Raw genomic sequence first — 135731 nt, forward strand, 5'->3', positions numbered from 1 at the left:
TGGCCTGGCCTGGCCTGGCCTGGCCTGGCCTGGCCTGGCCTGGCCTGGCCTGGCCTGGCCTGGCCTGGCCTGGCCTGGCCTGGCCTGGCCTGGCCTGGCCTGGCCTGGCCTGGCCTGGCCTGGCCTGGCCTGGCCTGGCCTGGCCTGGCCTGGCCTGGCCTGGCCTGGCCTGGCCTGGCCTGGCCTGGCCTGGCCTGGCCTGGCCTGGCCTGGCCTGGCCTGGCCTGGCCTGGCCTGGCCTGGCCTGGCCTGGCCTGGCCTGGCCTGGCCTGGCCTGGCCTGGCCTGGCCTGGCCTGGCCTGGCCTGGCCCTGGCCTGGCCTGGCCTGGCCTGGCCTGGCCTGGCCTGGCCTGGCCTGGCCTGGCCTGGCCTGGCCTGGCCTGGCCTGGCCTGGCCTGGCCTGGCCTGGCCTGGCCTGGCCTGGCCTGGCCTGGCCTGGCCTGGCCTGGCCTGGCCTGGCCTGGCCTGGCCTGGCCTGGCCTGGCCTGGCCTGGCCTGGCCTGGCCTGGCCTGGCCTGGCCTGGCCTGGCCTGGCCTGGCCTGGCCTGGCCTGGCCTGGCCTGGCCTGGCCTGGCCCTGGCCTGGCCTGGCCTGGCCTGGCCTGGCCTGGCCTGGCCTGGCCTGGCCTGGCCTGGCCTGGCCTGGCCTGGCCTGGCCTGGCCTGGCCTGGCCTGGCCTGGCCTGGCCTGGCCTGGCCTGGCCTGGCCTGGCCTGGCCTGGCCTGGCCTGGCCTGGCCTGGCCTGGCCTGGCCTGGCCTGGCCTGGCCTGGCCTGGCCTGGCCTGGCCTGGCCTGGCCTGGCCTGGCCCTGGCCTGGCCTGGCCTGGCCTGGCCTGGCCTGGCCTGGCCTGGCCTGGCCTGGCCTGGCCTGGCCTGGCCTGGCCTGGCCTGGCCTGGCCTGGCCTGGCCTGGCCTGGCCTGGCCTGGCCTGGCCTGGCCTGGCCTGGCCTGGCCTGGCCTGGCCTGGCCTGGCCTGGCCTGGCCTGGCCTGGCCTGGCCTGGCCTGGCCTGGCCTGGCCTGGCCTGGCCTGGCCTGGCCTGGCCTGGCCTGGCCTGGCCTGGCCTGGCCTGGCCTGGCCTGGCCTGGCCTGGCCTGGCCTGGCCTGGCCTGGCCTGGCCTGGCCTGGCCTGGCCTGGCCTGGCCTGGCCTGGCCTGGCCTGGCCTGGCCTGGCCTGGCCTGGCCTGGCCTGGCCTGGCCTGGCCTGGCCTGGCCTGGCCTGGCCTGGCCTGGCCTGGCCTGGCCTGGCCTGGCCTGGCCTGGCCTGGCCTGGCCTGGCCTGGCCTGGCCTGGCCTGGCCTGGCCTGGCCTGGCCTGGCCTGGCCTGGCCTGGCCTGGCCTGGCCTGGCCTGGCCTGGCCTGGCCTGGCCTGGCCTGGCCTGGCCTGGCCTGGCCTGGCCTGGCCTGGCCTGGCCTGGCCTGGCCTGGCCTGGCCTGGCCTGGCCTGGCCTGGCCTGGCCTGGCCTGGCCTGGCCTGGCCTGGCCTGGCCTGGCCTGGCCTGGCCTGGCCTGGCCTGGCCTGGCCTGGCCTGGCCTGGCCTGGCCTGGCCTGGCCTGGCCTGGCCTGGCCTGGCCTGGCCTGGCCTGGCCTGGCCTGGCCTGGCCTGGCCTGGCCTGGCCTGGCCTGGCCTGGCCTGGCCTGGCCTGGCCTGGCCTGGCCTGGCCTGGCCTGGCCTGGCCTGGCCTGGCCTGGCCTGGCCTGGCCTGGCCTGGCCTGGCCTGGCCTGGCCTGGCCTGGCCTGGCCTGGCCTGGCCTGGCCTGGCCTGGCCTGGCCTGGCCTGGCCTGGCCTGGCCTGGCCTGGCCTGGCCTGGCCTGGCCTGGCCTGGCCTGGCCTGGCCTGGCCTGGCCTGGCCTGGCCTGGCCTGGCCTGGCCTGGCCTGGCCTGGCCTGGCCTGGCCTGGCCTGGCCTGGCCTGGCCTGGCCTGGCCTGGCCTGGCCTGGCCTGGCCTGGCCTGGCCTGGCCTGGCCTGGCCTGGCCTGGCCTGGCCTGGCCTGGCCTGGCCTGGCCTGGCCTGGCCTGGCCTGGCCTGGCCTGGCCTGGCCTGGCCTGGCCTGGCCTGGCCTGGCCTGGCCTGGCCTGGCCTGGCCTGGCCTGGCCTGGCCTGGCCTGGCCTGGCCTGGCCTGGCCTGGCCTGGCCTGGCCTGGCCTGGCCTGGCCTGGCCTGGCCTGGCCTGGCCTGGCCTGGCCTGGCCTGGCCTGGCCTGGCCTGGCCTGGCCTGGCCTGGCCTGGCCTGGCCTGGCCTGGCCTGGCCTGGCCTGGCCTGGCCTGGCCTGGCCTGGCCTGGCCTGGCCTGGCCTGGCCTGGCCTGGCCTAGCCTAACCTGACCTAACCTAACCTAACCTAACCTAACCTAACCTAACCTAACCTAACCTAACCTAACCTAACCTAACCTAACCTAACCTAACCTAACCTAACCTAACCTAACCTAACCTAACCTAACCTAACCTAACCTAACCTAACCTAACCTAACCTAACCTAACTCCCTAATTCGCGCGCGCGGCATCATCGAGTAAAGACCTACTCCACGCCAATTTTTACTACAAAAATTTTCAATTCCGTTAATTGTTGATAAATTTTAATGAATTTTGACTTACACGACCAGACAACGTTTTTCAACAAGTGTTCAAAATTTCATGTGATTCGGACCAACCGGCTGGTTGTTCTGGGTGGATTTCGTGTAACACGTGCTTTTTTTCTCAGTGTTCGCAGTTTTTCAAGTGATCAAGTGTTTAAATAAGTCGTTGTCGTGGTCATAACATTGACACTTAGTGTTCTATTCACCGCTATTTGTTTCCACTACAGTTGACTGATTGATACTGCTAACCACAGGAAAATATCATTCACAAAACCCAACGAAAAACCAAAAAAATCGTCGAACTTCCGTGAATTTCGTTTATAAACAATCGCCACGTGCTTAACAACCACGTGGCTTACAAAACAACTGCTAGGACTAAAATGAAACGATCAACAAGAAACGCAAGTGGTAAAACCACTTCTTCTAGTCAGCCTACTAATACTACAGCTATAGTTAACAAAGGTACAATCCCAACGGATGGAGCATCAACATCAACTACATCAATGAACGCCTCACAACCTCTACAGCGCCCACAAACAACAAACGCGCCATCTGTCAACCAAAAGCTCCAAAAAAAAACAAATTGACGACGAATCACTAAAAGTCTTAATTGAGAATGTCAATAATCTTAAAGGAAATATCACAACAAATGTTAAAGAAGATGTACAATTTGCATTAACAATTCTAGCGTCCATGCGAGAAGAAAATCAAAACTATAAGCGTAAATACAATAAACTACGTGAAAAAGTTAAAAATCAAGAGAACGAAAGTGAAGACGACACCGATGACGAGGATGATGATTCTGACGACGAAGATGACGAGGTTTCACAGCTAAAAGAAGAAGTATTCAATCTCCGTGAAGAAATCAAAAACATGCAAACTACCATCCAAAACCAATTCCAACAACTGCAAAAGATGATCAAAGAATCCGTAGCTCCTAACACATCTAGACAAACATCAACTTTCGCGCAAGCTCTTCAAAAAAACATCGGAACCGAATCTACAGTTACCAGCGTACCATCAAATAAAGTTTTCTCCACTGTTGTAATGTTGTCTGATGAGGACAACACCGACACAAACAAAACAATAAGCGAACTAAAGGCAAAAATAGTCCCATCAGAAACATCCATCCAACCAACCAACTGCCTTAAATTAAGCCGAGGAAAAGTCAAAGTCAACTTTACCACAGAAGAACAAAAAGCTAAATTCATCAACGTAGTTAACAAAGTTAATACGCTCAAAACAGTAGAACCAAAACAAGCACTTCCTATGATAATTATCAAAGGAGCAAATATAACCACAGACAAAGATCTACTCCCAGGAGTAATCGAAAGTTTTAACCATCGCATAAGTGAATACACACAACGCAATAAAGTAAAAGTCGCTAAAGTTATTATACCCAAATTCCTTAAAACCAACAGAAAACGTCCAACACAGCTCGTCAACATTGCGTGTGAAGTTCATCCTGACATCCGTAACATATTAATCAACGACATGAACAAGAAAGTGATAATTGATTGGGACACTGTCCACGTCGAGGATCTTAATCCACTAAAGCAATGCTATAAATGCTTAGGTTTTAATCACCTATCACAAGTCTGTCCATCTACCATATCACTATGCTCTCATTGTGGAGGGAAACATGAATTTAGCAAATGTACAAAAGAAATCTTCCACCTGTATGCCTTAATTGCATAAAAGACAAACAACCAAAAACAGATCCACATGGAGCATTAAATTCCAAGTGTCCAGTTTATCAGCGTATGCTCCATAAGATAGTCCAAAAAACCTACAATGGAGAACAATAAATCTAAACATCAATCACAAGAAATACGCTTTATACAGCTCAACACCAATCATTCACCAACAGCATACAACGATTTACTAATGATAGCAACCAATAAAAAAATAGACATCCTAATCATATCAGAACCACCACTCTATCGTGGGATCCCAATACATACAAACAAAGTGCAAACATTCTTCTCCACCAAATCATCACCATCCTCATCAACCCATCAACATCCATCACATACCATTTCACCCAACTCACCTCAACAACAAACTTCCAACATACCACCTGCTCCATCCTCAAATCACCCCCCGTGTACGTGCTTCCATAGTCATACTTAATCCACATATCGATGCAATCCTCATATCGCACCTTTCAAGCAGCGATATCGTAACTATACAAGTACAAAATACTATAATCTCTTCAATATACTCACACCCCCAGTGCAACCTCAATGATACCTTAGCTAAAATTGACAAAATTTGTGAATATAGTTTAAACAAAAACATCATCATCGCCGGAGACCTCAACGCAAAGTCCCCATTTTGGGGAAGCAACACATTTGACCGTAGAGGTGAAAGCTTCAATAGTGCATTCAATCAAAACAGTCTCGAAATAATAAATACCGGCTCAACACCAACTTTTTTACACTGTACGGAATGGGACTACACTAACATCATTTATTGATGTAACGGTAGCCTCATCCGGTATAGCAAGAAAAAATCACCAACTGGCACGTATCTGATGAGATCAACTCAAGCGACCACCGGGCGATTAGCTTCACTGTAACTGACCACCAAACAGCCGGCAACATGTTCAAGACCACTGTTAAGTGGTCAACCACTGATGTCGACTGGGAGGATTGGTCAGCGAAAGTGTCGCAATCGCTCGGTGCAAACTTAGTTGACGTTGAATACATCGATTCTATCACCGATAAAACGAGTGTTGACCACGTCACCGCAGCAATAACAGTAGCAATACAAACTGCATGTGAACAAACCATGCGACGATTTAAAAGAACAAGAATAAAGTCACCGCGCTGGGAAACCCCGGAGATCCATGCATCTTTGCTGGCTCTCCGGCGGCTGTACCACCGGATTAACAACTGTAGAAACATCTTCTATCGGCAGCAGCTAAGTATGGAATACCTGGAGCTACGCAGGAATCACCGGGATATTGTGAAGAAGGCGAAAGCCGACTCCTGGTCCCGCTTCCTGAATGGCAATGAAGGGGAAAACCATTACGAAAAACTCTGCCGAGTATTGAAAGCCAACAACGTCCAACAACAGCAGACGATAACTGATGGCGAATGTGACCTTGACCCGAGGAAATCAGGGCAATATCTAATGGAGCAATTGTTCCCGGACGACACCCCAGATGACCATAAAAGTCAGGGACGCATCAGAGCAAAGGTGGCCAGCTGGCGCGTCCGACACCAAACCAACATCGAATACCAACCAGTTACATTAAGAGAGTTGCTGAATGGAGCCAGCAAATTTTCCAACAATAAGGCGCCTGGATTTGATGGATTAGCACCGATTATCATCAAAAAATTCATAGCTTTTTTCCCTGAGATTGCGGTGGCTTTATATAACTGCTGTTTAAAAACTAACACCTTCCCTTTTTACTGGAAAATTTCAGTAATTAAGATTTTGCAGAAACCTTTCAAGGAGGACTATGGACTCCCTTCAGCTTATAGGCCGATAGGCTTGATCTCGGTTTTTGGGAAGTTGCTCGAAAGAGTTATGACCGACCGGATCCGTCATCACCTAATGCGGGAGGGAGCAATTCATAGTAACCAGTATGGATTTATGCCAGGTAAATCAGCAGACCAAGCTCTTTTGTCGATCGACAACAACATTATGCGAAGAGTCTCTGAGCATAAATACGTTGCCCTTGTGTCACTTGACATTAAAGGGGCTTTCGATCACGCGTGGCACCCCTACATTCTTAAGCAGCTAATAAACAAAAAAGTCCCCACTTACCTAGTCCAGCTTGCGTCTGACTACTTCGATAATCGAACAGCGATAACTAGTTATGGTGGCTTAGTAGTTGGGAAACCAACGAACCGCGGCACAGTCCAAGGGTCAGTATGCGGACCACTGTTTTGGAATCTTGTGATCAATAGTCTTATAGCTAACCATTTTTCCAAAGATGTGCACGTTCAAGCTTTCGCTGACGACGTGGCCTTGGTCATCTCCCACGATAACCCACGCATTTTTGCCTGGCTAGTCAACGGAGCTCTGTCCACTGCAGCTACATGGGGAAAAAACGTCAAACTAACCTTTTCAGAGGCTAAAACTAAAGTAATGGTCATAAACCGCGGTTTGCGACCTCTAAGGCTAGAACCATTCTCCATGAATGGGCAGGCTATTAGCCCGTCTGAGTGTGTCAAGATTCTGGGTATAACTTTTGATCACAAGTTAAGCTATCGACTCCATGTCCAAAATACGATCAACAAAGCAACAATCATTTACCGCAAAATGTGCGGAATGGCAAGGCCAACCTTCGGGCTGGAACCAGCTATTCTTATGCGGATGTATCACACGATAATAGTGCCCATCATATCTTACGGTTGTGTGGTATGGAATAAAGCTCTGCAATATCGAAAAGTCCGAGAAAGCTTACGACGTCTGCAGCGAGTATTCGCTCAGATGGCCGTTAAGTCATATCGGACAGCATCCTTATATCCACCACAGCGGTGGCAGGATTCCCCCCCTCTTAGTTCAAATCCCCCAAATTGCCAATGCGGTCAGAGCTCGCATCACAGGAGAGTACGACCTGTATGACGATAAAATCCTGGTTGATATTCCACTGATATCCGATAAAGGTTCTGCAAAACTTAATGAAAGAATATTAACCAACTGTCTAGTAGTCCCACCACCAAAGCGATTGATTGTCATCTCGTCAAAATCCAATCGTGGAGTGGGCTCGGCCTTTGCAGTGTTCGACGATACTAACTGCATTACCATCAAGACAATGAGGCTCGCTCACTATTGTTCTACCTTACAAGCTGACTTGTTAGGCGTTCTGAGAGCTGTGGAATGGATCGCTGGCAATTGGGACTCTGTCCCGAATGTCTTGATCATTCTTAACAGTCGTGGCACATTGTGTCACCTCAAAGCACATACTAACGGTAGCCAAGGCGAAATAGTGAGTCAGATAATATCTACTTCCCCTGAAAATGTCTATATGTCATGGCGTAAGGCGGACCGATCCTGTGCATGGGAAACCAGAATCAGACGGCGAGCAAACTCCATTTCAAGACATCAAAGGGCGGCAATATTATTTGATAGGATCCCATTGTCGGCCGTCAGAGCTAGAGAAAGATCAATGATGCTTGAAAGATGGCAATTTCTATACCAAGATGACGCTGCTGGAAGTGTAACTAGAATGTTGGCCCCTCGGGTAACATCTGTCATCAAGTTTGCAAAATACGCCAATTACTGGTTAACACAGACGTTGACAGGTCATGGACAATTTGGATATCATCTTAAGCGCTTCGGCCTTATTAATGATCCAAGCTGTCCTTGTGGCCACAGTGAGCAAACTGTTCGTCATCTGGTATATGATTGCCCTCTTTTGGCCCGGCTTCGATTCGATTACCGGGCCGAAATGCAGAGATCTTTAACCAGTAAAAAGAAAACTAGTACAACCTCCATATTTTACGCGCGCGTAGCGGAAGCGGCGTTTGATTGGAGAGTACCGTACTAGGGAAGTAAGGGAGATATATGCCTTCAGCGGAACAATCCTCAAGGCTATATACAGCTTTGAGCGGAACAATCCTCATAGCCTCTCCTAGTTATAATTTTACAGTCCAGTATTTTATAAAAAAACCTAGATCTTTTGTTTCTTTTTTCCTTATCTTTTTTATTTTTTTTTATTTCTTTATATATTTTATATTAATCAATCAAGTGAAACATATCCAATCAAAAAGAATAATTTTGTATTATATGCATTTTATACCTTGGCCAATGCCAAGGATCAATTTCGAAAGACCAATAAAATTTATCTTTTTTTAAACGAAAAAAAAAAAAAAAAAAAAAAAAAAAAAAAACCTAACTCCCTAACCTAACCTAACTCCCTAACCTAACCTAACTCCCTAACCTAACCTAACTCCCTAACCTAACCTAACTCCCTAACCTAACCTAACTCCCTAACCTAACCTAACTCCCTAACCTAACCTAACTCCCTAACCTAACCTAACTCCCTAACCTAACCTAACTCCCTAACCTAACCTAACTCCCTAACCTAACCTAACTCCCTAACCTAACCTAACTCCCTAACCTAACCTAACTCCCTAACCTAACCTAACTCCCTAACCTAACCTAACTCCCTAACCTAACCTAACTCCCCTAACCCCCCTGAGCGAAAGCAGCTCAGGAACCTTCCCTCCCCTAATAAGATGCGGAGATTTCGTATGCATAGTTGTGAAAAGTCAAGAAAAAGAGAAATAACAATTAACAATTACTTATCTGCGTCTGCTTTGCTCAGTTAAAGGTTCGTGATTCCAGTTGAAGAATTGTTTTATTCTGCTCGCTTGTGCACCATTGTTTCCATATTGGTATTCTTTTGTCGTTCCAATTGATATTCTTCTGCTGATTCGTTCATTGTTGATAGTGATATATATCAATTCCATAGCAAACACCCGGCAGTGGTCATGTAGGCAATATTCTACCCCAAACGCATTTCGAATTCATTGAATCGAGGCGCGAGCACTGCCGGGCTTATATGTTATTCACTTTGTTTACTACGTTATGATATTTCATAGTCAACAAAACAATCAGCACACAATATCACTTGGAATACGACAAAGAACCATTTGTTTGATCCAAAGCCAAAAAATATTCGGATAATTCCACGTTGATTGTTGAAAACCACAAACAAAGAGCGAGTGATGAAATGTAAACAATATGCGCAGTGTTCATTTTTTTGGGGAATGATTTTGCACTTTTCAAAAACTTTGTTCGAAAAAAATGAGTCGGTGATGAAATGCGCGTGCTGAACACAAAAAGGAAAATTTAGAAAAAACTTTTTCGAAAACTTATTTCGAAATTCCAATTATCAACAAACATTAATTCGGGTCACAATTAATCAGTGGAATTTGTAACAATACACTTTCATCGTCTTTATTTTTTTGGGGAATGATTTTTCATTTTTTAGAAAATTTCACTCAAAACAAAATAAAACTGAGTCGATGATGAAATGATCAATATCAAAAGGAAAATTCACAAAAAAGCTTTTTTTTTGGAAAACTCATTTAAAATTCCTAATCGAAAAACATTCATTCATTTGTATCACAATTAATTCGTCTAATTTGCAACAGAATAATCGCACAAAAAAGAATTCTGAATTCGATGCATAACATAAACAAGTTTCATTTCATCATCACTCTGACAACGTGCTCACACAGCCAAGTCAAGTTCACAATTGACAATTTCCTTTTCAACATGCGCTTTTCATTCGTGAAGCAAGCAAGTTGTATGAGCTTTTTAACGTTGTTCATAAACGACAGGATGATCAAAACAAAGAATTTTCGAAAACCTTTTGTTAAAAATTGAAACAAAATAACATTTCAAACAAAATATGTTTATTAAATTTTAACGAATTGAGATTTTTAAATCGAAAACAAGATACTTTATTCAAGGCAGTTAATCAGTCGAAATAAACAAATAAATCACGTTTTAAAGAACATTTTAATAAAAAATAAGGATACAATTATAAATCATGGAATAACCTGACCATTTCATCATGGTCATGGTCATTTTACATCAACAAGGATACTGTCACATGTTCTTTTTATTGTTTGTTGTTGAATGTAGGCCTGCAATTTCTCGTTTACTCCCAATTGATTCATATATCGTTTAAAGTGCCTTGTAACAAGTCCATCCAGTCGTTGTTTGTCGAAATTGTTTCTAAACAATCACGGATTTCTTTATTGAATTCCATGATTGTTTCGGCCAATGTTTTGGTGTCAATGGTTTCCGGTAAGCCCTACAACAGGGCGTCTTCTACGCGGATTTACCACTTTGATTTCGTCAATGGATTTTGCAATTTTATCGAAATTTTGTTTCGGTTTTTGGTCGTCGAATTCAATTAAAAATTTGCCATTGGTTAGTTGGTAAAAGCAGGAAATTGAAATTGCCAAGCTACCGGGACTTGGCAATTTTTCTGTTAAAATTTCTTTAATTACTCGTGACTTCAATTAAGGTTATTTTGTTGTTTTTCAGATTTTGATCAAAATGTTTCAATGATTCATTCATAACGTTCAAATCAGTCAGAAAAATTCTCAATGCGACGGCGGTGTTTGGAAATGTATCAATAAGATTATTTTCATAAAGAAAATTCAATACATCCAAAGGAGTGTATTCCTTTTTCAAAAAAGTTTTAAGACTTTTTAACTCTTCGTAAAGAATTTTTCCATCAATATCACGTTTATTCTTGATTATGGTCTCGCAAACAAGTATTGTTGATATTATTTATATTTCTTTGGAAATCAAACCAACTTCGAGAATCAAATTTTTTTGGTTTGAACTTGGAAATAAAAAGCATGAGTTTGTTATTCTCAACAATTGTAGTAATTTTTCCTTTACAATGGCCACCAAAATTTAACATAACTCTACGATCGGATAAATAACTTGCTATGAATCCGATGAGATAAGTTGGCGCATTGTATTTGATTAATTGATTGATGATGAACGGGTGCCAGGAACCATCGAAACCCGGTGCCTTATTGTGCCCAAAGTTACGACACAATTAAACAATACTATGTATAGCCATAGTATTTATTCAAATTGAATACATCTTCATGGTATACGGAATGAATCAAATATTGATCATCACTGAAAAAGAAAACTGATGAAATATCCAACACAACAAAAACACGTTGTTAAAGGAAAAGGAAAATCGCTTGCAACACAAAATCGAAATCGAAATCGAAATCGCATCACAAAAAATATCTACACATACATTTATTGATCTAATGTGAAGCAATTGTAAAACGCAAAAATCCACTCATTGATGACTCATTGATGATGAGCATTTATTTTTTACTGAACACAGCAGCTATGGCTAACATTCCAATATCTATGTTGGAAATTCGAAAAAGTAGATTTATTTTAAAAGATGTCGCATTGAAAAAAAACACTGCCAAATTTCTCATTAAAAACTTATCAATTTCGTTTTTCTGTTTGTTTTTATTTTGATTAAATGTTGCATATTAAATCTTTACTTTTTTACTTTTTAATTTGATTATTGAAATGTTATTTGATGAGTGCCCTTCAATCAATTTGATTAGCCCTGATTTGATGATGATCACAGCCAAAGTTTAATCCACCAGCCAGCCAAAGAGAGTGCACAGATTAAACCACTGGCAACGATTGTATGTCTAATATCGCTTGGATCCATAAAATGTGCCGCCAAGGCAGAACCAGTAGCACTGCCAGCAGCCGACACACCCACAATGGCTCTTTCGATTGCTTTCGGCTCTGTCTTGCCTTTATTAACCACTGATTGGGGTGTTGCTGCTGTCATACCTCTTGTTGGGATGATTGTGGGATTACATTCACCAATGTCGGTCAATAATAACATCCACATTGCGATCATCATCCAAATCCAAATAATCGATGGCCACCTCATCATTATCACCTTGGTTGTTTTGTTTTGCTTGACCATTACCAGCGAATAAACACAACTAACCGAAAACAATTGTAAATTTCTACAGAATGTGCATTTAATAGGCTAGTTTCAGTGTGAAATTCTTTTTAATTTGATTAACATTGTTTTGATTTGTTCCGCATGATAGGAATTATGACTGCTTGATTTGATTCAAAATTATAAAATTAATTGGAGATAAACAAGAATATTGTTTGAAATAGTATATAATTGCAGCTTTGGTTACATTATTAAATTAATTTCACAACTACCCTCCGATTATAAAAGATATTTTATTTTTCATTTTATTTAACCAAAATCATTTTTATTTCAAAATGAACAACTTGAACGATACCCAAGATTTAATCGAATCGCAATACAAAATGATTGCATTATTCGAGGTATTGTTCGCCATTGAACAATATATACGGCTATAATTGTAGAATTGGAAGAAAAAATTATCGAATTGTTTATCGCGGGTATCATGACATTTGAGGAGGCTGATGCTCTCTATGATTACCTGCTATTGTTATTGAGCCAATTTAGTCCAAATTGATAGATTCATTAACAATTCTTTTAAATAAATTCAATACAATTTTATTCTTATTTTAATTGATTAATTGCTTTTTCATTTTTGTTGATCAAACATTAGCATAACAATCGTGTTTTCTTCACTAAGCTAACCAAAAAACGAATGAATGAATGAATGTTTTACATTTAGTCAAACAATTATGCTTAAAAATGTATATAATTCACACTTTTTTGCTTTATCTCAATCGTTATTTAACTCTCCTTCTTTTCTTTTCGAAAAAAATCATTATTCAACAACAACACTAATATTGAATCAAATCAAAAATGGTCAGACCATCTCACCGTTTACTAACTGGAATCACTTTATTGTTGATTCAAAGTATCATTCGGGAATATATCTTGGAGCCGCAATCGTTTGATGGACAAGCAGATTTCATGAGTCAAGTCTTGAATGCAGTCCATAATGTGCGTGGTGCAATGACAGAAAGTGAAATCCGCGAATTAATGGATTTCATCTTGGAGTTAGTTGATCGATACACTCCCATTTTGCGTCGTCACCGCGATCGATTAGCTCGCCAGCCTTGATGATGTTATTTTATAATATCTTTCAAATAAATTTTTTATTTAAAAAACTATTTCCGTTTTTATTGATTGACTATTGCCTATCATTCAGCTATGCAAACATCAACTCATATAATAGCAGTGCCAAATATCGATCGAATGGTTGGCCATGGTTTTTATGGAGTCAATTGCTAACCTTGTAGACCAATTGAATGTCACATCTACAATCTTGAAGAGGTGGTCTCATGATCAAGATAAAACCATTTTGATTGGAATTTTTCAAAAATGAAAGATATCATCACCCTCAATTTTGGTTTGATGAAATTGGTTACAAATTAGTTTTGTTTTCAAATTAATTTAATGTTTATATAATTAATTTGAAACGACAACAATATTGATGCAAAATGTATATTAGTCACACTTTCCTTATTCATCTGAAAAAAAATTCCAACTATACTTTTCAAGAAAATTATCGAATCAATTACTTTATCATTGAATCTATATCTTATACAAATCTCTATCAAAAAAAATGGAAAACCCAAATCCAACATTTGAAGATTCCCTGCAAGATCTAACATATCTAATGTATTTATTAGTGAGGGAACCACATTTTTTCAGCAGCAGACGACAATTTATGGATGCTGTGCGGCGACGAACCAGTCAAATGCGGTCATCAAGGACCGCAACTGAAATCGCATCCTTAAATAACGTGATGCGAATGATAATGAATCACCATGTTGACAATTTTCTTGGTGGTAGCCTTCGACGAAACTATCGAGAATATAATCGTCGTCGCCGCCTTGAACGTCGTCGATATAATCGCAGTCGACGTCGTTTTCTTCGTTATTATCAACGCCGTTGTCTTCGTCGATTATATCGTGGTCTTTGAAAATTTGATTATTCTTTATATTTATTTCAATAAAAGTTTTCTCTACAAAAAACTTGTTTCGTTCAATTTTTTTACATAAACCACACTGTCAATTGAATTATACAAAACCCAAACAAAAAATTGATATCATTTTTAATGGTCAGTTTTTAAGCCAAAAAATTAAAGTAAAGAAAAAATACAGAAAACAAAAACAAATAATAGTAATCAGCTTTCGTTTGTCCCTAGCTGAATTTATGTGTCAAATTCAATTTGATTCATCGATCAAGAGGCGAAGAGGAAGATGATGATGGAGATTGTATCAAATGATGGCTTGAACTTGTTGTCTTCGTTGTATTGGTGGTGCTCATGGTGGCTGTTGTTGTCGATGTCGATGATAACGAGGCTGACCGTTGACCATCATTATCGTCAGGTAAATCATCAATCAGACTGTGTTTGAAAAAAATTAGAAAATCAATAGAGTCATGACAACGCAATAGAATTATATTACCGATGTTGACGAATAAGTGTGCAATCGCCACCATCATTTAGATTTAGGTCATAAACATAGAGATAGCCATCGGTTGTGGCAATCAAAACATTTGATCGTTGATTTGAATAACTAATCGAACATATTGTACGCGAACCAGGATTTACCAAAGGTAACTTGACTGTTGCAAACGACCGCCATTGATTCATCATATCGGCAACCGAATCAAAATAGCCGGCTGTTTGACAGATTTTTTTTACATACGATTTAAACATTACCGCCAAATTATCATCCTGTGGTTGACTGTAACAAACAAATTATTAAGCCATCTTTGCTGCAACGTTCATTTCATACTCACGTTTCATTCAATTTGAATATATGAACAGTTTCGGTATTGCTCGATGCACACAGAAATTGTGAATCGGGACTAAATGATAATGAATATATCGATACACAACGAGCATAACCACGACGAAATTCATAGATACAATCACCTGTTGATGTATCGAACACACGGATCACTGTACCCTGTTCAAAGTGGAAAAAATAAAAATTACGTTTTTTTTTTAGAGGCAAACAACATACCCTATCGGATGCGGTTGCCAATTTGGTTCCTTGGGTATCGAATGTCAACGATACTAATGGATTATCATGAGCCGTAATGGTCAATTTATTATCTAATTTATGAGCATCGAATATATTCACTTCTCCTTTATCTTGTTTGGCCGGATAAGCTAGATAGCATTGTTCATTACTTGGTGCTAATGCAATAATTCCATTGGGATTACGTTGTGTTTGTCGTATTGAATGGATAAACTTCAAATCGGTTATGTTATAAATAAATATCGAATCTTCCAGACAAACAATCAATCGTAAACGATTCAATTTTACAGCTAATATGGTATTTGTATAGGAAAATGACGTTATTTCAGTACGCTTTTTATAATGACAAACTCGAAGTTTTCGTGGCGATGATAACGATACGATTGCCAACAATGATGACGAAAATAATCGTTCAGCAATCACGGTATAATCGGAATCATCTTCATATAAAAGCTCCAAATTATCAAGATCTTTAATGTTGTATAAACGAAAACGATTTCGAGTTCCTACCACCAATGATCTAGGTGAATCAAAATTTAATAACCAAAATTAACCCAAACTAATAAACCACTTACGTTGATTCATGGTTAAAATTGACAAACACACGATTTTCATCGTCATCACCTCTACCACCACTTGAGAAGCTCATCTCGTATCTTGATCGTCAATTTCAGAATCTCAACAAAACAATAAATCAACAACAACCAGATCCAGATATGCAAAACATTTGGTGTTAGGGATGATTCAACAGAAAAATAATTATCAATCCAAAGATAACCGTAACAGATTTGTTATTGTTTTGTTTAGGCGGAATCAGCAGAAAGAAAACAGAAACATCCAAGTTAAGGCGCAATAATCAAATTCGTATTCGACTCGTTTTGTTTTGTTTTCTGTCTGTTTTTCTCTCAGTTTATGTTTGTTGTTGTTTATGTTGTGTGTAAGCTTTACGTTGAGCTTTTCTCCATTCACTTTGCCTGTGCATGATATTTTCTGCGTTCTGCTTATGTTACTTCACGCGCATCGCATAACAAAAACATTGCCATTTATCGTTTATTCTCGCTTTCGGTTCCCTATTTGATTCCGACGGCAATAACAAACTTAACGAATTGCCCATGATGATGCTTTTCAATGGCATCATTGAATTGTATATAAAATCGTGATACAAGGGTTAATTGGATTGCCTGATTCGCTTTCACATGATTTTAATTTAAAGTTTACCTGACAACAACAACTGATTTTGTTTGTTTTGTTTCTGCACCAGCAACCAGGTGATGATCATTCAATGTTTTTGCACTAAACGTGTTGACGTTCGACCATGTTATGTGTTGTGTTCTTTTTTCGCTCGGTTTTGTTTGATCTCAATTGAAATGACCAAAATTAATTAATTTTAATATTTTTCCTGCTTCATCTCCATAGTAGCAGCCAATATATCTTATCTTGGTTAATTCATGCATAATAAACTAATCCACAAATCATATTGATACCATGTTTAATCCAAATGCCATTGCATATTGCCTGATCCTATTTCCATTTTGAAGCAAACAAACACACGACACCAAACACCATGCCTGGAAAAGTTAAAGTAAGAATTTTAGCTGGCCGCAATCTACCTGTAATGGATAAATCAAGCGATGCATCCGATGCATTTGTTGAGGTGAAACTTGGCGGAACAACCTATAAAACTGAAGTTTATCGGCGATCGCTCAATCCATATTGGAATTCTGAATGGTTTCGGTTTGAAATTGATGATGAAGAACTGCAAGATGAACCATTACAGATTCGGATAATGGATTATGACACTTATTCAGCTAACGATGCTATCGGTAAAGTTTATATCGATCTGAATCCATTATTGCAAAAGGATTCCAAGCATGTACTTTCCGGTTGGTTTCCCATCTACGATACAATGCACGGAATACGTGGCGAAATCAACTGCATTGTCAAAGTGGCTTTGATATCCGATGCTAATCGTTATCGGCAATCATCTTGTGGTTTTAAATTTTTTTATTGTCCCAAAATCCCGGAAGGTTATATTTGCGAAGCTATACTTGGTTTTGTTGAAGAATTAGTCGTTAATCATGATCCCGAATATCAGTGGATTGATAAAATCCGAACGCCAAGAGCATCGAATGAAGCACGACAAACACTGTTTTCGAAAATTTCCGGTGAAGTACAGCGTAAAATTGGCATTAAAGCATTGGATTTAGGCGGCAATGCTGTGGTTGGTTATCAACAACATTTCGATCTGGAAGGCGAATCCGGTATCGTTGTGCGTGGTATCGGTACAGCTGTTCTCATCACCAAACTAGTCTCTATCAATAATAATTTAGCCACCGATATACTGCCATCATCATCAATACCTGTGGAAGAATTAACGTGCAAATCAGCATCGCCAACCGTGCAATTGTATAATGGATCAACTAATATTTTCATCAAAGATTCCAATCAGGATGCAGAACAACAACCACAACAACAATCGATCAACAAAACGGACAAACATTCGAATTCATCTTGTTTGCGTCGATTATCCGATTCGGACCTGAATCAATTATCAAATCAGCATAATCAAAGTAATAATTCTGTTGATGTGGCTTCATCCTCATCATCCACATCGTTCAATATGACCACATCGACGACAGCCACCACGATATTGAATATCACTAATAATAATAATAAATCATCCAATATAATGAATAAAATGAAATTATCTCCAGAAAAATTGCAATTACTCGAATATCCATTCTTAACATTGAAAACATTCCCCACCGGCTTGATAGCCAATCTGGGTGGCATTATATCGGCACGCTCGGTGAAACTTCTCGATCAGATTAATAACCCAGATGATCCGGAAACACGTGATGCATGGTGGACTGAATTGCGTAAAGAAATTCGTTCGCATAAGAAAACATTGAATTGTAATGCTGTTTTGGGTTATACTGAAACTGCATACATCAATGATGAAATATGCATCCTATCGGCTTGTGGTACAGCAGCATTGCTCAAAACATCGGAAACCGATATTGAACAATTATATAACCACTATAATCAAAATGTTGCCAACACTACCAACAACATTAACGATTCGAAAAGCCATTTTTATGATTTCAAAAGTTTGTATTTTTCCCATTTTTCTCATGACAGCATCAGATAACTTTCGGTTTTTCCACTAGGTTCCTTCATTCAATCAAACCATTCACAGCATCAACTAAAATCATTAAACATTAATCAAACAACCACCACCACGACAACATGTCACATTTGTCATGTGCCATATCAAGATAACCAGGTTCCCTTTCCAACGAATTTAATGTTGTGTTCATTATGTAACAAATACAAAGTGCCAGATTTTCTATTCATGACCATTGAACCATATGATAGTGTGCCCACAATTGGCTATGGCACATTGATTCAGGCACGGGTTTGTCGCCCGAAACGTGAATCGAAAGGTGAAGCTTGTGCCAAAGAAATATCTGATGTAAGTTGCACAAACCAAATTGATGAATTGTTTGATTGATTTGTGTGGTTGTTTTGCAGAGTCTTCCTTTTCTCGAATACGAACTGTATAGACAATTGCTCACTAAATTAAAAATCAAAGGAATGAACTGTTTGTTCAATATTTCCATCCAAAGTATGTTTGTCTTGTTACCCATTAAATTGTTGATTAACGATTTTCCGTTTTTCTCCCGTTCTAGTTTCGTTTGGCGAAAATATGTTAGTAGCTGTGGCTACAGGTACCGGTGCCTTTCTTTCCCCACTTCATCCACCATCGCCACCAAAAATATCGTCCGGCAAAGGAACTTGGTGTTCCAAATTGAATGAAATACAGGCACTGATATCGGATAGTATTGCACGTAATCGAAAACTTTATAATCTAAGTTCAACCAGTCAAGATTCGAAACGAACTTTAACAACATCAACAACAGCTACTAATGCCCTCAACAATAATGATGAGGATCTCATCAAAAGTGACGATAATGAACAAAAAGTTAACAACAACAACAGCAATCAGACAGTAGATCCGGTGGAAAGTAAAGATACCTGTGTTCTATTGGAAGTTGATGATACTGAAGATGCCGATATCATTTCGTTGATGATCGATTCGGATGTTCCGAAAGGATTTGATGTTTGCAATTCGGAATATATGCCCGGCAAAGAATGTCAATTTGTTTGCAATCTGCAAATGTTTGCACAAGTTTATCGTACTAAATTGCAATCAATCAAACAGTTTGGTCATCAATTTGATTGGATTATTCAATCTTTATTCATTAAGTTTCGTTCATTAATCCCATGTTGTTTAACTGATCTAAAATTTCGTATCGATATTCCGGAGGCGGACATCATCCAAATTACCTTGACAGGTACCGCCATTGGTATGGGTCCACCTTCCAAAATGCAACCGAGTTCCCGACAACGTTCAATCACTGGTAAGTGGTTTAGTTATTGGAATTGTCAAATTGATTTCATTTCATTTTCATTGGATCAGTTCAATCCGAACATCAGGACAATGATCTCATATTTATTATGGACAATGTTAACGATATGCAAAATGAAGTCAATCATTGTGAGCAACAGAAAAACCAATACCATTATCATGTATGTACCATTTTTACATGAAACAAATTTCAAAATTTCTTTTTGCGCATAGAGCACACCAAATGAACATTTCGGTATCGAATTGACTCCGCTTAGCTATATACCAAAAGCGCAGATCAGTAATTACCTGGGTAATTTGGATTTCTTTTTTATACGTGAAAGCAGTAGTATTCGAGATGTGAGTAATGTCCACAATATTGTATGCATTTGTAATCTACTATTTATAACCATTATTGCTTTGACAGTATGGTGGCCTTAGTGGTTTTGTTCATAATTTCATGACCGAAGTGTTTGCTATTGTTCGTTCTCATGTGTCATCATTGAGCGGTAATGCGATGACTTCATTTCACGTAACACAACTTTTGTTGTTGTTTAATCCGCATAAAAATCAGGTAATTTATTGCATTTATTGCCATTGTACCGTATTTGGATTAAAATTGTTTTTGTCAATCATATTGAAATAGGCACAATGTTTGATCAACGTGGCTGGCGATGTTGTTCAGGCTAATTATTTTGTGGAAAAATGAATGGAAGCAATTATTTATTATCATCATCATCACCATGATCTGTCATAATTTCTAATCCAGCAGCTATTATTTGTTGTTATAATAATCTTGTCTTTCATTGTAAATTGAAGCATAATTTTTTTGTTAAAATAAAGCTATTAGATGAATCAATTTTATCACAAAAAAACAATTTTTCAAATTTCCCGGTTGTACGTTTTATTTGACGGGCTAACGACTGACTTGACGACGAAGACGGCCAAATCAACGACATCAACAACGAAAATATCGTTTATGTAATGAGGTTAATTTTTTTTGTTGCTTGCTGTCACCAACAATGTTGTGGCAAGAATTTTGATGTTGATGCAATTTTACTGGTGTGTCTATTTATAATTCCTATCATATCATCATCCAATTAATTATGATGATGAATAAATTCTGAATTCAAACAGCAGCATTTTGTTACATCAATTCATTCACTTTTTCAACATTTGCTAATTAATCAACAATGGCTTCGACTCGTGTTTTACCCTTTGTCAGGGGTATCGATTTCAGTCATAATAATTTTGAGGAAGAAAAATTCCCCAAAGAAATGATCAATATGACCGGTTTAAGGTGGTTGAAATTGGACTCGAGTCAAATTGATTGGGTTCCCGAAGAAATGGCCACCATGAATAAATTGGAGTCCATATCGTTAGCCAAGAATAATCTGGTCACTTTACACGGCGAATTATCATCGTTGAAAACACTGCGATCACTAGTATTACGTCATAATCGAATCAACAATAATGGCATACCTGTTGATCTATTCAAATTGGATGAATTGTTTGTTCTGGATCTTAGCCATAATTGTCTTAAATCGGTGCCAGAGGATCTGGAAAAATGTCGTACATTATTAGTGCTCAATCTGTCCAACAATCAAATCGATACTATACCCAATCCATTGTTCATCAATCTCACCGATCTGCTCAATCTGGATTTGAGTAACAATAATCTAGGTAAGTTCTCATTGTTCTTTTTTCTTGAATTCCTTAACACTTTTTTATTTTGGCACATAGTTACTCTACCACCACAAATGCGAAGATTAGTCAATCTACAGGTATTGAATCTAAGCAATAATCCATTGGGACATAATCAATTGAAACAATTACAATCACTACATTCATTGCAATCATTAAATTTATCCAATACACAACGTTCGCTGCACAATATGCCCACTTCACTTGATAATTTGGTGAATCTCACCGAATTGAATTTATCGAGCAATGATCTGCATCGAATGCCTGATGTTGTTTATACATTATCATCGTTAAAACGTTTAAATCTAAGTGATAATCAAATTGTAGAAATATCCAGCAATATTGATCAATGTTGGGTCAATTTGGAAGTATTGAATCTATCGCGAAACCGTCTAAAAGCACTGCCACAATCATTGAGCAAATTAGAGCGATTACGATGCCTCTATCTAAATGACAATGAATTAATTTTCGATGGAATACCAAACAGTATTGGCAAGCTATATAATTTGGAAATATTTATGGCATCCAATAATAATCTCGAGCTTATACCCGAAGGAGTTGTTCGATGTGGAAAGCTAAAAAAGCTAATTCTATCCAAAAACAAATTGGTTACATTACCAGATGCTATTTATTTTCTCACCGATCTGAAAGTGCTGGATCTTGCCGATAACCCCGATTTAATTCTGCCACCAAAGCCGGCTGAACTGAAAGAAAACAATAAAAACATCTACAATATTGATTTCAACATTAACAGTCAATTTCGTAATGCTTCTGCCAATTATGGTAACGGACTTAACCAGATGAATTCATCGTGTTCGAAAGATCCAATCGCTAGAAAATTACGGCTTGTACGGCGAGCCAAAGAAATGACAAACGAATCTGATTCCTCCAAAGTACTCAAAGCAATGACCGAATTGGCCAAAGAAAATGAAAATATTGATGCCCATATCTACGAAACTGCCGACACAAATCTCAAACCAAAACGATGGGAAGAATCATTGGAAAAACCCCCGCTTGATTATTCGGATTATTTTGAAGATGATGTCGGTCAATTCATGGGCATATTAGTCTGGGAAATTGATAATTTTTATCCAAGCAGATTGGACGAAGCATGCTTTGGCAAATTTTATGAAGCCGATTGTTATATCATATTGAAAACGTTCGAAAATGAAAATCAAAACCCCGATTGGGATATTTACTACTGGATCGGATCGGAAACGTCGTTGGACAAAAAAGCTTGTGCTGCTATCCATGCTGTCAATCTGCGTAATTATTTGTCGGCCAAATGTCGTACGATTCGCGAAGAACAGGGCGAAGAAAGTGAACAATTTTTGTCATTGTTTCCCGAAGGTATCACCTACATCAAAGGTGGGCGTACATTGAGCGGTTTCTATACGGTGGAAGAGGTGGCCGTCGCTATTCGTTTGTATCGTTTGCATGAAGTATCCAATCAGCAACTTTACATGGAATCTGTTGCTGTTAATATTTGTTCATTGGACACCAGATTTGTTTTCATTTTGGATACCGGCTACAAAATCTATGTATGGAATGGAAAGCGCTCGAAAAATACTGTCAAACAAAAAGCTCGTTTATTGGTGGAAAAAATCAAAAAAGAAGAAAGAAAAAACAAAACAACATTGGAATTTGTTGACCAATATCAAGAACCGGAAGAATTTTGGACCGAATTCGATAATCAAGATATTACCAATATCGATCATAATTTTCTGGTCGAAGGTATTGAAGATTTCCGTCCAACTAGTCCGGTTTTATATCAAGTTTGTTTGGGTACTGGGTATTTGGAACTACCACAAATTCGTTACAAACCAAAACAACTGAGCAAAAGTCATTTCGAAAGTAAAAATGTTTACATTATGGATATTGTGACCGATGTTTACATATGGTATGTCATTTTTTAATGAATTATTTTGATCAATAATTATTTCTTTCTTTCATAGGGTTGGTCGCAAATCTGCTCGATTAGTAAGAGCTGCCGCTCTTAAATTGGCTCAAGAACTGTTTGCTATGATTAAACGACCAGAATATGCGATGGTCACCCGATGTCTTGAAGGGTAAGTGCATTATTTTATTGCATTTTTGATATAACCAAAATCTTTATCGTTCAGAGTGGAAACGCAATCATTCAAATCTCGATTTGCTACCTGGGATGAAATTGTGGCTGTTGATTTCACACGAACTGCCAAATCGGTTCAGCAAATTGGTGCCGACATGAACAAATGGCTTTCGGAACATTCGGATTTTAAATATGATCTGAACGCATTGTTTATGCCTCGACAGCCGATTGTCCCGAAAACGGAATCCCTGCAACTGGCTCAAGAATGGAACGAAGATCTCATCAATATGGAAGCTTTCGTGTTGGAAAATAAAACGTTCAAAAAACTGCCCGAAGAAGAACTGGGACACTTTTTTGCCGGTGAATGTTATTTTTTCTTGTGTCGTTATTATTGGATACCTGATACCGAATCACATGATGGCGAAGAAGAAGAAGACGATCTGGCCGACGAAGATGCCCAGTTCTGGATTGTTTATTTTTGGCAAGGTCGTGAAGCATCCAACATGGGATGGCTAACCTTTACGTTCACCGTACAAAGCAAATTCGAAGCCTGGTTCAAAGACAAACTCAAAATTATCCGGTTTCAACAACAACAGGAGAATGCCAAATTCCTTTCACATTTCAAGCGAAAATTTGTCATTCATTCGGGTCGTAGAGATCTTAATCGCTCACCGTCTGAACGTTTGATCAGGCCGGGACAAAATGAATTTTATCATTTACGTTCCAATTGTGATATGCTTACGTTGCGAACTATTCAACTAAATCTGGACAAGCCAGCTTTCCTGTATTCGGCTTTTACCTACATACTCAAAATAGAATCGGCCAACTGTTTTCCAAGTGATAATCATGTTTTTATTTGGGTCGGATCGGCCGTCGACGATGATGACGTTCAAGTGGCCAAAGAAATAGTGAGCCAAATGTATCCGTCAGAGAAGTATCCGGTGACCGTCATCAATGAAGGATTCGAACCGGAATTATTCAAACAACAATTCAAAACATTCAATATCGATACTGATTGCTCGTTCATGTCTTATTCACGGTTGTTTCGCTGTTCCAACGACAAAGGCTATTTTACTGTATCGGAAAAATGTTCAGATTTTTGTCAAGATGATTTGGTCGATGAAGATATTATGATATTGGACAACGGGGTACAAGTATTCATATGGCTTGGTTCTCGTTGCAGTGAAATGGAAGTGAAACTTGCCTATAAAAGTGCACAGGTATATGTACAGAATATGAAACTCAAGCAACCGGAACGGCCTCGTACTTTGATGTTGACGCTCAAAGGAAAAGAAACGCGTAAATTCAGTAAATGTTTCCATGGCTGGTCCCAGTTCAAATCGGTGAATGATCCACGGATACAATTGGATCAAAAAATGTTGCCCATCATTTATGAACATACTAATTTTTATCAAAAATCAAAAACCAAAAATGATAACAATTGAGTGTTTTTGCTGTAGAATTGTTTTTATATTTGACATGTAATCTATTTTTCTTGATGGATTAGCAATCGATGTGACTATGTACAGACAAGGTCACGTTTAAAGACGGACCTCGATTATTATTATTAAAACTGTTGCAATTGTTCCACATCGAGTATATGAAATAATTCGAGCGCATTCGTGTCCACTTGCATTAAAGCTTTACCACATTCCCAGATCTGGATCGAATTTGTCGGGGTGCTAGATTCGAAATTGTCTGCCACAGTTGTCATGATTGTCGAGTTGGATGATGAATCGGCGACGGACGTGTTGGCTTCATTTGATTGTTGTTTAGACATCGCAGATGCCGCGGTTGAAAGCACTTGAATTTCGTTCAATTTGACCGCTTCGTTTTCTTCCAATGGGCTAAGTATCAATTCGGTGGAAGCTGTTGGATCGCATTCTAATTGAACAGAGGAACCATCGTTGGTGGTATACGATGTCCATTGATTGTCCCAATGATCGGACGCAATCAGATCGCTTGTATCGTTGATGCAGGTCACCACATTCGAATTAGCCGAAATAACCTGATTCTGAACATTGGCCGGCACATTGGCATTAAACACTAAACCATGAATTCGATGATCGTAGAAAAAATGGCCTTCATCCAACAGATGGCTAGCGTCTAATTCACTTAGTTGAGCGCTGCCATTGGTAGGTAGGTTATTCTTGACACTGATGATTCGGTTGTTATTGTTTGCGTCTGGATTAGGACTACAATTGACTAAACTGGAATCGTTCTCGATTGGATGAATAATTTGAGCAACCGAATCGGTATAAGTAATCGGATCGACCAATTCGGACAGATCGACATCAGTCAATATAGTGTTCCAACAATCATTTTCCATCATATCTTGTACATGTTGAACACAAACTTCGTTACTAAATCCGATAGTAGCGGTGGTATTAGTCCTGCTGTTGTTATTACCGCATTCGACAAGATTGGCAACAGTCGATGCAAATGTATAGCTAGGATAATTTGTATCCGAACATAACACACTATTTCTATCGTCGATATTGTCGATGGCTGTGTTCAATTCATTCATATCTAGCATCATTTTGTGCTGTTGCTAAACACAAAAAACAAACACACAATATTTGATTATTTCAGAACCAAAACAACCAATTAGGCTTACCTGGCTGTATGATTCCGCCGAATTCGGTGGCGTTTCCTGTTCAATTCTTGGCTGTCGTTGGCTTGGAAGATTTGCTGCTGCTGCTGCTGAGGAAGTTGTCGCTTCTATATAGTCCATATAAAAAAGTTCGCTGTGACCATTGGTGGTGCTGCCACCACCATTCATTCGAGCAGCCGATCCGCTTGATTGGCGCTTTTTGCGCTAAAAATATGCAAAAACAGTAAGAATATCATCATTATAGTGGCATTCTCAAATCATTCATTCAGTTAGTGGATGGATCTTACTTTTTTCTTGGCACTGGCAACTATCGATCCATTATCTTGTGCAATAGCATTCTTGTTACTCGATTTACTTATAGCATTGTTCATATTATGATTCGAATTGAGCGTTGGACGTCGTTTTTTGAAAACACCATCAACGAGACTATCGGCATAGATAGGGTCCAATTTCCAGAAACCACCTTTACCCGGTTCATCTTTGTTTCGGGCAATTTTGATGAAACATTTATTCAACGAAAGGTTGTGACGTATAGAATTCTACAATGATAAATAATAGCAAATCAACATTATCGTTTATTCATGTTCCAAACAAATTGATGTGATACATGTTTTGGAAAAATGTCGATCAATCCACTATATATAAAGTTTTTCACAACTGTCACCGGTATTCAGAAACAAAATTCATTAATTCTATCGCGCTCTCATCCCATGACAGAATTCTGGATGAAAAAAGACAATTTCAATTTTTTGGCCAACAAACTAATGATAACATAGATTAGATGGATGTTTGATAATAATAATATTTATTTGTGATTAGAGACAGACAAAAACATTGTTTTTTCCTATTGCCATTTAATCAGTGGTTTAATAATTAGTTAGTTAGCGCAGCAAAAAATTAATTGTCATATATCACGCGTGGCTGTTGCGGTATATAATAATACACCAACATTCTGATCAATGGGGCATCATCGTCATTGTTTTTATCATCATCATCATTTCAAACCAAAAAATAAGTTAAAAATGGGCAAATCTTATTTGGGTTTTGGCATTCACTAACTAATAATGCACCCATCGAAAGTATATAGTGGAAAAAAGGCGGCTCTAAAGCATCATTCAGGGATGGATAATGATCAAACTGTGTGGCCAACCAAGCAAAAAACGGTCGCTTTGGTAACGACGCACACGCCTTGCAGTGGGTTCTATATATTAATCTATGTGTGGCGTCACTGATTTAGCCTTATGTGTAATGAAAAGGTGGCTATATTGGTTGGTTGGCTTAACCGCTGTTTGCTGGTTGCTAAGCGTCAACCAGCAAACAAACAACAAAATCCAAAGAAAAGGAATGGTCTTTTTTTGTTCGGTGTGTAACGATATTGCGATAAAATAAAAAGGCAACGATCGATATAATACATACATTTCGATGATTGCATTGCATTCTAGTAATTTTATTCTACCGAGGCAAAATGTTCATTAAGAAAATGATTGAGGAGAATGGGCATCATTATCTAATTACTATCGATTATTATTGTTATTGTTAATGATAAAAACAAACTTACCTGCCAATTTGGATCGGCATTTTGATAGTAGAGAAAATTTTCTTTAATCCATTTATAAATGGAACTAAGTGTCATTTTGTTTTTATTGGCTTTCATCGCCATACAAATCAATGTTGCATAGGAATACGGCGGTTTAATCTGGCCGTTCATTTTATAATCTACTACTATTGATTCTTCTTGACACTCATCATGATTATCATGATGATGGTCATGTTGGTAACACGATCCATTCAATGATGTATTGGATTGATGTTGATGATTGCTATTCTGACTGGAGCTGGCATTGTTCTTTTTGCTGAATTTATGATTATTGGTGATTGATTTTCGATTATTCAATTTTTTCTTATTATTCATATTAGTAGTGGTTGCTGGTTTGGCCCCAACTATCGAAATTTCGGTAGCAGATGAATGATGTTGATTATTGGTTCGATTCAATTTGGCCACTTTATTGGATGAGATTCCGTTTGTGGTATTGGATGGGAATGAAATTTTGTCATTATTATCAGACTGTTTGACATGATTATTATCAACAATATGGCTCATCACTTGTATGGGAGGACTAGATATGATTGCTTTCGATTTATGGCCCGATATTGTTGTTGTTGCGGTTAATTTGACCGGCGAAGATTTTGCTAATTGTGTGGTTGTCGTCGCTGTTGTTGTTGACTGTTGTGAACCATTTTGACAAGTGGTGTTGAGGATTGATGTTTGTGAAGTATTATTCAATGGAAAACATATAGGACTTGCTGGTGGTGTAGGTGGTGTTGGTGCACCTAATCTTGTCATACACATATTAAGATTTTGCAGCCAACTTAAACTAGTGAGGCCATCATCATCGACGATATTGGAAAATGCTGTCATCGATGATGTTGATGATGAACATTTGAATGATGACGGTGGCGATGATGATGATAATCGTATCGATTGAATAGGATCCATAGTATTTGTTGATGCGGACGATGATGATTGTTCGTAGACGGTCACTGAGGACATCACTGTTTCATGGAAAAAACAAAAAAAAGTTATAAAAAAGGGCCATCGAACCTCGAAAAAGTTTGACTGGGCAAAAAAACATCAGTCTCCATATATAATTAGCTGGCATAATGGCAATCTTTTTCCTGCCATAGTGAATAACGGTTCTTTTCATTTTCCTCTCGACACGTATGGCTGAATACGTAGGAGAGAAAAAGTTTCTCGATTCTCTAACGGCAATGTCCTTTGTTGGATAATATTATTCATTCATTCACGTAATCATCATCATCATCAGCGTGTCAATCAAAAAAAAAAGACCAGCATCGTTTTTTCTGGATACGTGCTGCTGGTTGACACGTGTGTGTACCATGCCTATGTTTTCATCGTGTGTCATTGTTTTTCTCTATTATTATTATTATCGTTTTTCATCATTGTTTTTTTTATTGTTCTGGGGACCAGGTAATCATTTGAAAAAATGACAATTTTTCCTTTCTCTTTCGCAACAATGATTGTCGCTTGGATGGAAATCAAAAAAAAAATTATTCATTTCGATTGCAATCTCAATTCAATTGAATTGAATGTTTAATAAACTCTAATCATAAGGATTTTCATCCATAGAAAAAAAATTCCATAGAGACGATCATTAAAACCCAATGAAAATGCAAAAAAAGGTTGCCATCGAATTGATCGAAGCACACACATTGCAAGAATATTTTGCATTTTCAACATTTTCACTGTCGATGACCGACGTATATGTCAAAAATGGAAAGGCAAAAGTGTTTGTATACACACAACATTCGATTATGAAACCACATGAATTCAATCGATCGATCGATCGATTAATCAAATAAATGTTATGACCATTGTGTGTTTCTGTTTCACTTTTGATGTTGTTACTATTCATCCTTATCAAAATATCTCAAAAAATTAATTTCAACTTACCTTTAGAATTTTTTCAAAAAAACTTTAAAAATGATATGATGAATGGAAATGATAAATTATTGTTGTTGACTCGAGAAACACTGATGATGATGATTAAGATTGGAAATCAAATATAAAAATCGGACATGATGAAGATGATGATCACAAATTGACTAGAAAAATGAATTGTTTTCAAAATGAATTGAAATTCTAATGATGATTCATTCACTCACTCACATCATTCAATGATGAAAACCAACAACAAAACAAAACAAATATGACCGAAGAATCGAACCACAAAATGAATCATGAGGTTTTTTCATGAAACTATTCGAAGCTTTTTTATCGTTATTGGTCTATTGAAGAAATTTCGTTTTGAGCAAAAATAAAATGATTGGCCAAAAATGAAATGAAATCAAATGACTGGTATCCCTATATAGGTTTGGTTGGTTAGTGTTCGAGTTCCAACATTTGCTTTTTCCAACCAAATAAATGGATGGATGGATGGTGATGTATTTGCGCCGTTCTTCTGCATCTGCAAAACTCGAAAAACCGAAAGAAAAAATGAAAACTTTTTTTCTCCCTTGTCACAATATAATACATACCTGGTTTTTGGTGCTGTTTTTTTCTTCTCTTTGGATCGTCGATTGACGCGCACACACCAGAAAAAAATCAACCGACTACATCAACCAACCATTTATCGAACGAACAAAAAAAATGTTAACATCGGCGACGATGCAATGTACCAATTGCCCATACTAACTGAAACACTATTGCATCTCATCATCATCATCATCATCATGAGAAATACTTTTTTTTGTAGCGGGAATGGAATGGATGATGAAAAAACCATCACCGCCTACAAGTTCAGGTATCCCAACCCATTGCCAAATAATGTTTTTGTGTGTGAGGAAAGCAAAGAATTTGGGTTCTTTCAATTCGTTTTCGGTTTGTTGGGTCGATTCAGGGTTCGGAATTTGGGATTTTTTTTTTGTTCATTGTTTTTATGTGTTGGATAAAATCATTATTATTGAGGTTAGAGAAGGAGAGTGAAATTCATCATCATCATAAAATGATAAACAATGATAACCGACCGTGAGCAATACCGAGCAATAGTTAATGACTTGGATCCGTTCGTTTTCTTTTTTGTTTGGTTCCAAAATGATGAACTTAAAAAATATCATTACAGTTGTTGTTATTTTTTGATGATGATCGAGAAAAACAACTAACATTATTTTGAATGAATGAATGGATCGATCGATGATATTCATCATCATCAACAACTTCATCTGAAGAAATAAAACAGACAGGAACACAATTAATGAGAAGAAAATAAAAAAACTTTTCGACATTCGAAAATAAATGCATACTGTTCATATAGTACGTGTCGCACAGACACTAACTGATCAAAATCAAATAAACACAAATTAATCCGCCCGTCAAAACTTTTTATCAAATTTTTATTCAGTTCGTAATCTTTTTTCAAATAAAAATTGTTGTATTCCAAATGTTGCGACCAAAAACATTGACACAGATTCTAAATCAGGCCAATACCTCAGGTATTTCGGCAACATTGTAAGTTTTTTCTGGTTGTTTACATTTTTGCAAAAACTTTTCACTCACTTCTTTCTCTGATCGAATTCAATCAATCAATCAGATTATTTAATAAAGATGGTCGTTTACTTGCCTATTCCGGATATGGTGATAAAGAAGTTCGAATGATTGCGGCAATCGCTAGTGGTATATGGGCATCATATTCAAACTATGGACGCACTCATATGGCATCAAGTCAATTATCATCCATTTACATTGAAGCTGAACATGGTATGGCTATGATTTCGGCCGTTGCCGATGTACTTCTTTGTCTATATTCTCGTGATTCCTCCGATAAAGTTAACATCGGTCAAATGAAACAAAAAATGAAGGCACTCATTGAACATTTGGAAAATCCTTTATCCCAATTATCGGGAATTTAAACATGTCAACAAAATTTTGTGAATATTATATGTTTTATTATTATTATGTAATAAGTAAAATTAATCCAATAACATAACAAGCAGAAAAAAATTCTGCAAATTCTCTATCTCTATGACTATTCCATTAGATTTCACTTGGATTTTCACTTTTTCAACAATTCAGCCATACGATTCAATGCACTACCAGCTTTGAACCATTCAATTTGTTGTTGATTCATAGTATGATTTAATTGAATTGTATCAGAGCGGCCATCTTTTTGTTTGATAATACATTTGACCGGCTAAAAATGAATTGACAAATTAGAATCAAATCAAACATGGAAACAAATATATTGACAAACCTTTCCTGGTGCTAGATTTTTCAAATCTACCAATGAAATTTTACTATCCGGCTGAATTTTATCATAATCAGCTGGATTGGCAAATGTAAGTGGTAATAAACCTTGCTTTTTAAGATTTGTTTCTATCCCAAAGAAAAAGATTAGTTTGAAAACAGAGACAAACTAATCAAACTTACCATGAATACGTGCAAAACTTTTAACGATAATAGCCCGACCACCAAGATGTCTTGGTTCTAATGCAGCATGTTCTCTGCTACTACCTTCGCCATAATTTTCTTCGCCAACAGCAACCCATTTCATTTGTTTTGATTTGTAGAATCTTGCCGTATCTGGCACTGCACCCCATTCACCGGTAACTAAATTTCTCACCTTGTTGGCTTCATTATTTTCCGAATTGATGGCCCTAACCAATATAAAGAATGATCACCATTCAATTCAACTCCATCGAATCAATGACAACAAACATACCCGATGAACATGTTATTGGAAATATTATCCAAGTGACCACGATATTTAAGCCATGGACCAGCCATACTAATATGATCGGTAGTACATTTACCTTTGATTTTAATCAAAACAACCATATCTTCCAGATCTTTACCATCCCATTTATCGAATGGAGATAACAGTTGTAATCGATCGGATTTTGCATCAACTTTAACCTCAACACTGGAACCATCTTTTGGTGGTTCCTGATAAGTGTCCTGACCAGGATCAAAACCGCTTTTCGGCAATTCATCACCACTTGGCGGTTGGAGTTTGAATTTTTTGCCATCCGAACCGGTCAATTCATCAGTTAATGGATTAAAATCTAAACGACCAGCAATCGATAAAGCTGTTACCATTTCAGGTGATGCAACAAATGCATGTGTTGCTGGATTAGCATCATTACGGCCGGTAAAATTTCGATTATATGATGAAACAATGGTGTTTTTATCTCCTTTTTTAATATCTTTACGATCCCATTGACCAATGCATGGACCACAAGCATTAGCTAAAACAATACCACCAAAGTCACGTAATACTTTTGCTTGGCCATCACGTTCAATGGTGGCACGAATTTGTTCCGAACCAGGTGTAACAGTAAAAATTGCTTTACTTTTCAAACCATGATTCAATGCCTGTTTGGCTAGACTGACTGATCGATTCATATCTTCATAGCTACTATTTGTACAGCTACCAATGAGACCAACTTTTACTTCTAATGGATAGCCATTCTTTTTAGCATTTTCACCCAATTTCGATATTGGATGAGCCAAATCCGGTGTAAATGGACCATTCACGTGTGGTTCGAGGGTATTCAGATCGATTTCAATAACTTGATCATATTTACAATTCGCATCAGCCGACAATAATGATTGGCGATTTTGCTCGGCCATTTCGGCAATTGGCTTTCGATTCGTTGATACCAGATAATCATACATTCGGGAATTGTAAGGAAAAACTGATGTTGTTGCACCAATTTCGGCACCCATATTACATATGGTACCCATGCCAGTACAACTGATTGAATCAACACCTTCGCCAAAATATTCCACAATAGCACCTGTACCGCCTTTTACTGTAAGTATGTCGGCTACTTTCAATATAACATCCTTCGAAGAGGTCCATCCACTTAATTTTCCCGTCAATTTGATGCCAATAACATTGGGACATTTCAATTCCCATGGTATATCGGCCATTACATCGACAGCATCGGCACCACCAACACCAATACAAAGTCCACCAAGACCACCACCATTGACTGTATGACTATCGGTACCGATCAACAGTACACCGGGAAAAGCATAATTTTCCAGAATAATCTACAGAGAAAAAAAATGTTATCATTATAATACATAGACAATCAAAGTAAACTTGTAATGATTCTACACCTTTTAAATGATTATTTCTATTTTTCGTCAATCAAAGTTACGTTGCAGCAAATTTTGTTTAATAACAAGTGTGCAACGCAATTTTCATTTGATTCAACGAGATAAAATAAGAGTAAATTACCTGATGAATGATGCCGCTACCTGGTTTCCAAAAACCAACACCATACTTAGCCGAAGCCGAACTAAGAAATGTATATACTTCGGCATTGATATTGACGGCGCGTTTTAGATCTTCGACACCACCTTTTTGTGCTTCAATTAAATGATCACAATGAATTGTACTGGGAACAGCAACCCTGGCTAAACCACTGGATATAAATTGTAACATTGCCATTTGTGCGGTTGCATCTTGCATGGCAACACGATCTGGTCGCAGACGTAAATAACTGGTACCACGTTCAATATCTTGTTCACGTGCATTATCCAAATGGGAATATAGGATTTTTTCCGATAATGTCAATGGCCGTTGTAATCTATTTCAAATCAAATTATTCAATTCAATCAATTCAGGGTAATAATGCAACATACCGATCACGAACAATTTTTAAATTTTCATTCAATTTCGAATAAGGTATTTGTTCATTATCGAAACGACTCATCGGTACGGCCGATGCAAAGCATCGTGCAGAATTTTTGCTATTCAATGACCAACGCCAAACACCTAGATTTGGCTAAAAACGAAAATGATGATTTATTATATTAGATAACAACAATACAATTATCATTATTCATGATAAATATTGAAAACTGATTCCTACCTTGGTTAGTAAAGATGCTCGATATAACATGATCAATTGAAAATTTCGGTGAATAATTTATGGAAGATATTTTTGAATTTGTTTCAACTTTTTAAATTTTGAATCATGAACAGGTCATACACACTGGTATAGATCAGTTCACACACTTTCTTAAAATTCTCTTTTTTGCCAATAATATTTTCATTCACCGAGAGAAATCTTTTGAATGTTAACCATCAATATCACACTAACAACAGCCAACAGCAGTTTTCTCTGTCTCTCACTTTCTCTCTTCTCTCAGTCAAGAGTCATTCATCGATAATGTTACATAATTTCAAAAAAATTCTCTTCTCTCAACCAATTCGATTCGAAAATGTATTTTTTTATTCGGAAAAAATCCAAATGTATCAAATTTTCGAATGTTTCTATAGTTTGTATTTCTATAGAAAGATAATTCAGATAAAATCATTTTGCCGGCATTTCATATCGATCGAATGGATTTAGCCTCCGTGATTTTTTTTTCTTCAAGGCCATCCTGTTCATTAAGTAAACATTGTTGCATATATCCATGTAAATGGCGATATGAAGAGATGAAGAAGAGTATTTTGGATGTTTTTCATCCATATGCGTGTTTGACGCAATGAATACTCACCATACCACCACCACCAGCACGATAAACTTGGAGTATTGTTTATTATTTTGTTTGTTGTTATTGTTGTTGATGATTAACATTGACATTTGTTTTTTGTTTTTTTGATTAATTTGTAATCCAGTCCAAAAAATGTCGATCCGTGGTAATATAAAAAAGATATTATTTCCCCATATTGTTAAGCATATTAATATATCGTTATGTGGTGCTTCCATATTTTTCATCGCATATTTAATGTTTGATTTGATATCAACATTAATCAATGAAATTCAGAATGGTCAATCACCTGATGATAAATTATCGATGAAAACTGGAAAAGGTCAGCTTTAATGATAATTAATAATAATTGTTCATTTTTCCCTTGTTTTCCCTGCAGTATTATACTATTTTCGTAATTTTTTTCTACTCATGTTGTTGGCATTGATACAATTATTCGGAATGGTTGGTGCATTGAAACAAAATCGAAATATCCTCACAACGTTCATTTGCTGTCTGCTGGTGTCGTTTGTCATAATGATGATCGATTATCTTACCACTGATAATGGTTATCTTGCATTGGGTATATTTTTCCTAATACAATCATTGTTTGCTTATCTACTAATCTGGCTCAATCAATATCGTGGTCGTCAAATATCCAATATACATTATATACCTATGCCTCCGGATGACGAATTACATGGTCAAAGACATTCATCATTTTCATCCGACTCGATGCGATTCTAACTTTTTCGAACAAAAAAGAATTGTGACAAATGTGATATGCATCAATTGATTGACTGGATCAATATTGTTTTAATTATGACAAAATGTATGATAAAATGATAATATTTACAATAAATGCAATATGATGATGTTTTGTTGTCAATTTGATTGCATGATTGCATTGATCTTCAGCACAATAACATTCCTCCCAATAGACGCCATTTTCGTAATAACCCCAATCACAACTCCATGATATGCCGCGTTCGCTCACTTGTGCACAACGTCGAATAACACTTCGCCAACGGCCATCCCAAATGAAACCACGCGGTCCTTGTTGAATGGATTTGAAACAAAATGTGCCTGGTGTATTAGCTTCTTCACCCATACAATCAACCGCTATATGTTCACTGTGGTTGAACGAGCGATATGCGCCACAATTATCCGCGTCTTTGCCATCTTTTTCCGTACTGCATTGATAACATTTGATTGCCTCCACTGATTCAAGTTGGAAATCAATCAAAATAGTCAAAAACAGGATAAATCAAAACGACTACTAACCTCCCAAATTTGACAACAATAATATCGATCCAATCGTAGCATAGACCCAATAAAATTTGCATAAATCTTTTGTTGTGAAACGAAACATTTTTTTTTTGTTCCACCTTTTGTCAAACCAAAGGTTCGATAAACTGATTGTTATTGTTTTCTTTTCTTGGAACCTGTAGGATCCTGTGTATGTGCAGTGTTATTGCCAGTTGGTCACTTTAGTCACAGGTAAAACTACTGCTTCTGCTGCTGCAGGTAAATAATAACCAAACAAACAAAGAGTCATGGCAACTTTGAATTGAATTGAAACGAATCGAAAGTAACAACAGCTACCAAGCAAGCAACACAGCAACAGTATGTGAATCATAGAAGCACGAAAAAATTTCTTGCCTCACCTTGGTTGAATCGGTGATGGTGGTGGTTGTTGTGCTGGTGTGATGGCTTTTATTCGCACACCTTAACATCCATTCAAATGAGAAAACACGTTGGTCTTTTTGCAAAAACGAAAAACGAAACTTGATCATCACAGAAAATAAACAAGGTGCAGCTCTCTTTCTCTTTCTTTCCATGATCATTGTCAGAATTTCGAATCAATTTTTCTGGTAAAAAATCAATCATGAATCAAAAATATTCAAACATTTTGCTGATGATTTCGATCTTAATTTTCAGTTTTCAAATATCCAATGGTAAGTTATTTCATCAAATGGAAATCATTATTTAATATTCATCGCCCAAATTGATTAGTATTTGGAATAAAATGTTGGGTATGTCATTCCGATTCTGATCCGAAATGTGCCGATCCATTCGATAATAATACATTACCGATAAAAGATTGTCGTGAAGTTAAACGGACCCATCTGTTTGAAGGTAAGCACACATCAACAACGATGACTATCATTCGATTCAATTTGTTTGTTTTTTCCAGATGAAACACCGTATGAAACATTGATACGTCAGGATAACAAAAAACAACCGGAATTAAAACAGGCAACCATGTGTCGAAAAATTCGTCAAAAAATTCACGGAAATTGGCGAACAATTCGTGATTGTGCATTTCTCGGTTCACCGGGTGAAGGTACCGGCAATGAGCATAATTGTCTTTATCGTAAAGGCACCTATGATATTTATCTGGAATATTGTACCTGTAATAGTAAAGATGGTTGTAATAGCAGTATATCCAGATTCACATCATCATCCAAACAAAAATGGCTATCCTTATTTGCAACCATTATGTTTCTTATCTTTATACAATTGTGAAATTCTGTCTGTTTGTGAAACAGCAATGTTCCCTTGTAAATATCATTATCAAATCAAGTACCTCGAACATTTACAACCAAATTTTCATAATTTTCTAATATCAATTTTAATTGTGATGGTGGTGTATAAATAATAAATAAAATTCATGACATTCATCATCATCATTTGTTTTTCTGTTGTTTGGTTTTCGAATATAAAATATTATTATTCAAACTAAATATGATTAGAGTTGTGAGTGAGTGAGTGAGTGAGTGTGAGGATAAAGGTTTTGTACAAAACAAAACAAAACGAAGAAAAAAATAACAAATATTGATCAAATTCATTCGTTTGAATTTAATCCAATCAGATCAAGTAAACGTGAATGTTTTGATTGAGATTTTTCATTCGAAAATTGCTCGGTGAATATCTGTATCTGTTTGGTATCGAATTCGGCTGATTCACGTTTTTTCATCATAAATTCATTCGGTAGCAACCATTTATTTTCATAACATTCGTCAATCGTAGGTCGTTTGCTAAATTGATTGATTGATGAAAAAGGAATTTAGAATCATCATTTAAAAATTACAAAGATAAAACTCACTGTGGTGTTAATTTAAAAACGGATAATAAAAATCTGATAGCTTCTTGTGTAACACGTGGATAAAGACGTTCGAAAAGATAGCGAACAAAAACAACATTTTCGGCCGTTTCTTTCGCATCATTGCCTTTGAATGGTGAATGACCACTTAATAAAATATATGCTAAAACAGCAACTGACCAAACATCCGTATACGGCAATATTATATTCTCATTTCGAATCAATTCGGGTGCTACACAAATTAAATAATCATCAGAAAAACCAATTCAGAAAACAAACGACTTACCGATATATTCTGGATTAGCATGTAGATTAATATTTTGACTTTGATTATCACGATTATCATTTGAAACATATCTTGCCGAAGCGAAATCTGTCAATTTGATCTGTAGATTTTGTTCATTAACAATGAGCACATTATCGGGTTGTAATTCCAATAGGGCAATATTACGGAAATGTAAATATTGTATTGCATCCAATATTTGACATAAAATTCGTGCAATATGTTGCTCATTATATGATTGTCGACGACAAATGCAAGTCAAAACATTTAAACCTGAGCAAAGTTCAATGGCCAATGTAAAAAGATTACCATCACGATTAGCATACATTAATCGTGCAATATGTTCGTGTGCTAATGATCGATGAATTTCGAATTCCTGTGAAATTGCTGATTCAATTTCACTTTGAACCAATATACATTTTATGGCCAATGTTTGTCGACTTCCATCTTTGATATAACCACGTGCTATTACGGCAAATTTACCCGTAGCGATTATAGATTTGAAATCATATAATTCTTTGAATTCTGATTTAATTAATTGTATTGGGTTCATTTCTTGATTATAATCGATTGGCTTGATGGTGGTTTCTAGATTATCATTGCATACAAATTGCATTGCCAGTGGTAAACTAATTCGTTTATCGGCATCAACTGATAATGTTTGAATCGATTGACTTGGTGGACTTGGATCACTGCAGCCAAATTTATTCCTTGCTAATAATCGAAATTGATATGATTGGTTTGGTTCCAACCCGGTAACCAGATAAAATTCCTGATGAATATTGTCGTCCACGATTGACCATTCGGTTGCGGATGACTTTTTCGATTCTAATCGATATGATTCAATATGAGCATCGGCTATGTGTTTTGGTGTTGACCATTGTAGAAGGATATCATGACTGGAATAGTCCTTGATGGTAGGAGCGTTGACATTGTTTGGAACATCACCAAGTGATAGACGTGCTCTGCACATTACAGAACCTAGGGTATTTCTTGCAACACACCTATAAACGCCACAATCATATTGTCTGGCAGGATCCAAAATCAATTGACAACGACCATCATCCAATCGTTTAACTTTGGTTCGATTTGTTTCGATTATAATCGAATCATTACGAAACCATGTATATGTTGGCGTTGGCACACCAATAGCCAAACATTCCAATACAACTCTGCCTTCATCCTGAAATGGTTGATCTTGTAGTTTTTCACGGAAAAATGGCATCACAAAATTCGATTCATCTATCGATTGTATCGATTGTTTCGCAATTCCGGCTTCTTTTTTCAATGTTTTCAATTGGCCATGTAAATATAATGGTGTTCCAACTTCATGTGCCAATCGTCTTGGTTTTCGGCCAGGTTTACCACGAATTTCATCATTAATTTCTTCATCCATAATATCGGTGAATTTACGACGTTCTTTAATCGAGGGTTGTGAAAATGTTCCGCATGGTACATTGGATGTTCGACTCCAATATGCTTGCTGTAGATTCGATACCATCGATGGACTATTGGCAGCAGCAATTTTCAAATATCTACGAATACGGGCCGGGAAATCTGTGTCACGTAGTTGTAATAGATAAGTATCTGGACCACATTGATAATGACTTTCGGATTGGAAATTTTCCGCACCAAATGTTTGATTAGGTGGATAAACATTATCGAATGGTGCAACGTTTCGCTGAAATCTTTTCATTTCTCTTTCAGGGGATACTAGCGGACTATATTGTTCACCGGGTGGATAAATCATTCGACTTGGATGTGTATAGCATGAATGTAATGGACGACGACGGTAATAACGACGACATGATGCATTCTGATACCATTTATCGGATTGGCTCTTATAATTACGTAATTTATCCATTATATCAAGATTAGATTTGTGCTGTGAATGTAAATTCGATTTTATCCATGGATGATTCAATGCTGCTTTCACATCCAAGCGTTCATTCGGATTGAAATTCAATGTTTTTCTAAGGAAATCGCGACCTTGTTCCGAAATATGACCAAGTTTATCATCAGATAAATCGAGATTTTTGTTTAGAATATTATGCATTGTTGAACGATCATTTTCACCTAAAAATGGTGATATACCGGTCAATAAAATGTGTGCAACAATGCCGGCTGACCAAACATCCGTAGTTAAAGTGACGGAATTTTTATCCACAATTTCTGGTGATATAAATTCTGGTTGTCCGAATTCAACATAAACCGATGCACCGGGTGTTAAACGTTGTGCCAAACCAAAATCACATATCGTTATATCTGGACCATCGATTCGTTGCATAAGAATATCATTAATAGTAAGTCCAAGATGGCCGATATTTTTGAAATGCATATAATGTAGTCCTTCCAGAATTTGTCGAATATATTCAGCAACTTCTTGTTCATTGATCTGACCTTTTCTTAGAACAAAATCCATCAATGTTCCGCCACCATTCATCGATGTTATCAATGACATTGAATAGGGTGTACTTGCAAAACAATCATGCAATTGTACGAGATATTCATGTGAACCCAATTGATTCATAATATCTAATTCTGAATTCATATATTGTCGCGTTTCACCAGTTCCATACATCATTTTTGCTGCATAACTTTTGCCGGTTGAACGTTCAACAGTATGATAGGTAATACCTTGTGTGCCACGTCCTAATTCATCACCAATATCATATAATTGTTCCATTGGTTTATTTTTCGGTTTAATGTGATCTTTATAGCTGAATGGATATTTATCATAACTGATTGGTTGATCACGTACGGTTACATAAGCCGAAGTTGTGGTCGATCCAGCCAGATTGGTTGCTGTGCATGAATATAAACCACTGTCCCGAACCATGGCATCATTGATAACAAGCGATAGATTATCTGAATCGCCAATAATATTCAGTCGACTTGTATCATGCAATGGTTGATAATCTTTAAACCATTTTATTGTTGCTTGTGGTGAACTTATCACCGAACATGAAAGACGAATATGATTCCGTGCCAACCCTTCAGTTTCATCCAATAGTTTTGTAAATTTTGGTGCATCTTTTTCAACAAACAAAAAGTTAAAAATGAATTTCAAACTAAAGTATGTATCGCTTTACCTGCTTTGATAACTTTAATGGTTTTCTTTTCTTCGCCGTGTTCATTTTTAGCCAAGCATGTGTAATATCCTTCATCGGAATCGGTCATTCGATTAATGAACAAACATGTTTTACCATTACGATCTTTCATGAAGCTAAATCGTTGATCATTGCTATCAATCTTTGATTTCATCATCAAAATGATTAATGTTTAATTTTGTTTAATAGCAAAAATTACCTTATGATCACCGAAAAACCAGGTTATCTCCGGTTCAGGATATCCATAGACCCAGAATTCAATGGTGACTGGTTGTCCAATCACGCCGAACATTGATTCATGTTCATCACGAACAAACGTCGGTGCCGCAGCAACTTTTTCTGGTGGTCGATGTTGCAGATAATAATCATCCGGTTTTTTTGTCGCTTTCATGGCATGTTCATGTGCATCATGATCTTTTAACTGTGATCGAAATGCTGTTACCGTTGGTGATGGATCACTTAAACCGAATTTGTTTTCAACACGAACACGAAAACCATAATCTTCGAATGATTCAAGACCAACAACATCACACTTACAATCCTTAATATCTGTATCAATAAATCAATGTTATTGTTTTTGTTGCATAAATTTAAAATAATCATAATGAAAAGTGATAACTCACTGCCATGACAAACAGTCCAAATACCGTCGGATATTTTAGCAAATTCCACTACATAGGATACAGGAAATCTAGGCTGTTCAGGTATGGATGGAATCCATAACAATGTCAAACTATTATCAATCATTTTCGTTATTATTGGTGCATCCGATAATGCTTTTGGTTGTCCTGATAATCCAAATGATAATTCATCCGAACCAGCATCTTTGATTCGTTGTACACTTTTCATGGATTTATGTCCAGGCTTCATTCGATCTATTTGATCATCAACAACATTCGCTACAATGATTGGTTGTTGTTAAATGTTATGCAATGTTAATGTAAATATAAAAATATGGTGCAAAAGAATTAATTACTAATGAAAAAATGGTTTATTTCAAGCTATTTTTAACATTGACAGTAACATACAACAAATATAGACTATATGATAATCATAACAACAACAACAAATCAATATAGCACTATCATTCATTTATTATTCGAACATCTGAAAATATATTCTTGTAAATTTTTCAATATTGGATCTATTTCATCGCTAATAGTACTGCCTGAACAGTCATCAACTGTGGTGTGTTGGTCTTGACTGGATAGAATGGGTGTATCAGTATGATTGATTGAAAATAATAGCAGATAATTTGTTAGAATGATCGAGCCTAACATAATAGCCGGAACAATCGGAGAACTATTTTGAAATATTTGTCCTAATAAATGTATTGATTGTCGAAATAGATTATGATTAAGCATTACTATGCCATTATTATTATTAGTTGTTACTGACTGCTCATCATCATCAACAAATGCACAATTCATATCCTTACTCTCAAAATTCAACTGTCCAACCGAATTATCGCAACCAAATTTATTGCTAGCCATGCATCGATATCGGCCAATATCTTTATCATCGATATTGTGAATTTCGAATGTTATCATTCCATTTGGATTCGATTCGAAGGAATATTTTCGACCATCAATTTCAATTTCTTTATCATCTTTGAACCTTTAGATCGGATTTGGGCAAAAATTTGATAAATTTTGATGACAAATATAAAATACATTTTACCATTTGAATTCGGGCATCGGATTGCCGACAACACAAGCCGTAAAACGAGCTGTCGATCCTGCCAAACAATCACAGTCTTGCAGTTTAGTGATGAAATGTGCAGCTTCACCGGATTTTTCACTGGTCAATTCGAAATTGATAAAAAATTAATAAAAAAATGATGAAATAATGATAATAAGTAGCAACCACAAAATATTTACCCAAATAAAACATTGGATGATGTTTGATCGGATCCAATTTGATTGCTAGCTGTACACTGATAGATACCAGAATCAGCTAAACATGGTTCAAATATGATCAATGTTTGTTCACCATTACGATCATCTCGTTGAATTGAATACTTTGAACCTGATTCAATAGGACGGCCATTAAATGTCCACTCGATATCAGCTTTTGGATATCCTTCAACACGGCATGTTAGTTTTGTTTCCGAGCCTAATCTGGCTTCGATATCGGATAATTTTCGAACAAACTGCGGTTTGGTCATCGAATGTTCAACAACACGAGCCGTCGAACTAGTCTGACCCAATGAATTGCCCACGCAAACTTCATAGATACCAACATCTGATTTATCGAAATTCATTATTGTCAATTCCAAATCTTCACCATTGAACGAAGTGAATACTTTATCCGATGATAACGGCAATTCTTGTCCATCTTTTTTCCATACGATTTTGGGCACTGGATGTGCTTTAACTTTAGCCATAAGCTGAACAGTATCGCCTTTACCAGCACTTATATCATGCAATTGTTCAGTGAATGCAGGTGGACATTCTTCAAATTCACTTGCATAAAGAACATCCAGATGGGCTTTAGATGTAGCCGTACCAAGTTCATTGGTTGCTTTAACACTATATTCAGCTTTATCGCGATGGATACAATCATTGATAGTCAATGTATAAATATTGTCGTTTGTTTTACCACCAGCCAGATAATGTTTACCATCGATTTGAATTTTCGATCCATTACGAATCCAAACAATATCCGGATCAGGATTGGCTTCAATTTTCACTTCAAATTTGATTGAACATTTTTCTTTTACAGCCATATCTTCCAACGGACTAATGATCACGGGTTTAGATTTGACAATCACCGGACAACCAGTTTCAATTGAACCCGCATCGTTTTTGAATATAGCCGTATATTGGCCTTGATCAGCTAATTTAACTTTATCGAATTTAAGTCGAATGATACCATCAGGTAAACGTTGTATATGAATACGATCATCCGGTGTAATCAATTGTGATCCAAGCAAAAATTTGATATCACCAGCATCGATATCAGTTGCACCACCACATTCAACTTGAAATTCAATGACACCCGTTTCACCAGCTATCAATGTTGTCGATTCTAAACCTTTACGTATCGTAGGTTTTGTGGCTGTTGGTTTTGGTTTCAAAACAGAAACTTTTGCTTCACTTGTTGCATCGCCATTCTGATTCGATATGATCACTTTATATTGACCCGAATCGGATGATCCGATTTTATTGATCTGCAGCATGATTGTTCCATCGGGAAAATTGAGAAATTTTATTGAATCCGATTCTTGCAGTTGTTTTCCATTGGCGAACCATTTTGTTTGAATAGGTATATCGGATGGAATAGGTGCCATATGACATTTCAAACATAATTGGCTACCTTCCTCAATTTCAACATTCGATAGACCATCTATAATTTCGGGTTTCGTTTTAGCTTGAGTGGCTTTAAGTGAAGCTTTAGCAGAACTGAAAATAGTTGAACTATTTTTATCGGTGATTTTCACCTGATATTCGCCAACATCTTTGCTTGCAAATGAATCGATAAGTAAAGCAATATTACCGGTGCTTGATTCTTTTACAAAACCATGATGTTCACCCGGTACCAATTGTTCGCCATCTTTGAACCAACCAATCGTCAAATCATTAACATTGATTAAACCATCAGCTAAATCAATTGAACATTGTAAACGACATGGTTGTCCGGATTCAACTTGTACCGATGATAATTCTTGCTTGAATTTGAGTGGATATTTTGATTTGTCATCATCTTTAGCTTTATCGGCTTGGTCTTTATCTACACAAAGGAAAAAATGGAAAAAATTAGATTTTCGTACAAACACAGAAAACAAACAAAAATTTATGAGAAAAAAATTCAAGGCAGCATTTTCGTTTTTTTGGCAAAATTCATAGAAATGCTGCAGCATCAATACTTTTCATTATTGAATGGTTGTTTGCATTAAAAGCAAGCTGATCAGCAAAGAATCAATCAATGTGAATGATTCTGCAGAATCAGGCCATCGAAGAGAATACATACCAGAAATAACATTGACCAAACAAGAATTGCTCAGATTTTGTTGTTGTTGTTGATCAACAGGTATTTCAATATCAATTCGATATAGTCCACTATCTTCTGCCAAACATTTGGGTCTGGTGAATTGTATTTCGCCCGAATCCATAATTTTCAAATTGTCCTCAACATCACTCTTCTGTAACGGAACATTATCTTTATAAATGTGAACATTTTCCGCTGTAATTTTCGGTGATGGTAAATCATTTGCGGCGGACACTTTCATCGATAATCGAATATCATCACCTTGAGCGACATTCTGTTGATTTGGCATTGTTTCTGCGATGATCATTTCTTGTGGTTCAGGTTTTTTCAATTGTTCAACACCTTTTTTGTCTTTAACGATTGTTGGTTCTTCCGTAACCGGTTGCAATATTTCAATTTGAGTTTTACAAGATATTTCACCAATTGGATTGGCTGCTATCAATGTATAGGTTCCTTGATCCTCGGGTTTAGCCGAGTCGATAGCCAAACAACTTAATTGATCATTATCATTGATTTTGATTCGTTCATCCGATGATGATAATGGTATTGAATCTTTCATCCATGTTAATTTAGCCAATGGATATGATTGAATTTTCGATTCAAGTTTGATTGGTTCACCCAATTTGATTTGCAATTTCACGGGTAAATCTTCAATGATTCTTGGTGCATATGGTTGAGGTGTTACTTCCACTTTAGCTTTGGTCATCTTTTCGCCATTAGCATTGACAGCTTTCAACGAGTAAACACCAGCATCTTCGGGTTTAATATGATCAATTTTCAATTGACATTTACCATCATTACCCTCTGATTGGATCATCTGTATTCGTGGACTTTTATCCGAAATTGGTTTTCCGTCTTTTAACCATTGTATTTTGGGCGGTGGTAATCCAAAAACTTTTGCTTCCAAAATCAATGGTTTATTTGTTTCCACTTGGAACAATTCTTTCAAAGGTTCCGGGAATGATGGTGGACGTTGTGGATCAACAACCTCGACTTTGGATTCAGTTCGGGCAATGCCTTTTGCATTTTCAGCTTCGACAATAAACTTGCCTGAATCAGATTTTTGTACCTTTTCAATCACTAATTGTGCACTACCATCTTTATTCGATGATAATGTCAATCGGTCATCCCGACTTTTTTCCAATGGTTGTTCATCTTTAATCCATCGGACAGCCGGCATTGGTTCACCGTCAACTTTGCAGAATAATTTCAAATCATCCCCTTCTTCAATTTGAACGTCTTCCAATGGTTTTTTAATGATTGGTTCATGTGGTTCATTTAGAAATTTGAGCAAACAAACTGTTTGTGCTTCACCAAATTTATTCACTGCTTTGCAGGTATATTTCGCAACATCATCTTTGGTAATGGTTTTGACTTCCAGCTTATGTTCCCCATTATCATTTGATTCGATCAATACACGTGGATTTGCTCGTAATGGCTCATCATTTTTAAGCCATTCAACCGAAGGTGTGGGGATGCCATCGACAATTGTTTCGAATATAGCACTTTGTCCCAATTTCATTCGATTATTTTGTTTATCCACCGACATGACAATTTGCGTTTCATCCAATTCTTTGATGAATGTTGGTTTTTTCCCGCCAATTTCAACCGAAAATCGTTTCTCAACCGCTCCGGCATTGTTTGTTGCACGACAAACAAATTCACCAAACATTTTCGATGGAAATGATTCAAATACCAAACCATATTTGTTTTGTTTTGGTTCACTGACAACAGCTAATTGATTATTATCTGTATCCCAAATAATCGGTTGTAATTGATCTTCATCAACATGAAACCATTCAACAATTGGCTTGGGAAAACCTGAAATGTTCGCTTCAAATCGTACTGGTTCCCCATCAACAACAATACGTTTATCATGCAAACCTTCAATGGTAGGTATTGTTGGCTCTATTCAACAGGGATATAAATTGAATCAAGTTTTTCATCAGTTGTTGATGTGAAAGTTCCATCCAGGTAACAGAAAACAATATTCATTCAAAAAAATAATCAAAGTTTTCTAAAAAAATCAAAAATCAACTTACCTTCAACTTCAAGTTGTGCTGTTTGCATTACTGAACCTGCCACGTTTTTAGCCTGACAACCAATTTGACCCGAGTCTTGTTGTTTGCAATTTTTCATTATCAATGTATGCGTATCACCATCACTTTTGATTAGAATTCGATCGCTTGGTTTCAATGCAACAGAATCTTTTGTCCAAATTATTTCTGGTTTTGGCGTGCCGGAAATAACTGTTTCAAATCGTACATTATCGTCAATGACAATGGCTGAATCTTTAATCGGTTTCGAAATTTTTGGTTCAGAATTTTTATTGATAACTTTGACATCAGCTTTGTCGGATTTTTGTTCACCAATTTGATTGTTGGCTATGCAATAATATTCACCAGTATCCGATTCTTTCGCATTTGGTATTTTCATACTATAAGATTCTTCACGAGAATCGAATAAAATTCGCTCATCACCCTTAGCTTCTTTACCGTTGATGAACCATTTGATTTGCGGTGATGGTTGTCCAGTTACGGTTACTTCCAATTGAATATTATCCCCAACATCGATAATTTGATCGGTAAGATTTTTCAAAAATTGTGGCTTAGAATTAACAGTAATAACACCACTGGATGATGCTTCACCAGCTTCGTTTTTGATTCGACATTCATATTGCCCACTCATTATGATGCGAATATTTTCAATTTCGAATTGATAAATATCATCCATTTCTTTACGAATTTTAACATGAGCGGATGTACTGATTTCTTCACCATCCTTATAGAATTTTATTTCTGGTTGAGGAAATCCAGCCAATTGAATGGTCATCGATACATTGTTACCTTCCGCAATATCTACATCATGCAATCCTTTGATGAATCTTGGCGGTATTATCAAATCAAAACGGGCAGCTGTTTCAGTGTCACCAAAATCATTGGAAGCAACACATTTATAATGGCCAACCATTTCTTCGGTTGCTTTCATAATGATCAATTTATGTGATAAATTGTCCAATTTATCATCAATTTTTTTGAAATTTTTGTCCGAATCTTTGATTTCTTGATCATCTTTAAACCATTTGAGTTTCATTGGTTTTTGAGAGGTATTTTTATCCAGTTCAACGACAAATTCAATATTACTTTGCATCGGTTTGGCCATAATATTTGTCAATACTTTACTGAACAATGGTTTGGTGGTCAATTGAACCTGTGATTTTGATTCACATTCACCAAGGTGATTTTTGGCTCGAATACAATATTCACCCAAATCATCGGGTTGAATTTTATGCAAAATTAATGAATATTCACAACTAGCTTCATCATATCCTTCAGTTTTTTTGCCCAAAATTTTCGTATCATTGCAAGTCCATACGATATCTGGTTTAGGTATTCCTTTAATAATGGCTGTCAGTTTCACTTCTTGACCCAAATCTCCAATATCAACATTATCCAAGTGTTTAACAACATAAGGTGCAGATTTAACAATTAATTCGGCTGCTGTTTCAGCTTGACCTTGTGAATTTGACGAACGACATAAATATTGGCCCGAATGTTCGGCCAAAACTTTCGGTATAATCAATGTTGAGCAATTATCTTTATCAACAATTTTGAATGGTAAATCCTTATCCGATTGATTGATTGGTTTTCCATCATGAAACCATTGCACTGATGGTGGTGGTTGACCATCAACTTTCACGGCAAGCTGTACATTTTCATCATTGAGCTGAGCTTGTAAATCCTGTAGTTTTTCTTTAAATTCCGGTACAGAATCTTTTTTGATAACAATTAGATTTGCATCAGCTTCATCTGAACCCTGATTATTTTTAATTTTGCATTTATATCGGCCTTCATCATCTTTGGATGTATCATTGATGATCAACGAAAATCGACCATCTTTCTCTTTTTCCAATTTGATTCGTTCATCCAATCGAATAAGTTGATCGTTTTTATAGAATTCTATATGAACATCAGTGGCTGTCGAATCATATTGTGCAGTAAAAATAGCTTTTTCATGTTCTTTCACTTGGACAGCTTCGAATTTCCTCAAAAATTTTGGTGCCGATGATTTTATCAAAACCTGTGTATTTTGTTTAGCTGACCCAATAGTATTGGCAATCATACATTGATAAGTGCCAGCATCTTCCGAAGTTACTTTATCGATGACTAATCGGACAATTTGTCGATCAGCATCGACTGAACTTTGAATTCGTTTTGATTGTGCTAAATCTTGGCCATCTTTTTGCCATTGAATACGAGTCGGTTCAGGTTGACAATCATAACTTTGTTCAATGATTAATTGTTGATTATCATCGACAACAATTTGATCCAATGCTTTTGTGAATTCTGGTTTTTTGACCACATCTAATCGTGCTGATGATTCCACCAATCCTAATTGATTTTCAGCTTCAATACGATAATGGCCAATATCATTGGAATCAACATTTTTGATCATCAATGTAACATTAGCATCACCTTCAGTCATCATTTTGTAATGATCATTATTATCATTTGATTCAATCTTTTTATCGTCTTTATACCATGAAATCGATGGTTTTGGAAATCCGATTACCTGTGCTTCGAGTAGAGCAATATTTTGTCCCTTACAAACTTGAATATTGGATAATTCTTTCAGAAATTTTGGTGCTATGGGTGGTTTGGGTAAATGCTGAACACCGCCTTGTACATTCAATTCAGCATGACAAGATATTTTGCCACTACTAGTTGATGCAACACATGTATAAAGGCCAGCATCATCCGGTGTGACATGTTGAAATATCAATGCCACCGTATCTTCTTGATCATCGAATTGTACCTGGAAACGTTCACTTGCTTCAAATTCTCTGCCATCTTTAAACCATTTAAATGCTGGTGACATACAACGTGGACTATGCGGATCTCGTTGTATCGGAATCGGTGGTAATGATTCATCTAAACCGAAAAAAACATCTTTATTTTTGGTAACGGTTATTCGGCCCGAAGTTTCGGCTTGACCTTCCGGATTGGTTGCAACACAACGATACAGGCCGGCATCCTTCTGACAAACATTTTTCAAAACAATTTCAAATACTTCTTTTGATTGAAATAGAATTTGTACCCGATCATTGCTTTCGAGTCTTCGATTATCTTTGAAAATTTCCACCATTGGTATTGGTAGTCCGCGTACGATCAGTTCAAAGCGTACACAACTTGCACCTTCCAAAAGATCTGTATCTTTGAGTTTAACTTTAAATTTTGGTGGATGTGGTAGAAATGAACCACCTGGACTGGTTGGCCGAGAATCACCCGCCAAAACATTCAGCGTAGAACTTGATGCAACCGATGTTTTTGAATCGGATGCGACAAATGTATAGATGCCATTATCATCAACGGTCAGGTTATTCAGTTCAAGATAATAATTATCACCTTTTTTATAGGTACGATAATTTGTTCCGGATAAAATTGCATTATCTTTCAGCCATTGAACATTGATGGTACCAGGTGTAACTTGACATTCAAACAAAGCATGGTCACCCAATTGTTTGGTGAAGGATTGTAAATCACGAACAATAGCATATTGCTTGGGTTGATTATCTATCGATGTTGAATCTATTTTTTCCACGGCTGTAACAGGTTTCATTATTTTGGCCTGAATTGGCTCTTCATTCACTTCTTGTACCGGTGGTGCCTGACGTTTTTCTGGTTCGGTTTCCATTTCTTTAAGTTTTTCTTCAAGAATTTTATTATTATTTTCATCAATGGAATTGGTTGATTTGAGCAATGGTTCCTGTTTCGTCGATTGAGTGAGGAAGGGCAATTTCAATTGATCGTCCAAACATTCTTCTTCGTTTTCTAGATTTGTTGTTGATCGATCAAAGTTTAGTTGGGAAATAGAATGTTGACTGAAATTATAACTCACTTGGTAAAGAATTAATCATTTTTAACCAGGATTTTATTCGTTCCTGATCTTGACATCGCAATCGTATCGGGAAATTCGTATCGGTCGTATCTTTTGATTTGATTATCAATGTGTTGGCATCTTCATCACTGATTTCCACTTGTGGTAACTAATTCAAAATTATTCAAAAAATCAATTTTCAAAAAAAGGAAAATACCTTGATAATTTTTTCAACATTATATGTTCGTTGATCGGCTGATAGATTTTTATTGATTTCGGTTATAAACATACGCGATTTGAAAAAGAAAATAAATCGTTCACGTACGTTACCATCGGTATCAATTACATCGAAAAAGTCCTAACAAAGAGAAAAAGAAATTGAATCAAAAATCAAAATCAAAATGTTCATTTTGCTTACTTTGGCCTGTAAAACATTTTTCAAAAGATTGGATAATTTTTCTGATGAACCAGTTGGTAGATTGAAATCATTAATGTTTTTATCCAATGTTGTTGTGTCGATTGGTTTTTTCGAATCATCATTGTCTTCATCATCAATATCAGCATCTGGTATTGCTGCAATCAATTTGATTGCTTTTTCCAAATCGCTAACATCTTCATCTAAACGCGATAAGTTTTTCGATAATTCCTATATGGATGCAAAACAACAACATTCATGAGTCAAGGACATGAGATAATTGGGGAACTTACCTTTAATAATAGCTGATAATCATTCAAACGTTGTAATGGTAGCTATTTTTGATTCGGAAAAAAATGTCAATTTGGGAGTCGAAGAAAATAATGAAATAATTGATTAGCAAAAGGCAACAAATTTTTATCGACATCGAATGTCGACTTACTTTTAAGCGATCAGACAAAGGCTTTTCATCCCTTATCTTGACTGAATAATTCTGAATTTTGGTTAATATTGGAATGGATAAACAATTAGCAAAAGAAAGGCAAACATTAAAATCGTTTGAGCATAAACAAATAAAACATACATTAAAATATTCAGCAACATCCGAATTCTCATCCAATATTTCCAAGGCTTTTGGTAGATTTCGGCAATATTTTGAATGATTCGAAAAATTTGGTTGCATTCGAATGAACAATTTTCCGATTTTACCCGGTTCCTTCGATAATGTTTGAAAATTTTTCAGCAAAATATCCTTATGAAATTCCAATATTTCTTTGTAACAATCAAATATTTGATCTTTAACCGAACGGATTTCTTTCGGTGTTATTGATGAATCTGATTGTCGTATATAGGTCCGCACAACAAATTGCATATCACGGATTAGATCTTCTTCAGTTTCGATTAGTTCGCGGACAATCATGCTGAAAAAATGCGACAAATTAATCGATTCGGAAAAAATCAATCAAAAAACTTACTCTTTTTTCTTATTTAAATCTTTATTTGTTTGATCAGAGGATTTTGTCGAAGCTTTTTCCGACTCGGTTATTGATGTTTGTTGTTGCAACTGTAATGCAGCTTGTTCATTTTGATCAAGCTTTTCGGCTGTTGGTTTCAAATAGGCTGATGGTGCAAAACCTTCCTCAATTTTGGGAAATTTTTCACTTTTTCTTGTTCTCACTTTCCATCTATGATGGTGAATCAATTGAAAACATCGAACAAGTTGAAATTGAAAATAACTTACTTGTGTGGCTTATCCTTGCTTAGGACAATAACATTTTGTCCTTCTTTTAAACAGATTTCGTCGGTTGCACTACGGGGTGGTTTATAATCCAATATTACTTCATATATTTGAGCCTAAATAACAAAACAAAGGAAGAAAGAAAAAAAGTTGAAAATTATAAAATTGGCTTATTTTAACCCATGGAACAATTTGAAACTATTTCAACAAAAAATACATTATTCTCATTATCAATCGGATTATTGTTTTCATCGACAACGATTTTTGTCGTTATTCGCTGTTGTTTTGTTTCTTCATTCGAATCATCATCGGTTGATGATGATGTTGTTGATGATTTTTTCAATTTTTTATCCTTAAACTTTTTACGTAATAATTTGGTTGGATTTTCTTGATCATCCGATTTATGACATGATCTGGAATATGATGATGATAATGGCACCAAACCATAGGTAATTTGAGGATTTTCACGACCAGTTGGTTGACTGGTTGCATTGAAAACGGGAAAATGGAATTTATCACCCAGAACATTATGTTTCATTGTTATCTGACAACTTTTCAATTGATCAAATCGAGGAAAATCATTTTTCAATGGAAAATAATGTGGTTCATCCATACTGAAACTGGATCCAGTCACACGACATAATGATGATGATCTTCGTTGTTTTTCACTTGGATCACCATTTGATTGATCAAGGTATTGTGTCAACGAATTTTTTCTTGCTGTTTTTTCATCAATAATTTCATAATGTTTAATTTTCTCCAATAGCAGATCTGACGAACAACGCTTCAATCCACCCTGATTATTTGATATTTGACGTATCAATTTTCGTTGCTCGATTGATGGTTGTTTTCGTGGATGTTTTTTTGATTTCTTTTTCATGATCATTGTTGATGGTGATGTTTCTATTTTATCATGGCCATCATTATTTTTCAATGAATACTGTTGCTGTTGTTGCTTTTGATTGACCATTGTTGTCGAAAATTACGTAAAAAGAAATCGAATCCTATTTGGACACACTTGGTTACACACCGACAACACTAGAATTTTATCAAAAATTTTCATTTACACCGTTTAAGAAAACAATCAACAAAAAATTGATCGCAATTCAAAGTAACAAATGACGTAGTGTGTTTTGATGCAACCACAACAACAACGACATAATGGTTGCTTTTGTTCATCATCATCATTGTTCAGGGTTGATTCGGTTCGTATGTTGGTTTTGTCGAGTTAAATCTGTCACGATCAACAATCAAGAATCCAGATCAACAAGAAAAGATTCCCATCATAATAATCAACAATATTTTCTTCCTTTCAAAATATGTGATGATGATGAATATTCGGTATGGATAATTTGTAAATATAACAAAACATTATAATATTCGCCAAGAATGTTTGCATTTCTTGCTTAATTTTTTTAAATATGAACGGTGTGTGTCTATAATTAGCCATAATAATGATGATGATATTTCCATGGTTATCCAGTCAAAAGAACAAAAATTATTAACATTTTTTTCTTTTTTTAAACTTGAATATTCTTGTTCATATTAAGTATTAACAAAAATAAATAACAAGGCAATCATCATCATCATTTTCAAAGAAAGAATAACATAGTTGGGTTGTTGTTGGCTAAATATACATCTTGTTATTAAATGTTTTCCCCCACAAAAACAAAAAGACTTTCAATAATCATATAATATTCTCGAGAATAAGATATTATGTTTCAAAAATGACCAAAAAATAGCGGAAATGTTACATTGATGGAATTATTCACCAAGTACGTAATCATTATCAACTACAACAGCTATTAGTGCTGACGTATGATGATGATGATGTCGAACAGTTGTCGACGACATCATCAACGATAAAAATGATGTCTAAATTCGGTTCTATCTGGCAACAACCACGACGACATGAATGAATGTTCTCATTTAAGCTTTATGCTTTACAATTTAACTCTTTTTTTATCCACAAACAACAACATCTTCAGATATTATTATTAGCCAGACGATTACCCGAAATAAATGAGAACAATGATTGATGGATGATAAATTACAAAATGATAAATTTGGAAAACAATTGAAGTTTGAAGCAAACAAAACAATTCAAAACTAACCTCTTTCGAATCCATTCTGGATAATGAGCGATTCATAGTACCGGTAGTAGTGGTAGCAGCACTACGTCGTCTATCGGAATATGATGACAATCGATTATAATCGATATCATCGGTCGATGGTGTTCGAATATCATAACTTAATGACGGTCGAAATGATTTTCTTGTGGTTGAGCTTTTATAATCATCAAGATCATCGTGATCATCATCATCATCAAGGTAGCTAAGTTTTGTTCGACGTCTTGTTGTTGTCGATGATGATAACCCATAATCATCATCACCACCGGTTTGTTCTAAACTAGAATATCGGGATATACGACTGGTGGTAGCCGATTGAAGACCTTCCGCCTCATCACGGCTACTATAGCGTGAATATTTACGGCTAGTCATGCGGCTACTCAGATCATCATCATCATCATCATCGATGCTGGTTATTTTATATTTATTGGATGAATAACGACTTGTTGATGATATTGATGGATCATCATAATCCTTACTGATCAGTCTTGATGATTGGTATGATCGTCTCGATGATGATGTACCAATATCGTCATCTAATTGACGTATTGATAGTGATGATGATGGTTCATAATTGGTGGATGATGATATTCGACGTGTTGAATATGTTCCAAAATCATCATCACCACCGACACTGGATGATGTTAATGATGTTCGAAATCTAGATGATGATGTTGAACTTGTTCCAAGTCCCTCATTACCACTACTATAACGATATGATGATGATGATGCAGATGCCTTATATGACCGATAAGACATTTTGTTTGTTTGTTGTTGTTGTTCAACAATATTCACCCATATATCATTATTGATTTGTCATGTCCAATAGTTTTCACACACACACTAATCAAAAACCCAGATGATGATTTTCTTCGATGACTGAAGAGAAGAACAAATATTATCTCACAGCACACACACACACACACAACGAGAAGAATATATCGAAAGAATTCTCGTGGTCGTCGTTCACTGCATCAAATCTTGAAAATGAAGGATTTCCTTTTTCTTAAAAAAACAGAATCTTAGCATCATTCATTCATTCATTTATCATCATCATCACCCACACACACACATTAGCGGTGAAACGAGAAAAATCCATGTCAACCTTAAGTATAAAATTATGATAATATTCACAAACAACAAAAACTACGGAATTATCGAATGAATTTTGTTTGTCGGTCATACATATGATGATGGTTACGTCGATGGTGAAATAGCAATTCCTTTCAAAACGAAAAATTGCTAGCTGTCAGTGTTGATGATGATGATTGAAATATAGTGTTTAGTGTGTTTATATGTCGCCAACAATCGAGAAAAGATTATTACCATCTTTACAATTTTTATTTTATCATCAACTTGTTGTTGTTGTTTTGTTGTATGCCCTATTCCACATTTTTATATTTATAGAGATTCTACCAATGTCGACGAATAAACGAGAAATAAAAGAGATCATCCAAACAACAATTCTGTGCTTTTCTCTTGTTCACAGTTTGGTTTAGTTTTTAGTTTTTGTTTTGTTGGCACCTTATTTTCTTTGAAATTCGAAAATCTAAACCAGATTCGGATGATCAGGGAAATGTCCTGAATTTGAATTCGATCAGATCAAATCACAATGTGATCGATTAACTTGATTGAATTTGATTGATTGAATTGAATTGACAGATTTAGTGTTGAATTTCAAGCATTGTTGTTAGCAATTTTCCAATCATTATGTGAATCTGGGATTATGTTCTCAATAAAAAATTTGTCTATACTTGATTATAAGAAGAATATTGTTGGCATTTATTCAAAATATATTCAAAACAACAACATTGGCATAGATATTGTTGTTGTTGTGTCGACCCACTATTATTTAGATTACAACAGACGAAAGAATTTCAAATAATGATGAGGATAGGAAAGAAATGAAGAAGTGGAATTTAACTATTTTTTGTTAAAGGAATCAAATTGTCGACTTTTATTACATGTATTGAAAAAAACGATCATTTTATATTAGTGTTAGACAGAATTAGTTTTAAAATTATAATAAAAATTTTTATTATTTCAACCATAGTCATAGTCATCAACCTAACCTCACTCAACTATGAATCACAGGCATAGTCATAGTCATCAACCTAACCTCACTCAACTATGAATCACAGGCATAGTCATAGTCATGGTCATCAACCTAACCTCACTCAACTATGAATCACAGGCATAGTCATAGTCATGGTCATCAACCTAACCTAACACAACTATAGTTTAAGATTCATATATGAATCTGAAATTTTTTATTTTAATAATTTTGTCCATTATCTTCATTATGGAGATAAAGATTATCGAAAGTAATCAACATAGATACCTATTATATAGAAATGTAATGTAATCAATCTCGCGGATACCAACTCCTAAATCTAATCCCAAACAAAAAAAAACCAAACATATCACACAAATATTTTTGTTGATTTTTGATTGACAGATTTTTTTTTGTTTACGTACAACGCTGAAAACAAAAACAAACAGGTGTCATATAGGAAAAAATATCGATAAAATTACCAAAATGATGATCATCCAACAACAAAAATCGTGCAATTTCATATTTAATGTTTTTCTTTCTCTCTCATTATTTGCAATATTCAAATGCATTTCTTTCAATCAACATATATCGTTGTTGTTGTTGGTTGGTTTAGGTTTGAAATACAATTGCATAGACACTAATCATCATTATCATAGCATCGATAAAAAAATTATTATTATTATCATTATCACACACACAACTGTCAATCACCAAAAAACATCTAAAAAAAGTTATCTAAAAAATTTTTGATGGTGGTGGTGGCCATGTATTATTTACGCTACCAGTGTTGTTTGTTTATAAATGTTTTGAGGATCATTTTATTTTGTTGATCATCAAACTTTTTGATCAAAATTCCATAGACCCATCGACATAATGATGATCATACCGAAATGTTGCTTTTGTTGTTCAAAACGAAAATATTGTCATCGTTGTCATAAAAACTACAATGATGATGATAATGATGATTGTTCCATTGAAAATCATCGTATTGAAAAATGGTTAAAACAAGAAAAATATCGTCTTAAACGACAGATACGAATATTGCTGTTAGGCACAGGTGAATCGGGTAAAAGTACCATACTGAAACAAATGAAAATAATACACGGAGAAAATTTGAGCGATGGACAACAACTTGAAGATGTCAGACATATCATCTATTTCAATATCATTAAAGGTATCAAGGTGTTGATCGATGCACGCGCTAAATTGTCAATACCATGGTCCAAGGACGACGATAATATACAGGCAAAAGCTGATCTAGTATTTCGTGCTGAAACGAAAAATCAAATAACATTTGAATATTTTTCACGTTATACAACATTGATCGATTTGTTGTGGAATAACCCGGCCATTCAGGAAACATTTCAAAAGCGTAATCAATATCAATTGGTAATGTTGATTTGAAAATCCATCAATCATTTTCTAAAAAATATTTCTTTCACACAGAGCGATGGCCTGCCATATTTATTTCGCAACCTGAAACGTATATCATCATTAACCTATGTACCAACCAATCAAGATCTGCTGCATGCACGTATACCAACACGTACTGTTGTAGAATATTCGGTTGAATATAAGGGTGTGGAATTTCACTTTATCGATATTGGTGGTCAACGACGACAACGCAAAAAATGGTTACAATGTTTTGATTCAATGCTGACGTCAATCTTGTTTATTGTGTCATCAATCGAATATGATCAATATCTGGTTGAAGATGCTGATGTGAATCGACTGGATGAAACATTGACCATATTCGAATTGATCATTGATTCTGATTATTTTCATCATACATCAATCATATTATTTCTCAATAAAACTGATCTTTTAGCCGAAAAACTTAAACAAATCAAAAAATTACAACAACGTTCCATCACAACAACGAATACTGATAGTTATCGTCCAAAATTGATAAATGAATTATTCCCCGAATTCGATGATGATCACAATGGTCAAGATCCGACCAATGTTCAACATGTTCAACAATTTTTACTGAAACTATTTCAACAAAGACAACCATCATATCGACCATTGTATTCACATTTTACAACTGCTGTTGACACTGAAAATATTAAACGTGTTTTTAATGATGTACGCGAAACTGTATTGTTAGCAAATATCAAAGCAATTATTAATCTTCAATAATAAATTTTTCATTTTAAATCACTAATGAGCTAACTCACTACTTCTACTAATTTCATTTTCATTTTTTTCAATCTTGAACTTCATTCCAATCCAAAAATGAGACTTTTTGTATTCCACTGATTTCTTCGCCGAATTTTTGTTGATTGGATCGTTTCGAATCATTACTAGTATTACTGCTTTGTTGATGTGATAATCGATTTTTCTTCGATCGTAATGATCGATGATCTAATCCACGCACATTCAATACAATCGGTTCATTTTGCTTCTTGGCAGCGGCGGCGGTTATTGTTTTGGATTGATTTTTGATCTTTTGTTGTCGAAGTTGTTCGAATTTTGCCGGCAATGATTCAATTTGTTCTTCAATTAATTTCCTTTTTCGTTGTTTTTCATCCATTTTTTCTTCAAACAAGTCTGCTGAGAATGAATACAGACCGAGCATACTTTTGAATTTTTTCATCATGAAATCGATAATTTCGTATTCATTATTTTGTTTCATAACATCTCTTTTGACCGTTTCAAATGCACTGATGATCAAGGTGAGGAAAATATTGACCAATATTATGCTTGTACACAGAACAAATATAAAGAATACTATTGGTCCCAACAATGGTGCAGCCATTATCATTGATTCAAAATTAAATTTACCTGTAACCATACCGAATGTTGTTTCAGCTGCGTTCTACGTAATTAGAAAAATTATAACAAAAGAATCAAAAATCAAGCAATAAACTTACAATAAATGATGAATATTCCTTCATTGTAACACCGAATAAAACGTAAAACATTTGCACGAATGCAAAGAATACGGTACAGAATACAATTGAAAATGATTTCAAATCTTTTGAACATTGGGCCAACGTTGCATACAGGATTCCCATACGTTTGTTGAATCGTAACAGTTTGATGAATTTCAATATAGCAACAAAAACAATGAATGCCAGAATATAACCAAACAACTCATCAACAAGGCTAACATATTGCAGTTTAACATAACCATTTCCATGACTTTCATGAAATACCGATAGAATTTGATTGGTGAGAATGATGCGATAAAAGTAAAGACCAATAGCCAAATATGACATGACTATGATAAATACTTCGGCCCAATTCCAATAACTTTGAAAATAAGCTGAACCTTGTTGTCGGAATAGTTTCAGTTCGCGCACAGTAAAATATATGATGAAAATCAAATATATTATTTCGCACATTATCACAAACATTCCAGAACCTTGATGATGACGCATCAAGCGAACAACATCGATACGATAAGTGGGAATAATACCACCACCAGGCTGAAATTCGCAAACACAGGTTACAATACCGAAAAGATTTGCCTGTGCATTATAGACGGAAAATTCGGCAATCAATGCCCGAGTCCGTTCATCTACCCAATTCTGTGCCAACAAATGACGAATTCGTTGTTTCAATTCATCACGTGATCCTTTCAACGGTATTACATAGCCACTGCCGCTATAAATATCTAGTTTTCCAATAAATGAAAATCCATCCAATTCATTTGATGTCCGATAATTCCATTCATCTTTTTGACTTTTTGATGGATTCAGCAAACCTGAACGACTGCGAGGTATTGATTCATTTACATAGGATAATTCCTTTGGTCGTTGCCAACCTGGCAGATAACTCATTTGATCTTCATGTATAATATTGGAATATGCACGACAACGATCAATCATTTTACGTAAATATAATTCCGGTTGACATGTATTTGGTTTGATACGAATTTGCCGAAGGATACCATAACCCATCATACGATTAACACGATCATTCATGAAACCACGTAGGCCAAGTGGTTTATAACCATTATACCATTCCCCGATTAATAAATTCTTTATCAATGTATTATCAATCCAATTCCACATATCATCAGATTGACGAATTTGCAGGAAATTAATCTTATTGAATGAATCTTCAATGATGGTTTTGACTAATGTTTCTTTCATCAGGTATGCTGATGGATCACGATTACCATAACCGATAACGGTTAATATCCAAAGAAAACATATATAAGAGAATATATCTTTCAATATGAATATGATTTTTATCTCTTGTAATCGCTGTGCTTTAATCCTAGATAATATTGTTGCATTCGGTGATCGATACATTTGCGAACGTAGATAACCTGCAGCAGCATGACCGGATTGATTTTGCAATTGATTGATGGTCTCCAACATTGTTAGATCAATATCATCTTCATCTTCTTCACTATCATCAATATCAATATCAGGTGATTTGAATAATGTTGCCAATATCAATGCTGTTAAGAATACTTTGATTGGTTGGGTAACCAATACCGAAGCAAAAAATGATATTATCAATGATGTTATCCATTTACGGGTTTTTTCATCACCAAATTGAATGCCATATGCCCATAGGAAAAATATCGATACAGCAATCGACAAGAAACATAATGCCCAGCCAACATAACGAAAATAAAATGGCAATGTAAATCGTTTGGATTCTTTTCGTATAATTCTTCTTTGCTGCTGATTGTTGTTGCTATTGGAAAATTCATCAAAATTAACCTTCTCTTTCGATAACTGATTATTGTTACTATCGATAGATGATGTTTTTGTTTTCATTTGTTCGATATAAACTTTTTGTTTTTTCAATGCTTCAGTTATACGTGATGGTCGTAATCGACGCAAACGTGCTTTACGAAAGCAGATAATTATGAGGAATGTAACTGGGAATACAATCAAATTTGACATAAAACCAACACCAATTTGTTCTGGTGACAACGAAAATGGTCCAAATTCAACGGATGATCCACTTGGTTTGGATGGAACACGCTGATACCACATTGCATTGACCAACATTGAAAGATAAAGCAATGCCATACAACAGGAAACACGTTGTACTCGGGTGAAACGACTACGTGGTGGACGCATAAATATCGAGAACCATAAATGTCCATCGGCCAGATTTTTCTGTGTTGTTTGATGGAATAAATGTGTAAATTGGGTGGCTTCCTCTTGACTAGCAACCGGCAACAGTCGATCAATAGAGCCATCATCCTTTTCAACGGCCAACCATTTATTACAGATAAACTCAAATTTTTCCCCCGTTTGAATATCTTTAACAACAATAAAACTTAAAAACCATGATTTAAATTTCCCTTCACCACTATTATCATGCCATATCCGGATATAATTCAAACGTCCCAGACGTTTTTCAGTAGCTAAAACAAATGAATTTGTTTCACCACGGCAAAATGCTTTACGGAATGGATCGGATAATGTTCGAACACCAGTTTCTTCATCCTCACCGGATAGAATGAATTGAATTTTCGAATCAGTGGCAGCTTCATCTTTATCACCAGTATAAACGATAATTTCATAAAGATATTTGGCCATTGGATTATTATCAGGTAATGGTGTTGAACCGAGTTTAATCAAATCTTCTTGATCATTTTTTCGAGCCCATGATAATAACATGGCATAGATCATCAATGTGATAACAATGGTCATATAAATAGTAACATTATCAGAAAAACCAGCATTAGCGAATACATAGGAAAAATCAATTGAGTTTGGCATTACGAAAAAACCCGAACCAAATGATGTCAAATGATTACAGCGACAGTGGGTCATGGCATAATTTGCCCATTCAACTTGACAACCTTCTGCTGTCCAAATTTTTCGATGATAATCAAAAAAATAGCAACCCGATGTATAGATTTTCATTGAATAATTGGTACTGTATTGACGTAGAGCACCCGGTAATGTGTAATTAGTGATTGTATAATTTCGTTCCATTTGTTGTTGTTGATCATCGATAACCAAGATTTCATCTAAAATATAGGATTCATTTGAGCGGAGAACTTGTTCACGATCAATTTCAACGACACCAATATAAAAAAATCCAGTTCGATTTTGAATGATATGATTGGAAAGAAATATATTATATGAACCGTCTTCTTTGGATTTTTTAGCCATTTTTATCGGTATTATCAAGTCCCAATAATCAAATAACGGTTTTTCACGATATTTTACGTAGAGTAACAGATCTGATTGAGGATTTGTTGGTCGTATTTCGATATTCATTGCTGAATCAGCTTTTTCCACCAAAACCTGATGATAAACCATTGATTCATAGAATTTCAATTCAGGTACGACATAAGCCAGATCAGTTTCCTCAGTGTCCAATTCCTGTGCCGATTTTCTTGGTACGATAATACTGAATGGTTCGGTGGTATTATGAACATCCAAAATATCTAATTTTTCATTGATGACCAGCAATTGCAATGTTTTTGTATCTTCGGACAGCAAATCCACACTATTACCATATGATTCTAGAATTGATGGCCATGATACGGCTAGTATGCCAAGTGTTTCATTACCAAAACATGGATGTCCAGCTAGTATATCGCATACATGTGGGAATATATAAGTAGAATCTTCATGCTTAATAATTTTATTCGATATCGATCCTTTCGGATACATAGCTATTGTCAAAACTAAGCCACTTGGTGCAGCGAATTGTACAGGTTCTTCACCGACAACAATATTTTTCAATATGGCCAAAACTAAATTGATTGTCAGTTCAATCATTTGTCGTATTTGCAATTCAGCTACCTGACGTTCAGCACGTATGACTGCTTTATTGAGAGCATCTTCGATCGATGTTTTCGAATCCATTATATAATCAGGTTCATCATCAACATCCGGCACTTCAACACTATAATCAAGATTCCATCCTTTTGATCGATCATTGGGAAGAACAACACCGGAAACAATTTGTTCGGACATTCGATTCACAATACCACCCATTGTACCGACAGCAAATCGACAAAAATCCAATAATTGTTGCGGTGATTCGACCGGTAAGGTCGATGCAATGGAAATAGTTTTGTTCAATAGTTGTATAATCATTTCTTTAGCATCATTATCAATGGATTTTCCTTTACCAGCCAATGCTGTCAACGCACTACCAATTTGTTCCAAACTAAACAACGTATCAGCATTCATCATTGTTGTAACTGATTTGATAATCATTGTTTTGGTTTGTGCTTCACGTTCGATTGCATTTTCATCAATATAGTCATATGATGCTGTTGTTGTGGTGGTGGTTGTAGTGGTTGTTGTGGTTGTTGTTGAATTTGGATTAGTTTGATGACCAAAATTGATATTCATTAGGGATGATAATGCTTGTGCCATCATATTCATCAGAGATTGATCACCGGATGCATCAGTTTTTTCCAATTGTTTTGAACTCATAAATTTATCATATTCCTCAATAGTGGGCAATGTTGTTGTAATATTGGCCATTTCAATTTTGGTTAGTGCACCTTCTTTATCACGAATATCAACACCGACAGTAAAATTCCCATATGGCAATATTAATTGTACACGTTTATCAGGACCATACATTAGATAGCTAACAACACCATCATTAACATTTCGGGTCCAAAATCCATAATATTCAATGGGGCGATCTTCAGGATCAATCCACATTGAACACCGTGCTACCAGACGATCCAATAATGCACGTGTTTTTGAATATTTCAATTGACATTCACCACCTTCAGGCGGTTGATTGATATGCAGGAATATATCGGATTCGCCTTTTAAATGACGTTCATTGGTGATTGTTAAACGAACAAAAAAATCCTTAAATCTTGGATAATATTCCTGGAAAAATGCTATTCCTAATGCCATTTTTGGTTCATCAACACCGACAACAAATTTATCAGCTTGCGCAAGATGTATTTCGGTATTGTTATCCAAACCATAAACATTCCAGCGATATGTTAGATCACCTTCACAACTTTCGGTACAACGACCTTCAAGACCAACACGAACTGGATTAATTTTCTGTCCAATCGGATAGTGTGGATAGCATAATGATTTTGTTTGACATTCAACTTTAACTGATGGTGGTTTTGGTTTCAATATTGTCAGCTGTATTGCACCCCATGATGGATCACGATCTTCCGGTATGATTTGTATGACAATTTCGTATGTTTCTTCTGCTTTACGAAATACGGTAGTGTTCCAAGTAACTTCATCCGATGTCATATTAATACGACCGGGTCCTTGTCCAAAACAACCACCGCCATCATCATCTCCCCATTCTTCATCCAATGTTGAACGATCGAATATTGGTTCGGAAAAGTTTTGTCGTTCATCCGGCAGAAGATTATTAATCATTTCATCTGGTAATCGGCGACAATACCATTTTATTTCGAAATTTTTATTATCAATATCATCAGGATCGATTGATGACTTGCGTGGTGAAAATTGAATCATTTGTCCCCAACCACGTACGATACGTGATTGTGCCCCTTGTACTAACAATGCCATTATTGGTGATGGCACTATTTGAACATATGTTGATAACGTTGTTGTCATTGGTAATACTGGATGCAGATATGGACATGTCATATTGAGACCAAATTCAAAACGATAATAACCAGGCATCAGATGAAATGCCGGTACATAAAGGAAGCTTTTATCATATGAATCTAAATCAGACAAATCTACTGTTGTTATTGTTTGACCGGTTTCATTATTCAACAGATATGCATTCCAAAAACGTTTTGCTTCAAATGTTGCATTACAATCTATAAATGTTTTTGAATAAAGCTGTATTGGTTTTGAACGCCATACTTGTCCGGCTGATTTCCAATGTGTAATTTGATTTTTGATCTTTATGATTGGTGGTTTACAATCTATTTCAATCACAACCACTTTAAATCTGCGATGTTGTCGAGAAATCTGATTAGACAATGTTACTGAAACAAAATAATCTTTTGGTTTGGTATATTTGCGTTGAACATAAAGTTGATCTTCCAGCGTATCATTATGTATAACACTCGTATATTTGGGAAATTGTTGTTGACAATGATGATAATCACCGTAGGTATAATAATCTTCGGCTTTTGATCGTTCTCCATAATCAATTAACAGACAGGAATTGGTACCAACATTTTCAATGTTAATAATGAAATATTTTGTTTCCACATCCAAAGTATCATTACTGATATCGATGACTTCTAAACCTTTTACGGGTGAAAATACTTGCATAACTTGGCTATATGGTTCAGATAAATTTTGGATATGATTATAACCATAAACAGTCAGATTATATATTCCTGGTTCTTGAAATGTTATATTCAACAATGGATCGGTCGTTTTTCCATAAAATTGATCATTCATTTTGAGTAGATAATATTCGACATCACCCGAATCGATAGTAATATTGAAATTTATAGTGGAATTTGATGATATTAATTTTATCCACGGATCATTATCCATAAAAACATGATCACTTGATTGTTGAAGACTTTTTGTTGCTTTCATTCGAAGGCCGACAATACGACGCATTACTTCAACTTGAAAACGTTTTTTCAACTTTGAAACAACATTCGATATATCAACATCGATATTATAAAGGCCAGATTTTTCATACAGATGTCGAATTTCATATTCACCATCCCATTTATCATTATCTTCGGGGATACGCCATAAATGCCGCTGTCCATCACCAAATATCATGAAAAATGTTGCATTTGTTGGCATTTTCTTTTCTTCCGGATAAATAACAGTAAAATTTACCAAATCCGGCAATAATACCGGCGAATTTGTTACGATTTTCCATAGTTTTAATACTGGATGTTCGACAATTATTTCATGTGTTGCTGAAGTATTACCTTGAAGATTTGCAGCCATTATATGAATATGATAGATACCCGGTGAATGATAATAATATGAACGAATGAATTTTTGATTTGTTTTGATTACTGATGATTTCAAGGTGGAAAAACGAAAACCCAGAGTTAGTATTAGACAAAAATTATTTTACGAAATTTACTCACATGGAATGTGTTCAGAGGTTTGATTACCATCACCAAAATCCCATTCCAATTGAATATTTGAACCTTTGGATAATTGAACGACGATATCGACTTTTTTCGCCACAGCTGTATTTGGTGGTTTGACTGTTAAACGCATTTTCGATATAATACTTTGGACGCTAACAAAATTCGTTCGAGTTATTAAATCATTTTGATCGAATTCATTGTTGAATTCGAATTTGATCGGATATCTACCACTTTGACTATAAACGTGTGGCATTGTAAATGTCAATGGTTCGCTTACAATCAAACGTATTAGATATTTTCGATCGTCGATACGTTTAAATTTGGTTGAATCGAAAACAGTAGCTTGATCATCGGTCATTTGAAATTTGAAATCTGGTTCCTCACCAGGTCTATATTGACGATATGCAAGCTGTGCATCACGCATACGAAATGCAATTAAATCATCTGATAACAGTTTGAAAGATGAGAATGATTTCAGGTAGAATGGCCCATCAGTAATAGCCAAATCGAATGTCTTAATCAATTGATATTGTTGTGATTTTTTATGGAAATGTTGACAATCACTGTTGCATTTTTTTGATGATGAACAAAGCGCACTTGGTTCAAAGCAAGATAAAACCGTTCCCAAACAATCTTGTTCATCATGGCAAATTTTTCGCAAAATCTGAAACAAAATTATTTGAAAAATGTTTTTTTCGCACAGTTTTTCGACTTACGTGAACAACAAAACGACCAATTTTCGCACCATAACCTTCGATGGCTAAAATAGTTCCATGCAAACCCAATGTATCGGGTGGTATGGAAAAAACAACCAAATCTGATTGTTGTAATTGATCATCCCAGAAAATGTCACTATGATTTTCTTTCGGTATATTTACACCGATATATTTCATTCGAATATCGGGTAAATTAATCAGGTCGGATTGTTCACCGTCACCATAATTGATTTTCATTTGCATTTGAGTTCCCATTTTAATCAAAACATTGCAATCAACTTTATCATCAGGCTCAACAACTTTTGGACATTCAATTTTTAGATGATCATTACTGATTTTACTTTCTACACGAATTTGACGAATTTGTTTGATACGAATATCTGGTTTGGAAATCAAACGAGCTTCAACACGAACCGTATATGTACCGGAGAGATGATAATAATGTTTCAATGTATTGGCTGGTGTCCAATCAATCAAATCACTGCCATCACCAAAATCAATGCGATATTCTAATGGGCCATTTGCTTCGGATACCAGATCAAAATAGATATCTTCTTCGATCAAAAGAATTTGTTTACGTAAACGAATCATTAATGATTCAATTCGACCGGTAGGCTCTCCACGATAATAACGCATATAATTATCATTTTGATCACAAAGATCACTGGTTACTTTTGGTATTAAACGAATTTGATCCGATTCATGTTCCGATCCACAAAGACAATATCGGCGACTTATTAGACCGGCATGCGGCATAGAACTTTCACTACAAATTCGGGCACATTCCGCGCCAGTTAAACCCGTATTTGGGTTATAATAACCATTCGGTGAATAACGGAAATAATCATATGAATGAAAATCCAAACAATCACCATCGGATAATGATGAAAATGATTGTTCGATTGTAATATCGATTGTATCGAATATTATCGCCGCGATAAGCAATAATATTCGAATCGAATACATTTTTTTTATTTTTTTGTGAATTTCACTGAAATCGCTAAATTGGAAAACGACAAACTTAAACTAAACAAAATTCAGATTTAAAAATGAAGAAATTTTCGAAAGAATCATTTGCCCGAAAAATTCGACCCATTTTATATTCGGAGAAAATTGAAACCTTGAAAACCTGGAGAAACCATGGAGATCCAAGCTTTGGTTCGATTAGTTCGAAAAAGATCAAAAAATGTGCGAAATAAACAAACAAACAAATCCCTGATTACGGTAAGTGATAATGAACATTTGCCCATTTGCGTCAATCATAAATGTTTAAGAAGCTAACAAACAAAACAAAACCAAAATGTTGTCCATTTGATGATAATGTTAATGATATGATAATTAGCTAAAATAATGATAATTATAAAATATTGATCATAGCAATCAGTGTAATCGGTTTGTTTAATGAATAATTTATCAAAAATGAATGATAATAATAAATTATCATTTCACAAAGAATATTTTTCTGTTTGTTTGTATCCAAACAAACAATAATTCTTATCAGAAAAATGGCCCAACTAATAATGTCATTAATTTAAATAATTCAAAATCCAGAATCAAATTTTTTTTTCTTGAATCACTTTTTTGTTCCAAATTTTCGTTCCAAAAAAATGATCCTTTTGAATCGCTGAATCGCCACAAGATGGTAGTATGTACATCATTTCTTTAAATGGCAACAATTTTGTGAACTTGAAAACATATTGCGTGTTTTGTTGTTTTGTTGTGTGATGTTAATACGTGCTAAACTCACCAACGTACGCAAACACGAATAGCTACAATGATTAGGACCATCTACGTTAAACAGCAGTATCTTTGCGGGAAAATTGTTCGACAGCATACGATTATGACTAACACTTACGTTTTATTATGAAAAAAAGAGTAAAACAACTGATAAACAATTCCAATCAAACAAAACAAGAACAAAATCCGTTAAATCATTTTTGTTTTTGTTTGTTTTAGTTAATTCCAGAAAAATCAGTGTTATCATTGAACGATTTTATATTTATTTGTTAGTTCGTTTTGTTTCGTTCGATAACATTGAGAGGATCATAAGTTTGATCTATCATTGTGAGATGTACAACATCTTGTAAAAGCTTGTTTTTATATTCGTCTTCGCCATTCCCCATTCATCATCACCAGCCATGAGGATATGATATTGAACACACACACATATGTTTAAGTTGTTGTTCACAATCGAGAAAAACTTTGAATGATCCCAAGAAAGACAATCTTGACGAAAATAATTTTCTCGATCCAAAAAGAAATTCTTAAGACCAACAAATGTTTTACGCAAAGAATTTCTTACGGTTTTCTATTAGTTGATTGATTGCCTAACAACAAGCGAGCAAGCAACCTCAATAAAACAAATCAATTTGGATGATGAAAATTTTCTATTTTTTTAATTGAAAATCCTTCCCTAAAAATAAGTTTGTGTATCATTACGTGCCTTTGTGTTCTAAATTTTGAAATCGTCAACGACAGCAAAAAATAATTGTTTGATTGGAATTTTTCAATCATCAACCGAGTATCAGATTGATTTATTTTACTGGAAAATTTATTTTCTGAAATTCGACAACGTAATCCGATCCGATCCATTTATCGCTTGCATCCATCCAGAAATCAGAACAGAAAAAATGGCCATAGAAGATACCTTTGGTTATCGTTTCGTGCGAATGTCATTAGTATTATTGAATTGTTTAGTATTGATCAAATTGATAACGTTATTATTACAATTTTCACATGTATTCGAACCGACATTTGTGCTGTTTATTTTGTTGATCGGTTTGTGTTATTGATATGATTGATTGATTTTCCTAACATTAATTTTTTCATTTTTTAGGATCAAATTTCATGGCAGCAATTGTTGGCGCTATTCGCGAACATCGAATTCTTGTTCTTGTTACTGGAAGCCTAACATTGATAATGTTCCTATCATTATTATTTACAAATAAAGAAAATAAAAATCTTAATGTATCATTATTCACCCTGTTGGCTATTGCTGCACAATCATTAATATTTTCCGAAATGTTGAAAGAACGACAAATATTTGTTCAAAGACAAAATCTTGATTTATGGAGTGCAGCATCAAATTCGGTCAATTCACAACAACGGCGACATTCATCTGGAACAACCAATGGCAATGGTGGCCCATTAACAGCTGTTGTCGTATATCAACCATCGGGCGCTAATCGCAGCCATCATCAAACAGGTGGAATATTTATGGTCGATCCAATATTGGCAGCAGAATTACCAAAAGATCCACCGCCATCATATTTTGCTGCAAGTTGTCCACCACCACCTAAATATGAAGATGCTATTAAATTGAATTCAAATATTGTTCAGCAACCACCACCATCATCAATAGATCAATCGAACGACAACAATAATAATGCTGCGATACTTCCTACAAGTTCATCGGCTACAACATCCTTATCATTATCTGCTGCTGAAAGTCCAGATGATAATAATAATGATTTAAATTCAACGAACAAAACTAATACAAATAATAATGGTAATAATAATCATATCAGCAGAACAACCGAAACAATATCAGCAGCTGTAGCTGCTGCAGCTGCCATAGCTCAACAACAAAATGATAATAATCCTGAACAACAACAACAAAAAGAAAACTGAACTTTGTATTGATCATCACCACCACCACAATTGACCCCTTTCAATATTATTCTCATTCAGAATTTGCTTAATGGTTTTGTTTTTGTTTTTGTTTTGCTTCACTTTGCTGAAATGAGAGCTCTTTGCATTTGTTTTGTTGGTTAATTTGTCCACCTGAGAATTATCAATCACATCTATCTTTATATTTCACTTTAATCAATGTAGTATTTCAAATTAATTTGTAAATATTTTTTTATTTCTTTTGGTTTTGTTTTTCAACCTGTATTTGCTTTCTATCCGATTAATCTCTCTGTGTTTCCCTTATCACCATTCAATGGTTTTTTGTTGGACTTTTTCTATCATTTTGTTTCTCTTCAATTCATTTCACTTAATCGATCTGGGATTTTGGTGTTACGGGGTGTCATTTTCAAATTTTCAAAAACGACTGCAGAATCAAAGTGGTGATAAACACACAAACACATCTACATACGCCTTATTCAATGTTGAAATGACTTTGTTTAAAACTTATCATTATTATCATGATGGTGATTTAGTCAAATTAAAATTTTTATATAATTTAAGCAAAAGCATTTTTTCGCCATTGTCCAATGAAACTAATTTCTTTGCTTTTGGATTGGTAAAACAAAAGTAGACCATATAGCGGTTGTTTTATTTTAATCAATAATTAAACATTGTTTTTTGTTCAAAGAAAAAACAATAGCCAAATTGGATTAATCACGCAATCAACAATAAATAAGCACAATCAAAAAAGAGAGATTTTCATCTAAATATTGATTGATTGATGAGAATCGAGGTCGAGGATAATCCAAATGAATTTGTTCGGAAAAATTCTGCTGATGATAGTGATTGAGGCACACCCAAAACATTATCGTCATCATCGTTGATTGGTTATTCTCATTTCATTCGAATTCGAACGTTTGACCAATCATCATCATCATCATCACCACCGTCTTGGAAATTTCGATTCGAAAAAAATGAAAACACCAATGATGATAATCGATCAATTTGAGCATCATCAATCGATATATCGATTATTATCATCGATTAAACATACCTTATTAGTTGTTAATCTAATATTCATTATGATTTTGGTCATTTCAATCATAACATCTTTCGTACTGCACGGTTTGAATCCAATCATGCTTCTCCTGACCATTTTCGATTTAAATTCAGTGATTCAATTGAGCAAAACTTTGAATAATCCCACCACCTCATCATCGACAAATTACCCGATAAGCCGAGATAATACAACAACAACGGTAATTCATACCGAAATAGCCTATTTGATTATCAATCGACCATCCGGTGAATTTATATTCACTGCATTGATATTATACATCACAGCTATATTCAATCAATTGATTGCAATCATATCAATCATTCGTCAACATTTGTGTTTGTTAGTTTTTACATTGATAACAAATCTGCTAATATTTGCCATATCGATAATATTTGTCAAAACAAATTTATTTCTATTGCTGATGTTGATCATTTTGTTAACAATTTTCTATACAACAATGTTGAAACAGATTAAAAATCGATACGGTTCGATCGATAATCATCACCATCATCATCAGAATCATTATTCAGCAATCAACCACAATTCACATCACAATCAACAAAGATTATCGCCACCATCAATGAATCAACAACAGAATTATTCCGGTGGAATCAATCCAGTCGATTCTAGTCCAATTTATCAAAGTCAAAATCATCATACACAAACACCAATCATAACAACAACAACCCCAACAAACAATAATGATCCAAAAATATTAGCGCCAATCATTTATTGTCCTCATAATCATTATTCAGAGAGTGTTTGCTAGAACGGGAGAAAATTCTCATTGATTTTATTTCGAATCTTTTTGTTTAGTTATTTTATTCAATAAAAATTGTTACAAAATTTCTTTCGTTCGTTGTTCAGAAAGAAAAATGAACATTTTTTTGTTGTTGTAATGTTGATTTAATTAATGATCACCGAATCCATCACCAGCACTTTGTACATTGTCAAGGTTAATTCCCTTAACTTTATTTTTCCTTTTGCTACTTTGGCTTGATGGTTTGGCTGTTGTCGACGACGACGATGATGATGATTTCTTTTTCTTCTTTTTATCTTTTGCATCACGTTTTGGTCGACTTGTTTCATCATCAACTTCTTCCTTTTCGCTTTTGACCGATTCTTTTTCCACTTCTTTTTCAGCGTCTTCTGTGGAAGGTTTTCTCAGATTTTTCAAAATAGATTTACGATTCGAATGTCTTCGTTGGATTCGATCACGAATCGAACTGATACGTGTTTTGGCAACTTCATCCATTTGTTTCAATGCGGCATTTAATTTTTTCAATTTTCGTCCGGATTCTTTTTTCTCTTCGGGAGTTTCAGCTTCAGCTGCTTTTTCTTTTTCAACTTCAATTTCATCTTCTAAATCTTCACGTCGTCTACGGGCTTCTGTTTGCAGATAGCGTAATGCTTTACGAAATTCCGAAGCTCGTTCATCATGTCCGGATCTGGTTTTAGCCAAAGTATCTTGGAAATTATCATAAATATTTGTTGATTGTTCCAACAAAGCTTCGGATGCACCAAGCATTCGCATTTGAACATCACGAAAAACGCTTTTCAATCCCACATCTTCGACAAATGCACCAAACACGTCCATCACTTTGAATTAAAAGGGATTAAAGTTCGATTTTTTTTTTAAAACGACAACTTACCACCACTACCAACATTATGTTCTTCATCATTATCGGCTGCATCACGACTACGTCGATTTAATAGCATATCACGCAAAATTGAACAATCGGATGCGGCGACCATTACCGCAATAATCATTGCGATAAGGATCGCAGCGGAATTTGTAAATTTCATTTTTTGAAATATGATTTGTCAAATAAATTCACTTTTAAAATCGTTGGTGATGGATGAGGATTATAAAATGGAGAAAAATGATCGATCATTTGCAATCGACATAATAATTTATTTGAAAAAAAAACTTTCAAACAATCGACGAGTTTCTTTTGCTTCAATAGGAAAACCGGATTTTTTTATTGTCCATCCTTTTTTCTAATGAAATCTATACACTATGTTTTCACTTTCGATTTTTGTTATAAGGATGTGTGTGCTATTTTTGTTTTCGTTATCAAATTTATCGATTAGTTTTGTACGTCGTGTGTTGGTAATGGTCGTGTGATCGTTTTATTCGCTTTTTTCTTTAATTTCTTCCATCATTCATTCAAAGTCGTCAAGTAGGCTGTGTCGTTGAAAATTTGTTTTTAATGATGATCATCCATTTCTAATCATCATGATTATGATTCGAGAAAGAGTTAAGTTTTTTCTTTGGAAAAGCGAAACATGATCGGTTGATTGATAATTAATTCAAGGTATCCATGTATTTTTCATGTATCGTTTCTATCTTTATAATATCTGATCAATTTCAAAATGAAAGAGATTTGGTTGATTGAATTTTCAAAATTTTTTTAAAGAAAATTTTTTCAATATTTGATCATGGTCATTGAGAGATTGATGAGAAATAATAATCAATGTCAATGATGATCATCATCATTGTTGATCGATTGCAACCAAAATGACAAGTCCAGGTACAAATAGCACTCGAAATATTCGAAACACACAATTGCCATCAATCAATGTAATCATTTCATTTCATTTTTTGACAGAAATTGAATGAAATGATAAAAAGGAAATTACTCTACCCCCTTCTCTTCATCATTTGTCAAAATTGAATGTACATTGTTTTTTGTTCATCAAGTATTTGACCAATTTTTCCAATGTGGATTTTCCCGGCAATTGAATAATTGCGAATTCTTCCACAAATCAATGTTATAGAAGAGCAAACATTATTCTCACAAAATTAATTTATGAAAATGACAATAGATCTTTATTTATTCTTGTTCTATTTTTAGTTATCATCATCAAACACATTCCTGTTAGCTTTACTTGAATTTCTGGCAACGTTTCGAGCCGAGCAACAACAACGAAAAAAAAATGAGGATATTTCGGGTTGAATTATATTTTATTTTTGTTTTTATTCATTCATTCGGAGAATAGAACAAAATGAATGGATAAATGGATTTCATCGTCAAACAAAATGAGCGAAAAAAGTGTTGTTTCCGACTTGGCCATCAATGATGATGATCAGTATGAAATCTTTTCCATCGAAACACTAGATGGCATTGATGAACCGGCATTTTTTTCCTATTCCTTTTCATTGCATCGTCATCAGCAACAGCAGCCGCAACAACAACAACAACGGAAAAAACAGAATTTTCATTTGAAAAATTCCAAAATAAAATCGATCAAAACAATTTGTGATTGCCAAACTAACCAATTAGACGACGATAATAATTTATCTGTGATCAAAAATTCAACATTTTCATTACAAACAACCATTGAGACCGAACAACAAAATCAACAAATTAATGAACAAAATGAATTTGAATTTGAATCATCATCGTCGTCGACGGTTATGACCAGTAACAATGATGACGATGTTGATGATCAATCAGATGATGATAATGATGAAATATCGATGGACAGTAATAATAACAATGATGAGAATTCGAATCTAAACCAGCAACAGAACGAACAACAAGAATTTCACGAAAACACTGAACTTGAGGAGAATAAAATTGATTTACAAGTAAACATTCATATTCGAAAGAAATCATCACCAAATAATAATAATAATCTATTATCCACAACGAATGGAATGACAATGGTAGCTACAAATCTACCATCTTCGCAGCGATTATCCATTCGTTTATTGATTAAAAATTTATTGAGCAAAAAAATTCTATTTCCATTGATTTTGTTGTTATCAATTGCAGCATTAGTTTTATTACACAATGGGTATGTTTTCTTGTTTTTTGTTGAACAATATTTGTTTGCTAAAATGTTCGTTCAATTGAAATTGTCTAGATCACTTAATACGCGTAAAACACCGATACCGAAGAAAATTTTTTCATCAAATAATCCATTCTTGGTGGAATTTGAATTTGGTCAGCTAAAAGAATTATCTGGCCGTATTTTGCAAACAGAAATCGCATTCATTATGTTTTATGCACCATGGGATTCAGATTCGATTCGTGCATCCAGTGAAATTGAAGTTGTTGCTAATCATTATGGCGGTCGACAGATATTTTTTGCCGCTATTAATTGTTGGTGGCCTGATGGTGAATGTCGCCGATATCAAACTATTCGCCGTTATCCTCATTTTGTTGCTCATATTCGTAATGAAGGGGAAATTGAATACAAAGGTCCAGTGTTGGCAAGTTATATAATACCATTTTTGGATAACCTAATGAATCCATTGATACCTGTGCAAAATGAAGGGCAACTATTGGATCTTCGTTCGAAACACGATGCTGTTGTATTAGGTTATTTTGATTTCAATCAATCACCATCATCATCCAATGGACAACAAATTCCTCAAGGCTATCGTGCCTATCTATCAACATCGATTAAAGCATTATCGACAGATCCATGGCGTTCACAGGTTGTTTTTACCGTTGTAACTAATAGTCGTACAGCTATGAAACTGAAAATTGATGCAAAACTTGCACAACAATCATCATTATTAATCATTTATGTTGGTAATCGTAGTGAACATTTTACTGCCAAATTTTCTAAACCATTTACATTGTTAAGTTGGATACGGAGTCGTTCAGAATTGGCAAGAAATATCCGCTGGATGAATCCCTCCGGTGTTAAAAGTACATTACTGTCGGATTATATTGGTAAAACACCGACATTTATATTGTTTACACCGAGAAGTTTCTTGCTAGGCATTTCGCCTTATTATGATTTGCTTAGAGAAATTGTTCTTGATTATAATAATTGTGATAATTCACCAATGATACGTTCATTGATTCATCGAAATATTCTCACAAGACGTTTATTGGAAGAACGTTTATCCGAATTGGAAGAACGTTGTCATGAATTGTTGGATTCTAAAACCGATCAGGATCGTGATGCAGCGACAGCTAATGAATCTTTGAAAAAAATGAAAAACAAATTTCAAGATAATGTTGATACTTGTTGCCATAGTCAAATGATTCGTTGGCGATCATTTGGTGGTGTTCGACATGGAATGACGAAAAAATGCCTGTGCACATCGTGTGTTCACGTCTACCTACCCAAATGTCCGGCACGTTGTCAGAATTTTGATTGTTTCTCCATTGCATCCCGATATTTGGATGAATTTGATCCAAATTATGTAAATAATTCCGCTCAACATTGCAATCAAATTCAAGATGTTTATCAACCAAAATATACACCATACTATAAAATCGAAACAGTTTGCAGTGGGAATCTTCAAGAATCATCAAATCGATATGATTCAGATAATGATAATCCAGAATGGTCAACAATCGGCAAACAACAACAACAATGGCAGACGGATGAAAAAATTAATCATATGATTAAGGAGTTCGAAATTGAACATTGCCGTAAATTAAAATTGGGCATGAATTATACGGATTTGAATTTTCCAACCGAAACATTTGAAAAATCACAATCATCAACGATAAATCAACGACAAAAGAATTTTCTGGCAAATTTTACCGGACTTGCATGTCAAACCAATCGAACATTGAAATTTATGGCATTCGATTCGTTGATTTATGCAGGATTTGCCGAATCACTTGGAGTGGATGTATTCAATGTGCCACATTCAACTGTAGCCATGATTATCGAACCGGAATCAGAATCTGTTTATCTTTTGGATCATGAAATTTTATTCGATGATATTGAATTACATAATGTTGATGCCAAATCAAAAGCTGAAACTATAACAGTACCAAGAAATTCATATTCAAAAATGGCATTCATTCAATTCATCAGAAATTTTACCGATGGAAAATTATCACGTTTTTATCGCAATCATCGTCCACGTTCATCAGGATTTTGCAATGATTTGCAACAACAAATGATTATCGAACAGAATGGATCAAAAATTGTTTGCGTACCGGAATTGAATTCAATGACATTTCTCAGTCTGATTACCGGCAAATCACCGGGTTTAGAGCGAAAAAATGATCGAAAATTTCTGGACAAGGATATTGTAGTTATGTTTTATGCACCTTGGTGTGGATTTTGTAGTTCGATTGCTCATGTCTATCTGGATGTAGCAAGGATTTTTGATTTTTCTGATGATATTATTTTTTCAAGGTAAAGTCTGTTGTGATTAATCATGCTCATTATGTAAAATTGATGTTTTCAAAACCAGAATTAATGGCGATTCGAATGATCTTCCATGGGAATATACAGTCGATCGTTATCCAACCATAATATTTTTCCCTGCTCGAAAGTAAGTTTTCGTCATTGTTTAAATTTTTTAAAAATGTCTTATATATTCCGAAAATAGACGTTCAAATTCGGTAACATATCCACCATCGAAACCTGTTGATCGTTCTGGTTTGTTTGAATTCATTGTGAATAATGCACAATTATCGGTTAGGCTGCGTATGTCGGTTGCATTATGTCAACGATCATGTTTGAAACGAAGCTATCAAACAAATTATTGGCAACGACAAAAATCATCCAGATGGATATCCTCAACATTAAATTCATTAAGTTTTATTCAAGAAGAAATCCGAAAAATTGATGGAAAAATTCGTCAAACAGCAAAAGATTCTGCAAAACTAAAACGTTTACAAGTGAAGCAAAGCGAATTGAAACAATTTCAACATTTGATTTGTCGACGTTTGCGACAACAATATCGTATCAAATGGAAGCAAATTCTACTCAGTCAATTTATCCTAATCAAAATCGATCATATTCACCGTTATCATTTTGATTTTGAATATTTAAATAGGCAACTACAATCATTGATGACAACACCCAAACATCAATCATCAAACAAAATAATCAAACATCGTCGTTCGAATGTAACAAAATCAACCGGTCTTCCAAAATTGACAATCAAACGTCGACGTAAAGATGAATTATAGCCGCAAAACCTTTATATTCTTTGAGTGCCTTTTTCCTATTTCCGATGATGATTTGTTTGTTATGTGCAACATTTTTCTTTTTTCGTTTTCCTTCTCGGTGATCTGTTGTTCTCTTTTGTTTCTGGTCATATTTTGATTTTTTTTTCTCTTATCTCATCACATGAATAAATTTTATTCGCAAATTCTTGTTTGATATATTTTTTGTAGAAAACAGGATTTTACAGTTGTATGCGTGTAATTTTTCAATAATAAAATCATTTTATCTTTGTTAAAAGTTATCATAATTAAAGTTTTTTTGTTGTTGAAGATGAGGATGGATGATAATGAGTTAATTGTCTATTAAATTGATTATAGATTTTTTTCTCATCATCAATATCATCTCAAGATTTGTTATCGGATTTTTAGTTGGCTTTTTGCATGTGATCAATAATCAAACGTCGTAAATATTTTATAGTCGAACAAACAAGCAAAAATGTCGATTGAACATAAAAAATTCATCGTCAGATTGATTATTCCAACAATATTTGTTATTATTGTTCATCTTTCATCGATTACGGATGGTAATCTGTGTTTTTCGATTAATTAATCAATTAATCAATTAAATAATTTTAATAAATAGGAACAATAATTGATAATTGTAAATTGGATAACGATAAAAATTTAACCGAACAACGATATACTCGATTGCAATCAATTGAATTGAAATATTTACAAGCCAAGTCGGAAGCACAAAAATTGATTGATGATAATCGTGAAAAAGGTCTACAAGATGATAATCTAATCAATCGCTATGATGATCTTCTGAGAAATTATGAACAATATGATTATATGATGAAAAATGATCCAGAAATGTGTGATACATTCATCGATGAATTGGAAAATATTGTCCAATATTTTATCGATAAAGTTTTGAAACCGCGTCGTCAAAGTCGATGGAATTCGAAATGGGAAAAGTTTTTAGGAAATTGACTTTTTCGTTTGGAAAAAAGTTCCGTAGAAAAAATCTCTACATGTGTTAAATGATCATTTTATTCAAATAAAAAAAGATATTTTTCAAAAACAAAATTATGCAATTTATCAGTTCTAGAATTTTGTCTTTGAATTGCTTTATTCGTGGTTTTCTACCACGATCATCATCAAATCATCATGTATTTCGGATAATGTCGACTTCTACTGTTGCTACGACTGGTAACATTGTCGAATCAACACCATCGATCGAAACGTCCGAACCTGGTCAGATAATTTCACAATCACAGGTGATTGATCCAATACTGTTGCCAATTGATCGATCACAATTGACCCAAACAAATCTATCGGTTACACCAATACGACAAGCATGGATTGAAAATATGTCCACGCCAAATTCAGTGAAATTAGGCTTAATCGAGCTACACCCGGAAATTTTTTCCGTATATCCACGGCCTGATGTTATACAGGAAAATCATCGATGGCAAACATTATATAAACATGTTGATTGGACATGCATGAAAACCCGGTCCGAATTGAAAGGTTCGAATCGAAAACCATGGCCACAAAAAGGCACGGGCCGAGCACGTCATGGTAGTCGTCGTGCACCAATGTGGATTAATGGTGGTTGGGCAACTGGTCCACGTGGCCCAAAAACCTATTTTTATATGTTACCATTTCATAAACGTTTGAATGGTTTGATTGCAACATTAGCCTCGAAATTGGCACAAAATGATCTTCATATTGTTGATACATTTCAAACATTTCCATTGGATGGAACTGTTGAACATTTACAAGAATTATGCGAAACACGTCAATGGGGTCCTTCGGTTTTATTTCTCGATCAAATCTCATTGGATCAATATCCAATGTCGACAAATGCCCAGCACTTTGAACAAGCATGTCAATCAATCGGTCACATAAACCTGATACCCGTATATGGTTTAAATGTATTCTCAATGTTAAAACATGAAACATTAGTTATGACAATCGATGCTTTACGTACATTGGAACAAAGATTATTATTCAATCTAAATCGTATTGATTTGCGTAATGTTATGCAAAAACAACGGCCAAATGCAATACGCAATATGTAATTTGTAAAATAGTGTATTTTCCAGCAGTTTTGTTGCTTGTTTACAAAAATTGAAATAAAACAATTTTCCTTGTCTAAATATCATCCAATTTTCGTTTACCAAAAATCGAATCATTTTGATTGATCGAAGTAGTGGTGTTTGGACTAGCCAAATTGGGAGATTGAATAGATATTTTGGAATTAACAAATGATGATGATGAAGTACCAATCGAACCAGCACCTGTATTAGATAATAATGATGATTGACGAATTGCCGGCGACGACGACTTATTATTGATAGATATTGATTTATTGGTATTATTATTCTGATTTTGATTTGTTGTCATTGTATTGATCGGTTTTGAAATCAAGCGAAAATTTGGTTGAACAAGACTATAACGATCGGCTGGTAAACGCATGCCATTATGTGATTTAATCGGTGGCAATGGTTGTGTATTTTTATTGCGCGAAATTTCTAATAAAATATCTCGCGATGGTGGACCAACAAATGATCGATCAATTTGCATTTGGATAGCCAAACTGACATCATCAGTATCGATAACTTTTTTCCTGGCATATGATGAAAATAATTGTGAATCTTCCAAAACACGTGCAACATAACGATAAGCGAATTCGACCAGCTGTGGTAAAACACGTGGTTCATATTCTGTAATACTCATTTCTTTCAGAATGGCCGCAACAATTTGTGAGTCTTTTGGTGTTATTTTATTCACCATCGATGTTGATGTTGGTAATGATCCAGCATTATTCATATTAGTATTATTGGTCATTATTGTTCCAGGATTTTGAATCGATTGTGATGTTGATGTTGGTTGTGTTGAATGATGATGAGAATGATGGGTCATATTGGTTGTTGTTGTAGTGGCAGATTGTTGTTGTGATGGATTTGATAATGATGATGATAGATTTGAATTGATACTGATAGATTGATTAGTGGTGGTAGCCGCTGCTGCTGCTGCCATCGATGATGCCATTGCTATCGATGATGATGATGATGATAATGTTGTTGTCGATGTTAATGGTGTCAACATAGGCATGTTTGTTGTTGATGATGATGCAGCAGCTAAGGCTTCAGCTTCAGCAGCCGCTGCAGCCGATAAATTGGCTGCAATTGTACTTGGATCTAATTTCATATTTTTTGTTAATTTGTTCGAATTTTCGAATCAATTTCGATTCGATTCGAATGTTGCTGAACAATATTGTTTTTTTGTGTGTTCGATTTTTGAAATCGAGACCGGTTTTTTTGTTGATTTTTTTTTTTGTTGTTTTCAAGTACAGATGGTGGTCAAATGTGAAAAAAAGGTCAAGCGGTGAAAGTTCGTTTGTTTTTTTTGGTTATTGCAAACGAAGACGTTCGAACTTGATTTTTTATGCAAGCTCGTGATACTAAAGGTGACCAGGTGTGTCGTCGTGACCACTAGTTTAGTTTTTTTAGTTCAATTTTGTTTTTTTTGGGTCTCAAATCAGAATGACCCGCCTTAAGATTTAGGTAGGTAGGTAGGTTGGTTAGGTTAAGAACCTGATTTTATTGATTCACACAATGGCCATTGTTGTGTCAATACAATCAATTGGCATTTGTTGCATTTGAAATCGTTCAAATAATAATTCTGTAACCGAATTGAAAAAAATCATCTGAATTAATTAATTTTCACCAAAGATGATGATGAGATAAATGATGAAATGATTTCTTCATACTGCTGACATCTACCTAATATTAGAAACAAATATTGCCAATTTGCAATCCAAATTGCACCACAAAAAGTCAACACACACACATTAATCATTGACGAACGTCGTTTATGAACGGAAATATAATTTATGAGTCACACAGAAAAAAATCGAATCGAATCAAATCACAGCTGCTCCAACATGGTTCACAAAAAAAAAAAAAAAATTCGCAAAATGCCTGAACATAGAAAAAGGTAACAGCATAGGGCATATATATAGCATGTTTTGTCACAACTTTTATGAATAGCCGCTTTGTATATTTCTCTGTTGTCTGCCATTCCCATCAATGGTAGCAGCATAGCATAGAACTATCGAAAGGCGATTCACAAACAAAGGAACAATGAAAAAAAATTTCCTTCTGACCACCACTATTATCATCATTAACATTCACGTCGTCTTGGATCCTTTGTCTGCTCCAGAGTAAATCAGTGTTATCGTCGTCGTCGTCGTCAATGTTCATCATTCATTCCAGTGCTAGATGCATACACTATACACACAGCAATTATGATGTACGTTGATCATATTCGAACGACGAAGACGACGACGAATATTGCTTTTGTGTATTGTGAGTTTTTTTGTGTGGATTTTGTTTGAGTAAAATAATGATGATGATGATATTTTTTCTGAGCGAGCGTGTTGGATGAGATTTTTTTTCTTTGGTTTGGTGTTTCGTTTTTGTTTCGTTTCTGTGTTCTGTGTTGTTTTGTATGGAATTTTCTTCCTTTGGTTGGGTTTTTGTCTATCCGTGTTGAGTGTTTGATGGTGGAAACGGGAGCTTTTTTTATTTCTGTATTGGATTTGGCCTATGTGCTTTTCCTATAGTGTTTCTGCTGCTGTTGTTGTTGTTGAGTGTGTGTGTATTTTCAATTTGGATTTATTGTTGGCTACTTTTTGGATCTATCTATCTTGATATCATCATCACAGTCATTGTTGTTGATCAAACAGATATTTTCTTCTTTTTGTGTTGGGTCCCTATGGGACAAATATTGATTCTTTGCATTGCAATTTATCCATTCAATTGTGTCTCAACCATCATGATGATGGTGAAATTCATTTCAATCAAATAGACAATTTTTTTACCTGACTGAAATCGGTAGATTGAAATTCAACAGCCATTCAAAGATATTCATTCGGTAAGTTATTTTCTCAAAAAAGAGTTGAATTGCGAATTGATTCGCCATACATATGATCGCCAGCTGCTAGGTCAATGTTTCTGCGTTTGATGAGTAGAATTGATTTTTTTGTTGAAAAAATTGTTTAATGAAAAGTGAGCAAATGGCCATGAGGGGATTAACTTTGTTTCATTGATGATGAGGGAACAAGCATCAATGAACAGAAAAACATTGAAAATCAATGACTGTACCCATATTTAGCCACCATCATTATCATCATCATTAATATTGTCTCTTTTTCAAAATGAAATATGCAAAAATTTTTATTCATGATCAATTTATTTGTCTGTTCACACCATTGGTGATGATTTGAGTGTGTGTTTTTCAATTATAAAATTTTAATTTTTGTTTTTTGTTTTTCTCAGATATATGATACTGATGAAGATGAACAGCATCAATTATAAGTCATAGGTCATTCATCAGGTTCAAACATTTGTCCAATACGATTGATAACCATCAATCAATCAAACAATCGTATTATCATTATCATCTAGAGCAATAACAACATCAATACATTTAGTCAACCTTTTTTTCCAAGCCAAAATTCATCATTGTCGTTTATAACCAACCAAAATGAAGCAAGCAATGTGACCATCATCATCATCAACAGCAAACTCTATATAAATTTAAATCGAAAATAATTAAAAATTTCTTTCTTTCTTTAATTCATCATCACCTTTCAAAGTCACTGAAAAAAATCTCTTGAATCTCACCAATTTTTAAAAAGAGAAATTTATTTGTCAACCACATTTTATCATTATTTTCATTCGAATAAAATAAATGATGGAAGTACATGTGGCCAAGAAATATCGTGTCGGCCATAAAATTGGTTCGGGTTCGTTCGGTGTTATCTATATTGGTATGTTGAATTATGTTTTGACTGATTGATTTTGGCAATGTTTTAATTTGAAATGTTTGTTGTTTACCAGGAACAAATATAACGACCAAAGAAGAAGTAGCAATCAAATTGGAAGATGTTGCATCAAAGCATCCACAACTTCATATCGAAAGTAAATTCTATCGTGTTATGGCTGGTGGAAGTAAGTGTTTTGATAATTGAATAAAGTTTGTGATAGATAATACATTTGATTTTCATTATTAGTCGGAATACCACAGCTAAAATGGTTCGGTACCGAAGGCGATTACAATATTATTGTGATGGATTTATTGGGTCCAAGCCTAGAAGATTTATTTAATTTTTGTACAAGAAAATTTACATTAAAGACTGTATTATTATTAGCCGATCAATTGGTAAGCGAATTTATAGTTTAGAATAGTTTCTATGTTTGAATGTTTCTTTGTTTGAATTGTTTGATGATGATGATAATGATATCATACTAATGATTTATTTCCTTGTTTGAAATGAATAAACAAAAAACAGATTAGTCGTATTGAATTTATACACAGTCGTGATTATATACATCGAGACATTAAACCGGATAATTTTTTAATGGGCCTTGGTGATCGAGGCAATCTTGTATATATAATCGACTTTGGTCTTGCCAAACGTTATCGTGATCCAAAATCTCGCCAACATATACGATATAGAACTGGGAAAAATTTGACCGGTACGGCACGTTATGCAAGTCTTAACACTCATCTAGGAATTGGTAAGTTTGGCAATGATTTTACATTGATTGTATTTGATTACCGTTAACTTTTTTTGTGTGTAGAACAAAGCCGCCGTGATGATCTAGAATCTCTTGGCTATGTTCTGATGTATTTTAATCGTGGTTCGCTTCCTTGGCAAGGTTTAAAAGCCAACACTAAACGACAAAAATATGAACGTATTTCGGAAAAGAAAATATCAACAACATTAGAAGAATTATGTCGTGGTTATCCGGCCGAATTCATAGCCTATCTTACTTACTGCCGTGAATTACGTTTCGATGAAGATCCGGATTATGTTTATCTTCGTTCATTATTACGTGTATTATTTCATAGGCAAGGATTCAGTTATGATTACGTTTTCGATTGGAATATTCTTAAATACGTAAGTTATTGATTGATTGATTTTTGGATTGCTCATAACTGGTTTTGCTCATCAGGGAAACTATGCAAATAATCGACAAGCCGGACCACAACGAACACAAGCCACAAATAATCATCTAATGTCAGGCGGTAATTGTTGTAATATGACAAGCCAGGTGATTGGTAATAATTCACAAAATGCAACATTATCACCCAATGTAACACCAATGAATTCAAATTCATTACAATTAAAAGCAACGACAAGCGGTGCTTCTGGAGCCGGTGGTGCTGGCATCGGAATCACTGGTAATCATAGCGGACTAGTTGGTAGTGGTGGTGGTGGACCTAGTTCATCACATATGCATCCATCGGTACCATTAAATTTAACATTGAAAAATGTTATACAGTCATCAGCGGCAATGAATATGGCCGCATCACGTCAAACATCGATGCAAGTGCAACCTTCATCAAGTGGTATGCAATCCGGTGTTGGTGGCGGTCCAGGTGGTGGTGGTGTAGGTTCTGGAGGTGATCAATTACATTGTACAAATTCAACGGTTGCTGGATCATCTAATGGTCAACAACATTCATTATATCGTAAACCACCAAATGTCCATATAATGCCACCAACACATACATCGATTCGTAATCTGACTATTTATCAGATGTCCAATAAAAATAATCACGTTACAACCGTAGCGGCAGCGGCCGCATTTCAATCCAACGGTGCGCTGCAAACGAAGCAATAATAATTAACATTTTTGAAATATCGCATTTTCTCATTTCATTTTTCGCTAAATAATCAAATCAATCCTCATTCTTTTATCATCATCACCATCACAAACAACCATTGATAATTGACAACTAAATATATCTCTGACAACTAATCGACAACAAGCCACAAAAATTCACGCCACACACCTTACCTACCTTGAATAATGTCATCTTATTCTGTTATGATTCTCATCCATAAAACATTCAACTATCGGTGATCGGTCGTCGTCATCATCATCATCATTAACATCTGATGGTCACACACACATCTCTGCATTTTATTTTTTACAACTTTTTTTTAAGTGTGTGTTTGTGTTTATCTCATTCTCCGCGTTGGACAATTCCAATTCATTTTGTGTGCCTATCCATCCAAATAATTCATTCTGTTCTGCAATTCAATTTTTTTTGCTATCAAAAACCAACCCGATCCTCTTTCAAACCAACTACAAACAAACCAAACAAATAGAACAAAAAAAGACCCGAAATTCCGCCACACTTATCTTTTACAATAACAAAAACCTTTTTTTGTTTTGTTTCGTTTTCCTTTCTTTATTTTGAACAATTAAAATAACCAAATATTCTTCGGATGATGATGACGATGATAATGACAATGATAAGAATTGCAAGTCGGTGGATGAGAGTGATAACTGAATGAATGATGTAATTTTATCTAGGTTTGATAGGTAGGTGTTTGTTTCGAAAGAAATTTTTTGCTTAATCCATTTTTTCTTTACATTTCCTAGGTTATTTTCGTGATTGATGGCCCAAATGTGAAAAATGAATCTTAACGATGATGTTTTCTTAACCTAACCCACGACAATAAAAAATACATACAAATAAAAAAACAGATACCCGAATCACACTTTAGGATTTCAATTCAATTTTGTCATTATTATTATTTTTTTAGGAAATTATTTCATATGAAATGAAATGAAACCAACCATCACCATCATTTATAATTTTGTCACATTTTTTTGTAATTACCATTACTATTATTATTATTATTATCAATTTGCAATGATGATTAAAGCAAACAGAGAAACAAAAACACTCAAACAAACACAACCTCAAGTCCAGTACAAACATTGATTGAATTTTTTTGAACAAAAACATTGATATTTCTCATTCACTGACCGACCGATCGCAGAGAAAGAATCATGAGCTTCAAAAATCGAAGATTTTAAAAAATTGATGACCACAAGCATATTGTTGTTCGATTCTATTTCGACTTTCGAATGTCTTTCATCCATTGACTATTCTATAGAAGTGAAATGAAATGAAAAAAAAACTTCGATTCCGTTTCTCATCCAATTATTGATCATTATCATTCGTCCATCTTTGGTTCATTCAATCGACGACGACCATCATCATTCCTTCATCTTATCAACATCATCATCAATGTGTGTGCTTTTTTTGTTGTGATTTTGAATTTCATCATTTTTCACCACCACCATCGATCGATTGCAGAAAAAGGATTGATTTATCGAATGAATTGAAAAATCATCGTTTTATACCACATCATCATCATCATTATCATTATCATCATGTTCCCTGTATGCATAACCTATAACCCCATAATTAAACCTTTGAACCCGTCCCTGTATAATTTGCATCCTGTTTTGGTTTTTATTATTTACCCTTTTTATTATTATTATTATTATTATTATTATTTTGTCCCTATCCATCACCAATCATCATTATAATTCGTGTTTTACACCTGATATCTTCATTTTTTAAACAAAAATTCCCATACAATATCGATTCAAATCATCAGCTTGCTTGATTTCATCGCTTTTTAATGTTTTCCATTCTCAACAAAACAATGTGGGGGAAAACATTAATGATGTGACATACAGATTTTAAAAAAATGATAAGACCAAATCACCACCATCATCATCATCACACGTCAATGATAATAATCTTTTTCTTTTTGTAAATATCTATCTTTCTTTCAAAACACAAACACAGAATGACAACAACAAAAAACTTGGACACATTTTTTGATTTCTTTGTGCTTTTCTCACACACTCATTCTCTCAATTTCTTTATCTTTATTTCTTTCTCTCTATACACCTTTGCATCAATTTTGAATGAATATATCAATCAATCAATCAATCAATGCAAAAATGAACTAAATAAAATAAAATATCTTAGGCTTTTTTTGAAAAATTTGAAATTTTTTTTGACTGTTTTAACATTGTCCAACCAATTAGTGTTGAAATAGTTGTCTGTTTTAAACTCAAATTTTTTTGGAATTCGAATTCGTCAAAAGTTCAATTGGAAAACAAACTTACGATAATGGAACGTTTAAGAGGTTTACAAATTGAACTAAGTCGATTTCAGAATGAAAAATGTTTGATTGATGAAGAGATTGGTTGTTTGCGACAAAAACGACAAAAATTATTGGAAAAAATTTCCGAAATTCGTCTGGAAATTGAAACTTATCAAAATCTATCAAATTCCGGTGAAATACGTGACAAATTTTCCAATGAAACATATGAATGGTCACAGAAAGCTCAATCATTATTAGAATCAGTATTTGGTTTGAAACAATTTCGTTCACATCAATTAGCTGCTATAAATGCAATATTATCCGGTTTGGATGTTTTATTGATTATGCCAACTGGTGGTGGTAAATCACTTTGTTTTCAAATCACCTCGTTGATTACTGGTGGTTTAACTATTGTCGTATCACCACTGATATCATTGATCGAAGATCAACTAAGTACATTAAAATCGTTAAAAATTTCGGCAAAAATATTGGACAAAGATAATAAAGAAGAATCCTCGAAGATTTTGAAAAGTTTAGAACAATCAACGATTCCGTTTCGAATTCTATATGTAACACCGGAAAAATTGAAACATAATTCAATGTTAATGAAACAATTGGATAAATGTTATCGTAATAATAATCTAAAACTTATTGTCATCGATGAAATACATTGTTTATCGACATGGGGTCATAATTTTCGTCGTGATTATCAATTCCTGACACAGGTGCATCGTCAATTTTCTAAAACACCAATTCTTGGCTTAACGGCTACGGCAACAACAAAAACTATTAGTGATTTGATAAATATTCTTGAAATTCATGGTTGTTGTATATTTAAAGATTCATTTTATCGTTCAAATCTCCGATATTCAATCGAATGGCAAAATAATTCTACTGATGATGATCTTGATCGAATTATTGAATTATTAATGACAAAATATTCCGGACAAAGTGGACTGATTTATTGTCTGAAAATAACCGATGTTGATTCAGTTGTCCAAAAACTTTGTCAAAAAGGAATAAAAGCATCTCCTTATTATGCAGATTTACCGATCGAAATGAAAAATCGAACCTATCAGAAATGGATTCATGATGATCTGCAAGTAATCGTTGCTACAATTGCATTCGGTATGGGTATTAATAAATCAAATGTTCGATTTGTTATTCATTATCAGATGCCAAAGTCATTGGAAAATTATTATCAAGAAACTGGTCGTGCAGGGCGTGATAATCAACATGCTGATTGTTTGTTATTTATGAAATATTGCGATGTATTTAGTACATTATCTATTGTTTGTGATGAATATCATGGTAGGGATAATGTATTGAAAATGGTTTCATTTTGTTTAAATCAAACCGAATGTCGAAAGAAATTATTAGCCAAACATTTTAATGATGATGAATGGTTAGATCATCAATGTAAAAATCAATGTGATAATTGTCAGAAATCAAATACCAATAATGATGATGATATTGAAGAAAAAGATCTTCATCAGTCTATGATGGAATTAGAACAAATTATTTCGAATGCATTCGATAAAGCTGAAAAAAGATTAACAGCATTCAAATTATTAGAACTGTGGATGGGAAAAGGTGAGAAAAAATTACGACCAACCAATGTAAAACCAACCAAATTCGAACGTGAAAAAGCGGAAAAAATTATATTGAATTTATTGGTCAAAAATTATCTAGATATTAATTATAGTCAATCAAGATATTGTATTATTACATATTTGGTTGTCAGTGATCATTGGAGATCATTGAAAACAACAAATGGCAATAATGTTCGATTTGATTCGAAACGTAATAGTGATGCAATCAAATCATCAAATTCGAAACGTTCGAAAACTGCCACTATTACTATAGAATAGAATTTAAAATTAAGAATTGCCTTTTTTATTGAATTAAATTTATAAATTTTTATAAATTGCTCTGTTTTTTCAAACATTTTGATAATTATCCTGGTTTTTTGGTTTTGGTTTTTTTCATTTTTTTTTGATTTGAATTTTTTTTTTAAACCAAACATGCGCAAACATAAAATTCGTTTGCCTGAACCTTTTCAGGATGTCCTTCAAAAGAAACAGCAACAACAACCAACTGCACAAGCAATATTAACTAAACAACTGCCACTTGGATTGGACAAATCGGATCAACAGAATCAACCACCATTATCATTGGATAATAATAATCTAGGAAAAACAATGGAATTTCAAACGTCAATCAAACAGAAAAATAATGTCTGTCTTATTGTTATCGATGGTTGGGGAATATCTGACATTCAACAAGGTAATGCTATTGCTAATGCCCAAACACCGGTGATGGATTCATTGGCCAAAAACACTGATCAATATCGAACGCTAGATGCATCAGGGCTGGCTGTTGGCTTACCAGCCGGTTTAATGGGTAATTCTGAAGTTGGACATCTAAATATTGGTGCTGGTCGTGTTATTTATCAGGATATTGTTCGTATTAATTTGGATGTTGAAAAAAAGGTATGACCTTTCCAAGATTGATTAACAATGATAATGATGATTGTTATTTGCTCATCTAGATGATTGACCAGAATAAAAATTTCGTTGGAGCATGTGAACGGGCTAAATCACAAAATGGACGACTTTTGTTACTTGGCCTGGTTAGCGATGGTGGTGTTCATGCACATATTGATCATTTGTTTGCATTATTAGAAGCAGCTAAAACAAATGGTGTGCCAAAAACATTTGTTCATTTTTTCTCTGATGGTCGTGATACTAGTCCAACATCCGGTGTAAATTATGTTCGTTCAGTATTGGATCGAACACGTGAATTATCATATGGATCATTATCAACCATTATGGGTCGTTATTATGCAATGGATCGGGATAAACGTTGGGAACGTATTCGTATTGCTGTTGATGGTCTTATTGATGGTACAGGTGACTCGGCTACACCAGATAATGTTATCCAAATGATTGAAAATAATTATAAAAATAGTAAGTGTTTATTTTCATAATTATTCTGATCAATTGATAATCAACTTTTTGCTATAGATATAACTGATGAATTTCTCAAACCAATTATTGTTGATCGTGAAGGTCTTATCAAAGACAATGATACATTAATATTTATCAATTATCGTGCTGATCGTGTACGGCAAATAACGGAAACATTAGGTGTTAAACAACCATTTGAACAGCCAAAAGAAAATATGCCTAAAAATATAGAAATATTAACAATGACTGAATATAAAAAAGAATTTCCATTCAAACAACTTTATCCACCTGGTGTACCGAAAAATGTTTTGGCCGAAGTTGTTAGTCAGGCAACGTGGCCACAATTTCATACAGCTGAAACAGAAAAATATGCACATGTAACATTCTTTTTTAATGGTGGCCAAGAGAAAGAATTCCCCGGCGAAGATCGTGTTATGGTACCATCACCAAAAGTTGCTACTTATGATTTGCAACCTGAAATGAATTGTGCTGGTGTTGCAGCCGAAATGGTCAAAGCTATGGAAACGAAAAAATATCCATTTGTAATGTGTAATTTTGCACCACCCGATATGGTTGGTCATACTGGTAAATATGATGCAGCGGTTAAAGCTTGTCAAGCTACTGATCAAGCAATTGGTGTAGTGAAAAAAGGTTGTGAAGATAATGGCTATGTTTTATTGGTTACATCGGATCATGGTAATGCTGAAAAAATGTTCGATGATAAAGGTGGCCCACTAACATCACATACAACAAACAGGGTACCATTTTGTATGTCAAATACAACAATGAAATTCAAATCCACTGATGTTGCCAATCATAATCTAGCATTATGTGATGTTGCACCGACCGTACTTGATTTACTTGGCCTATCAATTCCAACCGATGATATGACCGGTAAATCATTGTTAGCAGTTTAGATTCGAATGAATTCATGAACGAAAATTGATTTGCTTGTATTCTATTCTCTCTCACCATAATTAGATGATCCTATAGAGTTATTATTATTAATTTTTCAAAACAAAATATTTTCAAACCAAAATTATTAAAAAATTAAAATTTAAAAAAACAAATACGTTGTTTATGAACGGCAGAGGGCGCACGACTCGAATTTTTTGTTTTGTTTTGTATCACGATCCACATTAATTAATTAATGGAACGATCGACCAAAACAACACACATGCATTATCTGAGTTTATAAAACCGGCAATCTGTCAACATTTTGATTGAAAAATATGGATTCTTTCATCAGTGATGATGCTCAAGATTTATTGGAAAATCTTCAACCATCTTCAGATGATCATGATCATGATGATAATATTTCTTCATTAAATCATTCAACAACATCGATCAATAATAATAATAATGTATTTCGACAATCATCATATGATAATTGTGCTAATGATAATGATAATAAATCCAATAATAATAACAACCAAAATGATGATCGAATGATGACCATTACAATGTCGAATGAATCACAACAACCGCAATCACCAACAACGATGGCAGTGGCCAGTATACCGGCTCAACAATTGGCCAATGTTGATAAATCACAAATTTTGGCCGTGATTCATCTGTTGAAAAAATACCGATTCAATGCAACCGAAAAGATTCTGTTGAAAGAAACAGCCAACATAATCAATGATGATGATATTAATAATTTGGCCAATGTAGATCTGATGATGATGAAAGAGACAAATTTCTCATCGCTTGTCTATCAAACGGAAGAAAATCCAAATATTTATGAAGAAAATTATAAGCAATTACAACGTTTTGTTGATAGTTCTTTGGATTCATATCGACATGAATTATCTAAATTATTATATCCAGTATTTGTTCATATGTATTTGGAATTAGTTTGTAGTGGTCATGAAGATCAAGCTAAATCATTTATGCGTTTATTTGGTAGACAACAGGAATTCTGTTATTCGAATGATATTGAAAAGTTATCACTGATAACCAGAATTGAACATTTATCAATGTATAATGAAGTGCTGGAAAGTTTTCGTGATTCCCAACAACTATATACAATACGTTTGTCGAGAGATTCATATAATTATTTAAAACGATTTCTTCAGGATAAATCACAAACATCAAGCGGTATTGGTAAAGCAACTATTTTGGTCAACATTATCCAGGAACATTTATTTATCGATGTTTATGAAGGTTTGACTCGTAGCCGAATGAATGTTGAAGCATTATCGGGCGCCATGTTTGGTGAAGCAAATCGTGATATTAATAAAAAACGTGTTTATTATGGTTTGTTTAAAGAACCAGACATTAAAATCGATATGATGTATGATCTGGATTTGGATTTGGATTGTTCAACAAGTCAGCATAATCTCAATTCCAATGATGTTTCAATGAATGATACATCAGGCGCTATTGGTGGTGGATCATCAACAACTACCACCGGTGGTGCTCATACATCCAGTTATTCGATGAAAAAGATGAAAAAAATGAAAAAAGATTCCAGTCAATCGAAAAAAGCTAGAAATGATCCAAATGCACCACCATTAACCAGGATACCGATACCAGAATTAAGGGATACTGAACAGCTAGAAAAACGTAGAGCAAAAAAAGAAGCAAGTAAAGCTTTGAAATTAGAAAATGAAAATGTTCTACCATCGATATGTTTGTATACATTATTGAATGCACAACAACTTACAAATGAAACCAGTGCTATTTGTGCACAAATATCTGATGATTCAACATTGTTAGCTATTGGATTTGCTGATTCATTCATACGGATATGGCCGTTAACACCGGGTAAACTGCGTGGTTTAAAACCGGCCACCGAATTAGAAAACCTGGATAAAGAATCTGATGATGTTATGTTACGTATAATGATGGATATGGGTAGTGATATGAAAATATTATTCGGTCATGGTGGTCCGGTTTATGGTCTAAGTTTTAGTCCTTGTCGTGATATGTTGTTATCATGTTCCGAAGATACTACCATTCGTCTTTGGAGCCTTTTAACATGGACAAATGTTGTTGTTTACAAAGGGCATTGTTTTCCAGTTTGGGATGTTAAATTCAGTCCACATGGTTATTATTTTGCATCATGTTCCAATGATCGTACTGCAAGACTTTGGGCAACCGATAATCATAATCCATTACGTTATTTTGCCGGTCATTTTGCTGATGTTGATGTAAGTTTCGGCAAGTTTTTTTGTGATAAATTTTAAATGTATTTTCCCTTTATCGAACACAGTGTGTCCAATTTCATCCAAATTCCAATTATGTTGCTACAGCATCATCCGATCGTTCGATTCGTTTATGGGATTGTTTAAATGGACAATGTGTTCGTCTGATGACCGGTCATAAAGATAATGTTCATGTTTTAACATTTGAAAACTCCGGTAGATTTCTGGCAACAGCCGGTGCTGATAAACGAATTTTGATCTGGGATTTAGCTACCGGACATTTAGTAGCCGATTTGGCCGGTATTCATACAAATTCAATCTATACATTAGCATTCAATCGTGGACCAGAATCTTTGATATTAGCTTCTGGTGGCTTGGATAATCGTGTCGTTCTTTGGAATATGAAAAAATTATGGGATGATATAGATTTTCAAGAACTGACACCAACATCTATGCCACCAATTAAGTAAGTCAAAGTTTTCTTTCCAAATTGATTACTAATTATCATTTTTTACATTTAGATCCAAAAGTGAAACCTATCTACTGGCAAAATATCCAACCAAATCGACCTATATTTTATTGAATCATTTTACACGTCGTAATCTGTTGCTATCAATTGGAGCATTTCATCAACAATCCACATGCACTCTGTCATCATCATCTACATCTTAATAATAATTATTAATAAAAATATTTTTTATAATTTTCTTGGAAAAAGACAATTTTCTTTGATAAAAAAATGTCACCAACACCCCCTCACATAATGATTTGGAATTTGCTAAAAATATAAATTCTCGGTAAGATATAGAGGGAATGGCGCGCATTCATATAGACAGGGCAATTGGAGCGGAGGGAAGAGGGGGAATTCTGAATTCTAAATGAATTTCTCTGATTACGTCGCATCCGTCTATTCGCATGTCATTTCCATGTTTGAGGGTGATAAATGTATCTATCTGTTCATTCCTATTCCTATGAATGAATCGGTTTGAACCCAGCCCATTGATGATGATTGATACGATCAACCTCCGTCGATTGTTCTGTGGGTCTGAAAACGAAACAAAAATTGAAAACTTGATTTTGCTTGCTTATGTTCGAATATGCGCCATATTGATGATAATGATGATTGTTATTTGGGCAAATCATACGACTGGCTAATATTGTTGTTGATCCATCCATTCATCCATCCATAAATGATTTGATCATTTCAATCAAACACCAAAACAATATGTGTTTCTTATTTGATTCAAATTACATAGAGTCGGCGCTTTTGTGTGGTATTGGACCAGACTCGATGATGTACGGTGGTGATGGTGGAATACAATCCATAATTATTATCATCGGTGTGATCGATGCGCGTGTCCGCAAAATGCGGATAAATAGCCCAGTCTCTCAGCTTTTACAACGAACGAACCAAACAAACAACAAATGGCTCCCCGATCTTACTCTTTAGTTATTCATTATTAGGAAGGTATAGCCCACACTCTTGATTGAAATTCCGCATAAGATCGTAAAATTCGCATCATTATTTTCACTTCTTTGCTTTAAATTTTCTTCAAACACCCTGTATATATAGAGTACAGAATATAATGATGGTGAAGAATGCTAGTAGTAATCTGCCAAGTAATTCGACCACGATAATCGGCAGAAGTATATATGTAATACGGTGGCGGCGGGGATGATGACCATCATCATCATCACAGAGATCAATCAAGACCACCACTTCGATGCTCTCATCTTTTTTTAGTCGTTGAATATTTGAATTGTCGATTATCTTAATGGCAGCATATACCGAACCGAACCAACCGATACACTAACCGGTCGACCACCATATTGATATATTGTATCGTCTCGCGTATCGTCTATTCTTCTTCTTCTTCCTAATAACATCGGACCTGTACATTATTCGGATTCGATTCAAAATTCCGAAAGAGAGGTGGTAAAGAAAAGTGGTTCTTTGCATGTCTAGGCATTTCATTCAATTCAATTTCAGTTCAGACAAAAGTTTCATCATTCATTCATTCAGATCGGAGATACCCATAGCCATTTTCGTATCGTTTTGAATATTTTCCCTTAAACGACAACGCTATACACGGGAATATTATTTCGGAACGGGATTTCGCTATTCGACCACATAGCAGCCATATTTGTGTGTGTTATGTGTGAGCGGATAAATATCTCCATTTTTTCTGATTGTTATTTGATTTGATTTGTTTATTTGTGCGCTTCATATTAACCTGATTTCATATTTTTTTTTGGGTCATCAACTTTGGCTTATCACCTGAAGGTAAACAACATTCTTCGATGCATGAAATTATATGATGGTTGTAATGAATGAAATTTTTTTCACCTTATTGTACGATTAAATAGCTTTAAGAAAAAATCAACTTGCAACTTTCAACGATTATCATCAGTCTTCTGCGAATCGCAAAACATTGATTTATTTTTATAATTTTTTTCCGGAATCATTGTTTTTTTGTGAATAAAATAATTAAGCGCATAGCGTTTATGCTATGCCCATTCAAACGTTACAATATAAAATTCGTCATCTTAAACGACAAGAAATTGAACAGCTATTGCAACTATGCAAAGCCGAGGGACGTCATATGGGTACAGTGGCCGAAATAGAATCCTGGATGCAAATCGATCCAAATGGATTTTTTGTTGCTGTCAACGAAAAAGGTATGCTTGTTTGTTCTCATTATTTTCCCAAAAATAATTATTTCAGGAAAGATTATTATTGTGATTAGAATCACATTTCACCAACATACAAAACAAATGTCGAACAGGAATTGAATACGTGATCGACAACACATTCAAGGACATTGAATCAAAAATGAATTCAATGTCAACAAATAACTAGCGACCCTCCCCAAATTCTGTCGCACAGAATTTCCAATGCATATCATTACCACAAACGTACTGGGTTAATTGGCAGGATTTTTATTTTTATTTCTTGCAAATCAACTTGTTTCGTGACTTGGTTTTGATCCACTGCCTGTCCGCCTACCCGGTACAACAAAAAAAATCATTAATTCCGATTGTTAGGCAGTTGTTGTTGTTAGGCGATAAAAAATGAATATATAATATATAATGTTACCAATTCAAATGTGACAAGTTTTTGAAATAATAATACTCTATATTTATATTCCTATCATAGATCATCGTATAATTGGAAGCTGTTGTGGAATGTGTTTATCGAAAACTCATGGCTATGTTGGAATGTATGTTGTAAGCAAAGAATATCGTGGCCTAGGGATTGGCAAACAAATATGGTCAGCTGCAATTCAACATCTTGGAACAAGAAACCAGGGTCTAAGTGCCGTTTCTCACCTGTTCACACTGTACCGGGATAAAGCTGGCTTTTCGCATGTTGCTGATTGGACTGTTGATCTATATCGTTTAGATTATATGGAAAGAATGATATTAATTCATTGCAATAAACACCAACAAATTAAACGAAGAAAATATGATAAACGACAAAAAGCTGGCAGCAATAATAATAATCATCCAATGACAACAACAACCACAACGATCACTGTTCATGATGATAATGATGATGGTGTTGATGATGATAAACGTCGACGACAACACGAACATATCGATCTGATATCATCATTAACAACCAAAGAATGTGTATTCTGTTGTCTTGGCCATCAATATAAAAGTAAACAACGAAAATATTTACGACAAAAACGTATGCTTATCAATATGATGAATAATAATAAATCCAATTTGGAATTTAGTGATGATGAATCATATGGATTTTCATCATTGTTTTTTGGTGCCGATGATGAAATCGATAATGCTAATGTTGGCAGTGGTAATGTGGACAACATCGATCAATCCATCAAAGAGAATATAATCGATTCATCATCCACAACAACAACAGTAACAGCAACAACACCGGCTAAAATGAAGAAAGCAACAAATTCTAGTTTCACCGATTCAATACAGCTAGAATCTTTGGAATTTTTATTTAAATTTCGTTTCTGTAAATGTATTCGTTGTCATGGTGGTAAAATGCGCACAATCATATTGAACGGGCAAGATGATCAATTGATTGAAAAAGTTGTGGAATATGATCACCGGTTACATCAATATGATCGATCTCGGATTGTTCGATTAACATTGATTGAAAAAAATTGTATCAGTCGAATTGCAATGCTTGGACAAACAGTTGTTGGTTATGGTTGTGTGAAACCATCATTACAAAATATGTGGATAATGTGTCCATTGTATGCTGATAATGAATTTGTTGCAAGAATGTTGATGATTGATTTGATTAGTGATCTAATTCTAATCAGTCAATCATCGATCAATCACAATACTATAATACCGACTGTTGTATTGAAAACACCAAGCAATAATCATAATGCTTGTCGTTTACTGAAAGAATTGGGATTTGTTAAACAGGATTATTCCCTCAAACGTTGTTATACAAAACAATTGGTTCAAGTACCAACACAATTCATCTATGCTTTACATACATCTGTATTTTGTACTGAATAATTCTTTTTTCACCATTTCAAACATCTATCTCTCATCTTCATCATTATCATCATCAATTTTTATTTGTTTCTTTTTTTTCATAAAAAAATTCAATTTGTTTCCATTGTATGGATAACGAATTGTGATTTAAAAACAAGACCAAAAAAAAATTTCTACAAAACACACTTGATTAATGAATGTTTTTTTGATTACACAAACTATCCATACACCAACCATACATCCACACATACACACCTACCACCATGGCTTTCAATTTGTAATTTTTCCTTTTTTTTCTGCAGAAATATTTCTTCTTCTCTTCTCTATTTATCATCATTATCATCATGTTTGGTCTTCTCTTCTCTACTTATTAATTATATAATCATCGCCTTTTTTATTATTATTATTCCGATTTGAATAATTTTTGTTGATTGTTTTTGATATTGGCTGATGCTGACGTTTGTTGTTGTGCTGCTGTGGCTTGAGTATGATCAATATTGAAATGATCATCATCATTGATATTAATAATATTAATATTAATCATGTTCCATAAATGATGACGAAAATGACCAATTGTAATCAATGTTAAAGCAATTGTTATTGTTATACGAATTGATTCCCAAATTAAAGAGCCAATGATCATAGTGATGAATGATATCATCAACAATAAAATGTTGAATATTTTTTGTGTTCTTTTTTGTTTGTTTGTTTGGTTTGAGGGATATAATTTAGAAAAAAGTCAGATTAGAAAAGATATCCCATGTTAAGAATGTTAAAAACAATTACCTATTTGAATGATATGAGTAAAATCGTCGTTGAAGATCCAATGGATTTGAATGAAACATAGCCATTAGAATAGTTAATAATAAAAGCAAAATAAAATCTTCCAGATAGATGTTTGATAAATTTTTCATTGCCAAATTCAACATATTATTTGATTTATTATTGATAGTCATCATTATTGAAGCTTGTCCAAATATCCAATCAACACAATATGGCAAATGCAATAATGTAATGGCTAATAATAATAAAAACAACAAAGGATATATTGCAAATATCAATGTTGTCGATGTTGTTCTACCCAAACGCAATTCAACACTTTTAGCCTGATAAAACCAATATAACATTGAAATGGTAAAGTAAAAATGTATCAAACAATAAGTCTGTGTTGAACGGGCGAAAAATTAATATTTAAAAAATCAATTCAGAATCCATCACAATAACTTACCAAAGGCAAAAAATAAATAGCCGTATTAATGAATACCAATACAGCACCAATATCGATTAATGACGCTAATCGTTCCAATCCGATCCAACGAATAGGAAAAATGGAAAAATTTTGAAAACAACGTATACGAAAAAATATTAAACCATTGGAAAAATTATTCGCCAAATGTGTGACCAAAATACTAGCCAGATAAATTATTGAATAGGCAAATAGAAATAGAATTATGCAAATTATTGTACGGTTTCCCAACGAAATATTGGCCAAATTGATTAGATCATGTGATGGATACATTCTGTATTGAAAAACAAAAAAAAAGATATTCAACCGAAACTTTGGTTGGAACTGACACTTACTGTTTAATTATGAACAAGGCGAACAATGAAGCTGGTACAACCTGAACAAAACAATAAGCAAAATAATGTCGTTGAATCATCAATTCGGATGCTGTTTGAAATTGATAACATTTCCCAGCAAAATCATTTCGACTGACGAATGTTCGAAATTTTTCTAAATCAGAATTTGAGAATGTATATCTATTACAAAGATTTGAAAATTGTATCGATAATATCAAGATAATGATCGATATGATCATCGGGACGATTAATGGAAAATAATGACGAAGTAATTGAGCTATTGAACCGGTAATTGAAAATTTCATTTGAAAATCAAAACCACAATTTGGTTCAACGAATAAGTAGATTTTTGGTCGATTTTTTCCAACATTTAGCTCATCATCCAGAGAGTTTGTATGTCGTGAAAGACCAAATTGATATAGAGAATTTTTAATCGGTTGTAATGGCCATATAAATTCATTCAATTCTGGATTCGATGGATAATTTAGATACAAAAAACCATTGAATTTAGAATCATTTTGATAGCAACTAGTAGTTCGTACCGTCAGCCAATATGAATGCCAAATATTGTTAAAATTTTCCAATGTTAATTCATAATATAATTGCTCTTGTGAAATGAGTTTGGAAAACATTAATTTTGAAACGAATGGATTGGATTGAAATGATGATAATGAATTCGGCATTCGAATTGTTCGTTGACGAATTGATCTAGTAAATCGATCAATAATCAATACATATCGCGATGATTGTGATGGAATAAGATTAATAATCAGATGTGTAAAACCTTTAGCTAACCATTGATCAGCATCAAATCGGCCAACATGACTATCCCATTTGAAATCAAGATTCGGTACCGATTGTGTCATCAATGTAACCGCGTAAACATTACCATTACATTCAAATGTTGGTTCGGTATTTGTCGACGGTTGACAATTACCAATCGAAATAGTATCTGGTTTAAGATTTCCTTCCAAATAGATTACAATCATTTCACCATCTTTCAAACGAATCACATAATTGATTGGTCGAACAATTTTGACAAACGATAAACGAACAAGACGATCTTTTAGTTCAATCCATTCGATTTTTGTGTTTGTCATCAATGAAATTGATAAATTTGATGATGGTAAAATAGAAGGATATTCTTTTGAATAATGTCGATGCAATAAATGATAATCAATAATTTTTTGCCGTTTATCACTATTATCAATAAATACTAATTGATCCAAATCAATTATATCGAAAAACATTCGATTCAATTTGATCATTAATTGACGACACCAAACAATACAAAGATGATCAGCTGATACCCATACCTGGCCAACAAAAATTAAATGAGATTAGGAAAAGGATACACTAAACTCACATCAGGTATAGCTGTTGTCAATATGGACAGATCTTTTGGATTCGTTGAAGAATCCAGTCGAATTAAATCCGGACGAACAATTAGATCCTGGTAGGAACCACCAATCGTTATGAAATTCAAATCCGATAGTCTAGTGTTTCGATAACGTTGATAATCCAAATTGGTACGTTCATAAAATCGAATTGTTTCCAAACTATAACCAATAGCTGGATGAAGATTCGGTGTCGATAATGTTAAAACGATTGATATTCGTGATAAAAATGGACGAAATGCATTTCTAGTCAACAATGAACGGATAAGGATGCCACCCTTTTTGAAATCGAGAGAAAAGATTTTCAGGTAAAACTCATCGATCATCGAGAAGACTACTTACAATCGAATGTCCAATCAAAATCAATCGAATATTCGGAACATGTTTATAAAGATCGCAAATGCGACGAATTGAATGATAAAGAAATCTGGTTTGTCTTTCCAGCTTATCACCAATAAATGCCGATAATTCTTCATTGAGATCAATGCTAAAATAATTTAAATGAGATCCTTTATGTGCGGACATTAACAGACCAACTGATGCTAATGATCGAACTTGTTTATAGCTACCGGCATTACCAGGCACAAATATGATTGGTTGACCATTAAATTCATTTAATCGTAATGTTTCAGCATATTGACTGGATTGATTTATATCAAAATGAATTATGCAATTGAAAAAATTTTCCCCAAACGATACATACCCTTCACCGTAAACATAAAGGTGATAATTTGGAAACATTTTTCTTAAATTACGTTCCATATCAATTTCCTATCAATGATGATGATTTGCAATGAACATATCAATCAATCAATCAATTTAACTTACCACATATTCAGGATATTGATACATATAGGTCATTTCACAACGATTCGGTTCTTGTATAAATAAATCAATAAAACCGATCAATAATATTGAAAATATGGCCACCAATATTATGGTGCCACCGGACGATGAGATCAACATCATCATTGTCGTCGTTTACAATCAATGATCAAAAATGCTTATCAAAGTCCATCATTATAATGATTCCATAATGGAACCAAGTAATAAAAATGTAATAAAAATTATTAAAAAATTGTCCTTTTTCAACTCTATTTTAACCGAAAAGAAAGAAAGAATATTTTTATTTATTCGAAGCATGGTTAAGTCAAAATAGTTTTACAATTATAAAAAATATTGGCACGATATTTGAAAAAAATGAAAAGAAATTTTTCATTTTGGCAAATCTTTACGATAACGATTTGGAATCGGTCTACCAGCCGAATTATAATCACCACGTTTCAATTCGACCATATTGAAAAAATAACCAGGGCCAAGTACTTCTTGTGCAGCGGATTCATTTTTAAATGGACAATATGATCGGGTATGAGCATTATCACCACTTTCGCCACATAAATTACAACGAAATTTTCGTAAAATTGGACAATTTACAGTTCCATTTGGATTTTTCAATTGATGTGATGACCAAATTTCAAATGGTTCAGAATTTTCACGACAAAATGTACATGATGGACCACGATAATTTCGTTCCAATTCAGCTCTAGTATTGTCGATTACATTAGCTGGATATATTGGTTTGGATGGATGCAACCATAATGGTGCAATTTTATTATTATCATTGAACGACATGATTTTTGTTTTTTCGTCAAAAAAAATGAACAGAAACGTTAAAAAAGAAGAAAATTTCGAGAACAACCAACAACAACGATTTCGAAAAGTCAAATGACACTTGACATTCTCTCTATGTTTGTTTGTGTTTGCTAGCAGGCAATGAAAAAGCGACAGTGGTTATTTGGATAGAAGGACAATGACACAACCATGAGGCAAACTTTTGTTTTTTTTTCTGCTAATTACTAACCTGAAGTGACAATTTCTGTTCGAGGCCACAACCAAAAACACGTGGTGATGATGAAATCATCAAAAATTGGAGAAAAGGTTTTTCGATTTTTTTATTTATAAAATTTTTTTTGCGAACACAAAATACTTAAAAAAATTGGGAAACAAGAAAATAACCTAAATTAGTCAACGATAATGTGTGATGATGATGATTGTTCAGGGTATTTCGAAAAAATGATGAAGACAATTTGGATTGAAAGGGCATTTTTGTTCAGTTTTTGGTTTTTCAAGTAGTAGAATTTTCGAAGAAAGTGGCTAAGTAAGTTACTGGTTAAGTAAGTGTTCCACTAAATTAAAAAGATGTAACACCCCATATTTTACGTAATTTTTCATAACTTAACCAAAATAATAATGACCATGGTCCCATACGAATCCAACATGGTATAAAACCTTTATAAAGTGAAAAAAATCCTTCACCTTTAACCGATTTAATCAAACAATCCATGGATGAACGATATAATAAACCACGGCCAGTATTATCAGTCGGTTGATTCATGACACGTGTTTTGATAACATCAGCCGGCGTACCAAGTAATGCTGCAACCAAACCAGAACATACACTGGACATTGCATGCAGATAGATATTATCTTTCATATTAGTATGTTTCAATATTAAATGTTTTGCCGTATCATAAGTGGTTAAATCACCAAGATTAACAAATGCAGCACGTTGACAATTCGGCATCCAACCTTTCCATAAGCCACGTATACCACCTTCATAATATATTTTCATAAATGCATGTCTGGCATTACGTACACGTGGTTCCAGTCCCTGTAATCGTCTTCGTCCTTCCATTTGTACTTGAACTTTAACTAAATCGGCTGGACTGGCCAAAAATTGTGCCGTAACACCAGCTACAGTACCACCAATCAATGCTTTCCATAATGGTATTGTACCATCAGAGTTTTTTCCCAATAAATCTTCGCGAATATATTCATAAAATGTCATTCGTACACCAGAATAAACTATTTTAAAAATTAAAATCAAATTATCATTATTGTAAGGCTAGCCGCAATGGAATCGCATTGATTGTCGTTTTGCAACAACAGAGAAACCAAGGTCCAGCCTTGTCTATTATTTACAAATAAATATTCAACAAAACGATAATGCCGATAATAAGTGGGAAAAATTAAATCATTCGAAAAATTGAATTGACAACAAACAATCAAACTTACCAATATGACGATAGATTGCTGGCGATAATCCTTGCCATAATCGTAGGAAACCTTCTTCTTGAACTTTATTTAAAAGAAAACAACGAGAGAGAGATGGATTTATTGTGGAAAAAATTAACCAAAAACTAATCATCTTACCAATACCAACAGCAGTACCAAACATTCCACGATTTGGTATCAAACGTTTTGTTTGATTTTTGGCATGTTGTTCGAATGCAATTTCCCCTTGTATCTGTAGCCGTCCTTTGATTAAATCCAATGGATAGGTTACTGTTGTTGAAAAAATATTTTCATTAATGAAATCAAATGGGAAAACACAATGGAAATACCAAACTTGTTTCTGCACAACTTGCAGCCAAAAATGAAAATGTATATTTTATGAAAAATGTATCGTTTACATTTTTGATTTTTATCGTTGGTGATACAACAGCATCTTCTTTCGGTAACAATGGATCACGTGTGGTTGGCGTCACTGGTTTATATGTTTCACCGAGTACCATTATTATTGGTGGATATACAATTCAAAAAAAACGGAAAAGTGGAAAAAACCAAACCAAATCTAAATAATAATAATGTTATATACGGTTCATTAGTCACATTTAATTAATTAATTTACCTTTGATTAAATGAATAAATTATGATGATGATGATGCTAAAAAGGATTCTATATTATGGCTGAAAAATTGAATTTATGCTTGTCATTCATTCAAGTAATAATAGTGATTAGTGTTTTTGGATGACAATTTTGTAATTAGAGAAACAAAATTCGAATGCTAAGAAATTTTCGTCATCAAACACATATTTTTCTCTTGCAAAAATTAAATTTGAGATCTTATCGATGGTGGTTATGGACTAGATATTGAATTATTTCATCCTCTTCATCGGGATAGAAACAAGTTTGGCAAGGCTACAATATCTTTTTCACTTGGCCCTTCTATGCTGTAAAGTTTACCGGGTACAAATGTATCCTTTTTTGTTGTTGTTTTTCCTCCTTTTCATTCGAATTTTGCCTCTAGGTCCAATGTTTGATGATGATAATAACGATAATGAGGATGATTTTGATGATCAGCTGATGTGATTTACTATTATCACCATCGATGATATGATGATTGAAACAATTTAGAGGTCAATCAAAAAAGAAAGAAATCTGAGAGGGATTCTCTCTGTGATAATAAATGTAAATAACGAGCATGCAAGTTTGTTGGGCCAAAAACGAAAAAGTCCGTTCAACCTAAACAAGAATTAACAACAAATCACAACGATAGATGTCAGCGCTGTTAACATTCGAATATTCGAATTGGTTCGAGTTTGATTCGATTAAACCAAAAAACCGCGGACACGTTTTTATCAACCGAAACCAACCCGAACCAAAACGAATAATTATCTAGATAGAAAAAACCATAATGATTCGATGATCAATTTTTTTGTTGCTTTGATTAGAATCATCATTATTATCATTGAAAATAATAATAATAATTATTATTATTGTTGTGTCAACCAACCAACCGATCATCAAAAACCCAGCAATTTTATTCTTTTTGACATTTATTATTATTATATGATGATTATGATGATTAAACTACATTACATTCAAAATGAAATATTTTATTTATTTATTTTATGACCACTCATTTTATTTTATTTTATAATTTTTTTGGTTTTCTGGTTCAAAATTCATATCGTTTTTCTCTCTAATCGTGATGATTTTGTTATTTGAAATTTTCGTTTTTCGTTCGCCAAATGCACACACACAACCGACCAATGATAATGATAAACTAAAACCAAACCAAACCAAAATGGAAATGTGCGTGCAAAATTCTTTTCCATTCCCAAAAAAAATTTCCGGACATCTTTTTTTGGCTCATTCATTTTATATCTACCATTCACAAACAAAGTGTAATTATCAACAACAGCAAACAAAAATTTACGAAATGATATTATCGACCCTCTCGCCAAATATCGATATCGACGGGGAAAAAAACAAACAAAAGGAATTTTTTCGTTTTTCTAATAAGATTGGACAATTTTTTTCATTCTGCTGTTTTTCTGTTTCATTTTTGCTTCCGTTATGTGTGTGATGACCAAAAGGATTCTTCATTTCAACGAAAGAAGAATGGCCATTCAAAACAATACAGCAAAAAAGTATCGATCACTCGGAAATCATTTCGTGACTGAAAAATGTCTTCAGCTGTTGTCCAGCATTTTGCTTTCGCTTTTTTTTACTGTCATTATCTTGTCTTTCATTTGTCTCGCACTATGTTCTCAGTCGGTCCATAGGGCCATCATCATCATCAAAACATCACAGCATCACATTTCGATCGAATTCGGGTCGTAGTAATCATCGGTCTATATAACATGTTAGTTGATGGATGCAAGTAAGCAAGCAATTTTCCCATTGCAAAACATATTCGATACATTTTTCCCCATAAAACAGACAAATATACATAGTGTGGGCGTCATACGCCCGATTCCTAACTGCGTCGGTGTACAACATTCGTCGTTTGAAAAATATTCTTCTTTTTCACATTCGGTTTTTGGTACGGCGCTTTGGATACTTTTTTGTTGTTTTGTATGTTACGTATGGTCGTCGTTCTTTCTCTTTTGATGGCTACTATTGGCAAGATCATTCATTCAGTCATTTAGTCAAGTCAGTCGAATGATGATAATGTTTTGAATGTTCATTTCGGCGCCACCATTCATTTTTTTATTTCAAAGTTTTTAAAATTTTTAAAGCCAAATTCAGGCGCGCAATCGATTTTTCAAATCTTGATGTTTTTTTTTGTCATTTTTAAGTGATTAACCCTTTGTTTTGAAAATTGATTTTTTTTGTTGTTGAAATTTTTGCATGGACATCCAAACATCATTATTACATCATTATCATCAATATCATCTTTGTGTCTTGTGGTTGTGTTGTGTGATGATGATGATTGGTTATTGGGTAGTTTGATTCGTGATCAGCATACAGAAAAAACGCAAGACGTAAGGTAAGACGAAAGTGAATCGCGAATTTTTCAAAAGTCAAGTCTGCTTTGGTGGGTGAACTTTCTCTCCGTTTCTCTTCGAGGTTTCATTTACAAATTTTTTCAAATTCAAAAAATGATTTTTCGAATGAAAAAAAAATTTCATCCGAAAAAACCACCTAACATAACATATGTGAAAATCATGAATAATTTAACTTTGCGAATGAAAAAAAACCTTCAAGCACAATCGGCGTAAATCATGTTTTTTTTCGTCGTTGCTCACTTTCTCGATTATCCAACATTATTATTATTATTATGATTATTCAATGTTTGATGGACCATATTCCATTTCGTTTTCGTCGTTTTTTTTGTTTATTCAACCTGATCCCAACAAAAAAAATTGGTTGGTTGTTGTGGTTATTATCTACGGTTATCTTGGTTTTTATTTTTATTTAATGGACCTTCTTCTTTCTACTGGGAAATGAAGAGAAAAATGATTATTATTAGGTTCTCTACATTTATCTTCGTATCTGGTGTGTGTGTGTTCTCAATGTCATAATATTGTGTATTTGAATTTTTTTTCCATTTTGCCGGATACATCTTTTTTTCTGTGTAAAAAGGGAGTGAAAATTTCGACTGTAAATTAAATGATGAAAAATTCCAACACGTTTTACGACGATCATCATCATTAAAACCATCCATCGTTGTTGATTTTTTGTGTAACAAAATTGAAAATAATGTTTCTGTTGTTTTTTTTCAAACGACAACAGAAAAAAAGGAGTCATTTTTATTTTTCAATTTATTTTAAAGTGGTTCATTATGGAATTTTGTTTTGTAGTTTCTTCGGAAAAAAACTCAAATAAAAATTTATGATGATGCTATTTAGTTATTAAAGATTTACTATAGTATAATGGTGGTGGATTGGTTTTTCTTGAATGAAATTCTTTAAAAAAATTTTTTTTTTATTGCTTTACTCGATTCCTCGATATTCCAATTCATTCATCCATAATGTTTTTTTTTCGAATGAAAATTTATTTATTTTAAACACAATCAATTCGGAAAATATGTAAGCATTTTTCGAGAGAAAAAAGATTTCTTCTTTAACAAAAACAAAATCTTTCTTTCTTTTCTTTTCCTTCATTCTCAATCTCAATCTGTCTAAACTTTGAATTCTTTGCAGACAAACTAAGACTAAGTTTGTGTTGAGAATTTGTTCAACAAAAATTCAATGGATGAAAATCTTGATGCAATGATGATGATGATTGAATGCAATAAACATTTGAATGATGCCAATACAATACAATGCACATTATATTGGCAATTTTACAAACAACCAAAAAGACGACCACCACCACAACGATGAAGAATTGCCACAATGATGATGAATTATGAAACGGATGATTGCATCGTCATCAACATGAACAAACGATGAAGACAAACACAAACAAGCAGATGAAAACAAACGAATCGAACATTAATTCCTATTTTCAAATCAAATAAAAAATTCATCCACCACCACTTAAACAATCATCATTATTCTTTTTTCGGTTTTTGTTTATTTGTTTTTCATCAGAATTTTTTTCTTCGCTGCTGTTTTTTGTTTTTGTTTATTGGTATAGTGGAGTGTATGTTGAGAATATTCTTCTTGTTCATAATTCTGGTGGCTTGGGTTTATTTTCGTTTTTGTTGGGTTGGTCGATCGGGTTGAATTGTGTGATGATCGGGTTGATTAGCGTGAATGGCATACATATTGTCAATGGAGCAATATGATTCATTTTTGAAGAATATTTTCTGATTTTTTTTTTGTCTAAAATCATTTGATCGTAAGGAATTCATTCGTTTTTCGCTTGTCTGATTCATTTTGATACATTTTCTCTTTCGTTGGACTAATTATCATTATCCATTGTTCGTTGTTATCGAATTTCCATTTAGCAATTCAATTCAATGGATGATATCCGCGAATTCATTTCCGATTTCATTATCTATTCAAGAATTCTTATTGTCAACAATATAAGGATTCCATGGAGCAATGAATTGAAATGATTTTGTTGTTCATAAACAATGTAACATCAACATTGATGATTTTCGAGCCAAAAAATCGAATGTTTTTTGTTGTTCCTGTTGTTGTTGTTGAGAAAAAAGTGTTGTTGCAAAAACGAATGAAAAATGAATAATATTGGAGCCACCTATATTCTATTTGTTTTTGGACGCCATCAATATCCAGAATGTCTTTAGCGTGAAAACAAAAAATCAAAAATGATAAATGAAAAGCCATTTTCAACAACAACAACAAAAAAGTGAAGTGATTTTGTTTTCTTTGTCGCCTATAATAATCATAATAATAATAATAGCCAATTTTTTTTCTCTCCCTTCCTTTATCAATATTTATGTTTTGTCGTTTGTTATTTGTTGTTTATGGTCACATTTGGTATCGATATCGTCGTCGGATAATAAAACAAAAAAAAACGAAAATGTTCAATGTTTTTTAACGCGGCTTGTCGGTGTGAAACACATCCATAAAGAGTTTTTTTTCCGTTGTTGTCGTTATTCTTTTGAAAATTGTTTTGCAAAAATGATTTTTCTCCTTCCTCAATCCACTCCAACATACAAAGAATCCATATTCTAAGAGATGATGTTGGTCATTTTTCATCATCCACATTCGTTCCAAATGAACCACCACCGCCATCATATCGTTTCGTTTTTTCTTCGTTTCTGATTTGATCTTTATAAACGATAATCAATCTAGTCAAAAAAAATGAAAGAATATTCTCTCCATGTTTATAATGGATGTCTTTTTTTTCTATTTGCTTATCCAGACAAACAGACATCCAGCCATTCAGCCCGAAAATAACCGAAAAAAACCATTCAAATTCAGCTGATTACCACAATATGGTGATGGTTGCCGCCATCGACCGACCGACAAATAATGATCACTTCTTTTTTGTCAAATTTTCGGGTAAGTTTTTTTTTGTTGAAAATTTGCATTGGAACTCCCGGTATGATGTGAATGCATTTTCCTCAGCTTCCTTGCTTATAAAATATTAATCTTTTGAAAAAAAACAAAATTCGGTATCATTATTTTTATTTTTGTTTATTCGAATAGCAGGCAAAATAATAGATTTTCTTCTGTTTCTTCATTTCGATCGACAAATTGAAAATACAGTGGGATAAATAATAATAAGTGAAAATAAACTGTAACAGTGTAACGGTGTTTGTTTGTGTGTGTGATGTGATCATCAAATTTGGCAAAAAAAATCTTCTGATAGCGTGACCTCACAATATGTTTCCACAGTGTTCACTATGCAAATGATGATGTGAATATATAAAAATCTATCTCGGTGCATCTCGTTTATATTTCTGTGTTTATATTTCCAAAAATGTGGGGATTATATAATCATTATCATCATGATTCTATAATGTAATGATGTAATACATATAGATGATATTATCATCATCATCATCATTATGATGAACCAAAGTAATGGTTGTTGTTGTGCCCAATCGGCCATTTTAACAACAACAACAACAACATCGATAACAACAACAACAACAACAACGTCTACAACAACAGCAACAAAACCTGGCCGACAATATCATTATAGTGATGATGATAATAATGTTCGACGATCGACAACAACAACAACAACAAATCGATATAAACATCCATTGGAACGACAACAATCATCTACTACCGATGATTCTCGATGGATGTTACAAGATCAAAATCAAGATCATCATAATGATCATCATGATGCTGATGATTATGATGAACCATCATCATCATCAATATTCATTGATAATAATCAACACCTCAATAATGATAATGATAATATTAGTCGTTGTTCAATGTTTCAAGCAATAACCAATCAGCCACCACCATTATCATCACCACAAAATCAACAATATCACAATAACAATAATCAGAATAGTCAAAATAGTCCAAATTATCAACGTCAACGTCAACGTCGTCAACATTATGATCAACATGGTCGATGTTCATCACAACAATCTTCCGATTATTCATCATCACAATATCACCATCACCATCATCATCCTTCTTCTCATCATCATCATTATTCGAATGATCCAAATGTCAACAATCAACAACAACAACAACAACAACAAACATCCAATGCTGATAATAATGATGATAATAATAATCAGGATCAACCATTCAGCCAATATCAATCAGTTTGTCTTTATCTATTCAAACAGAATACATTTCCACGAAATATTTGTCTACGAATGATATCCAATCCATATCCTTTTCAGCAATTTTTACATCAAACAAAAAAAAAATTTACTTTTTTTCACTTTACTTAACTTGAAAATGATAATCCATCTTCCAAGCTTTCGTTCGTTCGATTTCTATTTTCTTGTTATCTTTTGAAATTCAAATGAAAAGTTTTTCATTCTTTCTCTATTATTGCATCAATTAAAAAGTTTCGTTTGATAGAAAGAAAAAAAGTTATCCTGGGGAAATGAAAATGAGAAAAAAAACCTCAAAACCAGATGACTTTGACCCTGGGTTTGGTTTTCGGTTATTCAAACAAAAATCTCATTGATTTAGATTTTGGTGGTTTGTTTGCATAAAGTATTTTTTTTTCAATGATGATTATTTAGTTAGTGTGTGTGTGGTGTATTTTTATGTTGAAAAGAATATAATATGCCAGCAGTGTGTAAAGTATTCCATGCTGTTTTGTTTGAAGTGAGAAGTGAATTAGAATTTGGTTTGTGTGTGTATATGGGAATCTGGATTAAAAACTTTTAAATTCTTTCTTTTTTCTTGCTTGATTGATGTCTGTGTGTGTAGACAGAAACTACAAACTCTATATAAATAAATAAACGAATCGGACATCCTTTGAAATTTATAATTATGAAAAACAGATTTAAAAATTGTTGTTGAAATAATAATAATAATAATAATAATAATAATAGCAATTCTGCTATTTTTTTTGGCTTGATTTTTGTTGGCAGACAACAAACCACACAGCCCAAACAACAAAAACAAAAATCTGGCAAAAATAATAATAGAAAATGATGTTCATTTCAAGATGTGCTCTCAGAAAGAGAGATTGATTTAATCGGATTTTTAGTAGATTTACATTTCGTACAACAACAACAAACAGAAAAATTAAAGCAAACTTGTCAACACCACACACAATCAGTGACAATGAATGTCAACGAAAGTTTTGTTGTTGTTTGAAGTTCAATTCAGTTGTCAGTTTTGTTCAATTCGTTGTTCCGTTTGACATTGTGGGATAGTATGACATGATTATTATTCATACATACATAACAACACACACTATATGATTATGATGATAATGACATTATCCAATTGATGTTTTCATTCTAGAGTTTCCTGTGTGTGTGTTCAACAATTCATGGATCAACTTCATTCGATTTGTTGGATAACATTTCAAAGTGGATTCCGAAAACGAAAATCCTTTTTTTTCGTTGCGAATGTTTGTTTGTTTGTTTCGGTTTGAATGAATGGAAAAGTTTGCTATGTTTTGAAAAAAAACAAAACTTAACTTAAATTCCAGGTGGACCACCATACACAAATTCTTTTAGCTGTATAATAAATTGACTTTTTTTTCTTTTTATCCTTGTTTTAATGAACCAAGCAATGGAAAAAATTGAATGAATGAATGAATTGGGAAAAAATGTTTCGAGAATTCAATTCAATTTATATATGTGTGTCCCTATGGTTTGGTCCATGTTTTTTTCCCTTTTGATTATTGATTTTTGTGTTTGTATTCGGATGACAAGAATGTTATTTTATTTTTTTGATGTTATTTTTCATTTTTTTGGGGATAGACCGCAGACAAGAATTTCTCCATTTTTCTATGCGTTTCAATGGGATAATTCAATTTAATTTCCAACTTTTTTTTCTCGATTATTTCAACTTATTCAGGTGTGTGTGTGTGCGACGAAGAGTCTGAGAGTGAGTGAGATCCTTTGGTAAAAGACGAAATTGCTTTTTGGTTTTTGGTTGCTACAATTGAATTAGAACATCCAAACATTTGAATTGAATTGAAAGAATCCGTGCACAATTCCATTGAGGAAATACTGAGGGGAGAAGAAAATAAGTGAATGAATTGAAATTCCATTGCCAAGATACTCATCATTCATGATGTGATGTCTTTTTTTTGATTCAATTTCATTTCATAATCGTAAAGAATTTCATTTTTTCATCAATGATGATGACATTTGGTGGCTTTTTTTTGGTTTGGATTCTTATGGCATCTTATTCTTGTGCCTAGTAGTGTTTCAAACACAGCAAAATAATAATAATAATAATGATAATGATGACACATAGTGATGACCATGAGTTTTTTTTCGTTTCTGGTATATATCCAGTGTGTTTAAAGTATACCTTTTATAGATAATATCCATTAGCTTTGGCCACTCTTTCTTTTTATCATAATGATAATGATAAATTGAGAATTCTATCAATGAAATGAATGTTTTTTTCGTTTCGTACATGATTGGCATATTTAAATAGCTGTTGTTGTTTTTTCTTTTTTTTTTGAAAATGTTTTTTTCCATTGACCAACCAACCAACCATCCATATATGATAATTGTGATTTTCCATTCCATTTAGTATGGTAGAGTATGGATGATTCTCGTCTGCAATGTGAATTAACATTTTTTTTGTTTTGTTGATTTGGTTGTTTTCAACTTCGTCTTCGGTATCACTTTCACTTTTTCTCTTAGTTTTTTTCTGGTCAATTTGATATTATTGTTTTATGAATGACCCCCGGATATTACTACCTTGATCCCCACCATTCCCACCACCACCTTTTCCTCAAAAAACAATATCGAAAATTGATAATGATAATCATTTTTTGTGTAGTTTCGCCAGCAATGCTATAACAGAAATAAAATGATAAAAGTTAATTTCAACCGAAAAAAATGAAAAACACAATCCTGGGTTGTGTCTTGATGATGATGATAATGATGTTTTTTTTCACAATTTTTTCTCATTCAAATGATTTATTGCTCTATTCAAAAACATACATACATACATAGTTTCATTATTTAAGCTTATGCAACAAAAAAAATGATTTAAGAAAACGAATTCAAAAAAAAGGAAGGTGACACTCACTGTCTGTGATCATTAGTAGTAGGCAATATTATGGCATATAGTAATTGAGCCATCTTATTTCATCTTGTTTCGTTTATTCTGCTGGTGCCAGACAATTCATTATTATTTTCGGCAAAATAAAAAAGGTTTATTTCATTTTGTTTGCAGGAAAATTGTATCAACTTTTCATTTCGACTCGATAATAATAATAACGAGAATTGTTCAATTATCAAACAGTATTTTTCAGAGAGAATTCTTCGTTTTTAAAAGAAAAAACTTTTGAAATTTCTACCAATGATGATGATTGGCTTAATGAATATAGAGAGAGAAGCTAAGCTATTTGAAAACAAAGAACAAAAAAATTTCACAAAATTGCCAACTACCAAAATTGTGTTGAAAATCATTTCATTTGATTCGGCAAATAACATCGGAATACAATTAAACATTACTTGGAATTTTTTTTCTGTTTGAAATGTTTATTTCGACACTGCTTTTATCTTTTTATTTTATTTCTTTCGGCTTGTCATTATTTAAACAGCATTTAAAAACATCATTCTTTTCACTGTTGTTAATGATGATAATTTAAATTTAATGAAGTTGAATTTTTCGCTTGTTTGTTTGGTTGTTTGGTTGGTTGACAACATTGTTGTTTTGCTCATCATGTTTTTTGTCTTTTTTCCACTTAATGAATTAGCCATATATTCATATGATGGACGTCATTGTCATTTTTCAAAAATTTTTTTCCATAAAAATGGCCATAATATTTTTCATTTTCAGTTTTTTTTCACTTGTCCATCATCATTATCATTGTGAAAGTGTTTTTTAATGTTTTTTTTTGCGAATGTCCATCACAAATTCATTTAGTTTACCTATGTACAGTCTAACATGACCAAAAATGAATTTCAAATAGGTTAGGTTCAGTAAGTTTGTTTAGAAAAAATTCAATTAAAAGCTAGTTTGCTTGATAACATTTGGATGAGTGATTAAAGAAAGAATGAATGAGTGAATGAGGTGAGTTTGGATGCATTAAAATGATAATGATGATGATGTCATTAATTTCTTGTTTACTTGGACCTAGCTAAATTCTTTTGGCTGTTTTGTTTGGATGAAATATTTATTTATTTCTATAGTTTGCCATCGTGGCAACAAAACAATTGCAAAATGATTTCTCTTTCGCTTGTTTCAAACATTTTTCGTTTCTTATCAATTTCCACGTTCGTCTTGTTTTTCATCATCATAATCATTATGGTTTTTTCTCTCTCACACACACACTGGATGTATATGTAATTTGTTTTGTTTTTTTGATGATGATGTTGAATTAAGTAATGGTGATGCTAATCCAAGCTTGAAAAATGTACTTTTTGTCCATTTTTTTCCGTTCGGATGTTGGATGTGAAGAATTTTCTTTGGTTGTATATTTAGGAGCTTTTGAAATGTAATACCTTTAGTTTTTATTTTTGTTTCTCCTGTATATCAGGTATGAAATGAAAACGAAAAGAGAAAATGTAGGCTTCACGGCCGAAATTCAGTTTTTGATTTGTTTTTTCTTTCTGTTTTGCTGTTGTTTTGTATGCGAAAGCAGTCGTCATTTTGGTTAGGTTTGGTTTTGGTTGTTTACAAATGATTAATATTTAGGGAGGAAAAAAGAGAGAAAGAAAAAAATTTCAATATTTTATAACATGGTCAGTATGGTGATTATTATTATATGAGTAGTAATAGTTTGTTTAAATCTAGCTGCAATAATATTAACTATAGTTAATTCCGTTTACACTGCAAAGTGATGGCCTATTGAATACCTATTTGATATTGTTTAGTTTGTCTATGACTAGATTATTTATTCGGGATTAAATATCCGTCAAACACTCAAACAAATGTTTAATTTGAATCTTTATCATGGCCATAGTCATAGTCATGGTCATCAACCTAACCTCACTGAACTATGAATCATAGTCATAGTCATAGTCATAGTCACCAACCTAACCTCACTGAACTATGAATCATAGGCATAGTCATAGTCATAGTCATCAACCTAACCTCACTGAACTATGAATCATAGTCATAGTCATGGTCATCAACCTAACCTCACTGAACTATGAATCATAGTCATAGTCATAGTCATAGTCATCAACCTAACCTCACTCAACTATGAATCATAGGCATAGTCATAGTCATAGTCATCAACCTAACCTCACTGAACTATGAATCATAGTCATAGTCATGGTCATCAACCTAACCTCACTGAACTATGAATCATAGTCATGGTCATAGTCATCAACCTAACCTCACTGAACTATGAATCATAGTCATAGTCATGGTCATCAACCTAACCTCACTGAACTATGATTATGATTATCAACCTAACCTAACCTAGCCTGAATGTTGACATTTTTTTTGATTAATTTTTTTTGAAAAATTTTTTATTGATCCATCATCATTAGAAAAAAAAGACTATCGAAAGTAATCAACATACAAGAAAAACTTTTCATTATATAGAGAGAAAGATAAAATTTGTCAGCGGTTTATTCCCGGTTACCGGTTTTAGATCACATTTGAATTTTCATTCCCAAAAACAAACCAAGTAATTAATTTATAATTATGGATCGAAATAAAATAAAGTGAAGAGAAGAGAAAAATGTTAACCAAGCTAGAACCGTGTATGTTTGTGTTTGTCATTTAATGTTCGTTTGATTTGTTGTTGTCGTCGTTATGGGATTTGAGAATTTTTTTTTTTGAATGAAGAGAGAGATAGAGTTACCAACCGAAAAAAATATTGCCATACGTTTCATAGGCGTTTTATTTTTTTTGCATGTTTCTCAGCCTCTAAATGAATCGATTTTTTATTATTTAATAATAATAATAATTCTGACATTTCATTTTTTATTCAAAAACATTTTTCTCTGGTTCATTTTCATATTTTACTTCTGTTTTTTTTTCATTTTCTCACGTGAAACGTGCCAGTCGTCATTTGATAACGATTTTCTGTTGAGTTGTTGTTGTCTTTTTCAAAATGAAAAACTGGTCCCCTTAGAATTTGTCTTATGGTTATGATTCGGTCATCATCATCATCAGGGAAAGTTTCCGGTAATTGATGATGATGATGTTTAAAGGCAAAAAATGAAAGACATTATTATTCTGATTATTATGACTTTATGCAATCGATATTGATAATGATGATGATTATCATTATCGACAACGATGATAAGCTGATCAATTCATTTCGTTTTTTTTTCAATTTTTGATTTCCCCACCGGAATACTTCCCCATTTAAAAGAAAGTTTCCATATCATTTCTTTTTTTCTGGAAATTTTTTTTCTTTAAAATTTTTTTATGTGTTTTCTTTTTACTCAATTTTTGTTCACTGGCAATTTTTTTTCATTTTCATTGCAATGTGATGTCTTTCTCGTTTCAGTGATATCTTTCACTACCGGACTGATTTTTCTCTCTTTTTTTTTGATATCTGTGTGTTTGGGATGTTGTTGTCGTTGTTGTTATTCGGGATAATGGTTGGATACAGGAAAAGTTTTTTTTCATTTTTTTTCTTATTCGTTTTTCCTGTTAAAGTCGATAAGGTCCATTAGGTTTAGGGCAAGTCTGTTAACGAAACGAAATCGGAAAAACGAAAATAGGAAAAAAAAATTTTTGAAGGAAATCGAATCCTGGTTTTGGGTTTTGGAATTTGTTTTTTTTCGGTGGATTCCATTATGTGGTTTTTCATTCTGCTGTTTTTTACCGAGAAGGATTTATTCATCATCATTACTACCCATGTATAACATTGATGGAAAAAAACTTTTCAATCAAGCCAAAAAGGTGATTTTCCAAACAACATGTCATTTATGATGGGTGTTTGAATAGTGATTACTTTTTCTGTCATTTCCATAAATAATATTCCACTATTCGATTTGGTGAAAATTGATTGATCGATTGAATCCAATCGATGTAACCTATACGAGAATAATGGATTTAACTTTTTTTGAAATTGAATTTTCTCTTTACTTTGTTCACTTGTCAATAATGAAATGAAATGATGAATTTTCCTTAACTGAAAAAAAATTATTATCGTTTCAAAATAAAACACATGGTTCGAACGTATAAGCATGATGGCAATATTATTAAATTGTGTTACACTGGGAATGTATCAACCTTGTTCGGATGATGAAACCTGTACAACATCACGTTGTAAAATATTACAAACATTTGATGATATTATATTTGGATTTTTTGCTATTGAAATGGTCATTAAAATGTTGGCAATGGGTATTATGAATGCACCAAATTCCTATCTTTCGGATACATGGAATCGTTTGGATTTTTTTATCGTTGTTGCCGGGTATGTTTTCTTCTTCTTCTGTATGATTGATTCTTTTAACCATTCGTTAATCAATCCATCAATCTCATTCATAGAGCACTTGAATATTGTCTTGATGTTGGTAATATGAATCTATCAGCTATACGTACTGTACGGGTATTACGACCATTACGTGCAATCAATCGTATACCAAGTAAGTAAAATGTAAATGTAAATGATTATTATTTTAATAGCCAAAATGATGATGATGATGATGGTTAATTATTGAATAATGTTTTCAACTATCATCACTGTTATTGTCATCATCATTATCTTATTCGAGGATCAGTGCAATTAATATAATGATGATGACAAACAATCATGATGATGATGGCTATTGTTTTTGTTTTTTCTCTGTTCATTAATTAATTAATAGACTCTACTCTTTTTTTTCATTGTTTATAAATTTGCTTTTACTTTTTTTTCCCTATTCGTTTCACAGGCATGCGAATATTGGTTATGCTGTTATTGGATACTTTGCCGGTAATTATTCTATAACCCAATTTTTTTAACTTTGGTTTGATTGATTGGAAAATGTTCTATTTTTTTCACCATTCTCTCATCGGGTTTCATTTTAGATGCTTGGCAATGTATTGTTGCTTTGTTTTTTTGTTTTTTTCATTTTTGGTATTATCGGTGTACAGTTATGGGCCGGTCTATTACGACAACGTTGTTTTCTTTCATTACCAGCAAATACAACAATTCCATCCGATAGGTAATGTTTTTTTTGTTTTTGTTTTGTTTTTGTTGTTTTTTTGTTTACTTCACTTTACTTCATTTCACTCTCACTTGAATCGAATCAAATCGAATCAACTATGAAACAATTTAATGCATATATTCCAAAAGGATTTTCCCAAAGGAGATATATTTTTGTTGTTGTTGTTGTTTTGGAGTGAGTAAAAGAGTGAATTTTGGATGAGAAAAAAAACTATAATTTCTTTTAGTTGTTTTCCGAGCCGATCAACCAAACCAACCCTATTCCTATTTTGTTGATTAGATTTATTGATTTCAATACAATTTAACAGTGTACCATCATCAGTGTATTGAGTGAGTCAATTCTTTCCATGTTTAAACCTATTGGCGATGATGATGATGATAAACTCATCATCAAAAGAATTTTTCATGATTGATTTTTAATACAATCAGTCTTCCACACAGATCAAATAGTCTAGTTTCTAGAAATTTCAATCTTTATTTTTCTTATAAAAAAAGAAGTTTAGGATCTCTTGTAGAATAGGAACCCCAATGCTGTTTTGGGTTCTTATTCTACAAGAGGTTCATTTGGGGTTCCTAATCTACATGAACCTTAATAAGGAACGAAACGATTACAATTCTAACGAAATACATCATATCTTTTTTTAAATTAGATATTTTTGTCAGCAGTTAGGTTTTCCTCCCCGGAAAACCTAACTGTCCCATCCTAACCTAACCTAACCTGCCGAGATTAAGTTTGATTAATTAAAAACCAAGGAATGTTCATTTGCTTTATTCTATTTATGTATGTAGCAAGTTAGCATTGAGTTACTATGGGTTGGGTTCCTATTCTACAAGAGGTTCATTTTGGGGTTCCTAATCTACAAAAGGGTGTTTTGGGGTTCCTAATCTACAAGAGATCCGAAGTTTGCATTTTGTACGCTTCTGTCAGCATTTTTTCCTGGAAACAATTCCGATTGAATTTTGGCGAATCAAATAAACAAAAATCGTGGTCATCATCCTTGATTTTAGAGTTGAATACTGATCATATACAATTGAATCAAAAACGATAAAAAAATAACATAAAAATAACCAATTTTTTTTCTTTTGTTTGTTATGGTTGTGATCCCATATAATGTATTATATAATGACCCGGAAAAAAATGTTCGAATCCTAAATCACCATTATCATAGACCCGATCATCATCATATCAAAGAAATTTATATGGCCCGAAAATTTCGTTTATAGTAAGATGCCCGAAATTTTTTCATTTTGATTATGAAGCTTATCCCAAATTGCAAAAAAAGATTCTTGCTTTGTCTTGTCCCCCGTTAATATTCGCTTTAAAGGGTATATATCTAATGCATTTTTGCCAGACATACTGCATTTGAGTTTTGTATTTTGTAATGTAATAATAATATTGTTCAATTTGAAATAGCACAATATCATTATATTATCAAGATGAAGATGATAATGAAAAAGATTATATATGCAGTATGGATAAGGATAATGGAATGCATCGTTGTTCAAATCTACCTAAATCACGTTATTATCATTTACTGTGTACGGAACAAGCCAGGCCATTACCTGAATTGAATGAACCAAATGATTCAAGTTGTGTTGATTGGAATCAATATTATACTGATTGTCGTCCGGGTGATCATAATCCATTCCAAGATGCTGTTAGTTTTGATAATGTTGGTATGGCATGGATTGCTATATTTCTAGTCATATCATTAGAAGGGTGGTCAGATATTATGTATTATATTCAAGATGCACATTCATTTTGGTCATGGATTTATTTTGTTCTTCTTATTGTGGTATGTGTTTATATCATCATGATGTTTAAACACTTTTCTCATTCTTCAATTCATAAATAGATCGGATCATTTTTTATGATCAATCTTTGCCTTGTTGTTATTGCAACACAATTTTCTGAAACAAAAAAACGTGAAATGGAACGTATGCGACAAGAACGTGCTAGGTAAGTAGTTTCCAGATATCATTTGATCAGATCAACGGTTTGTTATCATTTTTATTAATTTGTTGAAAAATGAATAGATGTCATTCACTGAATTCATTGGCCAGTTTTAGCCTGAATGAACAATTAAATTGTTATGGTGCAATTATACAATATCTATCATATCTAATAAGAAAAATTTCACGTAATTTAACACGTTGGTATTTAAAACGTTATGGAAGAAAAAAACATCGTTTCAAATCAATTTCGACAAATCATCCACATCTTCATCATCATCATCATCTACAAAAATATTATTGTCATTGTAATAGTGAAAGTGTTATAGGTAAAAATATTCATCATGAAATCAGTAGTGGTGGTGGTGGGGGTGATCAATGTTCAGCCATTGTTGTTATGTCCACCACCGCTAACAAAGATCATCATCATTATTCATCATCGCGTAATCGAAAAAAATCATCAACAACATCAACATCAAATACATCCAATGTGCCTATTGGTGGTGTTAGTGTTAATGTGAATATGCCACAACAACAACCACCATCATTGACAATCGATAACAATGGTGATATGTCTGTTGTTAATGTGGATGATTATCATCAACAATCAGCTATCAACAATGATGATTTGATCGTCATCTCGCCAACCAAATCGCCTGAAACAAGCAAAAAATCAGCACGAAAAACAAAGAAAACAAATCAGAAAAAAATTCATAAACGTTCCAATAGTAGTGATATCAATAAACAACAACAACAACAATCACCCTCATCATCATTATCACCATCATCGATTGGACATGATGTTGACCATGATGGTGGTTCCATATCAAAAAATTCCTTATTATTAATTTCGGATAGTCATCATCATTCGCATTCGCATCATGTGAATGATTCAATACCAAGTTTTTATAGTTTTACGGACAATCCTAATCAACAACGAAATCCAGCATATTCTTGTATGATTACATCGAATCATCTGCATTCAAAATCAATTAGTTGCCATGGCCATGATCATCAACCATTGGCATCACAATTATCTCATCCAATTCTAACAGAATTCAATGATGATGATAATAATGGTCATCGACAATCATCACCATGTAAATGTCGTCGACAATATCATCGTAGTGGTGGTCATCGTGGTCATCAACAGCAACCACAGCATTATCATCGTCGTGGCCATGGTCGAAGCAAAAATGATTTATCTGATCGTTTTAGTTGTTCAAGTTCATTAAGTCAATCACGTAGTTATAATAATAATCGTTATAGTGGTAGAAATCGTCGTAGTCGTCAATCATCAATGATATCAATAGGTTCATGTAATGATCAATTTGAACGATGTTTTTGTTGTTGTTGTCCAACTAGTTGTACAAAACCAATTGCTGAAACATGGAAATATTTACGTTGTCGATTAAAAACAATGGTCAAACATAATTATTTTCAACAGGCAATATTTCTTGCAATTCTATTGAATACATTTTCAATGGGTATTGAATATCATAATCAACCACAATCATTATCACATGCAGTTGAAATCAGTAACATTATATTTACTATTGTTTTTTGTTTCGAAATGCTATTGAAATTATTGGCCGATGGCTTTTATCAATATATTAAAAGTGGTTTTAATGTTTTTGATGGCTGTATTGTCATACTTTCATTATTGGAACTATTGGAAGAACATGGTTCTGGCCTTTCAGTACTGCGTACATTTCGTTTATTAAGAATTTTAAAATTAGTTCGTTTTATGCCTGCATTACGTCGACAATTGGTAATAATGTTACGTACAATCGATAATGTTGCCGTATTTTTTGCCCTACTTATGTTATTCATCTTTATATTCAGGTTTGTTTTGTGTTGGTTTTGAATTTTCAAATTTTTCAATTTTCATTTTACGCACAGTATACTTGGTATGAATTTATTCGGTTGTAAATTTTGTGATCGTAATCCTATCGATCAAACGTTGCAATGTGATAGAAAAAATTTCGATTCATTATTATGGGCATTGGTCACTGTTTTTCAGGTAGGTTAACTGTTTTTGTTTGTTTTCTCATTGTGTGTGCACCATACACATTTTGTTTTTCACATGAAAATTCTTTCCCAAAAAAAAACACACATTAATCATCCGGTGTAAGCCTTGTTTTTCGGCCATTTACTATTTCAGCAATTTTTTTTCGTTGGTTTGCAATGTAAAAAATTCTGCTTGTATCTCTATATATTTGTGGCATTCTATTTATCAAAATATATTTATTTATTTATTCAACTATAAATCGAAAATATGATTCCATTTGTGTTTGATCATGCATAATCAGAATCAGATTAGATCAGGATACCTTTCCTCTTTCTAAAAAAATTAACAATTAAAGTCATTTTTTCAATGTTCTTTGTTGTTGTCTGAAAATGTGAAAAAATTTTGTTTGAGAATTTAACAAAAACATTATTCATTCATTATATGATTGTTTGTGTTTTGGGATGTTGACATTGTGTTTTTGTTGTTGTAAATTGGGTGCCATCAAAATTCATTATGTAACGTTCAATGGTATGTTCAGTATGTAAAATGAAAATGAAAAATTATTGTTTGTTATGTGGAAGCAACCAAAAATTCATTTCTTCCTTGTGTCATGATGATCATCATAATCATTTTAAACCACCACCACCACCAAATAAATAAATAGGCCTGAGGTTTTTGTATTGTTTGTTTGGTTTGAACGAAAAAAAAATGAAAATTAACACTCATTCTATGGACGCCGTTTGTCTTTTCCGATGTTGTTTTTTCTTTTTCTTCTTCAGATTGCTTCATTGTTCTCTTCTCTTTCTCTCTGATCTTGATCCTTCTTCACTGTATTTGAATCTTTTTTTTAAGGTATTTTTTTTCCGAAACGGTTCAATTCTAGCGAGAAAAAGGTGAAAACTATTACCGAGAGAAAACACACATTCTGAGTTTCGGTTTTCGTTGAGAGATTCTCCTGTGTGTCTATGTATCTCATCCATTCAATTCAATTTAACAAAGCTTTATTATTATGATTCACATTCTCTGTCTCACTATTGTTATATTATGTGGCTCCCTATTCTTCTTCCATTGCTGGCGCTGGATGAATGAATGAATGAATGAATGTGATGATACCATGCTGCTGAATTTCCCAAATAAATTCCTCTTTCTGTCTCACTGGAATGGATGGATGTTTTTTCGCTATGTTATGTAGGTAATATATGCACCATAATGGTAATGGCTTTGGCACATAACTTTTTTTTGGATTCCCCCTTTTTTATTTTTGACGATGATAATGATAAGAATGTAATGTAATGTGTGATTGTGTCTGTTTTCCACACATTAATATTTTTCCCACACACACCAGTCAATTAAATATCTGATTTGAACCCGATCAAAACATTTACATTGGGTGGGTGGGTGTGTGAATGTGTGTAGTGTGTATTTGATAGAAAGTCTCAATTTTTTTCATAAAAAAGCCCTAAAGGCTTGTTTTAAACAATCATCATCATCATCACAAAGAGAGAATATCGGTTACATTAGTTTTTGGGTGAAAAAATGTTTGGAAAAAAACTTCCTATTATAAGCAAGTAACCCGAAAAAACCCGATCAAATAAATCTGTGTATGTTTGTTTGATCGTCGTTGAATCACAGACCAAAAAAAATAAAAATATGTTTAGCTAAGCAATTTTTCGGTTTGAGCCGAATCAAAAAAAAAAGATTCTATTGAAAGGGATGATTGTTGTGAATCGTTAAAAATATTATTATTATTGTTGTTGTTGGGAAATTTGAATGTCATACATATACAATTGAATAATGCTGCTGTTTTCATTACATTTCTCAATCAAATTGAATCTAAAACCAGTGTGCAGTAATGTCTCGCTTTCTCTCTTTGATTAATAATAATTATAATTGTCATTCATTGATTGTTGTTGGTCAGAAAAATCGATCATTAATCAAATTGATCACCACACTAATCGAAGAGAGGTTGTACAGGAAAAAAAGAGACCATTGGAAACAAAATCAATAATATGATGGTTGCTCAACAGTCCACCCCCTTCTTTAGTCCATTGGCAGAATGTTTTTGATGATTATATGATAATTTGGTTGTTTTTTTTGGTCGCAATATTTGCCATGTCCACACATTTTATTCACTTTTCTCATTATTGTTATATATCTTTTTTTCTTTTTTTTAAATCGGTTTTCGTTAGATATTTTCGTACAATCACATCTTTCCACAAACAAATGAACGACAAGAAAAAGGATTCTTTTTCTTCTTTTTGTTCATGTTTTCTATTTTCATTTGTCGATTTATATAATGACCATAATTCTTTCATTTCATTTCGTTTCGTTTTTTTCCTACCGACGAAAACGATGATAAGAAAAAGAGAAATTACATAGAAAAAATATCTCAGGAGATAGGGATGCTATACGTTTTTTTTCTGGCCAAAAAAAAATCCAATTCACGAATGAATTCATAAGAAAACACAACTAAACAAACAGATTTGGTCTGTTTCTGGTTTTTGGTTTATTTTTTATTTTTTCTCATTTGATGATGTTCACCTCTCTCTCTCTCTATCTTTTTTTCGTGAAACGTGATGGGCGTCATGTGTTTATTCATGTTCAAATGAATCAAACATGACGCCCATTTTGATTTTGTTTATTGCCTAAAAGAAAGAAAGAATATTATTATGTTGTTGTTGTTTGCAAACAACAATCAAAAAATAATAATAATGATAGAGTAATGGTGCGCCATTTACATCTCTCGATCTACAAAGATGATGATTATAAACAACCTAACCCAAAACACACACACAAACAAACAAAGGACAGAATTCTATTTAAGGTGATGTTAACCTTGCTGTTTTTTTCAAAATGAATTTAAAGATACTTACTCAAGAAGATTGGAATGTTGTTTTGTTCAATGGTATGGAACGTTCATCGCCATATGCTGCACTTTATTTTGTTGCTTTGATGACATTCGGTAACTATGTTCTATTCAATCTTTTGGTTGCCATTTTGGTTGAAGGTTTTAGTCAAGAGGTAAATCAAATGCATTAAGTTAACCTGACCAACTTTTTTCTCACTAAAACTAACTTTATTAATCTATGTGATTAGGATGAGATGAAACGATCAACATCAGATTCAAATGACCCCGTTGATAGACAAATCAAACAGGAACGTCTTATCTATTTTTATAGCCATAATGATGATCTAGAAAGAGGTAAGATTCATTGGGTTTGGAACATTGTTTGTTTATTTACCTTTCTGGAAAATGTATTTTTTCCAGAAATTCAAACACTTGAACAAAATCCAACAAATCGATCAGTTGATGATCGATCAATAGTTTATCATCATCATTCAATATCATCGAAAAAAAGTATTTCCAATCAAGGTTCTACTGGTGGTGGTGTGGCTTCCAATCGCAATAATGAATCCATCAATAATCGAATGTTACCGGAAATATCGATTGGTTCGATGACTCGTCCATTATCATCATCAGCAGCAGCAGCTGCTCAAACTGATATGATGGCGCCAGCAGCAATAACATCATCGATAACAGCAACAACAACCGGATTAATACCACCACCATTAATAACACGTACAGCAGCAACACCACAAGGTTCACCACCAACAAGCAGTATAAGTATTAGTGAGCAAGGATTTTTTCCACAATTTCCACAAATTGTTTCCATTCCGACCAATTCCGTCAAATCATCAATCGATCTTCCTTTACCACAGTCATCACCATTACCATCAACATCATTATCATCATCATTGTCGATCGATGATCATCATCAACAACAACCACAACACCATCATCAATCAATGGTAAGCAAATCAAATCAAAACAAAATCAACTTGGGTAGAAATAGAATGATGATTATTTTGATTTCCTCAATATTAGCTTATTGTCAGTTTAAAAGATGGTGAATCCAATTATAATCAACCGCCCATCACTACAACATCGATGATATTACCATCATCGCCATTACCGACTATTGAAGGATCAACGATCAAACAACGTCCAAAAACCAAACGACAATATTCAACTAACATTGATGATTCACATAGTGCCATCATACAACCATTTCATGGATTTCCATTACGTAAAGAGCTTAGCTGTATTCAGATTAGAAATCTTGGCCTGGATTCTGAACAGCCAACTGCGGTAACCGCAATAACAAAACGTCCGGTAACGGCTAAACAACGTCGTAAAAGTTTTTTTCAATTTCGTCAACGTTCATCACAAGGTTCGATGTCGGCAAATGAACAGAACAAAACCACCTTAGCCACTACCGATCAAAATATTATTGGTGAAGATACATTTTGTCCAATTTATGCACGTAAAAATATTGTTTTAAGAAGAAAAAGTTTAGCTGCTGATATGTTACTACGTTCACGTTCAAAATCAATTCAACATGATGATAATGTTGATGATTATCGTCAATGGAATCAACAACCACCGATGACGACTGGTAGACCTACCATCGATATTCATTATCCATCAATATCGATATCATCAAATATGTCGGCCGATTTTATTGGTGGTGGTGATAGACGTAAAAATAGCCTTATACACGAGATTCGTGTACTGAGTCCAAGAAATTCATTGAAAGGAATATTTTATTCATCAAGTGTTATATCAATACGAAATTCAAACGAATTTCCAAACGATAATAATGATGGTGATGAAATGGTAAAACAACAACAACGATCATCATTATCATCATCATCATCAATCATTCATACAGCAGCCGAAACGGCCACTACAGCCGAAGCAATGGACAAAAAATTATCATCAAAAAAATCGAAAACGAAAAAAGCATCCGAATTGAATGAAAAAATTCGTAAATTTTGTATATATTTTAAATGGACATCATGGATGACCATTCGTGAAGATTATTCCTTATTTATATTTTCACCATCAAATCGTTTTCGTCGATATTGTACATGGATTGCTGATCATCCTTATTTTGATTATATTGTTTTAATATTTATTTCAATGAATTGTGTAACGCTGGCAATGGAGCGGCCAAAAATTCCACCAAACAGTCGTGAACGTGAATTTTTAAATGTTGCTAATTTTGTATTTACACTTGTATTCGGTATTGAAATGTTGGTCAAAGTTATTGCTAAAGGTCTGTTTTATGGTCGAAATGCTTATTTCCATAATGGCTGGAATATTATGGACGGTTCTTTGGTTGGTATATCATTGTTGGATATATTTTTATCATTTGTTGCACAACGTAGTCCACGAATATTTGGCATACTTCGTGTATTTCGTCTTTTACGATCATTGCGACCATTACGGTATATTTATTTTGATCTTTTTCTCGCCAATCTCATTGATGATTTGTTTGTTTCTTTCACTTTATGGTACAAAAAAAACAGTGTAATTAATCGTGCGCCAGGATTGAAATTGGTTGTCCAAACATTATTATCTTCATTACGTCCAATCGGTAACATAGTGTTAATTTGCTGTACATTTTTCATCATATTCGGTATATTGGGTGTTCAGGTATATTAAATCAAATAAAACTTGAGAAAATATTTTTCTTCAATCTTTTTTCTGTTTTTTAGCTATTCAAAGGAAGCTTTTATTATTGTGGTAAGTAAACTGAAAAATCTCTCCTTTCGATTTTAATTGAATGTTATCCTCATTTTTCGTTTCGCTTTGTTTCCCATGTGACTCCCCAATCAACTAATCAACCGAAAATGTCATCATCACGTTCAAAAAACAAACAAATAGATGGCCCTAAAGCAAAACATGTCCGTAATAAACTTGAATGTCTTTCCGATCCTCGAAATCAATGGATCAATCGAAAATATAATTTTGATAATCTTGGTCAGGTAAATTCACTTTTAATTGTTTTGTACTGTTCTGTTTTTGTCATTTTTCAATGAAATTAATTTGTTTGTTACTTTTATTAGGCATTAATGTCATTGTTTGTATTATCATCAAAGGATGGTTGGGTAAATATAATGTATACCGGTTTGGATGCTGTCGGTGTTGATCAACAGCCAATTGAAAATTATAATGAATGGCGTCTGTTGTATTTTATATCATTTTTATTGTTGGTTGCATTTTTCGTATTGAACATGTTTGTCGGTGTTGTTGTTGAAAATTTTCATCGTTGTCGTCGAGAACAGGAACAAGAAGAGAAAGCATTTCGTGCACTGAAACGTGCCGAAAAAATGGAAAAACGACGTAAAAGTAAGTGCACTAAGAATTCATTCACTCAGTGTAACAACGAAAAAAAGCAGATCATAAAAAGAACCGAATGATCTTTCATTAATTATAATTGATTGACTTTGATCTGGTGATTCGATCGATTTTTTTTCGAAATCGAATCGGATCATAGAAAAGATCTCTCTTTCAACAACAAATGATAATTCCCATGAGTACATCATATACAGGCAACATTAGTTTTTTTTTGTTCTTTTGTCCATTAATAGTGATGGATTCTAATCGTTTTTTTCGTTTTTCGTTTTGTTTTTTTATCATTATTTGTACATTTCGTTAGAAATGCGTGAACCACCATATTTTATTGGTTATGGAAAAATTCGTTTGAATATTCATCGTATTGTAACTGGAAAATATTTTGATCTAATAATAGCATTAGTAATCGGATTGAATGTTATTACAATGTCTTTGGAACATTATATGATGCCAATGGTATTTATTTATTTGTTTGTTTTCCAATACCATTTTTATCATTATCATTTTAATTCGTTTAGGAATTGGAATTTGCTCTCAAATTATTCAATTTCATATTTACCAGTGTTTTTATTGTTGAAGCAATAATGAAAGCTGTAGCATTAGGTTTAAAACGTTATCTTACGGATAAATGGAATCAATTAGATGTTATTATTGTATCGCTATCAATTATGGGTATTATATTGGAAGAAATGGAATCAACATTCATACCGATCAATCCGACCATCATACGTGTTATGCGTGTTGCTAGGATTGCACGTGTATTAAAATTATTGAAAATGGCTAAAGGAATACGACAATTATTGGATACAGTTATGCAAGCTCTACCTCAAGTTGGTAATCTTGGTCTTTTGTTTTTCCTATTGTTTTTCATATTTGCTGCGCTTGGTACTGAATTATTTGGCCGTTTAGGTAAGCAGTTGGTTTTTCTCCAATTTTTCAATGAATGATGTTTTCCGATTATAGAATGTGATGAAGAACATCCATGTCAAGGTCTTGGTGAACATGCACATTTTCAAAATTTTGGTATGGCATTTCTAACATTATTTCGTGTTGCAACCGGTGATAATTGGAATGGTATTATGAAGGTAATCCTCACTATTTTTTCTATTGTTTTTTCTGAATCTAAATGCAAAATGATTTTTGTTTTTCAAATAGGATACATTACGGGATAAATGTGATCCATCAAGTGATTGTTTACGAAATTGTTGTATATCACCAGTAATAGCACCATTATATTTTGTTATATTTGTATTGATGGCACAATTTGTATTGGTTAATGTTGTTGTTGCTGTTCTGATGAAACATCTGGAAGAATCCCACCATCAAATGAATGAAGATGAAGATTTTGAAATTGATCAAGAAATTGCCAGAGAAATTGAAGCTGAACGCAAAGCTTTGGCTGAAGCAATTGAACGTAGAAAACGAGAAAAAAGTTTAAAAGTTCGACGTCCATTATTGAAAATGGCATCACTGCCATCGAATTTTACATTTACATTGGCTGATGAAACAACTACACCAATGACACCACCGCCAGCTCAACCGGGCTATCGTCCAACAATAATCAAATCTTTATCGAATAATTTTGATACAACAACATCATCATCATTAAAGAATCGTTCGTCATCGAAGAAGAAGACCAAGAATTCATTACAAATGAAAAATAACAACAACCAAAACCATCAACAAAACATTATGGATTCATCAATATCATTGAATAATGATGATGATGGACGATCAAATTATTTTAATTTTCCCCCGTCAACAACAACAACAAATAAATTGACTAAATTGAATGGAATTCTAAAAAAATCACATAGTCTCAAAGTGGCTAAAACATCAACAACGATGAATGGTAAAACAAGTGAACAAAATTGTCTTCTCGTTACGATACCCAAGCCGAAACATGGCCATGGACATCTACTTAGTTCAAAATCAATGATAGACAATTTTAATGATTTAAAATTATCCAATGATGATCAGTCTCGACGATTTGTTGATTCGATTAGTGGCTTCAATTCAAATCATCCGAATCCGAATCGACAATCATCAATCATTCAAAGTCCACCGGTTATGATCAAAATTGACGACTGTTATCCAACCAGCAACAATAACAACAACAATACTATCGATGAAAAAATTGATCCTAAATCGGAAATGATGATAATCGATCATCATGGTAATGATAATGGCGGTGGTGGTAGCAGTGGCCTTCATCTTGGCAGCGATCTATTAACAACAACTAATGTAACAACAACGACAACGATTGCATCGCCATCTAGAATTCAAAAATATCGTAAATTGAGTGATTTTTTGGATGAAGAATCCGGTCCATTAAGTCCAGCTTTATTTCGTACATATCCAGAATTATTCAATTCAGATACAAACACCTATAATGATAATGATGATCTTAATGAAGATCTTAATGATGATGATAATGACCAACAATCATCAAAACAACAAAATCAAAATAACAACAACAATAAAAAGATCGACAACAACAAAATTAATGATAATGATCAAGATAATACAAGTCTTGCATCCATTGAAAGTTGGCCATCCGGTGATCCTGATGATTGATTTGATTTTTGTTTTTGTTATTTGTTTAAGATAGATATTATACCCTGTTAAATGTAAATTCAATTAAATGAAAATATTTTCTTTCAAAAAAGACACAGACAGATTGTTGTGTCATAAAATTTGTTATAAAACAAAAAAAATCAAAATTTCTTTATTTATATTCAATATTGAATGTAAAATAATGTTTTTTTGTTGTCTATAAATTCTAATATTTCCCAGTATGGCAGTATATGTAAGAGTTGTAAATAAATAAATAAATTCAGGATTCAATATGATGTTCAGGTGATGTTCAGTGAAGAACAGTGTGTGATTTTCTATGTGATAAATAATATATATAGCATCTCTCGGGTAACCAATATAATCATGATGATTCGGATGCCACTGCCATTTTCTTGTGAATTCTGATTGTTTTATATAATAAGGTAAGATGTTTGTTTGTGATTCTCATCGATTGGATCTCGTTATTATGGATGGATGTTATGGACGTCTGGTCATTCGGGCGAATCGGCTTAGCTAGTTTTGGATTTTTCTGTTCATTTCGATCATCGTTGTTGTTGTTGTTTTTGCTGACCGATATTGACCAATGATGATTGAACCCGAAGAATCGATACCGATATTCAAAATGTTATCGGTTAGATCGATACGTACATTGCGTTTATTAATGCCATTAGTTGCAATGATATCATTGTTAACACAATCGGTTGCCATTATAACTAATGATTGGCTTTATACTATTGAATCAATGCCAAATTCTAATTATGAAACATTTTCAATGCCTGCTGAAATGGAATTCTTAAAAAAATCTACATCATCAGGCTTGTGGACATTATGCTATAATCAACGTAAGTTTCCAAATTGATCTGATCAACCATGTTGTTGCAACAAAATTAATAATTTTGATTTTCGCTGAAATAGCACCGGATACAAATGTCGAATGTATTAGAATCGATCATTTCAGCCAAGAAGAATACATACCCGATCAGAATGATTCAACAATGGCCATTCCCTGTGAGTATGATTGATTTTTGTCTATTCAGCGAACAAAACTGAAGATTGTTTTTGTTTGATCAGATGCTGTAAAACAGGCAGCAATTTATTTTCTAATCAGCACTGGTTTAATGATGGCTGGACAGACCATTTACCTATTGAGTCAATTATGTCGTTCACGTCGTATTTATGTATTTATATCGGGTATACCATTCATTTTGTCTGGTAAGTAAATGCGAATTCCATTGAATTAATGATTTATTATGGTCGCTGTCATCGCCATAGGTTTATTAATACTGACCGGTATCGTAGTCTATATTTCAACATTTAAAAATGAAGTTGGCTATAAATTACGACCAATATCACAATTTCAAGATGCATTATTTGATTATCGTTATGGTTATTCATTTCTATTCCTGGTCACTAGTCTTTTGTTATCCGAATTGACCGGAACATTGGCAATATTCCTATATGTTTCACAAAAACATTTTAAAATTATGATCGATACTGAACGTGATCAAGTTCTTGAACATAATATTATTAATTTATTACGAAATCAACAACAACATAAGATTGATGATGATGATATTCGAGCAACAACAACGAGCAACAAAGATGTTGGTGATGGTAACATCACTTATCCAAGACTTCGAATCATATCGATCAATGATAATGATGACTATGCTGATAATAATGATAGAAATGTTGTTGCCGCTGCACCACAATCGCCGTCAGCTATTCAAAAAACTATAAATCAAAATTTTCTGTCTGCCGATTTCGGCCTAATAGATCAGGCTTATTATCAATGTGGTAGGCATGGTACTCGTGGACGTCGAAATAGTCGTTCCAATGAATCATATCTTGGTTCACCAAGAG

The 135731-nt window shown here is 34.3% G+C and overlaps 30 protein-coding genes and 1 long non-coding RNA gene across 43 annotated transcripts in view; 19 read left to right on the forward strand and 12 right to left on the reverse strand.

Annotated features, from left to right (window-relative positions):
- Positions 1–14118: 14118 nt before the first annotated feature.
- Atg18a (Autophagy-related 18a) lies at positions 14119–15889 on the reverse strand. Its single transcript, XM_027349425.2, has 5 exons — positions 15648–15889; positions 15055–15592; positions 14828–14997; positions 14491–14772; positions 14119–14429 (listed from the first exon to the last, which is right to left on the reverse strand). Exons 1-5 carry the CDS (start codon positions 15719–15721, stop codon positions 14258–14260), a joined length of 1236 nt encoding a protein of 411 aa, XP_027205226.2. The 5' UTR covers positions 15722–15889; the 3' UTR covers positions 14119–14257.
- A 228-nt stretch (positions 15890–16117) lies between these two features.
- On the forward strand, positions 16118–20342 carry LOC113798833 (C2 domain-containing protein 5). Of its 2 annotated transcripts, none has more exons than XM_075822742.1 (9): positions 16118–16340; positions 16489–18182; positions 18243–18547; positions 18607–18700; positions 18765–19496; positions 19556–19665; positions 19718–19843; positions 19911–20057; positions 20130–20342. In XM_075822742.1, the coding sequence occupies exons 2-9, from the start codon at positions 16637–16639 to the stop codon at positions 20190–20192; spliced, it is 3123 nt and encodes a 1040-aa protein (XP_075678857.1). In that variant the 5' UTR covers positions 16118–16340; positions 16489–16636; the 3' UTR covers positions 20193–20342. The 2 variants fall into 2 exon arrangements, with proteins under 2 accessions (XP_075678857.1, XP_027205224.2); XM_027349423.2 differs by having other exon boundaries at positions 16492–18182.
- Positions 20343–20473: 131 nt separating this feature from the next.
- fliI (FLII actin remodeling protein) lies at positions 20474–24848 on the forward strand. Its single transcript, XM_027349422.2, has 4 exons — positions 20474–21166; positions 21227–23087; positions 23143–23256; positions 23311–24848. The coding sequence occupies exons 1-4, from the start codon at positions 20677–20679 to the stop codon at positions 24701–24703; spliced, it is 3858 nt and encodes a 1285-aa protein (XP_027205223.2). The 5' UTR covers positions 20474–20676; the 3' UTR covers positions 24704–24848.
- Positions 24822–30602, reverse strand: LOC113798834 (uncharacterized). 3 transcript variants are annotated; one of them, XM_075822745.1, is made up of 6 exons: positions 29929–30602; positions 29345–29858; positions 27431–28425; positions 26160–26411; positions 25876–26076; positions 24822–25803 (listed from the first exon to the last, which is right to left on the reverse strand). In XM_075822745.1, exons 3-6 carry the CDS (start codon positions 28421–28423, stop codon positions 24826–24828), a joined length of 2424 nt encoding a protein of 807 aa, XP_075678860.1. In that variant the 5' UTR covers positions 28424–28425; positions 29345–29858; positions 29929–30602; the 3' UTR covers positions 24822–24825. The 3 variants fall into 3 exon arrangements, with proteins under 3 accessions (XP_075678860.1, XP_075678858.1, XP_075678859.1); XM_075822743.1 differs by having other exon boundaries at positions 24822–25809; positions 29929–30478; XM_075822744.1 differs by having other exon boundaries at positions 24822–25809; positions 29345–29866; positions 29929–30478.
- Positions 30603–30706: 104 nt separating this feature from the next.
- On the forward strand, positions 30707–31345 carry Lamtor2 (Late endosomal/lysosomal adaptor, MAPK and MTOR activator 2). The gene is made up of 2 exons (XM_027349453.2): positions 30707–30898; positions 30981–31345. The coding sequence occupies exons 1-2, from the start codon at positions 30831–30833 to the stop codon at positions 31297–31299; spliced, it is 387 nt and encodes a 128-aa protein (XP_027205254.2). The 5' UTR covers positions 30707–30830; the 3' UTR covers positions 31300–31345.
- Positions 31314–34452, reverse strand: LOC113798854 (putative aconitate hydratase, mitochondrial). The gene is made up of 7 exons (XM_027349447.2): positions 34273–34452; positions 34043–34185; positions 33636–33987; positions 32109–33445; positions 31817–32043; positions 31641–31762; positions 31314–31580 (listed from the first exon to the last, which is right to left on the reverse strand). Exons 1-7 carry the CDS (start codon positions 34300–34302, stop codon positions 31443–31445), a joined length of 2349 nt encoding a protein of 782 aa, XP_027205248.2. The 5' UTR covers positions 34303–34452; the 3' UTR covers positions 31314–31442.
- Positions 34453–34659: 207 nt separating this feature from the next.
- LOC113798856 (uncharacterized) lies at positions 34660–35751 on the forward strand. Of its 3 annotated transcripts, none has more exons than XM_075822746.1 (3): positions 34660–34952; positions 35025–35219; positions 35277–35751. In XM_075822746.1, exons 1-3 carry the CDS (start codon positions 34892–34894, stop codon positions 35621–35623), a joined length of 603 nt encoding a protein of 200 aa, XP_075678861.1. In that variant the 5' UTR covers positions 34660–34891; the 3' UTR covers positions 35624–35751. The 3 variants fall into 3 exon arrangements, with proteins under 3 accessions (XP_075678861.1, XP_027205250.2, XP_075678862.1); XM_027349449.2 differs by having other exon boundaries at positions 34660–34935; XM_075822747.1 differs by having other exon boundaries at positions 34660–35219.
- LOC113798858 (uncharacterized) lies at positions 35669–36422 on the reverse strand. The gene is made up of 2 exons (XM_027349452.2): positions 36161–36422; positions 35669–36097 (listed from the first exon to the last, which is right to left on the reverse strand). The coding sequence occupies exons 1-2, from the start codon at positions 36246–36248 to the stop codon at positions 35697–35699; spliced, it is 489 nt and encodes a 162-aa protein (XP_027205253.2). The 5' UTR covers positions 36249–36422; the 3' UTR covers positions 35669–35696.
- A 139-nt stretch (positions 36423–36561) lies between these two features.
- Positions 36562–37560, forward strand: crok (crooked). Its single transcript, XM_027349451.2, has 3 exons — positions 36562–36834; positions 36893–37015; positions 37074–37560. Exons 1-3 carry the CDS (start codon positions 36765–36767, stop codon positions 37403–37405), a joined length of 525 nt encoding a protein of 174 aa, XP_027205252.2. The 5' UTR covers positions 36562–36764; the 3' UTR covers positions 37406–37560.
- On the reverse strand, positions 37487–56124 carry Obsc (Obscurin). 5 transcript variants are annotated; one of them, XM_027349445.2, is made up of 20 exons: positions 55009–56124; positions 52898–53010; positions 52632–52841; positions 52241–52577; positions 52100–52150; positions 51951–51992; positions 51661–51888; positions 51460–51600; positions 51264–51411; positions 47408–51196; positions 45348–47273; positions 43256–45107; positions 43056–43175; positions 42814–42992; positions 41999–42274; positions 41575–41924; positions 41358–41517; positions 38269–41298; positions 37986–38214; positions 37487–37917 (listed from the first exon to the last, which is right to left on the reverse strand). In XM_027349445.2, exons 1-20 carry the CDS (start codon positions 55780–55782, stop codon positions 37725–37727), a joined length of 14148 nt encoding a protein of 4715 aa, XP_027205246.2. In that variant the 5' UTR covers positions 55783–56124; the 3' UTR covers positions 37487–37724. The 5 variants fall into 5 exon arrangements, with proteins under 5 accessions (XP_027205246.2, XP_075678852.1, XP_075678853.1 ...); XM_075822737.1 differs by lacking the exon at positions 55009–56124 and adding an exon at positions 53112–53879; XM_075822738.1 differs by lacking the exon at positions 52100–52150.
- A 1538-nt stretch (positions 56125–57662) lies between these two features.
- Positions 57663–59239, forward strand: LOC113798855 (guanine nucleotide-binding protein subunit alpha-13-like). Its single transcript, XM_027349448.2, has 2 exons — positions 57663–58468; positions 58526–59239. Exons 1-2 carry the CDS (start codon positions 57953–57955, stop codon positions 59219–59221), a joined length of 1212 nt encoding a protein of 403 aa, XP_027205249.2. The 5' UTR covers positions 57663–57952; the 3' UTR covers positions 59222–59239.
- Positions 59140–68761, reverse strand: LOC113798852 (uncharacterized). Its single transcript, XM_027349446.2, has 4 exons — positions 67781–68761; positions 67059–67728; positions 59956–66983; positions 59140–59900 (listed from the first exon to the last, which is right to left on the reverse strand). The coding sequence occupies exons 1-4, from the start codon at positions 68744–68746 to the stop codon at positions 59289–59291; spliced, it is 9276 nt and encodes a 3091-aa protein (XP_027205247.2). The 5' UTR covers positions 68747–68761; the 3' UTR covers positions 59140–59288.
- A 48-nt stretch (positions 68762–68809) lies between these two features.
- On the forward strand, positions 68810–71979 carry LOC113798847 (uncharacterized). 2 transcript variants are annotated; one of them, XM_075822735.1, is made up of 2 exons: positions 68810–69004; positions 70617–71979. In XM_075822735.1, the coding sequence occupies exon 2, from the start codon at positions 70628–70630 to the stop codon at positions 71408–71410; it is 783 nt and encodes a 260-aa protein (XP_075678850.1). In that variant the 5' UTR covers positions 68810–69004; positions 70617–70627; the 3' UTR covers positions 71411–71979. The 2 variants fall into 2 exon arrangements, with proteins under 2 accessions (XP_075678850.1, XP_027205240.2); XM_027349439.2 differs by lacking the exon at positions 68810–69004 and adding an exon at positions 69640–70558.
- Positions 71980–72058: 79 nt separating this feature from the next.
- LOC142645723 (uncharacterized) lies at positions 72059–74354 on the forward strand. The gene has a single exon (XM_075822736.1). It carries the CDS (start codon positions 72385–72387, stop codon positions 73237–73239), a length of 855 nt encoding a protein of 284 aa, XP_075678851.1. The 5' UTR covers positions 72059–72384; the 3' UTR covers positions 73240–74354.
- Positions 73232–74377, reverse strand: LOC113798848 (uncharacterized). 2 transcript variants are annotated; one of them, XM_027349442.2, is made up of 2 exons: positions 74123–74377; positions 73232–74039 (listed from the first exon to the last, which is right to left on the reverse strand). In XM_027349442.2, the coding sequence occupies exons 1-2, from the start codon at positions 74274–74276 to the stop codon at positions 73381–73383; spliced, it is 813 nt and encodes a 270-aa protein (XP_027205243.2). In that variant the 5' UTR covers positions 74277–74377; the 3' UTR covers positions 73232–73380. The 2 variants fall into 2 exon arrangements, with proteins under 2 accessions (XP_027205243.2, XP_027205241.2); XM_027349440.2 differs by having other exon boundaries at positions 73232–74069; positions 74123–74375.
- Positions 74378–75415: 1038 nt separating this feature from the next.
- Positions 75416–79653, forward strand: LOC113798836 (thioredoxin domain-containing protein 11). Its single transcript, XM_027349427.2, has 4 exons — positions 75416–76274; positions 76344–78593; positions 78652–78732; positions 78790–79653. The coding sequence occupies exons 1-4, from the start codon at positions 75484–75486 to the stop codon at positions 79373–79375; spliced, it is 3708 nt and encodes a 1235-aa protein (XP_027205228.2). The 5' UTR covers positions 75416–75483; the 3' UTR covers positions 79376–79653.
- Positions 79654–79750: 97 nt separating this feature from the next.
- On the forward strand, positions 79751–80440 carry LOC113798849 (uncharacterized). The gene is made up of 2 exons (XM_027349443.2): positions 79751–79935; positions 79995–80440. The coding sequence occupies exons 1-2, from the start codon at positions 79848–79850 to the stop codon at positions 80342–80344; spliced, it is 438 nt and encodes a 145-aa protein (XP_027205244.2). The 5' UTR covers positions 79751–79847; the 3' UTR covers positions 80345–80440.
- On the forward strand, positions 80375–81516 carry mRpL4 (mitochondrial ribosomal protein L4). Its single transcript, XM_027349437.2, has one exon. The coding sequence runs from the start codon at positions 80443–80445 to the stop codon at positions 81436–81438; it is 996 nt and encodes a 331-aa protein (XP_027205238.2). The 5' UTR covers positions 80375–80442; the 3' UTR covers positions 81439–81516.
- On the reverse strand, positions 81142–83306 carry LOC113798844 (transcription initiation factor TFIID subunit 9-like). The gene has a single exon (XM_027349435.2). It carries the CDS (start codon positions 82568–82570, stop codon positions 81512–81514), a length of 1059 nt encoding a protein of 352 aa, XP_027205236.2. The 5' UTR covers positions 82571–83306; the 3' UTR covers positions 81142–81511.
- Positions 83307–83777: 471 nt separating this feature from the next.
- Positions 83778–87672, forward strand: LOC113798841 (casein kinase I-like). Its single transcript, XM_027349432.2, has 7 exons — positions 83778–84298; positions 84703–85196; positions 85267–85377; positions 85440–85588; positions 85719–85947; positions 86011–86330; positions 86386–87672. The coding sequence occupies exons 2-7, from the start codon at positions 85118–85120 to the stop codon at positions 87055–87057; spliced, it is 1560 nt and encodes a 519-aa protein (XP_027205233.1). The 5' UTR covers positions 83778–84298; positions 84703–85117; the 3' UTR covers positions 87058–87672.
- A 286-nt stretch (positions 87673–87958) lies between these two features.
- On the forward strand, positions 87959–91281 carry LOC113798839 (ATP-dependent DNA helicase Q1-like). Its single transcript, XM_027349430.2, has one exon. It carries the CDS (start codon positions 89381–89383, stop codon positions 91223–91225), a length of 1845 nt encoding a protein of 614 aa, XP_027205231.2. The 5' UTR covers positions 87959–89380; the 3' UTR covers positions 91226–91281.
- Positions 91282–91318: 37 nt separating this feature from the next.
- On the forward strand, positions 91319–93389 carry LOC113798840 (2,3-bisphosphoglycerate-independent phosphoglycerate mutase-like). Its single transcript, XM_027349431.2, has 3 exons — positions 91319–91846; positions 91906–92323; positions 92381–93389. The coding sequence occupies exons 1-3, from the start codon at positions 91379–91381 to the stop codon at positions 93238–93240; spliced, it is 1746 nt and encodes a 581-aa protein (XP_027205232.2). The 5' UTR covers positions 91319–91378; the 3' UTR covers positions 93241–93389.
- Positions 93390–93445: 56 nt separating this feature from the next.
- On the forward strand, positions 93446–96175 carry Taf5 (TATA-box binding protein associated factor 5). Its single transcript, XM_027349429.2, has 3 exons — positions 93446–95478; positions 95541–95938; positions 95994–96175. The coding sequence occupies exons 1-3, from the start codon at positions 93556–93558 to the stop codon at positions 96142–96144; spliced, it is 2472 nt and encodes an 823-aa protein (XP_027205230.2). The 5' UTR covers positions 93446–93555; the 3' UTR covers positions 96145–96175.
- A 906-nt stretch (positions 96176–97081) lies between these two features.
- On the forward strand, positions 97082–100526 carry LOC113798842 (uncharacterized). Its single transcript, XM_075822734.1, has 3 exons — positions 97082–97756; positions 97840–98151; positions 98630–100526. The coding sequence occupies exons 2-3, from the start codon at positions 97983–97985 to the stop codon at positions 99979–99981; spliced, it is 1521 nt and encodes a 506-aa protein (XP_075678849.1). The 5' UTR covers positions 97082–97756; positions 97840–97982; the 3' UTR covers positions 99982–100526.
- On the reverse strand, positions 100018–104036 carry PGAP1 (GPI inositol-deacylase). Its single transcript, XM_027349428.2, has 8 exons — positions 103767–104036; positions 103642–103709; positions 103281–103578; positions 102908–103216; positions 101542–102857; positions 101189–101480; positions 100747–101123; positions 100018–100652 (listed from the first exon to the last, which is right to left on the reverse strand). Exons 1-8 carry the CDS (start codon positions 103908–103910, stop codon positions 100364–100366), a joined length of 3093 nt encoding a protein of 1030 aa, XP_027205229.2. The 5' UTR covers positions 103911–104036; the 3' UTR covers positions 100018–100363.
- LOC113798850 (nanos homolog 1-like) lies at positions 104036–104688 on the reverse strand. The gene has a single exon (XM_027349444.2). The coding sequence runs from the start codon at positions 104568–104570 to the stop codon at positions 104154–104156; it is 417 nt and encodes a 138-aa protein (XP_027205245.2). The 5' UTR covers positions 104571–104688; the 3' UTR covers positions 104036–104153.
- Positions 104689–104865: 177 nt separating this feature from the next.
- LOC113798845 (mitochondrial uncoupling protein 4-like) lies at positions 104866–107223 on the reverse strand. Its single transcript, XM_027349436.2, has 5 exons — positions 106630–107223; positions 106348–106572; positions 106152–106283; positions 106014–106076; positions 104866–105803 (listed from the first exon to the last, which is right to left on the reverse strand). Exons 2-5 carry the CDS (start codon positions 106511–106513, stop codon positions 105130–105132), a joined length of 1035 nt encoding a protein of 344 aa, XP_027205237.1. The 5' UTR covers positions 106514–106572; positions 106630–107223; the 3' UTR covers positions 104866–105129.
- Positions 107224–108549: 1326 nt separating this feature from the next.
- LOC142645707 (uncharacterized) lies at positions 108550–113296 on the forward strand. The gene is made up of 3 exons (XM_075822673.1): positions 108550–108997; positions 111790–111929; positions 112077–113296. The coding sequence occupies exon 3, from the start codon at positions 112439–112441 to the stop codon at positions 113294–113296; it is 858 nt and encodes a 285-aa protein (XP_075678788.1). The 5' UTR covers positions 108550–108997; positions 111790–111929; positions 112077–112438.
- Positions 113297–120118: 6822 nt separating this feature from the next.
- On the forward strand, positions 120119–134143 carry Ca-alpha1T (Ca[2+]-channel protein alpha[[1]] subunit T). Of its 2 annotated transcripts, XM_027340135.2 has the most exons (21): positions 120119–120390; positions 120465–120562; positions 120851–120891; positions 120987–121123; positions 122295–122348; positions 122540–122921; positions 122982–123085; positions 123163–124923; positions 124981–125101; positions 127955–128110; positions 128186–128291; positions 128358–128899; positions 128976–130381; positions 130463–130589; positions 130652–130679; positions 130821–130921; positions 131003–131285; positions 131596–131747; positions 131810–132200; positions 132255–132376; positions 132447–134143. In XM_027340135.2, the coding sequence occupies exons 1-21, from the start codon at positions 120158–120160 to the stop codon at positions 133866–133868; spliced, it is 7767 nt and encodes a 2588-aa protein (XP_027195936.2). In that variant the 5' UTR covers positions 120119–120157; the 3' UTR covers positions 133869–134143. The 2 variants fall into 2 exon arrangements, with proteins under 2 accessions (XP_027195936.2, XP_027195937.2); XM_027340136.2 differs by lacking the exon at positions 122295–122348.
- Positions 134144–134409: 266 nt separating this feature from the next.
- LOC142645720 (uncharacterized) lies at positions 134410–134986 on the reverse strand. The gene is made up of 2 exons (XR_012846785.1): positions 134844–134986; positions 134410–134774 (listed from the first exon to the last, which is right to left on the reverse strand). It is a non-coding gene; the product is annotated as an uncharacterized LOC142645720 (long non-coding RNA).
- The window catches only part of stg1 (stargazin-like protein), a 1574-nt gene continuing 294 nt past the window's right edge, over positions 134452–135731 (forward strand). The window contains exons 1-4 of the mRNA XM_027340137.2: positions 134452–134710; positions 134784–134876; positions 134940–135080; positions 135141–135731. The exon at positions 135141–135731 is cut by the window's right edge and continues 294 nt beyond it. Of these exons, the coding sequence (XP_027195938.1) occupies positions 134452–134710; positions 134784–134876; positions 134940–135080; positions 135141–135731 (1084 nt within the window). The remainder of the gene's footprint in view (positions 134711–134783; positions 134877–134939; positions 135081–135140) is intronic.

The sequence above is a fragment of the Dermatophagoides pteronyssinus genome, unplaced genomic scaffold (assembly GCF_027571235.1).
Source record: "Dermatophagoides pteronyssinus isolate colony J.1.1.1.1 unplaced genomic scaffold, Derpt_VIB-CSIC_2022.12 sq0019, whole genome shotgun sequence".
NCBI classification, from domain to species: domain Eukaryota; kingdom Metazoa; phylum Arthropoda; class Arachnida; order Sarcoptiformes; family Pyroglyphidae; genus Dermatophagoides; species Dermatophagoides pteronyssinus.

Excerpts from the sequence above, each read along its gene's own strand:
- Atg18a (XM_027349425.2), bottom strand. The coding sequence starts at position 15,721 with ATGAGCTTCTCAAGTGGTGGTAGAGGTGATGACGATGAAAATCGTGTG. Across the intron at positions 15,593-15,647 it reads AATTTTAACCATGAATCAAC|ATCATTGGTGGTAGGAACTC; the intron begins GTAAGTGGTTTA and ends TGATTCACCTAG. Across the intron at positions 14,998-15,054 it reads TGGCAACCGCATCCGATAGG|GGTACAGTGATCCGTGTGTT; the intron begins GTATGTTGTTTG and ends CACTTTGAACAG.
- LOC113798833 (XM_075822742.1), top strand. The coding sequence starts at position 16,637 with ATGCCTGGAAAAGTTAAAGTAAGAATTTTAGCTGGCCGCAATCTACCT. Across the intron at positions 18,183-18,242 it reads CCATTTTTATGATTTCAAAA|GTTCCTTCATTCAATCAAAC; the intron begins GTTTGTATTTTT and ends TTTTTCCACTAG. Across the intron at positions 19,497-19,555 it reads CCGACAACGTTCAATCACTG|TTCAATCCGAACATCAGGAC; the intron begins GTAAGTGGTTTA and ends TCATTGGATCAG.
- fliI (XM_027349422.2), top strand. The coding sequence starts at position 20,677 with ATGGCTTCGACTCGTGTTTTACCCTTTGTCAGGGGTATCGATTTCAGT. Across the intron at positions 21,167-21,226 it reads TTTGAGTAACAATAATCTAG|TTACTCTACCACCACAAATG; the intron begins GTAAGTTCTCAT and ends TTTGGCACATAG. Across the intron at positions 23,088-23,142 it reads GTGACCGATGTTTACATATG|GGTTGGTCGCAAATCTGCTC; the intron begins GTATGTCATTTT and ends TTTCTTTCATAG.
- LOC113798834 (XM_075822743.1), bottom strand. The coding sequence starts at position 28,423 with ATGTCCTCAGTGACCGTCTACGAACAATCATCATCGTCCGCATCAACA. Across the intron at positions 26,077-26,159 it reads TTGCCAGTGCCAAGAAAAAA|CGCAAAAAGCGCCAATCAAG; the intron begins GTAAGATCCATC and ends GCATATTTTTAG. Across the intron at positions 25,810-25,875 it reads CGGCGGAATCATACAGCCAG|CAACAGCACAAAATGATGCT; the intron begins GTAAGCCTAATT and ends TTTTGTGTTTAG.
- Lamtor2 (XM_027349453.2), top strand. The coding sequence starts at position 30,831 with ATGTTGCGACCAAAAACATTGACACAGATTCTAAATCAGGCCAATACC. Across the intron at positions 30,899-30,980 it reads TCAGGTATTTCGGCAACATT|ATTATTTAATAAAGATGGTC; the intron begins GTAAGTTTTTTC and ends TCAATCAATCAG.
- LOC113798854 (XM_027349447.2), bottom strand. The coding sequence starts at position 34,302 with ATGTTATATCGAGCATCTTTACTAACCAAG. Across the intron at positions 34,186-34,272 it reads GAGCATCTTTACTAACCAAG|CCAAATCTAGGTGTTTGGCG; the intron begins GTAGGAATCAGT and ends TTTCGTTTTTAG. Across the intron at positions 31,763-31,816 it reads AAGTTTTGCACGTATTCATG|AAACAAATCTTAAAAAGCAA; the intron begins GTAAGTTTGATT and ends TCTTTGGGATAG.
- LOC113798856 (XM_075822746.1), top strand. The coding sequence starts at position 34,892 with ATGAATACTCACCATACCACCACCACCAGCACGATAAACTTGGAGTAT. Across the intron at positions 34,953-35,024 it reads GGAGTATTGTTTATTATTTT|TCCAAAAAATGTCGATCCGT; the intron begins GTTTGTTGTTAT and ends TTTGTAATCCAG. Across the intron at positions 35,220-35,276 it reads ATCGATGAAAACTGGAAAAG|TATTATACTATTTTCGTAAT; the intron begins GTCAGCTTTAAT and ends TTTTCCCTGCAG.
- LOC113798858 (XM_027349452.2), bottom strand. The coding sequence starts at position 36,248 with ATGTTTCGTTTCACAACAAAAGATTTATGCAAATTTTATTGGGTCTAT. Across the intron at positions 36,098-36,160 it reads ATTGTTGTCAAATTTGGGAG|TGGAGGCAATCAAATGTTAT; the intron begins GTTAGTAGTCGT and ends AACTTGAATCAG.
- crok (XM_027349451.2), top strand. The coding sequence starts at position 36,765 with ATGAATCAAAAATATTCAAACATTTTGCTGATGATTTCGATCTTAATT. Across the intron at positions 36,835-36,892 it reads CAGTTTTCAAATATCCAATG|TATTTGGAATAAAATGTTGG; the intron begins GTAAGTTATTTC and ends CAAATTGATTAG. Across the intron at positions 37,016-37,073 it reads ACGGACCCATCTGTTTGAAG|ATGAAACACCGTATGAAACA; the intron begins GTAAGCACACAT and ends TGTTTTTTCCAG.
- Obsc (XM_027349445.2), bottom strand. The coding sequence starts at position 55,782 with ATGTCTTATCGGTCATATAAGGCATCTGCATCATCATCATCATATCGT. Across the intron at positions 51,889-51,950 it reads ATTATCAGCTATTATTAAAG|GAATTATCGAAAAACTTATC; the intron begins GTAAGTTCCCCA and ends GCATCCATATAG. Across the intron at positions 51,412-51,459 it reads ATGTTGAAAAAATTATCAAG|TTACCACAAGTGGAAATCAG; the intron begins GTATTTTCCTTT and ends ATTTTGAATTAG.
- LOC113798855 (XM_027349448.2), top strand. The coding sequence starts at position 57,953 with ATGATGATCATACCGAAATGTTGCTTTTGTTGTTCAAAACGAAAATAT. Across the intron at positions 58,469-58,525 it reads AGCGTAATCAATATCAATTG|AGCGATGGCCTGCCATATTT; the intron begins GTAATGTTGATT and ends TCTTTCACACAG.
- LOC113798852 (XM_027349446.2), bottom strand. The coding sequence starts at position 68,746 with ATGTATTCGATTCGAATATTATTGCTTATCGCGGCGATAATATTCGAT. Across the intron at positions 66,984-67,058 it reads AACCTCTGAACACATTCCAT|TAATCAAAACAAATCAAAAA; the intron begins GTGAGTAAATTT and ends TGAAATCATCAG. Across the intron at positions 59,901-59,955 it reads AGGAATATTCATCATTTATT|AACGCAGCTGAAACAACATT; the intron begins GTAAGTTTATTG and ends CTAATTACGTAG.
- LOC113798847 (XM_027349439.2), top strand. The coding sequence starts at position 70,411 with ATGGCCATAGAAGATACCTTTGGTTATCGTTTCGTGCGAATGTCATTA. Across the intron at positions 70,559-70,616 it reads GCTGTTTATTTTGTTGATCG|GATCAAATTTCATGGCAGCA; the intron begins GTTTGTGTTATT and ends TTCATTTTTTAG.
- LOC142645723 (XM_075822736.1), top strand. The coding sequence starts at position 72,385 with ATGAAAACACCAATGATGATAATCGATCAATTTGAGCATCATCAATCG.
- LOC113798848 (XM_027349440.2), bottom strand. The coding sequence starts at position 74,276 with ATGAAATTTACAAATTCCGCTGCGATCCTTATCGCAATGATTATTGCG. Across the intron at positions 74,070-74,122 it reads ACATAATGTTGGTAGTGGTG|TGATGGACGTGTTTGGTGCA; the intron begins GTAAGTTGTCGT and ends TTTAATTCAAAG.
- LOC113798836 (XM_027349427.2), top strand. The coding sequence starts at position 75,484 with ATGGATAAATGGATTTCATCGTCAAACAAAATGAGCGAAAAAAGTGTT. Across the intron at positions 76,275-76,343 it reads TTAGTTTTATTACACAATGG|ATCACTTAATACGCGTAAAA; the intron begins GTATGTTTTCTT and ends GAAATTGTCTAG. Across the intron at positions 78,594-78,651 it reads GATGATATTATTTTTTCAAG|AATTAATGGCGATTCGAATG; the intron begins GTAAAGTCTGTT and ends TTTCAAAACCAG.
- LOC113798849 (XM_027349443.2), top strand. The coding sequence starts at position 79,848 with ATGTCGATTGAACATAAAAAATTCATCGTCAGATTGATTATTCCAACA. Across the intron at positions 79,936-79,994 it reads TCTTTCATCGATTACGGATG|GAACAATAATTGATAATTGT; the intron begins GTAATCTGTGTT and ends TTTAATAAATAG.
- mRpL4 (XM_027349437.2), top strand. The coding sequence starts at position 80,443 with ATGCAATTTATCAGTTCTAGAATTTTGTCTTTGAATTGCTTTATTCGT.
- LOC113798844 (XM_027349435.2), bottom strand. The coding sequence starts at position 82,570 with ATGAAATTAGATCCAAGTACAATTGCAGCCAATTTATCGGCTGCAGCG.
- LOC113798841 (XM_027349432.2), top strand. The coding sequence starts at position 85,118 with ATGATGGAAGTACATGTGGCCAAGAAATATCGTGTCGGCCATAAAATT. Across the intron at positions 85,589-85,718 it reads TATTATTAGCCGATCAATTG|ATTAGTCGTATTGAATTTAT; the intron begins GTAAGCGAATTT and ends AACAAAAAACAG. Across the intron at positions 85,948-86,010 it reads TAACACTCATCTAGGAATTG|AACAAAGCCGCCGTGATGAT; the intron begins GTAAGTTTGGCA and ends TTTTGTGTGTAG.
- LOC113798839 (XM_027349430.2), top strand. The coding sequence starts at position 89,381 with ATGGAACGTTTAAGAGGTTTACAAATTGAACTAAGTCGATTTCAGAAT.
- LOC113798840 (XM_027349431.2), top strand. The coding sequence starts at position 91,379 with ATGCGCAAACATAAAATTCGTTTGCCTGAACCTTTTCAGGATGTCCTT. Across the intron at positions 91,847-91,905 it reads ATTTGGATGTTGAAAAAAAG|ATGATTGACCAGAATAAAAA; the intron begins GTATGACCTTTC and ends TTGCTCATCTAG. Across the intron at positions 92,324-92,380 it reads TGAAAATAATTATAAAAATA|ATATAACTGATGAATTTCTC; the intron begins GTAAGTGTTTAT and ends TTTTTGCTATAG.
- Taf5 (XM_027349429.2), top strand. The coding sequence starts at position 93,556 with ATGGATTCTTTCATCAGTGATGATGCTCAAGATTTATTGGAAAATCTT. Across the intron at positions 95,479-95,540 it reads GTCATTTTGCTGATGTTGAT|TGTGTCCAATTTCATCCAAA; the intron begins GTAAGTTTCGGC and ends TATCGAACACAG. Across the intron at positions 95,939-95,993 it reads ACATCTATGCCACCAATTAA|ATCCAAAAGTGAAACCTATC; the intron begins GTAAGTCAAAGT and ends TTTTACATTTAG.
- LOC113798842 (XM_075822734.1), top strand. The coding sequence starts at position 97,983 with ATGCCCATTCAAACGTTACAATATAAAATTCGTCATCTTAAACGACAA. Across the intron at positions 98,152-98,629 it reads TGTTGCTGTCAACGAAAAAG|ATCATCGTATAATTGGAAGC; the intron begins GTATGCTTGTTT and ends TTCCTATCATAG.
- PGAP1 (XM_027349428.2), bottom strand. The coding sequence starts at position 103,910 with ATGATGATGTTGATCTCATCGTCCGGTGGCACCATAATATTGGTGGCC. Across the intron at positions 103,579-103,641 it reads CTTTATGTTTACGGTGAAGG|TCAATATGCTGAAACATTAC; the intron begins GTATGTATCGTT and ends AAATCAATCCAG. Across the intron at positions 101,124-101,188 it reads CTATTTATTTTTTGCCTTTG|ACTTATTGTTTGATACATTT; the intron begins GTAAGTTATTGT and ends CGTTCAACACAG.
- LOC113798850 (XM_027349444.2), bottom strand. The coding sequence starts at position 104,570 with ATGTCGTTCAATGATAATAATAAAATTGCACCATTATGGTTGCATCCA.
- LOC113798845 (XM_027349436.2), bottom strand. The coding sequence starts at position 106,513 with ATGGTACTCGGTGAAACATATAAACCAGTGACGCCAACCACACGTGAT. Across the intron at positions 106,077-106,151 it reads TGGTACTGCTGTTGGTATTG|TTCAAGAAGAAGGTTTCCTA; the intron begins GTAAGATGATTA and ends TTTTAAATAAAG. Across the intron at positions 105,804-106,013 it reads AGCAATCTATCGTCATATTG|TTTATTCTGGTGTACGAATG; the intron begins GTAAGTTTGATT and ends TTTTTAAAATAG.
- LOC142645707 (XM_075822673.1), top strand. The coding sequence starts at position 112,439 with ATGATGAACCAAAGTAATGGTTGTTGTTGTGCCCAATCGGCCATTTTA.
- Ca-alpha1T (XM_027340135.2), top strand. The coding sequence starts at position 120,158 with ATGATGGCAATATTATTAAATTGTGTTACACTGGGAATGTATCAACCT. Across the intron at positions 128,292-128,357 it reads TAATGATGATCTAGAAAGAG|AAATTCAAACACTTGAACAA; the intron begins GTAAGATTCATT and ends TATTTTTTCCAG. Across the intron at positions 130,590-130,651 it reads TCGGTATATTGGGTGTTCAG|CTATTCAAAGGAAGCTTTTA; the intron begins GTATATTAAATC and ends TCTGTTTTTTAG.